The 129,141-nt window shown below is 43.7% G+C and overlaps 2 protein-coding genes and 2 long non-coding RNA genes across 8 annotated transcripts; 1 reads left to right on the top strand and 3 right to left on the bottom strand.

Moving 5' to 3' along the window:
- Positions 1–31,508: 31,508 nt before the first annotated feature.
- LOC131923211 (uncharacterized) lies at positions 31,509–44,756 on the bottom strand. 2 transcript variants are annotated; one of them, XR_009382543.1, is made up of 3 exons: positions 44,612–44,756; positions 35,422–35,524; positions 31,509–31,698 (listed from the first exon to the last, which is right to left on the bottom strand). It is a non-coding gene; the product is annotated as an uncharacterized LOC131923211 (long non-coding RNA). The 2 variants fall into 2 exon arrangements; XR_009382544.1 differs by lacking the exons at positions 31,509–31,698; positions 35,422–35,524 and adding an exon at positions 43,584–44,019.
- Positions 44,757–57,796: 13,040 nt separating this feature from the next.
- LOC131923210 (uncharacterized) lies at positions 57,797–67,255 on the bottom strand. The gene is made up of 4 exons (XR_009382542.1): positions 66,784–67,255; positions 62,843–62,966; positions 58,441–58,524; positions 57,797–58,045 (listed from the first exon to the last, which is right to left on the bottom strand). It is a non-coding gene; the product is annotated as an uncharacterized LOC131923210 (long non-coding RNA).
- Positions 66,666–103,797, top strand: Ccnyl1 (cyclin Y like 1). 4 transcript variants are annotated; one of them, XM_059278145.1, is made up of 11 exons: positions 66,957–67,071; positions 67,545–67,732; positions 78,291–78,365; positions 79,993–80,027; positions 86,344–86,444; positions 89,042–89,077; positions 91,041–91,092; positions 92,822–92,941; positions 96,468–96,634; positions 99,758–99,920; positions 101,631–103,797. In XM_059278145.1, exons 2-11 carry the CDS (start codon positions 67,723–67,725, stop codon positions 101,745–101,747), a joined length of 876 nt encoding a protein of 291 aa, XP_059134128.1. In that variant the 5' UTR covers positions 66,957–67,071; positions 67,545–67,722; the 3' UTR covers positions 101,748–103,797. The 4 variants fall into 4 exon arrangements, 3 of the variants coding, with proteins under 3 accessions (XP_059134127.1, XP_059134128.1, XP_059134126.1); XR_009382541.1 differs by lacking the exon at positions 66,957–67,071 and having other exon boundaries at positions 67,440–67,732; positions 101,631–103,042; positions 103,514–103,797; XM_059278144.1 differs by lacking the exons at positions 66,957–67,071; positions 67,545–67,732 and adding an exon at positions 66,666–66,788.
- An 8,223-nt stretch (positions 103,798–112,020) lies between these two features.
- On the bottom strand, positions 112,021–114,585 carry Fzd5 (frizzled class receptor 5). Its single transcript, XM_059278341.1, has one exon. The coding sequence runs from the start codon at positions 114,579–114,581 to the stop codon at positions 112,815–112,817; it is 1,767 nt and encodes a 588-aa protein (XP_059134324.1). The 5' UTR covers positions 114,582–114,585; the 3' UTR covers positions 112,021–112,814.
- Between the last annotated feature and the right edge of the window lie 14,556 nt (positions 114,586–129,141).

Here is a 129,141-nt window from a genome sequence, read left to right as displayed (position 1 = left end):
AGAAATAATAACTCAGGGCTGAAATCAATAAAATAGAAACAAACAAAAAGTACCAGCTGGGTGTGGTGGCAAATGCCTTTAGTCCTAACATTCAAGAGACAGAGGCAGATGGATCTCTGAGTTCAAGGCCAGCTTGATCTACAAAGTGACTTCCAAGGACAGCCAGAGGTACATAGAGAAACCCTGTCTTGAAAAAAAAAAACATAACCAATGAAACAAATTTTTGGTTCTTTGAGAAAAATCAATAAGATTGACAAATACTTATCCAAGTTAAAAGGAAAAGAGAATATCTAAATTCACAAAATTAGAAATGAAAAGTGGGGCATAACAACAGACCCTGAGGAAATCTAGAGAATCATAAGGACCTACTTTAAAAACCTGTACTCCATCAAATTGGATAATCTAAAAGAAAGCAGAAAATTTCTCAATACATACAACTTATCAAAGTTAAATCAAGATCAGATAAGCAATTTCAATAGATCTATAACTCCTAGTAAAATAGAAGCAGTCATTTTAAAAAAAAAGTGCTTCAATCAAAAAAAGTCAAGGGGGCTGGAGATGGCTCAGAGGTTAAGAACACTGGCTGTTCTTCCAGAGGTCCTGAGTTTAATTCCCAGCAACTACATGGTGGCCCACAACCATCTATAATGAGATCTGATACCCTCTTCTGGCATGAAGGCGTACATGCAGGCACAACACTGTATACATAATAAATAAATAATTTTTTTTCAAGACAAGGTTTCTCTGTGTAACAATCCTAGCTGTCCTGGAACTCACTTTGTAGACCAGGCTAGCCTCAAATTCACAGAGATCCACCTGCCTCTGACTCCCAAGTGCTGGGATTAAAGGCATGTGCCACCACCGCCCATCATAAATAAATCTTTTTTTTAAAAAAGTCAAGGGTCAGCTGGTTTTAGCACAGAATTTTAGCAGACTTTCAAAGAGTTAATGCCAATACTCCTCAAATTATTCCAAAAAGAGAAACAGAAGGAACATTGCCAAATTTGTTTTACAAGGCCACAATTGCCCTGATACCCAAACAACATAAAGATACAACAAAGAGAATTGCAGACCAATTTCCCATTGTGAACATAGATGCAAAATCTCAATAAAACACTTACAAACTGAATCCAAGAACACATCAGAGATTATCCACAATGATCAAGTAGGCTTCATCCCACTGCTGGAGGGATGGTTCAATACATGTAAATCAATAAATGTAATCCATCATATAAACAAACTGAAAGACAAAAACTACATAGTCATCTCATTAGATGCAGAAAAGACATTTGACAAAATCCAACACCCCTTCATGATAAAAGTCCTGTGGGTATTAGGGATACAAGGGACATACTTCTATATAATAAAGGCAGTTTATAGCAAGCTCATGGCCAAAATCATTTTAAATGGAGAGAAACTCAAAGCAATTCCACTAAAATCAGGAACAAGACAAGATTGTCCACTCTTTCCACATCTATTCAATATAGTACCTGAAGTCTTAACTAGAGCAATAAGACAACTGAAGATCAAGGGCATACAAATAGAAAAGGAAAAAGTCAAAGTATCTTTACTCACAGATGACATGATAGTATACATAAATGACTCAAACAGTTTCACCAGGAAACTCCTACAGCCGAGAAACACTTTCAGCAAAGTTGCTGGATATAAAATTAACTCATAAAATTCAGTAGCCCTCCTATACAAATGACAAATGGACTGAGAAAGAAATCAGGAAAACAACACCTTTCATAACAGCCTCAAATAATATAAACTATCTTGGGGTAACTCTACCCAAGCAAGTGAAAGACTTGAGTGATAAAGATGGGAAGATCTCCCATGCTCATGGGTCGGTAGGATGAACATAGTAAAAATGACCATGCTACCAAAAGCAATCTACAGATTCACTGCAATCTCATCAAAATTCCAACACAATTCTACACAGATCTTGACAGGACAATTCTCAGCTTCATACAGAAACACACACACACACACACACACACACACACACACACACACACACACACCAAACAAAACAGGATAGCTAAAACAATCCTGAATAAAAAAAAAAAAAGAACTGTGGGTGGTATCACTGTCCCTGGCCTCATCTTGTATACAAAGCTATGGTAATAAGAACAGCATGGTAGTGGTACAAGAACAGACACACTGGTCAATGAAATTTAATTAAAAACCCAGACATAAATCCACACATCTATGGACACCTGATTTTTTATAAGGAAGCCAGAAATACACACTGGAATAATGATAACATCTTCAACAAATGGTGCTGGTCAAACTGGGTGGCTGCATGCAAAACAACCAAATAGATCCATACTCATACTGCACAAAACTCAACTTCAAATGGATCAAAGACCTCAACCTAAAGCCAGGTACACCAAACCTGATAGAAGAGAAAGTGGGGAAGAGCCTTGAAACCATTGGCTTAGGAAAAGATTTTTCTGAACAAAATACCATTAGCACAGGCACTAAGAGCAACAATTAATAAATGAGACCTCATGAAACAGAATAGTTTGTGCATGGCAGAGGACACCATCATTCGGACGAAGTGGCAGCCTATGGAATGGGAAAAGATTTTTACCAACTACACACCAAAAGAGGACTAATATCCAAAATATGTAAGAGAACTAAAAAACCAGATATCAAGAAAACCAGTAACCCAATTAAAAAATGAGGTATAGACTTAAACAGAGAATTCTCAAAAGAGGAAACTCAAATGGCTGAGAAAGACTTATAGAGACATTCAGCATCCTTAGTCATCAGAGAAATACATATCAAAACTACTTTGAGATTTCATCTTACCCCTGTCAGTATGGCTAAAATCAACAAAACAAATGACAGCTCATGCTGGTGAGGATGTGGAGTAAGGGGAGTACTCAACCATTGCTGGCGGGAGTGCAAACTTGTACAGTCACTTGGAACTCTGTGTGGTGGTTCCTCAGGAGGATGGGAATAGATCTACCACAAGATCCAGCTCTATCATTCCTAGGCATATACCCAAAGGACACTTCATCCTACCACAGAGAACCTTGCTCAACCATGTTCATTGCAGCTCTATTCAGAATAGCCAGACATTAAAAACAACCTAGATGTCCCCAGCAGAGTAGATAAAGAAAATGTGGTACAATTACACAATGGAGTGTTACTCAGTTGTTTAAAAAAATGACACATGAAATTTATGGTTAAATAAATGGAACTAGAAAAAAGTCATCCTGAGTGAGGTAACCTTTAACCCAAAAAGACAAATATGGTATATATTTGGTATAAGCCAATGATAACCAAGCTATAGTCTGTAGAACCAGAGGTTAGGAATAGAGTAAAGGACTGGGGTGGGGGAAAATAGATCTCTCTAGGAAAGGAAAATAGAATAGTTATGGGTGGATGGGGGGGACTGGAACAGGAGAATCAAATGGGGAGGGGGATGAGAGGGGATAGGATGATGAGTAAGGGAATACAGGAAAAGATAGCCAAAATTAAGGGCCATTTGAGGTGTAGTATGGAAACCTAATACAGTAGAAGCTTCCTAAAATACATAGATGAAGGTGATCTAAATGAAAATTGCGAATAATGGGGAAGACAGAGCCCCAAGTGGATATCTTGTTAGCAAATGAAGCTTCTGGTACCAGGAATTGGTTTCATCTAATTGAGCTGTTGGCCAAAGTGGTCCCATAGGAACCTCCAAACAGTCCAAGCTGCTCCCAAAACTGTAGGTTGCTCCACAAACTGGCAGTAAGGACCCATTGCTGAAACCAACATCTATACCAATGGCTAACCATATGGAAGTTGAGCTAGTGCCTACATGCAGCCTTTGTACCTATATTCTAGAATCTTTGGTACAGAAAGGTACTCTGCATGCTACCAAAAGAGAAAAGTAAACACCAACCTAGCCACAAACCCTTTGAACTACAATGATGTCCTGCCTGCAAGATATGCTAGGGCAATGGTGGCACAAAGCTTGTGGGAGTAACCAAACTATATCTGGTTTGTGTTGTGGGATGTCTTTCTGTATGCTATAAATATGTTTGGCTTCCATTGGATAATAAATAAAGCTGTTTTGGCCTATGGCGAGAAAGCTTACAACCACGCAGGAAATCCAAGCAGAGATACAGAGAAAAGGGCAGAGTCAAGAGAGAGATGCCAGCCCACCACCAAAGGAACAACTAGATGCCAGCAGACCGGTAATGCCATGGCCATGTGGCAACATATAGATTAATAGGTATGGGTTAATTTAAGATGAAAGAGCTAGCTAGCAAGAAACTGAATCCATAGGCCATACAGTTTGTAATTAATATAAGCCTCTGAGTAATTATTTTATAGGCATCTGTGGGACCATGGGTGGAAGAGATTTGTCCTGACTGCTGAACAAGGCAGGACTGGAGAAATTTCCATCTACAATTTGGCACCCAATGTGGGGCACGAACCCACGACCCTGGAATTAAGAGTCCCGTGCTCTACCAGCTGAGCTAGCCATAAAGCAATAAATCTACAGGAGTCTGTTTAAGAAGTATTAGGGAAATTTATTAAAGTAAATTGAGGAAATACACTTATGAATACAGAATGGAGTAGACAACTGAAGTCATCCTCTGATCTGACTGGGAGCAAATCCACCTCACAGGCAAGAGCAGGGAGAAGGGATATGTGACTCTTCTCCAACTCCTTTTAAGAGGCCACTTATAACAGCAGGAAGCACTGCCTCCTTTGGGCCCTATAGCCCAAGGTCATGGGCAGAGCAAATACCACTATAGATTTTTACTTAAAGTCTCCTCCACAAGGCAGAACCATACCCAACACTACTTGGGTGACCAAGAATCTGAGACTAGATAGCCCAGGGACCTAGGATAAAACCAAATACTACACTCACAGAGACTGAAGCAGTATGCACAGGGACTACATAGGTCTGCACTAAACAGGGCCCTAGAGCTGAAAGGAAAAGTGGACACATGCCCTATCCCTAATCCAGAAGCTATGTCCTGTTGATAACCACCTGCAAACAGAAATTTATTTTTCTCCAAGGGAGTCTCACTGGGGGAGAAAAACCTACTCTAAAGGGTAGGTTGCATGCCCAGCAACATATATATATATTCTGTCTTTTTACCCTGCAGGTCCTTTGTGTATATAGCTTTCAGTTTAATGTTTTTACAGGATTCCTGAATGTGCAAAGGATTGGGTCTTTGCATATATATTTGTTTCTTGTGCCTTTTCTTGGGTTCTTTTCCTTTTGTTTGTTTTGTCCTATTCCAATGTGTTAGTTTTTGCTTTGTTTTATTTTATTATCCCTAGAAGGCTGTTTATTTTCTAGTAAGAGACAGAAAGGGGGTGGATCCAGATGGGAGAGGAGGTGTGAGGGGTAGAGGGAAGGAAAACAGTAATCAGGAGATATTACGTGACCAAAAAAATCTATTTTCAAGCCGGAACTAATCCAGTTCAAGTTGATGTCATGCAAGAATCCCATGGGGCCCGTCTTTAACAGCAGAGTCACTGCTTTTCCTAAGTTCTTCACTGACTTCTCAGTGCCTCACCACAGAGAAGACAAGTGTCAGTTTCAGCACAGAAGGAATACGTGTCATAAGCAGTGTAGCTGGAGAGTTTTCTCTCCGGGTCCCACCAAGCCCCGACAGTCTGACAGCCTACTTATAAAATAAACACACAGATGCTTATATTATTTAAATTGTTTGGCCTAATGGCTCAGGCTTCTGGCTATCTGGTTCTTACATCTTAAATTAATCCATTTCTATAGATCTATACCTTGCCACGTAGCTCATGGCTTACCAGCATCTTCACATGCTGCTTGTCATGGCGGTGGCTGGCAGTCCCCACCCCCACCCCCCACCCCGCCTTCCTGTTCTCTCAGTTCTTCTGTTAGTCTTCCTGCCTGGCTACTAGCCAATCAATGTTTTATTTATTGACCAATCAGAGCAACACATTTGACATACAGACCATCCCACAGCAAAGCAGTGCCATGAGGGCTCTCTATTTTGTTGATGAATTCAAATCTGTTCCCAGCTGCTTGATGACTGCCACCATGCCCCATGCTCCTCTTCAGCAACACAGTGAAGCAGCCACTCATGGGACTTCCTTGTGCTGGTGCTGGTGTGGTTTACACACACATCTGTGGCTTTTAGATGATCCGTACTAAATAAACATTTAAGCAAATGAATGAACGCTCTAATATGTAACCATCATACCAAGTTATTACTTTCCTCACTGCAGGATTTTTGAAATTCAAACTGTCTCCAAGAAAGCAAAACTGTGAATAAGGATCCAGCATCAGCCTGGTGGCCGAGCAGAGATTGGGCCAAGGTGAATTCTTGTCTCAGTCCTTTCCATCCCTAACCTTGCAGAATAACATTAGTGCATCAGTATACATGACAGAGCCAAAGCTTACCATGATTCTCAAAGGCCACGGGAAGGATCCCAGGGCAGTAACCCTGGCTCTCAAGTCTTTTCCTGTCTTCTAGCTTGCTGTTCCAGCCAAAAGTAAGTGGCTTCCCTGAGATCAGGTACAGCCTGAGGCTGGCCAAGATCCACTCATTAAAAATGCAGTGTGTGCTCTTCCCTGGAGAAGACGATTTCTCCTGCTCTCAGCATTCCTTAGTTGCCTGTTGTTCTTTGTGCAGGGCTAAGGCCTCCTGGGCTTTCTCTTATCCGCATTAGCCTGTCTATTGTTGTCTTCCATATTCAGCTCATGTTTAAGCAGTCGTGTTGGTGAGAATTTATGAGTGTAACTTCTGACATTCCTAAGAGTCACAATCTCACAGCAAACTCCTTCATCCTCTGGGTCTTACAGCCTAGGCCTAAAACATGCACACAAGTGACTTTAGACTGAATAAGTTTTATTAATGTATTTAGGAATGTTTACATATATACATATATATGCATATAGCAAAAATTAATGAAAAAATAAGCCATGGATTTGAAAGAGAGCAAAGAGAGGTATATGAGAGGGTTTAGAGAGAGAAAGAGAAAGGGGAAATGATGTAATTATATCAATCTCAAAAAATAAAAGAAATAATTAAAAATAATAAAAAGAGGAAAGGATTAAGAAACAAAAGAAAACACCCAGTGCTTGGCCAATAGACCCTTGGCTTTGTCTGGCTTTGCCCTCTTGAGACCAAACATCATGGCTTCCTCTCTACCAACAAGAGCTCATTTGTCTCTTCCTGCTTCCTCTCATGCTGTGGAACCTTCAGTGTCTGGCCACTCCACCCCCTCACAGCAGAGTAGTGCCCAGCCAGTAGGTAAAGGTAAGAAATAGCTGGGCACCCAGGAAGATGAACTCAGAGTGTGCTTGACTTTCTGCAGTCATCAGAAGCAAGGGTTCCAGAAAGAAGAAACTATGTGGCAGGAGAACTTCCTATGAGGTATTCCTTGATGTCTGCTTCAGTCATGATGCCCTGGTAACAAGCCTAATACATGGCCCACCTAGGTCATGTTCACTCAGCATTTCTCTAAGAGAGCAAAACTGGAAGTTCCTTAATAGGAAATGTTTTTAGAAGGAACATATGGAGACTCCAAGTAGAGCTAAATATAAACCTGTTTTCACAGGACTGAATCAGGAGCAAAGAAATTTTGAACAGAAAGAGCTGGATACAGAAGCTTTCTCTCAAAACAAGGCTGTTTCATGGAGTGCACGTGTTTTGCTGCACATGTGGATTTATAGAACAGGAGAGACACCTATAACTAAAAATGGAAACTAAGTAAGGCATCTCTGAAGCCAAAAACAGATGTCCTGCCAATCACACTACAGAGGCATTGAGGCTCTGTCCACCTTTAATTCCTGTCACACTACAGAAGTGCTGAGGCTCTGTCCACTCACTCCTTCAGAAGAGGCCCCCTTGCTTGCATTATGGGCTTGAGATGATCCAAGAACTTAGGCTGTTCTGATACATCTCTGTTGTGGAATAATTCTTTTGTTCATTGTAAAGATTTGTCACTTGGATTGGCTTAATAAAAAGCTGATTGGCCAGTAGTCAGGCAGGAATTATAGGTGGGACAACCAAACTAGGAGGATGATGGGAGAAGAAGGGTGGAGTCAGAGGAGATGCCAGCCATCCACCAAGGAAGCAGGACATGTAGAAAATGAGGTAACAAGCCATGAGTCACATGGCAAGGCATAAGTAAGAAATATGGGTTAATTTAAATGTAAGAGTTAGGTAGTAATAAGCCTGAGCTATTGGCCAAGCATTTATAATTTATATGAAGTCTCCAAGTCAGTTATTTTGGAAGTGGCTGCTGGTTATTTGGGAGCAGGCAGTCGGGACAGGAAAACTCTGCCTACACATCTCGACATTAAGACTGCCTTTGGTGGTAGGCAAAGTGGTGTACGCCTGTGAAGGCAGCACCCAGGAGGCAGAGAAAAAAGCAGACTGCAGGTTTGAGGCCACCCTGGACCACCACAAAGTAAGTCTCACACCAGCATGAGTTACAGAAAGGCCCTTTCTCAGAGTGAGAGCAAGAGCTCAATCTTTGTCCAGCTAAAGATGCTAGGAGAAATCTCTACATTGTTAATGATGAAAGAACAGCAATAACAAGAAGAAAGCAGTCTAGGAATGTAGCAGGTGCTACATCTTTACAGCACTTGCCTACTATGTGCAAGGCCCTGGGTTTGATCCCTGGAAGTACACACACACACACACACACACACACACACACACACACACACACACGAAAGAAGGATGGGAAAGCAGGAAGGATGGAAGGAGCAAGGAAGGAAAGGGAGAGAGTAAGATTTACTAAGCAACTACCATTACCATGTGTAAGACGGCTGGTAAGCATCTTTGATTACTACTAGAAATATTCACAATGCAATAGTCTCCACTAGTCAACAGGGAACATGCTTCAGTATGATCAGCAGATGCCTGAAACTATGGAAAGTGTTAAATCTTTTTTTTTTTTTTTTTTTTGGTTTTTCGAGACAGGGTTTCTCTGTGTAGCTTTGTGCCTTTTCCTGGAACTCACTTGGTAGCCCAGGCTGGCCTCGAACTCACAGAGATCCGCCTGGCTCTGCCTCCCGAGTGCTGGGATTAAAGGCGTGCGCCACCACTGCCTGGCGGAAAGTGTTAAATCTTACACCACTGTTTTTCCGTGTGTGTATATGTGTGTGTGTGTGATAAAGTCGAACTTATGAATTAGACACAGAACAATTATAACAATACGCTGTAATAAAATTTACACGAATATGATCTCTTTCAGTATCTTGTAGTATTCTTGCCTTCTTCCTCAAAGGAAACACTTCATGTCTTCTCTGTCATGTCCAAATTGCTACCTCCACTACTCTAACAATCGGAGGCAATTATTCCATAAAGATGGATGACTTGAACACCTGCATTACAAAACTACCACACTGAACCTGATAACTGATAATTCAGGGCTTTTGAGAGTGACAGGGCCTTCCGTGGTCCAGTTGTACATCCCACAAGAACCTAAGAAGTGGGATACTGCTCACAGTCATCAAAGACTGACCTGGACAGTGGCTCCTACATTCCCTGCCATACCATTGAAAATTAAAGGTGTGGACTCTGGAAGCAGGTAAAGTAGAAAAGGGGTTTTTATTAAGAACTGTCATAGGAAAGTGAGAAATTCATGAAAAGAAACTCCTGAGAGGTGGGAGGGGATTCCAAGAGAAGAAAAAGCCATTGAATCTCCACGATCCAGGAGTCTTAGAGAACAAGGACAGAAATTGGACAAAGGCAGAAGTAATCTCTTCTGAGACTGGGTATTCCTCTGGACTTTCAGGAGCCAAACCAATGGAGGGCCCACACACTGTCAACTAAGAAGATGATCATCTACTGCTCGTGCCCTGCCCATCCAGTCAGGGGTAGTTGGAACCCCCTTCTATACATCCTGACTCCAGCTTTGACCTTTGACCTTTGACCTGTTGGGCACTTAGCCAGCATCACCCTGTGGTGGTGCAGGTGCCCCAAGTGCTGTTCTTATCCTCATCTTTCTGTGTTCTCACCTTCAGTGATCAGCCTGTAGCTTTACTGTGGCAAAGAGTTAACTCTATCTCAGCCACTAAGATGTAGTTTCAGTCTTTCTTAATTGCATCTCGTATTTAGTTCCTTATCTATATGGTAGTCTGGGTCATTTCCTGCCTGGAGGCCTTTTCTTAAGATCCATCCCTACTTAAATCTATTATAACTAACTGCACTAGATTCAATGATGTACAAAGAATAGTGCCTTACACGTATCCTCAAGGTCTGGAGTGGGGAGACTGGTAACCTGCATCACTGATTGAGAGTCCTGCCCTCCATTCATCTGGCTAGCTTAGTTGTCAAACATCCAGTCCTAGACTCTTTTATTTAACCTTCCTCGGTGTCTCAGCTTTGCCATGTTAACCCTTTATCTTCCTTTCGACTCTGGCCTCTGTTCTCAATGCAATGTGTGCGAGCAGCTTTTCCCCTCTCCACCTACAGAGGGCCAGCTCCTGCCTCACCCAGATGACTTCCAAGTGACTTGTGGGTGGGTTGTGTACAGTGTGGAGACACTGGACAAAGGAACAATTCATGTCCTGAGTGTGATTTTGCTTACTGCTATAAATCACATATAATTTAAAGCATATATACACATATATGTTGTATATGCATGTATAGCATGCACATATATGCATGTGTTATGTATACATGTATAATATATACACATATGTGTTATATATATATAACATTTACATACACACATATAGATATAGATATTTCTAGAACTTTCCATATCTAAAATTGTAGAAAGCAAAGCTGTGGGTATGGAGGACTATTGTATTGCTGTATGGAGATGCTTTATCCCCTCTTTAGAGATAAAAAAAATCCCAAGGAAAAAAATCATGTTAGTGCGAGGAGGTGTATTTAATAGAGCTGTCTATAAAGATATAATTGTGCTAACAGTCTTGAGTAATCAGGGAAGAGTCGCAGCTCAGTCCAGCATGTGAGACAGAGGGAACAGAATGGACATATTTCTCTCAGGGAGAAACAACAGACAAAAGGCACCGGAAAGGATGCTACCATTTCTTACTACTACAAGAACATTTTCCAAAGATGACTGTAGGAGGAACTAGCAGAGGAGGCGCTGTCTTCAAAAGCTGACTAGATGAACACAATGTGGTGATTCCATATGATGGGATATTACTTGCCCACAGAAGGGAAAGAAGTCCCGACAGATGTTACACTGTGGGTTAACCTTGAAAAAGCATACTAAGTGAAATCACAAAATGCTGCAGGTGTGCCTGTGCAGCTGTAGGCATCAGCTAGTGCTGTGTTTGTGGAAGTGTGCAGATTCCATAAACCTCTAGAGACAGAAAAAAGAAGAGTGGTTGAGTAGGCGTGGGGATGGCAGAGCGTGAGGAGCTCATGCTCACCAGCATGAGCTTTCTTTTTCAGAGGATGCTGTGCACTTCTGTGAACACACTAAGAACCACTGTCTACTTCCTCTGGGTGACTTTAATAGTATGCTCGGTATATCTCGAGACAGCTGTTTTTCAAGGGTGAGTCTTGGACTTAGATGTAGCTCAATGGAAAGGTGCTTGCCTAGCATGCATGAGGCCCTGGGTTCAATCCTCAGCACTGAGAAAAGGAGATGTAAGGAAGAGAGGGAGGGAGAGAGGGAGAAAAAGAAGGAAGAAAGCAAAGGATTATGTCTTTAAAGCTAACAATCAGGCAAATATATGATAAACGCATTAGTAAGCTTGTGTTCTAAAGTCTCCATTGTAAAAGAATTTTACAATCAAGTTTTGCTCTATGCTTTCAAAGAGAAATTATTTCTATGTCTTCATTTTACCTTAAGGAGCAATACTAATTACTAAAAACTTGATCTTTTTCTTTACTTTCTAAGAAATACTAACAATATGGTTAAATTATAAATTCAGTAATAACCAGAAAAAATATTTTCAAATTAATGAGTTTCAAATTTTTTTTACCCACACTAAGAACTATTTTATTTTGCCTTGTATATAGTAACTTATATTAGTATAATAGCAACTTAAATATTAGTGGGAGACTTATGAATTGATATTTACCAAATTCTGTACTGCTCTGATATCTGAAAGTGTGGTGTGACTCAATACATTAATTCATTTAATATTCATTAATAAGTCTCTCAAAATGGTGCAAGTCATCCTTGATCTATGTGATTGTTAATATTGTTATCTTAGCAGAATCTAGAGTTATCTGGGAGACAAGGTTCTGAGCATTCATGTGATGTATAATTGTGGTAATATTTTATTTGTGCTAAAATATGGTGATATTTTATTTGTATGTTAATAAATAAAGTTTGCCTGGAGATCAGAGGAAATAGCAAGCCTTTAACACAAAAGTCAGGCACCGGTAGCACACGCCCTAAATTTGATCACTTGGCAGACAGGGTCTCTGTGTGTTCAAGGACACACTAGGGAACAGCCAAGCATGGTAACACACCTTTAATCCCAGTACCAACCATAGAGACCTGGAGGTCTGTACAGATAGGCAGTGACAAGGAAGTGAGGTAGCTGGGCAGAACAGCAAGGCAATAGAGGTGTGGGTAGACAGGAAGTAACTCACTTTTGGTAGCTGCAGAGCTGGAGAGGTAAGGTTGGTGGCTCTCACTATTTCCCTGATCTCTAAGGCTTTCACCCCTGTATTTGGCTCTATGTTTTTTATTTAATAAGACCACTTAGAAATTCGTCTACATATAATGCTGATTACCTTAATTGATGTGGGAAGAGCCACCTTAACTGTGGTCAGGACCATTCCTTAGATAAGAGATCCTAGACTATGTAAGCAGAGAGGAGGGGCTGAGTAGCAGCAGCACACATGCATTGCTCTCCTGACTGAGCAGCAGCAGCACACATGCATTGCTCTCCTGACTGAGCAGCAGCAGCATGCATGCATTGATCTCCTGACTGAGCAGCAGCAGCATGCATGCATTGATCTCCTGACTGAGCAGCAACAGTATGCATGCATTGATCTCCTGACTGAGCAGCAACAGCATGCATGCATTGATCTCCTGACTGAGCAGCAGCAGCATGCATGCATTGCTGTCTCCTGACTGAGCAGCAACAGCATGCATGCATTGATCTCCTGAGCAGCAGCAGCATGCATGCATTGCTGTCTCCTGACTGAGCAACAGCAGCATGCATGCATTGATCTCTCCTGACTGAGCAGCAGCAGCAGCAGCAGCATGCATGCATGGATCTCTCCTGACTGAGCAGCAGCAGCATGCATGCATGGATCTCTCCTGACTGAGCAGCAGCAGCATGCATGCATGGATCTCTCCTGACTGAGCAGCAGCAGCATGCATGCATGGATCTCTCCTGACTGAGCAGCAGCAGCATGCATGCATTGCTCTCTCCTGACTGAGCAGCAGCAGCATGCATGCATTGCTCTCTCCTGACTGAACACTTCAGCCTCCTGCTGCCCCGACTCTCCTCCATGATAGACTCTACTTGAAAATGTGACCTAAAGTAAACCTCTTCTCCCTTAAGTCGTTTTTGTCAGAGTATTTTAACACAGCAAAAGAAAAAGACACAAAGGCAGTCTATCAAAATGTCTGGGCTCTGGGACTGAGGAGAAGATGGCTGGTTGGTTGAGTGCTTTTGTTGTAAGCATAAAGTCTTTCCTGGATTCCATTCCCAAACCAGACATTTTTTAAAAAAAAAGAGCCAGGTGTGATGGCTCACACTTGTAACCCCAGTGCTGGGGAGGCAGAGACAGGCCAACTCTGTCCGCTTGATCCCCAGCTGTGGGAGGGCAGGCCTTGAGTTAGGAGGAAATGGGCTGTCTGGAGAAAATGGGCCACTGGGAGTGGTCCTTGAGAGTCCTGGGTTGGCCTCACTTCCTGTCTGCGCTCTGCGTCCTGATTGTGGACCGTGTGTGATCCGAGGCCTCTTGCTCCTGCTGCCAAGCCTTTCCAATCATGACGGAAAAGACCTTCAAACTATGAGGCCAAACAAGCTTCCCTGCTTGCTTCTTGTTGGGTATTTGATTCCAGCAACAAGAAAAGTCACCAACCTGGCATGTTCAGGGAAAACAACCTGAAGCTATAGTAGGCCTGTTAGGTAATTCAGGTGACCTAGGAATAAAAACAAGTCAAAAGAAGATGTCTCTGAACTCTACAACAATGGAAGCTACCTTACTGAGCCAGAAAAGAAAGAAACTGAGTCAGTAAGGCTAAAAATATAAGAGCTCCTGTAAGAAGATTAAAAAGTACCTCCAACCAAAGTTACGGAGAAAAGTAAAGGGATGAAGGGAGACACAAAGGAGGGATGGAGAAAAGGAGGACAAGAAGGAGAGCTGTATGCCAAAATTCTGCTGTTATCTTTTCTTCATTGCTTTTGATGTTTTCAATTTATTTTCAAAGAGTTTTAAATTTTTATTTTTAAATTATGTGTATATGTATGGGTGTGGATCTGTGAATGAGAGTACGAGGCCTGTGGAGGCCAGAAGATGATACCAGATCCCCTGGAGCAGTGGGAGCCGGGGACTGAACTCGGATCTTTTGCAATATCTGCAAGCACTCCTAACCCGTGAGCCATCTCTGCAGCCCCAGATCCTGGTATTCTAGGATAATATTCAATCATACTGAATTATCCTAACGCTGGAATTGAAGGACTAAAGACCCAACCTTGTTTGGACTGAGGATACTTTGGGGCTAAGGAGTAGCTCTCCTTTTTCGGCCCTAGTTCAACCTCAAGTAATACCAGCAGTAAGAACACTATCGGTTTACAGTGAACCGCTAATTGGGGTATGTGTGGAAGTGTGGCTTGGCCAACGGCCCCTGTTCACTAATCATGCCTCGTCTGGAAGTCGGACTCAGGAATCTGACAGTCAGAAAGGACCACGCTTCATCCTGCCACCATTGTTCACAGCTCCACCATCTGGCTTATGTAGCCACAGGAAAATTTGGCATCTACATTTGCCAGAATGACCGCCAGTTTGCAAAATGTCTTATTTTTTCTTTGCCAAGAACCAAGTGACAACTGATTTCAAAGTGTAAGTGGGTAAGTACTTACAAAGTGAATGACTTTGTACTTCATAAAGCAAAGTACTGGGAGGAGGGGGTTTTTCCTTCAGAAATACTCTCCAAAAATTAGATGGAAAGAGTATTTTGATGTTTTTGGGTATCTCAGACTATGTTCCACCAGTAAAAGTACTTGTGTTTATCACCAGCTGAATTTACTACAGGCCTCTTGATCCGTGTTATATGAAATGACCTGAGCACTAACAGAACACCATGTATCAGTCAGGGAAAGGGCGTAGTGCAGTAAGAAAAAGAACATTAGGTTGCAGAGGTTTAACCCAGCAGGCATTTATTTTACTCAATTCAATGGAGCGACTATGGCACTCTCCGGCATTCTTAGTAGGAGAGCAAATTTCTCCTGCATGGTACTTCAGGAGCCCAGACTCCTGTCTTGAGCTCCCGTCCTGTAGGGCATGAGAACACAGGGCCCACCACGAATACCTAGCCCCAAAGTGATACTTGTTACTTCCAGTTACGTTCTACTGGGAACAGCCACAAGCATAGCCACGACTAGATGAGCACTATCAGCCAACATGGTCCCTGCTGAGACAGTCATTTCTCTACAACGAATACCCAGTGGAGAAGTGCAGAAACAAGCTGGGAGACTCTGACAACCTTGTTGTCTAAAGCGGAGCTTCCACTGCCAGGGAACTTTTATCAAAAGAATGCAACGTCATGTGCTACCTTTATAAAATGAATTTTAAAAAGGAATCAGTTATAAATGGAGAGGTATTCCATGTTCATGGATAGGTAGACACAAATTGGTCAGTGTGTTATTTCTTCACAACTTGATTTCTGGATTCAATGCGACTCCAATCAAAATCTAGAAGGTTATTTGTGGAATAACAAACCCATCCTCGACTAATGCATAGAAGCAGATGAACTTGAAATGACAACACAGCATTGAGGGATAAATGCTAGAAGGCAGACTTTACCTGACTTCCTGACTTACTGTAACACTGCTGTAATCCAGACAGCGTGTACAAGTGCCAGAATAGGAAACTCGGTCAATGGATCAGAGAGACTAGAGATTAAAAATAAACAGTCAACTGATTGTGAGTCTGCGTGTATGCGTATGTGCATGCGTGAGTGGGTGAGTGTGTGTGTGCATATGGAAGCTGAGGACGTGTGTGTGTGTGTGTGTGTGTGTGTGTGTGTGTGTGTGTGTACATATGTGTAGGGCCCTGGTCTCCTCCCATATTGAGTAAAGCCGTTGCCTGCTTGCTGACCTTGACCAGATGTCCTCCCTATTCTAATTCCCTGCCGGTATCCACCCTCCTGAATGCTTTAGGGAAGTTCCTTGTTTGTGTATCCTGCATATTGGGCGTTAACAGCTTAGATGCAAGAATGTAGAACATTCAGTAGCAAACTTCTGCCCTCCGGGGATCCGCCATTGTGCTGTAAGCCTGTATTTAAGGTTTCCTCCCTCTTTCAATAAACGGCATTTGGCATTCGGCATTCAGCTGAGGCAAATGACCCGCTGTCTCTTGTCCCTTATTTTTTAATCCACAGCCCCTCGCTCGGACATGGTGAATGGGTGACAGTAACGCGGGCGTTACCGTTACAAATGGAGGTCCCTACCGAGATTCTACCAAGACGTTACCGAGATCCGAGAAAGAAGGGACGAGCTGATGGACACCCGAAAGGTAAGGCTGGCCAGCAATTTAAAGAAAAAAGAAAAGATGAGGGTGAATTGAAATGGGTGCAGCTAGCTCACAGTCAGTTAATTGGACTGCTGAGGCAGGAAGGCACCGAAGTTCAGAAAGGGCAAGACAGCTAAAGATTTTAAATAAAAAAGGAAATCTTCCCAATAGAGAAGAGGGAAGGAAAGGAAATTTCCCGTTAGAAAAGGGAGAAAAAAAAAATCTTAATCAAGAAAAAAGGATTTTCCTGGTAAAAAAGGGGAAAAATTTTTTGAAACTAGTCCTAAAGATTAGGGCCCTGTAGAGGAAGGATGAAGGAAAGAGAGAAGCCTCTTCCCAGTGGTAATGGAGGAAGAAAAGACTTTTTCCAATTATAGAATTTTCAGGATAGCTAAAACTCTGAGCTCTTTCTGCCTGCCAGCACAGAGCGGCAGCATCTGAATTACAAAGAATCAACAGGTGGGCCTCATTGCTGCTGGCTGAACTAGCAAACAAGCCCTGAGCTTAAAGTTCTGCTGTCTGTTTGCTTAATTTTGGTTCAAATGTTTTTTATTTCTTTCCCTCAGAATGGGAATAATTCAATATTTAGGATCCCTTCATGGGAAATGTTTTTCTGTTTTTCCCTTATGGTGGGAATAACTCATTAGGTAGTCCCTTCATGGAAGTAAGAGAAAGTCTAAACGTGAGTGCGCTTGTGCGGGGCACGCAACCAGCATGGCAGTAAAGATGTGTGTGAGATAGCCCGGAGCAGCAGGCGGGAGGCTTAGCCACAAGGCCAATGAGGGGAACAGACTCGCGGGCAGGCAAACAAGCAAAGGCCAGGAGAGGGACTAGCACCTAAAAGTTTAAACGGGCCTAACTTCTGGTGAAAAATGGTTTCGGTCAGACATGGAATGCTAAGTCAATGCTGTTGAATTTCCAGGGATATTAATTATTCATTGTATAAAGGATGTTCTGTCCTTTTGATTGTCTTAATAAATGTTTGGATTCTCATGGTAGATAAACTAAGGAACAGAATTCATAATTGTGAACTATGTATTAGGTGTGCTCTTGTCTGTTGATCATTACTAAAAATTTGGCCCTGCAATTTAAGTTGCTTTGTAGAAATTCTTGGTTTAATTCTATAGAAATATAACACCTGATATGGATTGGGTTGTCAGCTTATTAAATAATGTTGCTAAGATAAACCCATAAATAATAATCTCTTACTGATAAAGAGGTTACAAAATTATTTTTCCAGTAAATAAAATACAAGTAAATTGTTTGGTCCACATTGTTAATATTTGGCAATTTATATTAATGTTACTTGGAATCTATAAAAAAGGATCCTCTTTTTAAGATTTTATAAAAATACTCAGAAGTATTACCTAAAGTTACCTCTTAATCCTGTAGAGACTGTATTTAATGCTTTTATAATTGGTATATGTAAAAAGGACCATGAAAATAGAAGCTGGTGATAAAATTGCTCGATTAATATTGCTTTCCTATTTTAATTGCAAAATGGCACCTATATGTAGAACTGGAGGCTTTGAAAGTATAGGAAAAAGGTGTTTTGACAAACAGTTATCAATGATAAACAGCCTAAATTAAAAATAAAATTATATGGGATTGAGATTAAAAGATTACTGGATTCTGGTGCTGGACATATCTATAACTTCACAAGAATCCTGAGATCCCAACTGGCCTCTACAAGAAGTCAGGAAAATGGCGGCTATTACAAGATCTTAGAGCTGTAAATAATACCATGCTTCTCATGGGAGCAACACAGCCTGGTTTGCCTGCCCCATGGCAATTCCTAAACATTGGCATTTAATTGTGATTGACTCATATGGATGATATTTTATTGGCTGCTAAAGATAAAAAACTTGTTTTTGATGCCTTTTCTAAATTACAAGAGGTTCTTAGCCTGGCTAATTTACAGATTGCCCCAGAAAAGGTACAGGTATCTTTTCCCTATCATTATTTAGGTCATGAATATTTTGTTTTACTCATTCACCTACTGGAGTGTTTTGGCAAACAGGTCCTATTCTATGGGTACATTCCCCAGCTTCTCCAGCAAAAAACATCACTCCTTATCCACAGGCTATTGCTCAGATTATATTTAAGGGAATCAAGATCAGTGTTCAAACTTTTGGTAAGGAGCCAAGTATTGTGGTGACCCCATACACCCAGTCTCAAATAGCATGGTTGCAAGCTAATGATAATGATTGGGCCATATTAACATGCTCCATGCAGAGTCGGTTTGATACTCACTACCCCTCCAATGATGTGTGTAAATTTTTTTAAATTGCATCCTGTTATATTTCCCAAGATAGTACAGATGACTCCTATTCCTCAGGCCCGTGTGGTATTTACTGATGGCACTTCACATGGTTTTGCTGTGGTAATTTCTGGTAACATAGTGAAGAGAATGAAAGTTCAGGGCACTTCTGCCCCGATGGTGGAGGTACAGGGACTGTTGCTTGCTTTACAGATGTTTTCTGATGAGAGTGTAAATATTTATACTGATAGTCAATATGTGGCACATGCCATTATGCCTTTGGAGACAGCAGCCTACATACCATCCATTTCTCCCATTCATGAATATTTATTGGAAGTGCAAGGACTTATATGGTCCCGCTCACATAACCTTTATGTGGGCCATATTAGAGCTCACACTCAATTGCCTGGACCTCTAAGTGAAGGTAATCAGAGGGCTGACGCCATTACTCGTATGGCTGTCACATTAGTTTGTTCTGCCTTTGATAAGGCTACTCAGTTGCATCAACGTTATCATCTTAATGCTGGATCTCTTCGTCATCATACAGGCATAACCCGGGAACAAGCCATCCAGATAGTTAAATCATGTCCTATTTGTGTTGAATTTTTACCTGTTCCTCATTTGGGAGTTAATCCCCAAGGACTTTTACCTAATCATGTGTGGCAGATGGACGTCACACATGTACCTTCCTTTGGAAAATTACAATATGTCCATGTGTCTATTGATACATATTCTCTAATTTTTGCTTCTGCTCATTCAGGGGAAAAGATTAAGGATGTAAAGAATCATTGCCTTAATGCTTTTGCTTACATGGGAGTGCCAAAATGCATAAAGACTGATAATGGTCCCGCCTACAGCAGTACGGGATTTTCAAAATTCTGCCAAGACTTTTCTATTGTTAATAAGACTGGTATTCCTTATAATCCTCAAGGACAGGCTATAGTAGAACGCTGCCATCGTACCTTAAAAACATATATTTCTAAAGTAAAAAGGGGGGAGCTAGGGGCTCATCTCTCCTCTCCACATTCTATTCTTTCCCTTGTTTTATATATTTTAAATTTTTTATCGGTGGATTCTGCTGGAGTATCCGCTGCAGATAAGCACTGGAGGGCTCCTGTTGCAAATCATCCTCTGGTGCGATGGAAAGATCTTTCTACTGGCACTTGGAGGGGACCCGATCCGGTGTTGGTGTGGGCCCGGGGATCTGTTTGTGTCTTTCCGCAGGACAATGAAGTTCCTCTTTGGGTTCCTGAGCGCTGTGTGCGCCCTGTGGCTGCTGCTGAATCCTGACATGGCAGAGACCTATTGGGCCTTCGTAAAAAACTCTCCCCTTCTGATGCCAATGGGGATTGAGAGCCCAATACGGCCAGCCTTGGCAAACATTATTGTAAGCCTAGGAACTGTAGCCATGTGGTTGGATTCTTCATAAGGTAATGTATGGTAACCTTTTTTCAAAAATGTTGAGAATGTGTCACACCTTGGAGATTAAGGATAACCATGAAGGTCACTGACCTCTATTTGTTAACAGTAGCATGCCAGCTAAGCCTTTTCACATTTTGCAACCCTCTTCAAGCTGGTGTAGTACCTACTTTTCAGGAATGGTTCTGTGCAACATTTATTGGCCTCCTGAAATTCATCTAGCCTCTTTTGTAGACACCTTAAAATTTGTGAGCCTGAATGTAGCCATTTATGAGACCATTAGTTCTGCTCCTTGTTTGCTGTTTTTGTTTTTGTTTTCTTTATGGTTCTTAGTTGTTCTTTTGCAGACCTGCCAGCCTAAGTAGTGCTGGGATCAAGAAAAATGGGCCTTGGTGGTTCATGTTCCTGGAGCTGCGTCCATGCCAGTGGACCATGGCAGTTAGACACAGATGATGCTCACACGCTCCAGAAGAGACTCGGACATCGATGTTGCCATTGTTGCTGTTACAGCAGTGGTGGCCACTGCTGCTACTATTTCTGGGATGGCTATTTCATAATTGGGTTCTACAGCTAGCACAATGGAGACCCTGGCAGCAAAAGTAGCTACCACAGTTAGTTAATCTTTTATTCTATTGGGCATGATAAATTTAATTCAACAGTTATATACATTTAAATTGGCTTTGAAAGCTGCAAAAATTATTTAAACTCAAGTTCCATTTGTTTATGGGATACCACTTTACAAGGACTCCTATTTGCAGTAAGGCTCGTTTAAGAAGGGAATGGCTCAATCGCCTTTAGCCTCCTGGCTATGGGTGGGTTAGGACTACTGTTGGTCTTTTCTGGGTCGCACAGATTGCAAGCCCAGCGCCACTTTGAGATCTTTGGCAACAGTTTACTCTACAGCTCACGTGGTTGAGCCTGTATGATAATGAGTATTCAGAGACGGGTAATGCTTGGGGGGCGCTCACCAACCTAAGACAGAGCACTTGCGGGGCCTGGGCAGGTGTCTCCATGACGGGTAAGGTGACCTGCTGACGTCCCACGCAACCTAAGTCAGAAGCTCATTTTTTAGTAAAAAGGGGGGACCTGTAGGGCCCTGGTCTCCTCCCATATTGAGTAAAGCCGTTGCCTGCTTGCTGACCTTGACCAGATGTCCTCCCTATTCTAATTCCCTGCCGGTATCCACCCTCCTGAATGCTTTAGGGAAGTTCCTTGTTTGTGTATCCTGCATATTGGGCGTTAACAGCTTAGATGCAAGAATGTAGAACATTCAGTAGCAAACTTCTGCCCTCCGGGGATCCGCCATTGTGCTGTAAGCCTGTATTTAAGGTTTCCTCCCTCTTTCAATAAACGGCATTTGGCATTCGGCATTCAGCTGAGGCAAATGACCCGCTGTCTCTTGTCCCTTATTTTTTAATCCACAGCCCCTCGCTCGGACATGGTGAATGGGTGACAGTAACGCGGGCGTTACCGTTACACATATGGAAGCTGAGGACGTGTGTGTGTGTGTGTGTGTGTGTGTGTGTATGTGTGTGTGCATGTGTGTGTGTACATATGGAAGTTGAGGACAATATCCGGTGTTATCCCAGGAACACTGCCCACTTCCTTTGAGGCAGGATCCTCACTGACCTGAAGCTTATCAATTAGACTACACTGTCTGGGCAGCAAGCCCCAGGGACCCTCCTGTCCTCACCGCCTCTCAAGCATGACACCAGGCTTGGGTTGGTGTTATGTGGGTTCTGGGGATCAAAAGTAGGTCCTCATGCCCACAAGGCAAGCACTTCACTGGCTGCTCCATTTCCCCAGACTTTGACAAAGGAATAAAGACTAGGATTTTTTTAAAAGGTCCTTTTCCACAAGTCGTGCTAGAACTAGATACATTCATACCCACCCAAAGGAAAATAAACCTAGACACAGGTCTTACACCTTTCACAAAAATCCACTCCAAATGGTTCATATATCAAGATTTAAAGCACAACACTGTAAGTCTCCTGGGAGATAAGAAGACCTTGACCATAGGCTAACTGTTTATAGAAACAGCAAAAGCACAATCTACAAAATGTAATGGACATGTTAGACGTCATCAAAATGCCCAATATTTAAATGAGGACAATGAGAGGAGTGACTGACAGAAAGTACTCTCCTTTTCTGCAGTGCTGGGGATTGAACCGCGGGGCTCTGAAACGCTCTACCGCTGAGCTGGAGCTGCATGTAAGCTCCATCAAAACCCACACATGATCAGTGATCATTATGGAGAATATACAAACAACTCTTTAATTTTGCTGAGTGGCGGGGTGTGTGTGTGTGTGCTGGAGATTACAAAGGAACTCAGAAACTCAATAATAAGAGAACAAACAAGCCAACAGAAACACAGGCCAAAGACTTTAACAGATGCCTCATCAAAGAGAATGTGCTCCTGTATAAAGTTTCTTCCACCCTGTAAGACAGGAATAAATGAAAGTTCAAACAGCAGTGAGATGCCATTGCTGATGCATCTGAGACTCTAAACAATGACAACAACACAAGCTAACAGAGGAGCAGGGTAACACTTCGGGTGAGGATGTAAAAATGACACAACAGTCATTTGGGGAGACAATTGATGACATGTCACAATCCGTATATACTCGTCACATGACCCCATGATTGTGAGCCCTGGAGTTTTTCCATAAGTTCTAAAAACTTATGTTTACACAAAACTCCACAGCTTTGCTCATAATCGCCAAAACTTGGAAGCATTATAAGCAGACAGTGGAATATTATTCAGCACTAAAACAAAAAGGCCTGAAAATATATGAAGGAACACTAACCACATTATTACTGGAAACGAGAAGCCAATCTGATGGAGCTGGGGAGACACTTCAGTTGGTAAAGTGTTTGGTACCCGAGCATGAGAATCTGAGTTCAGATCCCAACATCAATGTAAAAAGCTCTTTGGGCATGGTAGTGTGAGCCTGTAGTCCCAGTGCTGAGGAAGTAGAGACATCCCTGGAGCTCTCTAGGTGAGCCTTGGTGAGTTCCAAACAGTGAGAAGCCCTGCCTCAAACTAAGGTGGACCATGATAAAGGACAACACTTAACTTCAACCTCCACATGCACCCATGCTCACACTCACACATGTACATACATGAGTAACACACACACACACACACACACACACACCTACACACAGGTTGGGGGAGAAAGCCAATCTGAAAGGGAAATGTGCTGTATAATTGTCAACTACTTGGCATCCAGAGAAGGGAAATCTACGAATACAGCAGAAAGATCTATGGCTGCCCAGGGTAGGTAGGTGGGATAGACTGACGAGGGAATGCAGGAGATTTTCAACACAGTGAAAATACTTTCAAAGGAGCTGGAATGGTGGCTACAAGTCATCACACGCTTGTCGTAATCCACAGACTGTTCAGCACTAACAGTAAACTCTAACACAAACTGTGGCTTCTGGATGCTCCTGATGTGTTGATGTGAGTTCACTGACTGAACCTCTGTCTAAGCCTGGCAGGGGTGTAAATGGAGAGGACCATGCACACATCCAAGAAGGGATCATGGGAGGGAGATGTCAGGGGGGAAGTAACACGTGAGATGACCCGTGACTGACAGAACTTCCAGACAGTGTAGTAGGAGGAGCATTCCGAATGGCCCTCACTGAGGACGCACATGGTCTCAGAAAGGAATGCTGTACACCTAGTTTCCCAGGAGCGAAGCTCGGTGTAGGGAGAGATCAGGCTTCAGAGGCTGCTGAGTGACCCGCTATCTAAGGCCTTGAATGTCAGGAGAGAGTCTGATTTCCACTCTTCCATTATCATGGTTTTTATGCATATTTTAACACAAAGGCTTCAGAACAATGGTGGCATTGATTGCTGACAAGTAACAGTCACAGGCAGGCAAATACATTCCATATGAAGGAATTTTATTTTTCCAATGACGACACCAATGGCAGCATTATATTTAACAGATTCCAAAATTTTATACTTGTTCCCATGCGTCTTGATGTTTAGGAAATACAATCCAGAGATTTCCACTCTGCTCCCGCTCTACTTCTCCCATGGCTATCTCTCAGTTATCTGCAGATAACAGAGGTAGCCTTTCATGCTGACATCATGTGCTAGCCATGCCACCCTCTAACCAGGGAAAAGAAACCTACTGCAGGCTACAAACTCTGAGTACTGCCTCCACTGACATTCCCTTAATGTGATTTCCCTTCCCCCGTCAACAGTGCAGTCACAATATTAGTGTGGATAATTCACCCCAGATAGTTAATCCACACTGATACTTTTTAGACACAATGTAACAAGAGCAACACAAACAGCAGCTCTGGGGAGCTGTTGTGGTCTGAGTCAGCATGGTCCTCATAGGCTCTGATGTTTGTTCCGTCACCAGGGAATAGAACTATTCGTCTTGCTTGGGGTGTCTATTGCTGTGAAGAGATACCATGACTATGGCAACTCTTATAAAGGAAAACATTTAGTTGGGGTGGCTTGCAGTTTCGGAGGTTCAGTCCATGATCATCATGGTGGGACTTGGCGTGCAGGCAGATATGGTGCTGAAGAAGGAGCTGAGATTTCTACATCTTGATCCACAGGCAACAGGAAATGAACTGTGTTACTGGGTGGAGCTTGAGCATAGGAGACCCCAAAGCCCACCCCCACAGTGACACATATCCTCCAACAAGGCCATCTTTGCTCCAACAAAGCTACACCTCCTAATAGTAACACTCCCTATGGGGACCATTTTCTTTCAAACCACCACACTGTTTGAGAAGGATTAGAAGGATTGGAGGTGTGGCTTTCTTGGAAGAGCTATGTCATTGAGGGGTAGACTTTGAGGTTTCAAAAGCCCATTCAGGCCCAGTGTCTTTCTCTGCCTGCTACCTGTGGATCAGGATGTAAAACTCTCAGCTACTACTCCAGTGCCTGTCTGCCCACTTCCTACCGTAATGATCATGGACTAACCCTCTCAAAGTGTAAGCAACTCCCCATTTAAATGCTTTCTCTCATAAGAGTTGCCTTGGCCATGGTGTCTCTTCACAGCCATAGAACAGTGACTAAGATAGGCAAGCCTTAGGAAGGCAGTCAGTGAACTAAAAATGAACTGTTTCAGAAGATTAGTTTCAAAATTCTGGTGTTCTGTGGATTCTGTCTATGGTGTGTGCCCTCCTGAATGAGTTGTGGTTTCGAAGAACACCTACTTGAGCCCTTAGGAAACCTCTGGGATCTGAGAGCTTTGTTCGCTACTGTGTGCTCTGTGCATTTTGCTGTGGTTTTCCCCTTTGAGAGCATAGGAAATAAACAACAACAACAAAATAGATTACAAGAGATGTTTTCTCCATCTCTGCTATAGTTTTTACTTGAGGCTATACGGTATGTGGCGCTTCCTCATTCATTTAATTCCATTTAATATAATCCAGTTTACAAAAAATGTGAGATATTATGATAATCATTCACACTCAGCGATGCTAAAGAGTTTAAATTAGAATAAACCACAAAATAATTTGGCAGCATCTATTAAGAACTTAGAATATCAATTCCAATGGTTTCAGTCATATGCATTTGTACTTAAGCAAAAAGCAACCACTAAAACCAGTATGTTAGCAGTGATTGGAGAATACACAGTCTTACTTTAGAATGGAATTCTTTCATTTTTTTAAATTAAAAATTGTGTATATGCCAGGTGTGGTGGCACATGCTTTTAATCCCAGCACTTGGGAGACAGAGGTAGGGGGATCTCTGTGAGTTCAAGGCCAGCCTGGTCTACAAAGAGAGTTCCAGGACAGCCAGGGCTATGTAGAGAAACTCTGTCTCAAAACAACAAAAACAAACATTGTGTGTGTGCACACACTCAAACACAGTGCATGAGGGAACTGATGCACATTTATATGTGTGGAGACCAGGGTAACAGGAGGTGTCTTCTCCACTCACTCTCTACCTTATTTTTTGAGACAGTGTCCCTCACTGATTGGCCAGACTGGCTGGCTAGTAAGCTCCCTGAATCTGCTGTGCCCATCTTCCAGCGCTGGGGTTACAGACACGTGCCACATGCCCAGTGCTAGGGATCCAAGTTCTCACGCTTGTGCAACAGGAATTTTACTGATGGAGCCAACTCTCTAGTCCCTGGAATTGTATTTTTTTAATGCTTCTTTTCCCAGTGAGAAAGTAAAGCTCACTGGTTATGGTAAAACCATCTCCATCATGAGAGAAAATATATAGAGTTTTAATAAAGTAAAATACATTTTCTAAAGGCATAATGCCATTTATTTATGTGTGTGAACATAGAGTATACAAACATTCACCAAGCAAATAATCTGTTTGCTAGAGCCTAAATTAAAGCACAAGTAAACTGTCTCAAACCATGGGTCGATGTGACAGCATTAATGAATTACAAAATATGGATTAAGTTTGTATGTATGTTGTGTTGTGTATGCTTGTGTAGTTTACGTGCATGCGTGTGTGTTTAGGTGTTGGGGGGATATTCGATCATACTGTGAACCCCGAGTTTGCCTTTGCATTAATTAAATAAAACTAACCTTTTGTCAGGAGGTGGCGTTAGCAACTACTTGACAGAAAGTACCCACAGAGCATCAGAGGGCATCTGGAAGAGATCAAGAGATGCACCGGAAGTTGTAGGGAGGGGTTTTGAGTGGCGAGGCTTTTTCTGTTTTGGAGGAGTGGACAGGCTTTTCAGGAGACGCCAGCAGAGAGAGGTTAAGTAGGTGCTACTCAACCTCTCTGAGCTAGCAGGTTTTCACCCCAGCCTTTGACTCTTGAGTCTTATTTATAATAGAACAACAGAGATTTATTTAGTTAAAGCTACCTTTAGTGGCAGTGGCAGAGCCAGTGCCTGTGAGAACAGAATTCCCCCCAGACTGTGGCCGCTGTCAGAGAAGCAGGTGGGTAACTGCTGAGTCACAATTGCTGGCTGAAATAGCAGTAGATTAAGGCACAGCCACTGTGGCTAAGATAAAACAACATTTGGGTGTGTACACCTGTGTACAGACATTCAGAGGTCAGAGAAGGACATCAGATGCCCTGCTCTAACACACTCTACCCTCTTCCTATGAGACAGGGTCTCTCGCTGAACCTGGAGCTGGGCTGGCTAACGTCAAGCCCCAGAAATTCTCCTGTCTTCACTCACAATAGCACCGGGTTACATGTGTGTGTCCAGGTGTGAGTGTGTGGCTGGCCCTAGCCGTTCTATGTGAGTGCTGGAGATTTGAGCTCAGGTCCTCGTGTCTGCACATGCTCTTATCCACAGAGCCGTCTTCCTCAGCCATGGGTATTGTTTTTTTTTTAATTGTTGTTGTTTTTAATTTTATTTTATTTATATACATTGGTGTTTCACCTGCATGTATGTCTGTGTAAGGGTGTTGGATCCCCTGGAACTGGACTTACAGACAGTTGTGAGCTGCCATGTGGGTGCTGGGAATTGAACCCTGGTCCTCTGGAAAAACAGGCAATGCTCTTAACTGCCAAGCCATCTCTCTCCAGCCCCAGTATTGTTTTTTGTTTGTTTGTTTGTTTTTTGGTTTTTTGGTTTTTGGTTTTTCGAGACAGGGTTTCTCTGTGTAGCTTTGCGCTTTTCCTGGAACTCACTTGGTAGCCCAGGCTGGCCTTGAACTCACAGGCTCTGCCTCCCGAGTGCTGGGATTAAAGGCATGCGCCACCACCGCCTGGCTCCCAGTATTGTTTTAATATCTAATTTTATTTAGTTTTTAGTTTTGTCAGTACTGGGCTTGTTATTGTTATATTCAGAAGGGGAAAAAAACAGTTATAAGTCAGAGAAAAAACATTTTCTCTACCAGGCATTGTATTCTATTCCACTCATTGTTCCACTTACAGTACCTGGCAAGCGTCAGCTTCCTGATCTATAAAATGAGGGGATTTCTTGTAGAATATTATTTTAAGGTGTGTTACATTTGTTTATGCTGTGGAACATTTGCTTAATGATGAAAGATGTGTTGCATTCCTTTATGTTGCATTTGTTTAACTCTGTGAAGCTGTGCTACTTTGCCTGTCTAAAACATCCGATTGGCCTAATAAAGAGCTAAACAGCCAATACTTAGGCAGGAGAAAGAAATAGGTGGGGCTGGCAGACAGAGGGGATAAATAGAAGGAGAAATCTGGGGTGGGGAAGTAGAAGGAACAAGAGAACAAGGAGAGGAGGACTTCAGGGGCCAGCCACACAGACACCCAGCCACCCAACCACACAGCCACACAGCCAGACATGGAGTAAGAGTGAAAGTAAGGTATACAGAAATAGAGAAAGGCAAAAGCCCAGAGGCAACAGGTAGATGAGATAATTTAAGTTAAGGAAAGCTGGCCAGAAATAAGCCAAGCTAAGGCCGGGCATTTACAATTAAGAATAAGCCTTTGTGTGTGATTTATTTGGGAGCTGGTTGGCAGGCCCCCAGAAGAGCAAAGAATAAGGACTAAAAAACAACCAACAACAGGGATTAGACCACATGGATGCTAAGACATCTTCTAGCTCCAAAAGCCTCAAGATCAATGGACTGCCCAGCCAAGGGCTGACAAATATGACCATGTGTGGTATAATAATGTTTCAGTGACAGATGGTATAAATGAGGGTGGCCTCGTAAGATTATAATGGAACTGAAAAATTCCTATCACCACCTGACATTTAAGGCATAACAAGTTTTCACAAGTCTATGATGCCATTCTCAACAACATCCCATTAGTTATAGTACAACATGCTTGATAATGGATGACTACATTCCTGACTTGTTTACTAGATTCTTTACTGTTCCTAAGGTATACTGCTTCTAGACTAAAACAAGAGTTTAGCAGCTTAACAGGCAGGTAGTCACGCGTTCACCAACAGCAGCGTCATACACCCAGGGTGTGCTGCCCGTCTGGGTGACTGAACCTTCCCATCCAGGCCTGAAGGAATACTCTGTGATGGTCCTCCACAAAACTGCCTGAAGATGCATTTCTTAGAGCAGTCCCCATCATTTGGAGCCACATGACTGTAATTATTCTAATAGTAGACCACATCTGTTGGAAATCCGCAAAGGCTCCGACCTCGAGGTGTCATGATGTAATCGTCAGAGCACCTTGGCTGTGAAGACACTGCCAGGAACGCTGAGTGCGGAGGCTGGCCTGCCGGCACATCTGGCTTTTGTGTGCCTGTCAATGGTGGCTTTCTCCTCGATAACCCAAGGCTTGAGTCACAGTTGCCAGACTGCGTTGGAGCATCAGTGTACCGTCCTTGAGTTCCAGGTCCCCTGTGGGCCCTCGGTGGAAGGAGAGGAGGAAGGATATTGAATTTTGGAGGGAAAGACAGAGCTTTCGATGAGGCTCCAATACAGCTGGCTGGGGCCCAAAGAGAACAGGATCCTAGTCCTGTTTCCCACGGTTCCTATTGGACCTCCACCCCTCAAACTTTCTTACTTCCTTCAGAATTTCTGATGCCTTTGTTGCTTCTAGGTTTTGTTGTTGTTGTTGTTTGTTTGTTTTTGTTTTTTGATACAAGGCCCCACCCTATAGCACAGACTGGTCTAGAACTCATTCTATAGCCTAATCTGGCCTCCAACTCATGGATAATCCTCCTGCCTCAGCCTCTCTAGTGCTTGGAATTACAGGAGTGAGTCACCACACACTGCTCCCTTCAAAAAAATATTTAACCCTGGCAATCCCCACACTAAACTATTGGGTTTGAAAATTAATTATATTGGGTCTGACTTCAGGGAATTTATAGACTAGCGAGGGGTGGGGTGCAGAGGAGGGAGAACCCAAATATGTCTGGAATAAGGGTTATAGAATGTGGCGAGAGATGGCTTTCTAAAGGCAAATCCCTTCAGGCGGTCTGTCTTTCTGACTGAAACAGGTTTTGCCCTGAGCCCACACATGGGGCAGGGAGAACAGCCCCCTTGGCTCTACCCGTGGAGATGTGAGTGGCATGACCTTGTTAGGGAACCTCTGTCCTCACTGCTCCAGAGAAGCATGAGACAGAAGAGGAGAATGAGGCTCACAACCAGAGCGTGAGAGGTGCAGAAACGCGCTGGTGAGTGGGTATTTCATGGAGGCTAGGGGCTGTTCCTCTGCAGGGTTTCAGAGCTTCCAGGGGCATGCGTAGACTGGCATGTTAAACAGCACCTCTGCAGGCAGTCTTTGACAGGGCGGTAGAAGAGCTGGAGACTAGCTAGAGGGCCTGGGACAGTCCAGAAGGGCTGGGGAGGGTAGGACAGGCTCAGAGGAAAACAGGAAGGAGGTGTGACAGCATTGGGGAATGCAGGAGTGGCTGGGAACCACTGTCATTACCTCTGAGGTGTATAATCATGGACACTGCCTGGCCGGGGGAGGGGAGTCTGAGCCTTGTCCAGCTTGACTGTAACTGGCTTGCACTAGGAACGGTTAGAGAGAAAGGACTCACTGTCAGAATTCATATTAACTGGCTTCTAGCTGTTGCTCTGCATGACTCTGGGAAGGGTCCTCTGCCTCTCCTTGTCTCTCTATTTTCTTTCTTCCTTTATTTCCTTTTCTTTTCTTAACAATAGCATTGCTTTCCTTGAATGCCAGCATCTGGATTCAAGATTGCATTTCCCTTAAACCAATAGACCAATGGTGGTTCTCAACCTTCCTAATCTGTGACCCTTCAATACAATTCCTCATGTTGTGGTGACCCCCAACCATAAAATTATTTTCGTTATGACTTTATAACTGTAATTTTGCTAGTTATGAATCATAATGTAAATCTCTACTATGCAGGATATCTGACATATGACCCCTGCAAAAGGGTCATTCAAACCCCCCAAGGGGCCACACCCCACATGTTGAGAACCACTGAGGGGTCCTGGTTTTGATACTCTCCAGGGACTCACGAACTTTGTGTTTATCTTTATCCTCCTTCTATAGTAGTTGCCAGGGACATTATTGTTCTCCAGAAGTGCATTGTGGGCGAGATCCTTCTCAGTCTCCATGCTTGAGAACCCTTGCTGCCCAATGGCAGCAGCCAATGCTTTCCTTCACACAATTGCAGTACCATTTATCTTCTGGAGGTGAAGTACAGGAGGCGGGACAAAAGAACTAGACGTCCAGGTGCTGGGGGACGGGGGCCGCTGTAGTTTGCCTGTTTGTGCCTCCTCCCAAATTCATGACTTGAAACACAGCTGCCAAAGTAATAGCACTCAGAGGTGGGCTCCTGCGGCAATAAAATCATGAGGATGGAGCCATGGTGAAGAGTCACATCCCTTTAATAAGATGTGACCGGGTTCTTCCTTCCACACTTCCACTCTCTGTCAGGTATGGACACAGTGTTCATCTTCTTCAGAGGAGGGGTCATTCATGACTCCATCCTGGAAACACACTGGGCCCTCACCAGCCATCCAAAGCCTGTGCTCTGATCTTAGACTTGACAGCTTCCAGAGCTGTGAGAAATAAACATTTTTTAAATTATCATATTATTGTATGTGTATAGGTCTTTTCCCTGCATGTATGTATGTGTATCACATGAGTGCAGTGCCTACATCAGCCAGAAGAGGGTGTGGGATCCCCTGGAACTAGAGTTGTCCCGTGGATGCTGGGACTCAAACCCTGGTCCTTCAGAAGAACAGCCACTGCTCTTAACTGCTGAGCCAATTCTCCAGCCCAGAGAAATAGGCTAATATATATATATAACTTAGTGTGAAACATTTTGTTATAACAGCACAAGCAGCTTAGAGTCAGCCAGGAAAGTTTCTAATGGCAGACTCTGTCAGGCACACCCCCTCTCACCATACCTCAAATCTTTGACTCAACAAACTTCCATCCTTGTATGGGCTTTAAGGGTTATCTGTGAAATGTGGTCATCATTGAACAGCAAAAGCCAAGGGTTTTTTTCTAAATTAATAATGGATGATCTCTGGTAAAATAAGGTTGCTGAACATTTACTATTACAATTTACAAATGCCCTAATCTCTGGATTTTGACCTTTGACATTCGTTTACTACGTCCAAGTTTAAACAAGTGATAATGCCTCTGTGGACTTGGTAATTGCTTCTTTCTGAAACTTTGCCAGGAGTTAATTTACATACTTAATTATTAAATCTATTTTAAGGGGTTTTTGGTGTAATGTAAATTAACTTGTTTTCAATATTGCTAGCATTCAGAAGTAAATTCAGAAGGGATTTTCCTTTTCTACAAGGTGGATAATTTGCATGTTTTGTAAATTGCTTAGCGTGGCTTAAATGTTCAGCAATCCAAACCTAAAATAAAGAGCCTCCCCCCCCCACACACACTCTACTTCTCCCTTGGAAAATGTCTGCAGTATGGTAGTGACATTTTTAACTTCTTATTGAAGGTATACTTTGGGGGAGAGTTTTCGAAAACTGTCCTTCATGAAACAGATGAATATTTCATCAGAAAATGTGGTCTACTTTAAAAAAAAAATAACTATGGAGCATGCTTAAAGTGTCGATGTTAGTTACTAGGGGACAAATTATATTCAGTGGAAGTTTGAGAAAAGCCACGAAGTGCATAAGATGAACACATTCACTGTGATTATTCTCCTGAGGAGCTAGAAAATAACTACTTAGGAAGACGATGCCTGAGCGTAATTGCTGTTTGATGGAGAAAACCGGGGGAAATAATTATAAGAGCGAAGAAGATATTTCCTAACCATCTGTCATTTAAAAATAAGAAACAAAAAAGGGAAACATAGTATTTTTTTTTCCAGAAAGGCATGGAAGCCGATACAAAAGGCAACATTCTGATGGTGTAGGAGACTAATGTAGTGATGGCCCAGGCCTGCCAGATGTGATGGTGTTCCCAGGACATCTGAGGCTGTGATGTAATGATGCCCACACTCGAGGTGTGCTTTGCTGTTTCTCAATTGCCTTTATCTGACATTTCTACACAGCCAAAGGGAGAGAACACATCCAAGTGAAATGTCAGGAGTTGGAAGCAGGAGACACCAACAGAAAGATTTCCTCCTACTAGGGTACAAAGGTAAATAAAAGACAGCACTAGGAAAAATCATCTTTATCATCTTTAACTTCCTACTTTGTTTAATGGACGTAATCTTGGTGAGACAGTGAAGGACAGGTAACATTTGATTCTCTGGGGGCAGGCATGTGGAAGTCCATGGGTAATGGCTTCTGTCCTTCGCCTTCTGAGTTATCCAGGTCTGCCTTACAGACAACCGCATATGGAGGGAGGAACAGGAGAACTGTCTGGACAGCTGTGATGTCCTTCAACCACAGAGTCACTACCAGACGAGATCATGAAAGAGGTGAGAGGAGCTGGAAGCAATCCCCGTCTCTGGGTTTCCAGAGCACTTCATTTGTGCCCCTGATGGCTCTTTCCCTTTCCTCTCTGACATGACTGCTGTTTCCTCTCTCCTGAGCACTGGGGAGGGGCAGCTCTGTGTGAGACTCTTCTCTGATCAGCACGGATCCTAGCCAAGGCCTGCCAAGCAACTGCCACAGGACATACTTCTTATTGCAATCTAAAGAGAGGCCTGGAGAATAGGTGTTCTGTGGGAAGAGTGGACACGGACTTTCTGAGGTAGGCGTATTGTTTTTGCTTGTATGTACGGTTGCTTTGACTTTTTTGAATTTGTATTCTCTTTGTGTTTTTGTTTTCGTATGTTTAACCTCCCTGACATCCATCCACTCTTCGATGGGAATGCCTTGATGTCCCAAGTGGGATGTCATCAACATGTCTTCCTTCTCTGACCTAAACAATCATCCTGCCATGGAGACGGAACTGGAACACAATCACACGAAGTGTGGAAAGCTGCTGGTAGCAGCCTGTCCACTGGGGTCATGTAGATTCTCCATGTGCTCTTCTGTCCTGCGGCAGATGACACTGACTTACTGTTCGACATCACTCTACCCAGTGAGAGGCAGAGCCTGCATGTGTCCCTTCAGTCTGGGCAGGCTGCTCAACAATACGTAAGAAGTGACAGCGGCTGTGCCCGAGTCTAAGAGTTTCCTTCCTGTCTCTCCGTGAAGCCCTGAGTTACAATTTAAGTCTAGGCTCCCAGAAGCCACCATGGTATGAAGGTGCTCAAGCCGCTCAAGAGAGGTGTCTAGAGAAACAACTGCCCACCCGGCACTCTCTTCTAGATACCTGAGTGCCTAGAATATTTACTCATGAAACCAGCTATTCTAGACACCTTGAGTGAAAGAGCCTTCATGTGACGCTAGCCTCAGCAGTCATTGGGCTCAACCTTGTGAGTGACCTCAGTAAGGATCAACTAGATGATTCTAAACCTTGAGGGAGATGGCACAATTGTCAGAATCCACTGTGGTGTAGTGATATGGCTTTATTAAATAATGTGCTGCCACGTGTGCTGGATAGTTTTTTGTCAACTTGACACAAGCTAGAGTTAGCTGAAAAGAGGGAAAAATGATGTGGGAGTGTAAGCCAAATAAACCCTTTCCTCTGCAACATGCATTTTTGTCATGGTGTTTCATCACAGCAATAGAAATCTTATATATTTTCAAACACCGTTGTTAATAACATACAAATTTATAAGTAAGTATGGTTTCCCTCTTGATTATCATGTACCATCCTTGTTAACTAAGCTCTGTGGTTCACATTCTAGTTTGTCTAGTATCAGTAACTGCTAAGCTGGCATTTCTTCTATTTCTGGGCTTGCTGTCTATCTCATACATCTCTAGACACACTTTCTCCAAGGCTTTCCCCCCTAAATTCACGTGGTTTCCTTCCCATTGAGTCCCTCAAGGCAGTGCACCACTCAGTGTCTAAGTCCTGAGCCATACATTTAAAAAAATCACCTCAAAAGCTTTAGGAAATGCACACCGCCTTCCTTCTGCTCTGCCTGCTCCCACAGAGAAATGAACTCACAATCTCCCAGGGAGAAGTACCTTTGTTGTTGTAGGAGAAAAAAAAATAAGAAATAAGATAAGACTTACTATCTTAACCATTCTTAAGAGTACAGGTCAGTGGTGTAAAGTGTGTTCAAACCACATGCAACTGATCTACAGAACTTTATCATCTTCAAAAGCTAAGACTCCTTGGTTTCATGATTACATTTTTTTGCATATTTTCATGTCAATTAATGGAAGAAGTATTATTGTTTATCTCTTTTAGCAATTTAAGCCTACTTGTTTTTAATTCTTTTTTAAGGTATGTCTGTGTACCACCTGATGCCCTCAGAGGGCAGAAGAGGGCATTGGATCCCCTGGAACTGGAGTTGCAGATGGTTGTTGGCCACCATTCAAGTTCTGGGAATTCAACGCTGGAGCCCTGGAAGAGCAACAAGTGTTTTGTTGAGCCATCTTTCCAGTTCCTATTTTCAATTATTTACAAAACTAATTTTATGTACAGTGAAATCATGTTCCAAATGAGGAAGTAGGGTTCATACTTCTTACGTTAGATATCTTAACACAGTTTGGGGATATGACTTGCGCAGAAGGCTGATGTGGAGAGGAAAATGTTTGGGTCTTTTTCTCGTTTCCCATCTTTCTCATTCCTTACGTCCTCACTGCCTCAGACCTCCTTACTGGTCAGAAACCCCTACCTGAGGAGGGACACAATAGTATTTTGATATTCTACCTTACCCTGATATTATAGGTGTCACAGAGCCTTCCCCTAATCAGGATGTTCCTCTGACTCTACTTCCCACTCTGCATAACTCCTAATGAATCCATGGCTTAAGTAACGGGTTAGTCAGCTCTTTCAGTCTCCCATCACCAGGAGCCCCAGTTCTCACCCTGACCCTCGAGGCTCTCCATAGAATGGAAAACAGTGTTAGTGTTTGATAACCTGAGGGAGCTGGAGTCGTGGACTCAGCAGTGAGAGGCCAGCATGTACACGGATGCAACCCTGGGCCAATTCGTTTCTTTCCATGATGCTGGAGTATTTACATTTATTCCTTTGAACTCAATCATATCACTCTGATTTCTCCCCCTTTTCTTCAAATTTATTTATTTTTATTTCTGTGCGTTGGTGTTTTGCCTACATGTGTGTTTATATGAGTGTGTCATATCTCTTGGAATTGGAGTTACAGACAGTTGTGAGCTGCCATGTGGGTGCTGGGAATTGAACCTGGGTCCTTTGGAAGAACAGTCAGTGCTCTTAACCATAAAGTCATCTCTCCATTCCTGATTTCTCCTTTTTTATATGATACTTAGTATACTTTTGTATCTGGAATGAACGTGGGGCCTGAGGATGAGGAGTGTGCTGGCTGGCTTATGTCAACTTCACTCACAAACTGGAGTTAACTGAAAGGAAGGAATCTTAACTGAAAAAGGCATTTTCTTAATTAGTGATTGATGGGGGAGAGCCCAGCCCATTGTGGGTGGGGTCCATCCCTGGGCTGGTGGTCCTTGTTTCCATAAGAAAGCAGACTGAGCAAGCCAAGTGGGAGTAATCAGCATCCCTCCATGGCCTCTGCATCAGCTCCTGCCTCCAGGCTCCTGCCCTGTTTGAGTTCCTGTCCTCACTTCCTTTGATGATGAACACTGATGGAGACGTGTAAGACAAATACTCCATTCCTCCCCAACTTGCTTTTGGTCATGGTGTTTCACCACAACAGAAACCCTAAGACAAGGAGGGAAGAGTCGTGTCCGTGTCCCCCCCCCCCCAGAAAGAAGCTACAATATAACGGGTTGGGGCTTGGGCTGGAGGTGTGGCTCAGTGATAGAGCTCTGGTCTAGCATGGGCAAAGCCCTGGGTTCAGTCCCCACTATCACAGATATACATACATATGCGTGTGTGTGTATGTGTGTGTGTGTGTGTGTGTGTGTGTGTGTGTGTGTGTGGTACAAATATATGTATATAGAGAGAGTTTGGGGCTCCTTTGGCCAAATGTTACATTACTTTTGGTTCGGCACACTTGTAACTTTAAAGAACGCTCTAATGTTTGATAGTCATTTTTTTCTGCTTTGAAAATTTCATTATTTTACTGTTTAACTTTCTACTTAAAATGTATTTTATTATTAAGTGAAGTATTTCTTTCTAAACAGTTAAAAATTCTCAGTGCCATTTGTTGAATGTGTTTTCATATCTCATTATCATTTACTAGAGGTTTGTGTGTAGTAAGATTCACTTATGAGCCATGTCCTCTGTTCTATAACTTCCCTCCAATCATCATATGACAACACAGTGCTTTATGCTGGAGCTCTTATAGTTCTTAATACTAGGGAGAGCTTATCCTGATGCATTTTTTTTCTCAGAATGTATTTTAAATCTTGTCTAGTTTTCCTAAATAAACCACTTTTTAAATTTAAAAGTCATACTGGAATGGCTTAGTTTTTGTATTAAACTCATGTATTGGTTTGAGGAAACCTGGTAGGAATACGGGCATATGTTAATCTGAAATTTAAAAATCTCTCATTAAGCATGTTCCCCTTTTTTAGGTCACGCTTTTCATTAAGGTAATTTAAAGTTTTTGTACTTTTGTCTCATTTCCATCGTTAAAAAATTATTCATAGTCAATAGGACAACTTCATCTGTCCTGTTAATAATTTTTGCATTAGTTGGAATTTTCATGTACTGTCTTTGTGTCTGTCTCTCTGTCTCTCTGTCTCTCTGTCTGTTTGTCTGTCTGTCTGTCTCTCTCTCTTCTGTGTGTGTGTGTGTGTGTGTGTGTGTGTGTGTGTCTAGAAGTACAAATCCATCTTTTTGGTTCTGAAGAAATTTGTTTCCCTTTTCAAAAAAATAGGTTCATATTTTATCTAGTGAACTACTGAATAATTTTTAGTTTCATTTCTGGTTATAGTGGCCATTGCTGGCATTACACGTATGTATCACCAAATCTTTTATGCTTTTCAATTATAGAAAATTATGGAAACTTGAGAAATGGAAATCCTAATTTGGATTAGGGAGTTGAAGCTTTATGTATGGCCTTTCTTGAAGATGTCCATGAGAATTTTAACAATAGGGCAAAGGTCCTCTCCAACAAAGTATGGAAATAAAAATAGTTTACAAGGTTCACAGAGCATAGCTGGGGCCATGGAGGAAGAGTGGATGTGAGCAAAGCTGGGAACAAGCTGCTTTGCTGTTTATTCTGCAGAGAATGAAAATATGAGTTTCATATTTGTCCTTAAAATCTCAGCTCCTGAAATACACGGAATTCCTGCAAGGTTTGGTGGCATTTCAGCACAGAGAAGGACAATGTTGTGTTTGAGAACCACTATTGGTTCGTTTCCTGTGCGAGCCTGAATGGAAAATGGGAGGAAAGGCCTTGTGTTTCAGTTCCTTCCTGATTTTCCCCCACAGGGACAGGGATAGTTAGGTATTTATCCTCCACAAGTCGATACAAGCAAAAGTCCATATCCACACTGACACACAGGACCCACTCACAACACAAGCACTTTAACTACAAGCACACATGTGTTTTCTAGTGTGGTAGAAAAAAAGTTGTCATCTACAAAAGCTCTGTTAGAAGTTATCTAAAACCTGAGAAGGCTGGTTTGGGATCTTTGCCCAGTAATGTGAAAGGACTATTTTCTTTTTAATTTTTTAATCTTAGGCTTAATTTTTCTTGGTGTAAGGCCCAATCTCTCATCAACAGTGAGTCAGAAAGAATGCTTGAAATAGTTCTTGTGACAAGGATGGTCAAGTCTATTTCTTATGCATCTAATTATTTCACCAAAACTGGAAAAATATTCCTATGTTAAAACAGTTCATCAGATTACATAAAGATGCTTAAATTCATCTGTTAAAAATGCGAGACAACAGACAGCATTTTGTAATGTCTATTGATGTAAACTTCAGGTCTGTGATAAAAATTGTAAGGCCTAATGTGACCCAGCAGTTTCCCAATCCCTTTTCCCTAACCAGGAATATCTACTCAATGAATGCTAATCACTAATAACAGAAATGATGTAGTAATGACACCTTTCAAAACAGTAATATAAAAGTAAAACCATTCACAGAATGTGGCTGGGGACAGGCATGCGCTGTGTTCCTCAAATGGAGATCAGAGGACAACTTCTATATGTGAGTCAAAAGCCATCTGTTTGAGGGGACATGTTTATCATTAACTAGACTGAATGTTACATTACATGGCAGTGTCCAGCTTATGGTGTAGGACATAGTAACAGAAGCTATATGCCTGATCCCCCTTCCTAAAACCCTAAAGAGTAATTAAAAACAGACTGTTTAGTAAACAGTATGCTTACCCTAAAGAAGGCCACAGCTTTTAAGAAATGTCACAATGAGGTCCCGTGAGAAGGTTTGACATTTCTTCCCCAGTCTGTCCCACCTTTTTCAGGCCTTGGTGGCTAGAAGGCTATGGTGACTGGTGATGTTGTACTACCAGAGCACTTTGCAGTGTTGCTGGTGTCCCTGAAGAGCCTTTGTTGACCATACCCATGGGTGTCATCAAAAAGAGCATGAGCAGTTGGACAGGAAGGGCCCAAGGCAAAAATGTCACTCTAAATCATCACCAACTCTGGCTTGAATGGAAGAAAGGTCCCTTGCTGTTGGCATATAGGAGTGTCTTAATATGTTTGGGCTGCTGCAGCAAAATACTATTGGCTGAGTGGTTTATGGGCAACAGAAGCTTGTTTCACACAATTCTGAAGGTAGGGAGTTGAACATCAGGTTGCCAGCAGACTTGGTGTCTGATGAGGGCTCACTTCCTGCTTCATAAGCAGTGCCTTCTCTCTGCATGGGCAGATGAGGTGAAATCTCATTCAGGAGGATTCCCCCCTGGTAACTTTATCATCACTCCAAAGCCCCATGTTCTAAACCTACCACACCAGGGAGCAGTAATAGTTGTGAGAAAATGGATACGGCTAAGTCAAGAGGGATATTCCTCCTGAGGCTCTTGACTTTTTCATCTTTCCATTCTTGCTATATTATTTTCCTTCTATGCTACAGCCCTGAATTATAAGTAACGTAAGTCAGGGGTTAAGATGTAGCTTGGAAGGGAGACAAGGTTGGGGGAGGGAATGCCGGGAGAGACAGCAAGAATTGAAGGGCAATTTAGTGCAGTGGAAATTTCCTAAAATATATGAAGGCAATACTAATGAAGTCTCCAAACAATGAGGAAGACAAAGTCGCTGTTGGTCAAAGGGGTCCCATGAGAATCTCCAAACAACCCAGGCTGTAGCCAAGATAGTAGGCTGCTCTCTGCAAATGGACAGCAAGGCCCCATTGCTGAAGACAACATCTACACAACTCACTGACCATGGAGAGGGTGAGCTGGTGCCTACATAGGACCTTCGCCCCTACATTCTAGTGGTTTTGGTACAGGAAGGTACTCTGTAGGCTACCAACAACCCGGCCACAAACCCTTTGATCTACCATCTGTCCTGCTGGCAAAATAGTGGCATAAAGCTTGTGTGAGTGACCAACTAATATCTGATTTGACTCCGTGAGACAGAACCTGTACCCAACACTGTTTGGGCAGCCAAGATCCAGAGACTAGATAGCCTAGAGACCTAGGGTAAAACCAAATACTACTGGTCTAAAACAAAAGCAACAATAAAATGACTCTGAATGATATTCTGCTATATTCATAGATCTGTGCCTTATTCATCCATTGTCAGAGAAGCTTCTTCCTGTAGCAAATTCAAATACAGAGACCCACAGCCACAAATCCCTCCCCTCAGAGCCCAAGGAATCCCACAGAAGAGGAAGCAAAAAGAATGTAAGAGCCGGAGGGGATGGAGGGCGCCATGAGAACAAGGCCCTCTACATCAACTGAGCAAAGCTCATATGAGCTCACAGAGACTGGAGCAGAGAGCACAGGGCCTGCACGGGTCTGCACCAGGTCCTCTGTGTATATGTTATAGCTTCAGTTCTGTATGTTTATAGGATTCCTGAATGTGTGAACAAGTGGGCATCTGATTCTTGTGCCTTCTCTTGGGGCTCTTTTCCTTCTGTTGATTTGCCTTGTACAACTACAACTTCAATGTGATGGTTTGTAAATGGAGGCTTTTCTGTCCCACCCAGTCCCACAGCCACTTTTAAAATAATCACTCAGAGGCTTAATATGAATTACAAACCATTTGGCCTATTGCTCAGGCTTATTACTAACTAGCTCTTACAATTTAAATTAACCCATTTCTACTAATCTATATTTTGCCACGTGACTTCATGGTGTTACCTGTTCTCTAGCACATCTTGCTGCTCTGGCGGCTTGCTGGCATCGCCTCCCAACTCTGCCCTTCTTCTCCCTGTATCTCTGCTTGGATTTCCTGCCTGGCTCTATCCTGCCTTGCTATAACCAATGGTATAAAACATATTCACAGCATACAGAGGGCTTGTCCCACAGCTTTTTGTTTTATCTCATTTTATTTTGTTATGTTTGGTTGTTATCACTTAGAAACCTGTTCTTTTCTAATGAGAGACAGAAAGGGAGTGGATCAGATAGAAGGGGAAGTGGGGAGGAACTGGGAGGAGCAGAGGGAGTGGAAACTGTAATCAGGATGTATTGTATGAGAAAAGAATCTATTTTTAATAAAAGGGGAAAGAGCCTACAAAAGAAAAAAGAAAAGAAAAGAAAGGAAGGAAGGAAGGAAGGAAGGAAGAAAGGGAGGGATGGAGGAAAGAAGGAAGGAAGGAAGGAAGGAAGGAAGGAAGGAAGGAAGGAAGGAAGGAAGACAGGTAGCACAAGTTATGTCTCTCCATTTGCTTATGAGCCGACAACGCATTCACTTAACACAGACGAAGCACCTACAACACAAATGGTGTAGCCACTATACGTGATAGGATTTCGGAGGCTATCTCCAGATCAATGCCTGGGAAGACATTACCAAAGAATCTAGACTTACAAAAGGAGGGAATTTGGACTAAAATAAGGGGTGATGGTACTAGAAGGATAAAGGGGCTCAGAGAACTCAAGCTGGAAAGGGACCAACCACCTAGGTTGGGGACTCCCTAGTGGGTAAGAAATTCATGGGGGGAAAGGAAGGCTGAGTGATGCTGGCCCTTTGCCCTGTGTTCCAACCCTCGGAACTATGTCATATTACTCTACACAGCAAAGGGACTGGTGTGGTTATGGATCTTGAGATGGAGGAGATGGTCCTGTATTATCTGGTCCTCAATCTAAGTTCCTTGTAAGAGATGAGCATGGAAAAAGGGGTCGTGTAGAAGTGGAGTTCTGTAGCCACAAGCCAAGGAACATCTGAAGTGATCAGAGGCTGAGAGAAATGAGACAGGATTCCCCCTACAGCCTAAAATGGTAGCTCAGACTACACACATCTGATTCAGTCTTCTGCCCTCAGAGATGTAAGGGAATAGATTACTGTTCTTGTCAGCTACTGAGTTTGTGGAAATCTGTGACAGCATCCCTAAGACGCTCACCCATCTGCTACCCATCTCCTGTGTCCCTGCTTTCCTGCTCTACCTCCTTTTCATAGGTAATGCTCTCCCGTCTCCCAGCTTCCCTCATTAGACCACCTGCACTCAGCATCCAACACTAGCACATCCTATGTGTGTGTGACCTTCTCATAGGGCTGTCATGGGATGCCCAACTAAACTGGAAGTTCAGATAAACTACAAGGAATGCATGCATGATCTGGCATGTATTTATACTAAAAAGTAGCATGAAATTTGGATTTGATGAGAATCATGTTTTATTGGTTTTTACCTCCCCAAATCTAGTGATAATCATCAGTTGTGATGACAGAGCCTCAAAGTCATAACTTATAAAGAAAAGAAATCTATCTTCACGGTTCTGAAGGCTGGGAGGGTCAACATTAAGGTGCTACTATCTGGATATCTGGTTGGGGGCTTTGTGCTATGTTATGTTACAGCATGGCAGAGGGCACCCGATGGCATGAGTGAGGGAGTGTACGTGCTCAAGTCTCTTCTTCGTCTTGTAACGATACTCATGTCATCCTAGGGGTCCCAGCCTCATGATCCCATCTAACGAACTGCTTCCCAAAAGCCCAACCTCCAAATGCCACTGATGTATGAGTCTATGGCCCACACTCCCCACACACCACACCATAGTTTCTGATCATTTTCTTCCTGGCCTTCCAAAGTCTGGGAGCCCTGCCTGACTATTTTCCATGAAGATGACTTCATCTCTGCCCCCTACTTCCTAGTTCTCATCCTCCACAGCAATCCTCTTCAGACCCTTCTTATCAGCACTGGGACATTGTCTGCCATGATGGCCTTTAACGACTTAATCTGTATAACATTTGCAAAGCTGCAGAACAAAAGCATAAGAAACCTTTTATCTTAAAATAAAAAACGGAATTAGAAAGTCTAATTTAGGGAATTAGCTCTCTGCTGAGTACAAATTATGTTTTTAATTTACTGTCTTACCAACTGTGATCATAAACCAGAGGGCCGTGGTTAAAGGGCAAGTTTCCAGTCAAATAAATCACAAATTCAAGTCAGCCAGTGAAAACATAGCATGCTCTTTTCTGTTTTTATAGTCCTAGAAAGCAATACATGCGGGCTAGCATGCAATAAAACTGTTATCGGAGTGTGAGAAAATCCCATCCAGTAGTAGTTACATTATTGCTACATCTGCCTGATAAATTCCGATGCCTTCTGAAAGACTGACCGTTTTCCCATCAGAAGTGAGGTACAAAGTAATGTTTACTTTCCCAAAGAGTTGTCACAGCCATTCTTCCCATTCCTTCTTGAATCATGCTGCTTCATTGTCATAACTCAGAGAATTACAACCTACGGTCAACACACACCACAGTGATAAATGTGCGGTTGGCTCGTGCGAAAGTCCATACAGATTTTCTTCAGGAACAAAAGAGCAAAGAGCCACGGTGGAGAGACAGTGAGATGTGTGAGAACGTCCGCAGAGGGAAAGCTGAGGCCTGGAGGAAAACAACTGGATTAAGATGACGGTTGCAAAAGGGGAAACTGAGTCAGGAAGGTTTCAGTGTTCTATGAGCTACCTGAGATTCACTCAGTGGACGAGCTGTGGGTTCTGGAACAAAGGGATGCCTGAAGCACCGTCAGTAAAATGGCAGGTGAACACAACTTACCAAAATCTTGGTAATGTTCTGTATACAAAATGTAACACACTGGGGCTAAAGAGATGGCCTAACAGTTAAGACTGTGTACTGCTCTCGCAGAGGACCTCAGTTCATTTCCCGGCATCCACATCAGCTGGCTCTCGCAACTGCTACAACTCCAGATGCGGAGAGCAGACACCACTGGCTTTCTCAGAACCTTGAATTCATGTGCACATGCTACCTACCCCACATACATATAAACACTAAAATTATATTTATATAATATATTAAAGGTCATTTTTATCTCGAGTCTTTTCAAGATGTTGTGTAATTGAAGAAAATCCATTAAGTGATAGAGATAAAAATCAGAACCTACCAATCAGTGGCCCTGCACTGTATCTATCTACCCATATAAAATTTTTGTCCCCAATAAGGCAAGGTGGGCACAAACCAAGAGAATTCAGGAGCGAGAATGGCTGCTGACATGGAGGAAAGGCACGAGGTTTTGGACGCCCCCATTAAGGGTCTTTCTCCCCTTGTTTTGGTTTCACAGTCTCAAGACTAGACCTGTGAAAATTCAGGAAACCCAATCACTTTATTGCTCTGGTGACCAGGCAGTTAAGCTCATACTTTATAAATGAGGTTTCGCTTGAGTAAAATTGCACTTGAGAATTAATCAGGAGGAGGCTCTTGGGAAAGATGCAGAAAGCAAACCTAGCATTCTGGTTGTCATCCTCAGCGGAGTTTCCTTTCTAGAGAATTCTCCAGCAGTGGTCTGGGGTCAGAATATTTCCGGAGGCTGTCTGAGAGGACCTTGAGGGTGGTCCTGAAGATCCTCTCAGTATTGTTTGCCAACATCTACAAACATGAAAGATGGCATTCTCAGATAATTCCTAGCCAGTGAAGAATTTGAAGAAGTGAGAATCACGGCATCATACAGGAAGAGCCTTGAATTTATTTCAAAAGGTGGAAAAAACATTGTAATCACGGACGACTGTGCTTAGTGACCGGTCTCTTGTGGCAGTCCTCAAAATGAACAGAATCACACGAGAATCTGTACCACTAGAGTCTATGATGATGTTGTTGAGGAGACATGGAAAGGCCAGCAAGAAAGCTCAGCTGGTAAAAGCATTGCTGTCCAAGACTGGCGACCTGAGTCTGATTGCCAAGACTGGTGATGCAGGAGAGAAGCAACTTCTGGAAGTCATCTCCTGAACTTCGTGTGCACACTGTGCAATGTGTGCCCACATTTAAACAACACACACACACACACACACACACACACACACACACACACAGAGAGAGAGAGAGAGAGAGAGAGAGAGAGAGAGAGAGAGAGAGAGAGAGAGAGAGAGAGAATAAATTAAACTAAATAACTCCTCAAAGACTTGCAATCCAACTAAGGTAACTCTTCCCATTCCAAAATGGGAATTCCAAAATTCCACAGGACCCTTCCCATGGAAGACAATATTTTGAGATAGAATGCATTAACACTTTAAAAACATTAAGCCCTCCAAAGGAAATGCCTAGGGCCAGAAAACAATGTAAAACTTGAAATCATAAACATGCATGTACAAGCTTATGTCAAAGTAGTCCTGGCTATAGGGATTAAAGGCCATCAGCCATGGTTCCTTTGAAAAAGGGCATTAGACACATCAACCAAAACCCAGTGGGAGCTTATGTCCTGGGTGCTTTTAAAGGCATCTCCTCTGAGAAATTAAAACCCAGGTGAAGGTATAAGGTTAGGACTTATGTTCCTCATGTATGCAAAACCCTGAGCCTAGAAATGAGTATGAAAATGGGTCCTGGACATGGAGATGGTTAATTTGATCCATCAACTTGATTTGGGCTGAGAAATGACTAGATTAATAAAGCATTCTGGGTGTGTACGAGAACATCCCACAGAGATCAGCACGTAAGACAGCACTGGAGGAAGAAGACCTGTCCTGAGTGTCAGCAGCAGCATCCAATGGGCTGAGTGCTCAGATGGAATAAAGAAGGAAAAATAACCAACCAACATGGAAAAGCTCAATTCCTCTGCTGCCACTACCAATGTCTACATCAGAAGTCATGCCTTCAGCCTTTCCTCCTGGGCTCACACCCACAACTCTCCAGGGAGCTGCAAAGCTCTCAGCCTCAGCCTGGAGCTTCATCATTGGTCCTTCTTGTTCTGAGGCTTCCAGATTGTTGGAAGGAGCAGCTACTGGTTTTTCTGGCTTTCTAGCCTGCAGACAGCCATTTAGACTTCAATCATGTACTCCAATCCAACAAATCCCCTTTGAAATTACATGTACATTATGCTGTTTATATTCCTCTAGAGAACTCTGACTGATAAAGAGTTGACAGAACCTATGACAACCATGAAAGAAATTAACACAGAATACTTTGGGGGACACCTTTACCACTCAAGGCACACCTAAAATACAATGTACCTGCTAAAGAAATAACAGCAAAAACAAAAACAAAAACAAAATACAGAGAAAATGGTCCACTGAAGGAAAGTAAAGAGGCAGGAGAATTAGCACCCAAAAGTCTTGAGATAATTGAAAATAAGAAACAGTGAAATAAAATGAAAAGACAGCAAAGTAAGTGAGCAGAAGAAGGAATAGCTTATTAGGAGAAGAAAGAAGGTTTGAGTATGCCAGTACTCATGGTACTTACTACAAAGGCTCTGCTTCATAATGGATCCAGACTGAAACTACAGCAGGAAGGTAGGCTTGAGCACTTTTGGATTGGTTATACTCCGGAGTGAATTACTTGCAAGGATTTCAGAAACTCACTTGTGTGAATCCCACTGAATTAGATAGAAAGCCACTTGACTGGAGCTAGAGGGATGGCTCGGTGATTGGGAGCACTTGCTGCTCTTCCAAAGGACCTGGATTTGAGTCCCAGCACCCACGTGGTGACTCACAATCATCTGTAACTCCAGTTCCAAGGGATCCAATGCTCTCTTCTGGCCCCCACAGCCCCCCACACACATGTTACACAAACATACATGCAGGCAAAACACTCATGTACATAAAATAATTAGAAAGCTACTTGGTAGATGTCATTAGATTGCAATGCATAAACTTTTTGCTGTGACTTGAACGAGATGCTCCACCTTAGGTCTCAGGCATTTGAAGAGCTGGTCCCCAGTCAGTGGCTGTTTGGGAGAGGTTAGGAGGTGTGGCCTTGTTGGAGGATGGGCTTGAGGGTTGCCATCCCTAGTGCATTCTGCTCCCTGTGTGTGGATCAGAGTGTGAGCTCTTAGCTGCAGCTTCAGGGCCATGCCTGTCTGTGCCTCACCCTGATGGTGATAGACTCTAACCCTCTCTAACTCTAAGTCTTAAACAAACCCTTCTTAAACAGTTTCCTTGGTCATGATCTTTTATCATAGCAACAGAAAAGCAAAATTCCAGGCTAAGGACAGACTCCGTCTCAGGTGAAAGTCACTTAAAGGGCCAACCCCAGAGGTTGTCCGCCAGCTTCCACAAGCGTGTTATACACATGCACACACACATGAGCATGTACATTACTTACATGAATGCACATACGTAAGAGCAAGCTAAAAAAAAACTAAACATGGCTCAATGGTTGCACAGTATTTCTTCATGGATATAATACTCATTTAATGATTCTCAGTACTGTGTATTGGCTTGCTCCTACATTGTTCACTGCTAACAGCCCTGCAACAAATAATTGTGCCCCTCCTCTATGTCCTTAGGCTATGTTTATGACATTTTAAAGTCAAGAGACAAGGCATTGTATTTCTAGTATTCAACTGTATTTCATTTACATTCAGTTAAATTTACGGAACATGCACTGTCTGTGAGGTTACTTTCCTCTAGATGCTTGTAGTTTTGCTTTTTTTCTCTAATTATCAAAGTCATCACATGAACTATAGAAAATCTGGTGTGTGTGTCTCTGTGTGTGTGTCTGTGTGTGTACACATACATGCGCACATGTGTCGTGAGTGTTTGTGTAAAGAAAAAATGAAAAAAAAAAACAAGCATCAGAGAATTCCACTATTATTTACAATGTCCTTAACGAGCCATGACACCAAAAACAACAATCTGAAGGTTTTCTGGGTACTTAAAATTGTCATGAAGCACGTTTACTAGTCGGGTGCACAGGTGACAGAATGTCGGTTTAGTCCATTTGATGGACAGAATGTATCTGTGCTAAACCAGTAAGGAGAATCAAATGACCACCTTCCTAGACTTGCTTCCAATTCTAATTCTGGATTTGAGGAGACTTTGTGTCTACATTTGAAAGATGTACTAAATTACCAAGATGCTCAACAAACCAGTGAACACACATCTAAGACAGCATCTTTATCTAACACCAGCTCTTTATTCCATTTTTAACTAAGAAAACAGCTGTCCTGTGATCCAATAAACCAAATGCACACTTGAGCAAAAATTTCCTCTGAGAAAGTGAACTTTTTGCCTCTGAAGAAGCTAAGTTATGTTGTGCCTGTGTCCGGGTTAACACTGGCTTCACATCTGTCTTGTGCACATAGAGAAAGTACATTGCCTGTCTGTTCGGGTTCTGCAAAATCGGGTAAGATAATGTAATGTACTAAAATTTAGAAACAAAGAAAGGGATATAACTAAAACGGGAGAGAGGGAAATCAAAAGCAGTAGGCCCTCCTGTTAACTCTTGGTTTAGCTCTCACTCTGGTGCAGAACTCCACCTACAGGGCCGCTGTTCTAATTTGAACTTTGTAGCTTTGACAGACACCATGACCAAAAGCAATGTGGGGAGGAAAGGGTTTATTTGGATTATACTTCCTGGTTTTGACCCATCACTGAGAGACATAAAGGCAGAAACTCAAGCAGGTAGAAATGCTGCTTCATAGCTGGCTCACTCAGGCTCATTCTCAGCCAGCTTTCTTATATAACCCAGGACCACATGCCCAGGGGTCACACCACCCGCAGCAGGCTGGGCCCTCTCACATCAACCCACAGACAAAGCCACAAGCCAATCTGATGGAGGCGATAGCTGCCCTCAGCTGAGACTCCCTTGGCTAGCTCTGAGCTGTGTCAAGTTCAGGCACTGTCTGTCGTGTATGTTTGTCCCCCGAATGATCTATCCTGGGGGGTGCCATTCACAGAGTCCTGATTGTGAACTGAGCATTTCAATTCAACAACGCGAAAGACAGCAGTGACTTCAGAAAGCACAAATGACAATGGCTCATTGTCTGAAGGAAGTCCTTTCTAAAGAAACAAAAGTGGTAGTAGTGTGGACAGTTCGGGGGGGAAAATGAAACACGGCTTTGGAGGAGAAACAGCCACATACAGCGCCAGGCCAGGCTGGTGCCATCTCCGAAGTGGAGAAAGTTTATTGTCAAAAGGAAAGCGATGAACGGGGGTCAACAAAGTAATCTGAGAAAACCAGAAATCGCTCCAGCTCAAAACCTAAGTAATTACTAAACAATGGTGAGGAAGAGGAAACTCAGAGGAAAACAGGAAAATCCACAAGCTGGTCTTCACTTTGCACCGAGTTTTTCTTCAGCTTTCACTTTGCCTGTCACTTGAGCTTCCAAACTATTGACCTAAACAATTCAGTAGAGAATACAAGAATCCACAAGGACAGGTCCTGACCTCTTGTCTTCCAGCCTGGGCAAGCCTGTGGAAAGTCAGATTTGCTACACCCAACAATGATGCCTGCCGTCCAGGACTGGTTTCTTTCTTTTTTTCTTTTATTTATTTATTTGTTTGTTTGTTTGTTTGTTTTTTGAGACAGGGTTTCTCTGGGTAGCTTTGCGCCTTTCCTGGAACTCACTCTGTAGCCCAGGCTGGCCTCAAACTCACAGAGATCCACCTGCCTCTGCCTCCTGAGTGCTGGGATTAAAGGCGCGTGCCACAGCCGCCCGGCTCAGGACTGGTTTCTTAATGATAGCAACTTCCCCATCTCTCTTAGCTTTCTTTCTGAAGCCAGTACCATGGATGTTGTCAGAGAGCATGCCCAATTCTCGATCTAATGCATGGCACATGGTAGGTATCTGCGGGTGCTTCGTAGTCACTGGATTTTTCCAATGTTTGTTCTGGTCCCAGGGAGTCTTTCTGCACCTTTAGATGCCACAGAAACTTCCTGAACAGTAACTCAGATGGGATGAATATGGGTTTGGGAATTTATGCAAATCCAGGTGTTGGGTCCCAGCTCTAGGGTCTGAGCAAATGTCACTTCACAAAAATTGCAAAGCAAGTTTACTGGTTAGGCACCAAAGGGCGACAGGTTGGTTCTGTTTGCTCTGTAGGGCACTTCTATATTAAACCAGGAAGTTTCTCCCTCTTCTAAAAAATGACATGAACAGTGAATGAAGATGGTCCGAGTGCCTGGAGCACAACAAGATCTCAAAGTGTAGGAAGTGTAGAGCAACTACTTACCAACACCGAGCTGGGAGCCAACGTGCCCAAGTTTCCACATACTGACTCTACAGCTGTGTGACCTTGTGCAGACCATTTCAACCCTGGCTCTTGGTTTCTTTATCCCTCACATGAGAGTAATGAGAGCCTTGTTTTGTGGAGGAATTATGAGAAGTGGGGGAATTCATAGACAGGCAAAGAACTTGAAACACACAGTTCTCCGCAAAAATCTTAGCATCATGATGACTAGTTGTGAATTAGTTATTTTACCTCTCATAAATCTGTTGGGAGGCTTACACAAGACAGTCCCAAAGTACTCAAAAGTCATTGCTATTGCTATTGGGCTAGCTTTCACAGTCCTGGAAGATGTTATGTAAGCTCCTGGGGGTGGGGGTGGTAATCAATAGCCTTACCCAACTCTGAAGCCTGTGAGCTATAATAAAGATCACCATGGCAAGATATGCCCATGTGTGCCATAGTGGCATGAATGTTATGGTTTGTGGTGCTTTGAAAGAAAATGTCCCCCAAAGGGAGTGACACTGTTAGGAGGTGTGGCCTTGTTGGAGGAAGTGTGTCACTGTGGAGAATGGGCTTTGAGGTCTCTTGCTCAGGCTTCCCTGAGTGTGACTGTCAGACTCTCAGCTCCAGCACCACATCTGCCTGCACGCCACCATGCTCCCCATCATGATGATAATGGTCTGCATCTCTGAAACTGTAAGCGCCACCCCAATTAAATGTTTTCCTTCTAAGGGTTCTCTTGGTCATGGTGTCTCTTCACAGCCATGAAACCCCTAAGACATGGTGGTAGCCAACAACTTTCTGATTGTACTTCAGGCCCACTCCACAGGAGGAAACACAAGCCTGATCCTGTAAATCTTGCCAAGAATCCCTGGTTGGGGAGCTCACAGGCCCCAAAGGTGGACTTACTACTATTATTTTAAATAGGCAGAGTATCGAACTGGTCTCTAAATTCTTATTTCTCTTCCCATAGATTGGTGCTGCTGTCAGATTTCATCAGCCGAATTTTCTTTGTACACTGGAGATTAATGCAGAAACTCACAGCTGGTCAGAGCACAGATAAGGGTCAGTAGAAAGCTCAGCCATAAGTGGGACATCTCTATCACCATCACCCACCAAGGCTCGGGCACCGTGGTAGAGGAGAGGACAGAAGGATTATAGGAACCAGAGGTTTGAAAGGATCAGCGTGAAACAGCATCTTCTGGACACAACAGGACCACTGAACTCACAAGAACAGTGTTTGCCTGCACAAGACCCGTATCAACATCCTAACACACAGCAGGGAGGGCCACATGAGCCCCCACCCCTAAACGAGGAGCTACTGACAGCTTATGGGGAAGGGAGAGAGAGTTTGCTTTAAGGGTGTGGCCCCCGATAGGCGAGTCACACTCCAGTGGGAGGCCCCGCACCCATGAATATATGGGCAGCAGGAACGGGCTTGAAGGTTTTTTAAAAAGAGAAAGAGAGAGGGGACACAAAGTTGGAGGGGTAGGGAGGGAAGAGATGGATGTTTGAGGAGCTGGGAGTGGATCTTGGAGCTGTTAGGGAGAGGAGTTGTTGATGAATATGATGAAAATACATTATATGCCTGTATGAAATTCTCAAATAATAAAAATATATTTTAAAAAATACTTAGGCACTCAAAGTTAATACTTTAGTAACTATTCTTACTATGATTATCAGTGTTTACTATGCTGGGTGGGGGTTGGGCATATAGCACCGGCAGAGCACGTACTTTGCGTGCAAGAAGCCCTGGGTTTGATCCACAGCACCACCCCAAAAAGGAAAAAGAAAAAGTGAACCCAACTGTACCAGATTGTTTTACAGGATATGACAGAGTTCTACATTTTTCATAACAATGATTTAGTTGTCATAACTAGATGATGGTAGCAAGAGTTGGCTACAACAGGGATTTTCACATCTGGCTGACAAAAACCTGAACTGAGAAGGGTTACAATAGCACATTTTAAAAAAAAAAAGTACAAAATTGATTGGCCTTTTAAGAAATGTCTTAGTTTACAACTCCCAATCTCTGTGAAATACAAAGTATCTGAGTTTTCACTATGTGTCATGTGAGACAGTTAAAGACAACGACACATTTATTTCCTTCACAGTGGGTTGAATCAGTTGCCTGGTATACAGCTAAGTTGAATGCTGGTATTTTGGAACAGTATCTGTTGACATGAGTATATTTGGCATCACTGGGAATTTAAAACGACAGAGGAGAGAGTGTCACGATCCTCCAGGCTCTGGATGACACTGTTACTACAGACAAGTGTTGCTAAGACATTACATAAACGTTTTCATTTCCATGCTGACTATGTGGGCAAGTCAGTGCTTGGTTAGTAACGCAGAGGTTAAACTACAGCCCTACAGCCATCCGTGATAAGGTGCACAGGGATGGCTGAAGACATGAAGCCTGAGAATCTGGTAAGATATTCAGCAAGCTGTAACTTTTATGTACCTTCTAACAGTCTGATTTTGAGAGTAGCTCTGTGGGGTTAAAAAAAAAAATCCCTCACTTTATTTACTTCATCCCCCGGGATGTATTTGAATATTATGCCCAAACTAGAAGATGGTGGTTTACATTTTCAAGCTCGTTTTTGCTTTTGCTCAAATTTTCAAGTCTAGAAAATTCCCTGCTGGCTCATTTAAACTAAAAACGTAAAATTTTGGAAACTGCTTGATCTGGGAAAAACATCCATCCCTGGCTCTGGGTCCTTTGGTACAGCATTTTCTTTTTCTAAGAAGTAATACGATGAGGCCCTCAGTGCTGAATGACCAGACTTTGTCACCTTGCCTCCGTTTCATGTTTTCATTGGGCCTTCAGAGGTCAGGAGAGGCATCAGCCATTTCCATACCAATAAAAGCCCAGGGCAGGAGAAGAGGAAGCCAAAGCAGAGCTATAAAATCTGTGGTCTATTTAAAATGTATTTAACAACAATCCCAATACACATTCAGCCCAATGTAAGCATTTCCCGGGTGATTAGGGGGATTTATTAGAGTGTATAGTTCAAGAACAAAACAAAACTGACTTGTAGGTCACAGCCGACGAAGCCTAATAACGATGCACAGAGCCGAAGCTGACAGCTGCTATCTTCTTTATAAGAACCTGCCCTCTTCTTTAAGGATGCCCCGAGTGTACTGAGCCCTTTGTGACAGTGAAGCCCAGGCCTGTGATCCTGGTTGGTTTTATTCACTTGTCCCACTGCTGTGACATACGGGGGCCAAAGCAGCTGTAGGAAGGTTTTATTGTGATTTACAGCTCCAGGGTATATAATTCATCATGCTGGGAAAGTATGACCGCTGGTCACATGTCTAAAGTCAGGAAGCAGAGGGTGATTAATGCTGTACTCAGCTTGGTTTTTTTTTTTTTTTTTTTTTTTTTTTTTTTTTTTTTTTTTTTTTACTTTTTTATGCAGTCTTGGGCCCCAGCCCATGGAATAGGACCACCCACATTCAAGATGAGTCTTCCACCTCGACTAACTCAATCTAAGCAGTTCCGCAGGACTCCCTTAGAGGTTTGTCTCTTCAGTGACTCTAGATCCTGTTGATAATATTAGCCATCACAGTGCTTTTATCTTAGGGCATTTGCTCGAAGGGATGTCCAGTTTATATACAAAGGTATCGGGGGCCATGGCCGGGAACAGCCCAAGAGCCTGGGCTGAACTAGCACTGTTTTTATTTTTCCACGCCACACACCTTTGTTTTCACCAAAAAAGCCAAAATCGGGGTAGAGTTGACAGGCCTTCTTGAGGGGTTTGGGGAAGAAGACAAAGGATTTAGCAGAAGGGAAAAGAAAATAGTTAACTCTGCAGCTAAAGGAAGTCACTGGTGAGGGACTGTTCCTTAAGCAACTGCTCCTCATATATTGGAGAGATGGCTCCGTGGGTTAAAGGAGTTGACTGAGCCCAATAACTTGAGTTATTGGATCCCCTTAAACCACATGCTAGGAGAGAACCAACTCCCACTGGGTGCCTTCTGGTCTCCACAGCTGTACTTCAGCACACATGCCTGCCCACTCCCAATAACCCAACATGAAGAATAATAGAAAAGAAAAAGAGCCCTTAGTAGCTTAAGAGACCAACAAAGAGAGGAAGTTGGTCAAAGCTGGGTCCAGAGCCACACCTCCTCATGAACAGCAGTTTCCAAGCCAGGCAGAGCTCTTGTGATTTTGTTCTCCATTGACTGATGAGAGACTGTCCACTTTCCTGCTTGGGTATGCTAAGGCTAAGGCAGGAGGTGGGTGTGGAGAGGAGCAAGCTGCAATGAGCAATGGAAACTCAGCTCTTGGCGGTTGGGGCCAGCAAGCTAGGAAAGGCCTGAGGACTGGGAGCCTGGGGCAAGCCTGGCCCAGGAGAAGGACATAAGGAAAAGGGGGGTCCATCCAGTTGACCTTCAAATGAAGGAAAGCAAAGCTCCATGAGGGATCTCTGTAGAGAACTCACAGAAGGGCCCGAGGCTGGCTTAAAATGATGGCTTGTTGGTTCCTTTGACTGGGGAAAAGATGGCCAAGAGGGAGGATGGTGGCAGAGAAAATTTAGAACTAGGGTTCTGAATTCCAGAAGCCCTTCCTCCCTGACTCTCATTAGCACTGGTAGATAGTTTAATTGACTAACAAGGTTACAAATGTCTGATACATTAGTCTGTGCTTCACCAGGGCCGTGCCATTGGCTAGCAACTTCTCCCTTTTCCCAAAAATACATTCTGAAGTCCTTCTTGAAGTGGGATGCTGAGGCTCCTACCAGAACCTGCTGCCTCTTCCGATCCCACCTCTTTCCATCCTCCCAGGCATCGGGGTCCCTGCCCTGCCCTCAGGCGAAGTCCCAGGCTCTGCTATCCTTCCAGTGTCTTCTTCACACATGAGGACGGCAGCCTCTCACTTTACTCCTGCCTTGGCATTCTGTGTGTGTGCTGCCATAACAAAGGACAGCAAACTCGAGGCTTGACCAGCTCTGGAGGCTGCAGGCCCAGGATCAGGGTGTGGCTAGGACTCGTTTCTGTGGAGGGCTGTGGAGGAAAGGTCAGTGCCAGGTCCCTGCCCTTGGCTTCTAGATGGCATCTTTTTGGTGTCTTTAAATGGCAAACTTGCTCTTCTCACAGGGACAACACTCCTTTACTGGATCAGGGCTTGGCTCGCTGATCTTATTTCAACCATTATATTCATAAAGATCTTATTTCCAAGCTGGGCAGACTTCCTTATGCCAGTAATGCCAGTACTGAGGCAGGAGGATGGCAAGTTCCACGCCAACCAGGATGACACAGAGGAATCCTGTCTCGAAACAAAAAAACACCACCCCCCATAAACTCCATAAAAATCAGAAAACAAAACAAACAAAATATTTTTATCCCCAAATATTCTGAAATACCAGGGCTCAGGACTTCAACATATATATTTTGAAGGCACGGGATACAATGTAGTCGCGTAGCTTAAAAGAGAAGACTCCCTGGCATTCCTTATGAAACACTGCTCTATTAACTGTCATGCATTTGGTCATTTATTTATTACTTTTTAAGGTTTCTCTCTACTTAAATATCAACCCCAGAAGGCCAAATTCTCTGTTTTGCTACCTGAAGTATCTCACAGTTCTGAGCTTATTGCCTGGAGACTAGCTGGCCCTTGATGAATATTCATGGATGGATGAAGGCATATTGTGAGATCATTACAAATTACACACACATACACGTGACAGAGGAAAAATGTTTATATTGTTAAGAAAGCAAGAAAGAGAAACTATATAGGTAGCACAGTTTCACTTTTAAGTCATTGAAACATTTTATTAAAGTTTAGAGAAGTATGCCATAAAATGCTAATAGCAGGGATCTCTTGGGATGGGGTTTTATTTTTATCTTTAGGTGATTTTTAATTTCTTTACAGATGATAGATATTTTTACTTCTGTAAGAAGCTAAATATAGTAAGTATTATTAATCTTTAATAGACGATATCTTGTCATCACTTTTAATTGGCTATCATCCATTTTCCTTTTTTCAGTGGAGAATGGTGGGGGACAACACGTGAGTGATTTCTTGAAGCCCAGTGGCACAGTCAAGATTTGTAGTTTCAGATGTGTTTGTCATACTTGTCCTGATTCTTCTTCAGCAATGGGTGATGCTGGGATCCTCAGGACAGGACAAAGGGCACTGATGTTCTCTGGCCTAGACTGGAATTTGGGTCTTTGGATCAATGGTTTGGAAATATCAGAACAACAGTCAGAAACACATCCAAGGGTGTGCTTATCCCTTTATTTTCTTTCATGAGTAGGCCAGGCAATGTCCAGAATCTCTCACATAGTTCTGGTAGAAGCCTGGCAGGTGCCTGGGAGGGTAGAAGGAAATGAATGGGAAGCACTTGCCAGAGCATCCAAACTTAAGCAGTACCTTCAAAACTTAATAACCTGGGTACCAGTTTGAGTCAACTTCATTTTTTTTTTTACAGTGCCACATATATACACACTTGGTACCTGTGTACCACTCCCATTGACCCCTCTCCTTTCCCCACAATCTTTCTCTCAGTTGTGTCTATTCATTTTGTGTAAATCATTATCTTTTAAAAAACGCAAGAAACTATCATGAGCAAGATAACAAAACCTGCCGGGTGGTGGTGGCACATGCCTTTAATCCCAGGACTCAGGAGGCAGAGCCAGGCAGATCTCTGTGAGTTCGAGGCCAGCCTGGGCTACAGAGTGAGTTCCAGGAAAGGCGCAAAGCTACACAGAGAAACCCTGTCTCAAAAAATAAAAAAAAAGTAAAAATGAAAAAGATAACAAAAACTTTAATAAAGGTGAGTATTCCTGACATAGCCTTTGTTTCAGGTTGCATTAATGGTTCCAAAAAGCATTATTCCAGCCCACAGCATGAAGGTAAGGGCCCATAATTCATCCGAATCATTACAAATTACTTCTTAATTACCATTAGTTGATGGTGAGCCTCAGAACTAGCACTGCTCACTTTCTGTTTAGCTTTGGTCAAGTACCTGTTATGAAACCAGTTAGACTGTGTATTTTTCTAACCATGTTTATTCCTTTTCTCCATTTAAGACACCCAGCACCAATGCTGACTGACTCCTTATGGCTCTCACCTCACTGAGGACTCTGAGGGTCAGATTTTTCCATTTCTTTTATAGAAACAAAATGCCAGCAAAGCATGATTTCTGACTCAAAGGAACACTAAGCAGGGTTGACAGACGTTGCAGGTTTTTCCTGACACTTCTGGAGAAGGGCACAGAGACCTTGCATACCTCACTGCAAAAACAGACAATAGTGAATGACACCATCATTCTACTACCTTTATATAATGCGTTTAGCATGTTGCTGGCCCAGGGGAGGTTTGCCTGAGACTCTGACCTATCACCATTACAGGTGACTGTCATGGATATTAGTTTGCACTCAGTGTGTGCCCACATAGCAGTTGCTAGTTAGAAGCCGCAATGATAATCTCATTTAGGACACTCTTCTACAATGGCTTCTTTCTCTGTAGGAGTCCTCATTTGCTCAAACACAGATCCTAGGTTGCTCTATGGAAAGAATTATCAGAAAAATGTAAGGTTGTTAGTGTGTAAGTCTGAATGTTTTTTCCTATTACTGTTTTCAGTTTGATTCAATGTGTAAGGAGACATTATAAAATGGAAATAACTGATCATATCCGTGAACCCATGTTCTTTCTATCTACTAAAAACCCAAAGGCTGCTGGCTTGGTGGCACATACATGTAATCCCAGCACTAGGAAGGCTAAGCAGTGAGGATCACAAATTTGGCTACACCCTAAGACCCTCTCTCAAAACAAACAAACAAACAGACTCCTAAAGTCCACAGGGTCAATGTTTCTCTGGATACTGTACTAAGATTGGTTCTAATAACTTTAGCTTATCCATTGTCAAGTAGTGAATAAATAAGATCAACAGTACAAGACCTGGCTTTGAAGGGTTTTTCCAATAAGGAATGAAGCTGACCATAGCTCCTCTTCTTCCTCTGTAATTTTAGACTGGTGTCTTTGCTGGAAACATGAAACATATTGGCATTACACATCTGTGTCGTAGGAAATCTGGTTGCTCTTGAGAGAACCATGATGTGTATAGTAGCCCTAGATGTCCCAAACTTTGTAAACCTGGTACCTGACGTGCAATGAAGAAGCCATCACGGGCATTCCAGCCTCAGAGTCGAGGCATGGAGAGGAACGGAGGATCTAAGCTCTAGTCCGAATGGATACTGCTGGTAAGCCAACTTGGTCATTTCCGTTGCTAAATTGGTCTACTCCAGCTGTATCCTCTGTTTCCTAAGCAGTGATGTGTGACTTGATTCATTTCCTGACCCCAAGTTATGAACTTATCATAAAATGACAGTTGTTTTAAAGAGATGCTACAGAAAACTAGAAGCTAGAAACAGAGGCATGAAAGAGGATACTGGAAAAAAATGGCTTTAAATAGTTCTCAACTTCTGATGTTGGTACACGCTATTCAGCTTTTTTATTCATTTATGCACTCACTCAAAAAATGTATTAAGTTAGGTATAGATTTAGCTAAGGATATGTAAAATGAACAGAAGACTTGTGTTCTCAGAATTTGGTTGTCACAGGGCTGCTAGACATGAAAGCAATTACCATACAATGTGAGAGCATATTGCTCTACAGTTTGACTTTGCAGAATAACTCCTTACAAGCAAGAGACAGAACCTGTCTTGAGGGAATGAGAGAAGCACTGTAGAACAAACTGCTCCAGAAAAAAACCCAGAGAACAAGTATAGGTTGACCAGATGGCCAAGCTGAGCCGCTATCCTGGATTCCTGATTTTGGCTGCAAAGAACAGGACAGCACTGGATTGGATAATTGAGTTTTTAATCACTCCTATAGCTTCAGTCTTCCTCTATTCCCCCCCCCCCAGTTATTTATCGAATAACCAGGATATTTTTTCATGGGAGTAACCTATTCCATCTGTGGGAAAGACATTGAAAGACACAGGTCAGAGGAGAATATTGTCCTTTTATACCTAAGCACCCAGCAGATGTCCTGTTACTAAATTTGGGGTCACAGTCTACACCTCAAGAAGTCAAGCTTGACCACTCATCCTTGGAAAGCCAATTCAAACAGGCAGGCTCACCCCACAGAGGAGTCTAAGACAACCTAGGTTGTTGGTGTTTGGGGGTTTCTTTTCTTTAAAAAAAAAAATGCTTTCTACAGCAAGCATCTGCCAAGATAAGATCCCCGGCCCCTGCATCCACCCAGATTGCTGTGCAAATGTCTTCTGATAGCATGATTCTAGAGGTGCTTCAGGGAAGGCTTAGTGCTGGGATGATAAAGATTATTTTGACATCAGGGCAATAGAGCCATTATAAGAAAAAGCTCCTGCCCTAAGTCTTGGCTGGGTTTCTGAGAAGACAAACCTGGCTACAAAGTAGTCAGACTGTTCAGGGCTGTCAAGTTTAATGAAACTCCTCTTCCCCCTCCAGCATTGTCTTTCTAATGTCAGCTTATTTGAAGAGGCTGCTGTCAAAAGGCTTCTGGAAGAACCAGGAGGGAACATGTCAAATCATTGCTAGAAAATGTTTCTAATGTAAGAGAAACTTGTTTCACTTGGGCAAAGATTCCCTTTAATAAATAAGTTCAGAGGCTGTAGAGATGGCTCAGTAGTTAAGAACACATACTGTTCTAGTAGGGGACCCAAGTTTGGTTCCTAGCACCTGTATTGTAGCAACTCACAATCACCTGTAATTCCAGTTCCAGGGAGCTGACGCCTTCTTCTAGCCTTCATAACACCTGCACTTGCACTTGTGTGTACATACACCACACACACACACAAAAAAAAAAAAATTAAAAAAATAAGTAGGGACAGAGAGATGGTTCAGCAGTTAAGAGTACTGGCTGCTCTTCCAGAGGACCCATGTTGGATTCCCAACATTTACGAGGCAGCTCACAACTGTCTGTAACTCCAGTCCCAGGGGGTCCAGTGCCTTCCTATGGCCCTCAAGAGCACGGCACTATACAGGCACAATGCCCATGCACATAAATAAAGTTGAAAATATAAATATAAAGAGGGGTTGACATAGCTTAAAGTCCTAAGATAGCACACAAGAGAAATAAACAGTGAAGCAGATAAATGGAGGGAGGAGATATTGACAGGAACTGTGCCAACAACAACTGGAACAGTTGTAGCTGCCTTGTTCCAAAATAGATTCCAAGTGAGTTTATTTCCTGGTCAAGTGTAGAGGGTGCCCATCAAACACGTGGGCACAGATCACATATTATGACAGTCCTTGGAGCAAGGAAGAGAGCTGATATTTGACTTAGGAAACCCTAAGCACTATTCTGTCCCTATACATCTAAGAAGAGCCACCAATAGGCTGAGAAGGATTTTAGCACCTAGGAAAGTGAAACCATGTTGTGGGATATTTGATCACACTGTGAAACCCCGAGAGTGTGCTAATAGAATGAACCTTGGATCAGGGAGCAGAGCCAGTGACTAGTTGACAGGAATTCATCATAGAGTATGGAGGAGCCAGGAATATGGATAAAGAGACATACAGGAAGGAGGAAGGAGGAACTTGGAGATTTGAGGTATTTTTTGGTTTGGGAAGAGTGGAGAGATGCTCTCTTGCTGGGTCTCTGGCCAATAAGGAAGGTCCGCTGGTTGCTTCTTGGCCCCTGAGAGCTAGCAGGTTTTCACCCCAACATCTGACCCCTGAGTCTTTAGAGGTAAACAGAATGATAGACACTTAATTAAAAAATACATTTGGCAGCAGTGGCAAGGCCAGTGCCAGTGGGACCAGAAGTCCTGCCAGGCCATGGCCTGAGTATCGTGGCACCGACTGAGGGGCAGGGGGGGTCTCAGACAGTAGTTAAAATATCAGCAGGTTCAGGTGCAGCCTCTGTGCCGGAGATAAAATACCAGAAGCACACAGAACCTATGAGATGGAGGAAAGTAGAGACCTAGGAAAGCAAAAGAAAACACTCAGTCTCTCTTTAAATGCAAGCTTTTCCTAGAGCGTCCACATAAAATGCCCCAATATTAGGAACTCTATCACAGATGACATTGGGGCCAGAAGTCACCTGTCTAAAGGGCATCTGTCCTGATGGGATGAACTGACACTCTTTTTCAGAGCACTATTTCAAATAAATTAGCATTCTCATCTCTACTACAAAAGGAAGGAAGATGGGAGAACGGTTGAGGAACGCTCAGACAGTTTATTAAGATGGGCCTACCAGTACCATCAAATGACTAAATAAGCAGGTTATGATTATTTGAATTTAAGAACAAGAGAACAAGAACAAGTTGTTCTACATCATGCCGAGTGTGATAATTCTTTAACATTTTTGTTTAGACTTTGAGAATATGATGGTAACCATAGATTCTCTACTTAAGAAAAAATATATACACATATCACTTATCCACAAAATCCTACTCTGAGTAATACGTCACACTTTTCACTGCTGAGACCAAACACTGGAGATGAGAACTTAAAAGGAGGTAAGAGTAAACCGATGACATGTAAAACTATGCTATCTGGATGTCCCTCTTCCTTTCTCTATGCTGTGTAGAATAAAGATACAACAGCTAGAGGCTGTCTCCTCAACTGAACAGGTAATCAGCGAAGATGAACCATGAATTTACTGCAGGCTCATATAAACAAAACCTCAGTTTCTCTTGTAGACTTCAACTTTCACCTAATAATTACCACAGGATTACTATTTTGTTCAGTTATATATCACTCTCCCAGAAAGACAGGGAAATTTTAAAACTTATTGTCTTCTACTATTCCTTGAAAGTTAAATATTTTCAAAGAAATGGTTCACAGGTTTTTTGCTTGTGCTTTTAATTATTTAATTTCTAGGGCCCTGCATATCTGTTTATGTTATGTGCAGGCAGTGTCTTGGAACTCAAGATATCAGAAGACATCTAAAAGAGTACGCAGTGATATTTCTAGCAGTTCAGACAATATTTTCACAACAGAACACAGTCACTAGGTCTTATGGAAAGGAGGCTTCATTGAACACTCCCATTCCACTGTGGTTTCCCGTGTTTTAATGTATTGTTCAGTTTTTTTTTTTGTCATCAATACTTAACTAAATGCTTTAAACAGAATTAAATTAAAAATTAATTCCCTTGCCTTTTGAAGTAACCTCTTCTTCCTGTTTAAAGGCTAACACTCCCTTGGGTCCTTTTTGTGGTCTTCTATGTGGTAGAGGGTTTGCAAATGCCCATACTTTTTACAAATACTTTGTATCTCTTTAATTTCTGTTTACTCTTCCTCAAAAGTTGTTGCTATTTCTTTTAACTGCCTGGACAGAATAACTAATGCCACCTTCCCCTTTTGTGATATACCTGTTTAGAGTTGAGCTCCACGGATTTTGCTCAAATATCTCTTCAATTTATCCACATCTGAGGGAAGTGACATTAGTCCTCTGTATCTGTGGCGTCTGCCTCCATGGGTTCAGTGAGCAGTGACCTGAAAATATTTTAAATAACTTGCATCTCTACCAGGCACATACATTGTTTCTTGTCATTACTCTACAAATATTACCATATTGCACTTATCTATATGGCCCTGACATTAGGTGTTATAGATAACTCGGGTGACTTGAAATACATGGGAGAATGCACACGGGCAGGTTCTATGCAAATATCGTGTATTTCATACCAGGACTTCAGCTTCCTCTAACTGTGGCATCTGCAGGATCCTGAAGCCAATTCTTTACCAATATTGAGGGGCAAGGGTGTCTTAGTTAGGGCCACTATTGCTGTGCTAAACACCAAGACTAAAAACAATGTGGGGAGGAAAGGGTTTAATTGGCATACACTTCCACATCACTAGTCATCACTGAAGGAAGTCAGGACAGGAGCTCAAACAGGGAAGGAACCTGGAGGCAGGAGCTGATGCAGAGGCCATGGAGGAGAGCTGTGTTCTGGCTAGTTCAGCCTGCTTTTTTTTTTTTTTTTAAATTAGTTGTGTCTTTTTTTTTTGTATTTTATAATTTAATTTTACATATCAGCCACGGATTCCCTGTTCTTCCCCCCCCCCCCCAGCCTTCCCCCCAGTCCACTTCCCATCTCCTCCAGGGCGAAAACTCCCGAGGATTGAGTTCAACCTGATAGATTCAGTCCAGGCAGGTCCAGTCCCCTCCTCCCAGGCCGAGCCAAGTGTCCCTGTATAAGTCCCAGGTTTCAAACAGCCAACTCATGCACTGAGTACAGGACCCGGTCCCACTGCCTGGATGCCTCCCAAACAGATCAAGCTAATCAACTGTCTCACTTATTCAGAGAGCCTGATCCAGTTGGGGGCTCCTCAGCTATTGGTTCATAGTTCATGTGTTTCCATTCGTTTGTCAGCCTGCTTTCTTATTAAACCCAGGACCACCAGCCCAGGGATGGTCCCACCCACAGTGGGCTAGGCCCTCCCCTATCAATCACTAATTTTAAAAAAATGCCTTGCAGGCTTGCCTATAGCCTGATTTTATGGGGGCATTTTCTTAATTGAGGTCCCCTCCTCTCAGATGACTTTAGCTTGTGTCAAGTTGACATAAAACTAGCCCACACAAATAATATTTTGGTTTTTTGGTTTTTTTTGTTTTTGGTTTTTCGAGACAGGGTTTCTCTGTGTAGCTTTGCGCCTGTCCTGGAACTCACTTGGTAGCCCAGGCTGGCCTCAAACTCACAGAGATCCGCCTGGCTCTGCCTCCCGAGTGCTGGGATTAAAGGCGTGCGCCACCACCGTCCGGCTCTTTTCTTCCATCTTAAAAGGAGAATTTTTTTTGTTGTTGTTTTTGTTTTTTGTTGTTGTTGTTGTTTGAGACAGGTTTTCTTTCTGTAACCTTGCTGTCTTGGAACTAGCTATGTAGACTAGGCTAGCCTCGAACTCATAGTGCTGGGATTAAAGGGGTGCACCACCACTGACCAGGGAGAAAATGTCTTTAGTCATACACCCTCTGCCTTCTTCTCCCCTCTTATCCCTCCCTCATCTTTTTTCAAATAAGGTCTCACTATATACCCAGGCTAGCCTTGAGCTCATGGTCCTCTCCCAGCCTCGCCTCATTCTCTGTTGTGGTTTCAATGGGAGATGTTCTGTGTTTGAATCCTTGGTCCCTAGCTGGTGGTGCTGTGTGGGGAAAGAGGTGGAACCTTTGGTGTATGTCTAGCTAGCAGAGTGGATTGTTGGGGGGAGGGCCTTGGAAGTGACATCCCTCTTCTGGCTTCCAGAAACGCTCTGCCTCCTGATGCCTCACTAGAATGTGAGAAGTGGCAGGCTGAGAGCTCCCGCCATCACGCCTTTCCCACCATGACAGACTCTACTCTCTAAAGTGTGAGCCAAAATAAATCCTCCTTTGCTTCTGTCAGGTATTTTGTGACAGTGACAAGAAAAGCCACCGATACACTTTCTCAACTCCTATGTCTTTCCCTACTCCTCACCATCTAACTTGCACACACACACACACACACACACACACACACACACACACACACACCAGCCCAGCTGCCATAGCCAATGGCAGCATCCCACTCTGTCCATTAAGATATCAGAGGATGAGTGCCTGTTCACCGAGAGCTACACAATCAGCTACAGCTCATCTTTGCAGCCTTCCCTTAATACCACCTAAATCCCCTCATTCTCCAAGTTTCCTTCCTTCCCTCCCACGAGACCTCCTTTTAATATACATCTTAAGGTAGCCACTCCGGCACCCATGGCTTCAATTACTTCCTGTGTTCTCTGATTTTAATACGACTTCTACCGTTGTTTCATTGAACGGCTTTATCTTCCTCATTTACTAAAACCATAGATCCCAAGTTGCTCCACAGAAGTAACCAGGAACCCAAAGCAGCATTCTTAGAAGGTAAACTGTAGAAAAACGTTCCCCCAATTACTCTTTTGTTTTAGTGTAAGTGCTATTTTTGAAAGAGTTTAAGTTGGGGTATCACAAGATGGAGTTAGCTTACAGAGGTTCACATCCAACTTTCGGAGAGATTCATTGCCATACGTCAATGAATGTAGAAAACTATTTTCCTCTCCAGTCTTATGCTTCCTCCTTTAACTGGCTAGGAGAGAGGCGTCAAAATCTACCTAGTCCCCTAAATCAGAACCTTAGCCTCTTTTTTTTTTTTTTGCATTCTACTTTTGTGCCCCCCCATATCCAGCTGCTAAGCACTTCCTATTTCACCTCACACACGTGTAGAAGTCCATCCCCCCTCAGCCACCACCGCACTTTGCCGGGCCTACCTATCTTTCCCTCCTGTGAGAATGAATATGCTCCCTTCACTGGTTGGTCCTTCATTCTCTTCCTTCTTATTGTCCAGGGTGACCTAGTCACAAATGTATCTGATAGTGACTTTCCAATCTCACGTGAGACTTCAACAACTATTTCCAGTATACCATTCAAACTCTTCACCTCACTGGCTTTCGGGTCAGATAGGTGTGCTTGTATCCCAAGTTCAGCAGTGTGAACTAAGACAGCTAGACGCTACAAATTTTTGCTTCTTATTTGCCTGCATGCACTGGGAGCCTGGACTTCTGGAACAGAGGTTCAGTTGAAGGTTCAGTTAGAGAAGGTATTTTTTTAAAAAACCCACGTGAAAAGATTACTCTTAAACTAAACACCACCAAATACTAAGTCTCTGTCACCTTCCCCAAGTGTGACTTCCTTCCACTGGTACTTTGGGATAATCACATTAAGGTGTGGGTAGTGATCTAGATCACCCGGCACCCGGACTATTCTGGCTCATGCCTGAGCAGTTATGTAACCTTAGGGAAGTTACTTAATTTCTGCATCTCGCACTCCCCCCCCCCCCAGTAAAATCTGGGAGACGTAACAACATTGCTTTAAACTTAGAGTTAGGGAACTCCGTTGGCATGGTGACCAGTACATGGCGCTTGCTAAATGTTAATTGTCCTCTACCATCTCCATCAATTAGAACTGTAGGTACCCCACCGTGTGGTTCTCAATGTTGTAGGAGAAAACTGCTCTCTGTATTGCTAGTTAAAGAAAGGAAATCTGGGAATGCCTGTCGCGGGATGGGAGAAAACGGGCGAAATGGGAGCTGCTGGCTCCCGGTTGTTCTGAGCTGGGAGGGACGAGTTTGGTCCTTATTTTACGTACGAGGAAGTTGAAGGGTGACGTGTCCTCGGGCCTCATGCAAGGCACAGTCACAACTCTTTATTGAGAGTGAGACCAGAGCCCCGGGGTTGCTATGGTTAAGTTGCAAGCGAAAAACGTAACACTGGAAAGACGGGAGCATCTAGCTGTATACAACCGGCCAAGTCCGGTGCAACTTACTTTGGGTGAGCAAAGGGAAGCTGTCAGACATGGAGAAGCCCGGCTGCTGACAGAACCAGCTCTCCACCAAACCTGGCCCTCGGAGCCCGCCTCGAAGCGCAGCCTCGAGCAGCGAACTGTCGCAGCTCACCCCCGGGACCCCCGGCTCCCCGGCTGCCCAAGATGAATGGAAACCCGAGTCCGCGCCGCGCGGCTTGAGGGATGGGGCGGGGCTTTGTGAGTCACGTGCCTGGGCCGTAGGCGGGCGCGTGGAGGGAAGTCCGAGTCTGATTGGCTGCCCGTCACCAGGTGACCTCGGGACGCGTTCCGGTTGGCAGGAGCCGGCTAGCGGCCTTCAGTCTGGAGGCGGCGACGGAAGGAGGAGGAGCTCCGGCCGCGCTCTCGGCCCGCAGTGGCTGCGTCTCCCAGCGCTTGTCGGGTCCCCACCCCTTTTAAATAAGCCGGGCTGGTCGCCGCCCTCGCAGACTAGTCCGCTGTGGGGAGGCGGCGGCGGCGAGCCGGCGGGGGTGCGGCCGAGGCCGGAGCCCTGCCCCGGGCCGGGCGGCGGCGGCGGCGGGGCGGGCGGGCGCGCGGCGGGCGCGGCGGCGAGTGCGGGCGGGCGCAGCCCCGCTCAGCCCGGGGCTGCCGGCGCCGACCGCGCCATTGTTGGGGGAGGGGGCGGGAGCGGAGTCCCGGGCGAGCGGAGGCGCAGGCGGCGGCCGAGCGGAGCGGACGCGCCCCATGGGGAACACGCTGACCTGTTGCGTGTCCCCCAATGCCAGCCCCAAGCTGGGCCGGCGCGCGGGGCCGGCGGAGCCCGACTACGAGTCCGAGGTCTACGAGGCGGCGGCCGGGGACGCGGTGGCGGTAGCGCCGGCGCCCGCTGCGGCCGTGGAGCCCGCCGAGTTGGATTTCGGAGCCGGCGAGGGCCACCACCTGCAGCACATCAGCGACCGAGAGATGCCCGAAGGTGAGGAGGCGGCGTGCGCGTCCGGGCCGCGGCGCACCTCTGGCCTCCACCGTCTCCCAGGGTCCGGTTGGGAGGCGGCCGCTGCCTCGGGGTTCCTTCCTGCCCGCAGGAGGCTGGCGCGGGCCTGGGCACCGGGGATGAAGGCTGTGACTCGCGTCTCCCCCCCTTATTCTTTCTCGGCCGCCTCTGGCCAGTTTCTCTCCCACCCCCTACGCCCGGTTTCTTGTTCCCTCTTCCCATTCTCTCATCCCGACCTGGGACCCTGCAGCCCGCACCCCTTCCTCTTTGTAATGCTGGGTACCGTCCAGTTGGGGCTTTATCAAGACTTCATGTGTCTGTATATAAAGTGCCCCTTTTTCTTAATAAAACTCCCAGGACCCTAACCTTGGAATAGCCATCCCATCTCCCTGTCCTTACTTAGCCAGATGGTACCTAAGGTAAGAACTTAATGGTTCCACTTTCCTGGAACCAGTTAGGTAACTGATATTAGAGCAATCCAGACCCAGCCTATTTGAGGATCTCTTATTTACGTTCAAGTAGAGGTTGCTACAGAAATATGTATGGTATTAAATAGGATTTTAAAAGTATCTTCAATATAAGCGCTTTATTTTTTCCAATTATAATTGGAGCACAGAAAGAAAGGAAATTGGGCAAGGGGGCTTCTGTGAAAGACGTCAGTATTTTCTTCCAGGGCTACGTTAAAGTCCCGTTTTCCTTCCCCCACAGGTTTACCCTGGGTCTTCTGCTCACTTTAAAGTTCTCATTTTGATAAATACATCGCCACTTTAAAAACTTCATTTACTTTACCTCTTCCGAAGGAAGAGGGATGGGAGAGATTGTTGGCCGGACGTTTCAAGGGAGTCAAAGGCTAAAATTTAGCCTTAAATTAGTAATGTGAAGGTTTGGGAGTTAGGATGAAGCCCCTACAGGTGCCTGTAGTGTTTATTTCCATGCCTCTTTTTCCCTCCCCACCTCCGCCTGGAGAATTTTATTCAGTGCTGAGCATGTTGAAGGAAAAGCCAAGTTCGGCGCACTGAACCACTGGAGGGTGGGCTGGGTGGGTGGGTAGGAGGGAGAAGAGAAGTGCTTGATGCTTTATAATTAGAATTTTGAAAACCTGTGAGTCTAGGGAGAAGTAATACCGGATAACAGGATGGTTCTTGAAGGCTACGAACTTGTAAGACAAAGCATCATCAGTAGTTTAAGCCAGATTGGCCTGTTTGTTTCACTTAAATGCTACAAATGATTTCCTTTCTTTAGAGGAATGTCTTATAACCTTTTAACTTTAGCTGGACCGTTGGTGTCTTCATGTTACAATAATTTAAGGCCCATGATCGATACACTTTTGTAACTTTTTGTAATATTTAAATATTATAAAAACACAAAAGTAATTGTATCTTTAAACAGTGGGTTGCTTGCACGCCTATGTGTATGTGTGTTTTATGAAAACTTCTGTTTTAAAGTAAGCCTCTGGGTTTACAAACCAGTTAGTATGTGGGTAGTATTGAGTGAGAGTCCAAATAAGACCTTTTTATAATTCTTGAGGGATTACAACACAATTTCATGTTTGCTCATTTGTCCCTTCCAAATACAAAGGAAGCCTGTATGCATTCTCACTATTGCTGATGAGGATGCAAAGTTAAGCTATCACTGAAGCTGCTTCTGCGTGAACTGTTCTAAAGGACTAATGTTGGAGGGGGTGGATGTGCTGGGTTGGACTCTTGAGAATGTATACTCTATTTTAATCTGTCCAGTAGAGCTCTTGGTTCTTAGTCCTCCCCTGTTTTAGTGACATTGCAGGTAACTGATGCAAAGGCAGCATTTGCTTTAGATCTCATATCTGTCTCATGTGTTCTTCTCAGTGAAAATGAGAAAAGGGAGAGGAAAGAATGTGACCTAAATTTACTGATCATGTAAATGGGTCTATTCTGGTAACCATGAGTTGAAGTTGAGAATTGCTGAGAGGACATTAAGAAAGGCTGGTGAGAGGTATGTAAGCACAGAACTATGTGATAGGGAATGCTAAGTCAGAAATTTTGAAAAGAAAAAATGAGTTTGTAAGCATAGAATTTGAGCTTCTTAATATTCCCATTAAAATGTCAGTGTTTCCTCTAAGTTTCATTTTTAGGTCTGCAGGACTAGTTTAAGGGTATAATATCTACTTACCCAGAAAGTACAGGCTCCTACGCTTGATCCTTAGTGCTGCCAAAACTTTGTAAAATTAAATTCTTTGGCACTCAGTAAAGTGATAAGAAATTTCAGCATTTGACTAAACACACCAAATATATACAAACTATATACAAACACATTGAAAGTTTGCTTTTAATATCTTTATTTCAGAAAATTTTACATCAGTTTCCTTGGAAACTGAGAAATAGCTTGAAAGTAGTCTATTTTATAGAGAAGAATTGAATTGTTCTGATTTCTTAGATAAAATCTTGAATAAATGATGCTGTGCTTCATTCTCTTTTGAAACATTTTAGAGCATTCAAAGTCACTTCTAGGAATTCCACAGTACATAGATCAGTGTTCCCTAATCCATTGGCTCTAACACCATGTCTGATAAAACGGATAATGACATCAGTAACACAAAACAGGGTACTGGGGCTTCTTAAATCTCAGCCTCTATGCAGTTTTCATGTTCTGACTTTAGGAGCTGTGCTTATTGGCTGGGAAAAAGTGTTCTCTCAAGTGACCTTGCCCCTTGGAAGGGGATAGTAGGGAAGGAACTGGCAATATGATGTGGGAGAACCTCTGAATCTTTCCCTTTCTAGTAACTATTAACCATTTTTTAATGTGTTAGTGAGAAAGAAAGAAAACACAGATAAGCCATTTTTATTAATATTTTGGTATCGTGTCTTCTTGAACGCGATATTCTTCTTTCATATTCCTGTAAACATTTCATTTTATAAAAATGAGATTGTCTGTGTATGCTGCTTCCTGTTCCTGGAACAATGCTTCATGTCCAGAGCCTGCTCCAGGATGTCTTCCTGTGCCAGTGCTCACTGCTCTATGGCGTGCTTTTTCTTAACCACTTAGTGTACCATAGCTGTAGTATCTGATACACCTGTCTCTTATGGCTAGACGTCTTTCATAGTAAAATTATGCATACTCTCCTAAGAGAAAAACAGATTTTGATGATTGGTGCCGTCTACCTCTGGATAGAATTCAGATGGTATGTTTAGTCTTACAATTTAGTGCCTTAAGAGATGTCACTGGTGTTAAGGGCATTTAGTTCTTATGCCAGTTTGATGGTAACACTGGCTTTTTACTAGTCATTTAAATTCCTAGTGGAGATTTTGTGATTTTAGTAAACTGTCTCATGTCTTTAATTCTGAAAAGCCACTGCTCTAGGAGGCCTGTCAGTAGTGTCATTTGCCGATGACAAATCAAGAAACAGCATAGAAGTAAGAGAAGACTGAAAGATGCCCGACTGGTTTGAGTAACCTAAACGTGCTTGTTGGCTATCTTTGAATGGCTAGACAGTATTCCAGATATAGTCAGTGATAGAAGAGGTAGTCCCCCCCCCCTAATCCTGATCCTTCTGTTCCAGAGACAGGTGGGACTAGACAGTATGTGAGTCATCAAGAATGTAATGAGCTGGTAGGAAGAAAGTCATAGAGGGTAATGATTGGGAAAGGGACAGTTTCATACTGGGGTAATGAAAGCTAACTATTGTCTTTAAGTAATAGGTGAACTTTCCTAAAAGAGAGAGGAGCAGTAGGGGGTAAGGAAAGGCGTCCCTGTAGACAGCTCCCTTGAGAGCTTTTCATATGGGACCAAACTTGGTGATGACAGAAAGGATGAGACACAGTATGCTACAGTAGAGAGGAAGGATGTCTAGAGAAGGATGATGGACTAGGTAGGCCTTTCTATGCTGAGTTGGCCTTGACAACAATGGGAACTTTGGTTGTAATGGGAAGCCGCTGGAGGATTATAGACAGGGGAGCAAGTTCTTTGTGAAAAAGACCATATTAGTGGCTTTGGGAGACTGCACTAGGATATATGCAAGAGACTAGCTGGGAGACTGGGCAGAAATGAGGGAATGCCAGTGGTGACCTGAACGAAAGGCAGTGTTGCCTAGGGACTAACATAGGCTGACTTAAGGAAACGGAGTCAATAAAATAACAAAGATGAATGGACAAGTGACAGACAAGTGGTTCTTAAACTTCACACGTGAGAGAAATGTGAATGAAAAGTGCAGCTCCTTCTTTGGGGGATGGGGAACCCAAAAACTTGACAGTATGTTGGTGAGGTTATAAGGGAGGTTATATTGCTGATGGAAATGCAAAATGATTTGACTCCATGGAGGGGAATTTGGCAAAATCTAACGACATTGCTAGTTTATTTAATCTAGAAACCCCACTTTAAGGTGTTTATGCCGAAGATGTGCAGACCATAATGTGAGACAGCATATTTTCAAAGTTCTTACTGTATTGTTTTCATTACTGAGATACTGACAGCAGCTCATACGCAGTAAGGGACAGGAAAGATACACTGGCATGTCCACTGGCTGTACAGTTGTGGTTGTCTATAAAAGTATGAACCTATGGAACCATAAAGTAAACCAGGTCTCTGGCTAGAGCTATCTGCAGGGTATATTTCACGTTTGGGGCTGTGGGGTGAGGTGGAGAGGACAGCAAGGAAAACATGTATCTGCTTAGTGGCAACATGTGCTTGCTTGCTTTTGCGGGTGTGAAAACTCTGTAATGTGTTGTGTATGTCTTGTATATTTCATTTTCCTCTCCGTGTTTTGAGCTAGTATAGGGATTGTAGCTGATTGCATATGAGAAGACAGCTACCAGGAAATATAAATTGCGTTTTCTAAGGTTTTAACAATGAAGACATGGTTGAGCAGGAATGTAAATTCCAGTTGTAGAACATATCAGCCTAGAACTTCCAGAATATGACTCAAAATGGGCTTCTTTGGATGCTGCTGTCTTCTCTTTTCTTCAGAGCTATTCAGCTTTGATGTTCCAGCAGTAACATTGGGGGGTATACAATGAAGTGGAGATAGTAAATGTGTAACCTAGAAATGGTTTTTAACTTTAATTGAATAAAGTGCTCTCAAGAAGTAGACTTAAGGAAGAAAGTTTCAATATATGAATGATCGCAGCCATTAAAGTCTAGATTGAGAATTAAGACAGAGCAAGACTGAGAACTGGTGCAGAGGCAGGTGCTGAAGTGGATGGGGTCATTGGAGGCTGGAGAAAGAAGCTGGGCAGCAATGAGCTCTAGATTGAGGGCCCTCAACTGAGGTAAGCTTGCTTGAGACTGTCAAGTAATAATTACTTAATGATGCAAAATGTGGGCTCAGAGATAGATTCATCTGACAGTGCAGTTGTGAATCTTGGAGTGTTTGTATTCAGAGCCATAAAACTAGTGCAGTCTATGTTAAGGGGTGATGGAACATGTCAGTAAGTAGACTGAGTCTTTAGACAAGTACCCAGAAACTGCTGACACACTCTATTTAATTGTGCTGTGTGGAGATTGCTATGTTGGAATCAAATCCCCGCCCCCATGTGCTATTTCTATCTGCCAATTTCTTGGTCATTGCCTTCTTTAATATTTTGATAAGGAAAATTTTGTAATGGGTTATGATTGTGTAATGTTAACATTTTAGCCTTCAGCAATGCATTTAGTTATTCTAGGTTGAGTGTTTTTTAATATTTTTGATGTGTAATTAAGGTGGCTCATACAACTTATAGAATCTTGGTCTGGAGGAAAAACAGTTTATTTGTCTACCATTGCTTTCAAATTAAATTGCAACTTTAATTGATAATTAAAAAATGGTGGATCTTACAATTTCAATTAATAATCCTTGTCTTGAGATATTTGTCCTAGTTGAAAAAAATATGTAAAATTAAATTAAATTATAAAATTAAATTAAAAAATGAAGCAAACAAACAAAAAAAAGAAAGAAAAGAAAACATTCCTAGAAGTTTCTTTGTGAAGCATGTGTTTTTGTATATGTGTGTGTACATGTTTATAAGGGTATGTGACAGCTGGGGAAAGGGTGCTCTTCCTCAGTCCTGCTCCTCCTATTAAGACAGTCTAGACCGATTCTCTGCTGAGTTTCAGGGATCTGTCTGTCTCCACCTCTCTATCCCTAGGATCACAGATGCAGTGTTCCATGCCGGCTGTTTACCTAGGTGCTGGGGATCTGATCTCAGGCCCTCCTCCCTGAGCTGTCTCACCAGCTCCTCTTACAGGTTTCTAAAGAAACTCACATCGAAGATGCGTGGTAACTGGTGTGTTCTCATTTTCCTAAATCCATAGGTGTGTGCAGAATGTGTGTGTGGATCCTAATGTTTTGGTTCATAGTTAGTTGTATTGCCTCTCGCTGTAAGAGTGAATAGAGTAATATGACTTATCAGCATCTCCATAGGCTCTAGGAAAACAGTTAATAGGGAATACAGAAATAATATAGTTTGTCCAGAGGGTCACTGTCGGCTGGCTGAAGTTTCCATTCTATGAAAAATAGCAACATGTGGTATTTATAAGAAGTGGAAAGTGCCCACTACATGGCAAACTTTGGTAGCTGTATAACATTTATATTTTCTCAAAACAACGTTTTATGTTTTCACACGCACACACGAACACACAGACAGGATCTCCCACACGCATACATGCCCTCAGGGCACACATACACAGACTCTCACCTATGCAGCATCACCACCAAATCTCACACCACCCTTACCAACCAAGACTTGCACCACCACCGCCTCTGTTTCAGGTCCCTTTCTGCTGTTTCAGTGGTCTCTCCCTACCTAAGCTTAGTGCTTATGCAAGTTGACATTGAAGCCCTGTCGTGTATCATTCCTATAGGCTTTATATAAGTGATTAAAAAAAATTATCAGAGTGGAAATATTATAATGCTATGGGAGAGTGGCCAACCTGTAGTCAAATATATGTAAATTAGAGCCATAATGTTCCTCATTCACAAACATCAGAAATCTTTTTAAGAATCTAAAGCTAAGGTGGAAATGAAAGCTGACATAATTGGTAGTGTTATACCAGTGTGCCTTTACTTCTTTAGAAAGCTGTGTAGTGTTGTATATTGAGCCATGAAATTACCCAACTGTCAGATAAAAGGCATTATTTAACAATACAGTGTACTAAAAAAAAGTACTGTGTACTTATGAAGGCAGAGTGTTGTGTCTAAAGCCCCAGTACTGGATTGGCTAAGCTAGAATGGGAATAACACTTGCCGTATCATTATACATTATTCAACAATAAATATGTTGAGGGTGGTGATGTTTTCCTTTAATACAGCACAAGTTGTGAGCTGAAAAGAGGTTTTGTTGTTGTTTGTTTTCTTGTGGTTCAGTGCCCAGGGCCTTGGTGGCAGGTATTTAACCACTGAGCTACACTGTTTTTAACTAACTTTTTAAAGAAATCCATAAGAAATATAACTGAAAGATTATTATTGTTAGTATATCTATTGGTTTTTTTTAATGAAGCATTACTTAAGCTTTTGCTAATTTCTGTTGTTGAGGAAGACTTTTGTCCATCTCATTTTTAGTGTGATCCATCCTACTGATGAACTTCGTTGTTTACAATTATCCATCAGTGGAAATCTATCTCAAAATCAGTGTGTGTATGCGAGGAGTCCAGAGGGAGGTAAACGAGGTTTAGCTTGACCTGTGAATTGTATCATCTCAGAATACATTTTGATTCTGAGATCCTCTGTTCGTCTCTGCTGGAAGGCTTTCCTCCAGTGAACCACTGCATCTCTTAACTAGCTAATGCTCCTACAGCCTTTCTCCTCGGGCTTTTGAGAAGTCTTGAGAGTTGTGATTGATTGGCCATCCCTGGGACATATACCCACTTCAAAACTTTTTCTCCAAGACATGTTGTCATTGATCTTCTCACAACCTTGGATTTTGCCTTTAGGTCCCTAATAATACATCTTGACTTGGCTTTTTTTTTTTTAATTTATTTTATGTGGGTGTATGTGTACCTGAGTGTATGTGCACATATGTGTATCTCAGGAGGCCAGAAAAGGATGTTAAATCTCCCAAAGTTGTTGTTACAGGCCATTGTGAGCCACCCACCATGAGTGCTGAGAACCAAACCTAGGTCTTTTCAAGAACAGATGCTCTGAACTGCTGAGCCATCTCTCCAGCCCCTCAGTTGTACATGTATGTTTTAACTTAGTCCTCTTGAATTTTAATACTTCATTTTCTTGTACTTGTGGAATTCCTTGGATTTTTTTTTCCAGGTCTGAAGATGGAGTGCAGGGACTCTGCTGACTGAGCTATATATACCTTCAGCCCCATCCACTGAACTTTTGTAATTAAACTTTATCATGGCACAGGGACTGCCACATAATGTGACTATTTCTGTAAACTTTGTAATAGTCTCATCTGCAGATTACATTCGAATCCAAATGGCGATCTGTTTTCTTTTCAGAAGGAAGTAGTCTCTTCAGAAATGAGCTTTAGGTTAGAAACACAAGCTCTCTGCCTGTCCCTCCATGCACACATGGCTTTGTTTTCCACATAGCTAACTTTATGTCACACTTAAAGATGTCAGAAAATCTTAAAGATAATTTTGTGTGGGGGTATCTTTCAGAATAGTTTTTTTCAGCTGGTGCACACCTGTAATCTTAGCCCTCTTAAGGCTGAGGCAGAAAGATCCAAGAGTACAAGGCCAGCCTAAACTATACATAGTGAGGTACTATCTCTCAATAAATAATGTAAAAATAAAATAAAGTAGATGATTGAAATTCCTGTTACACTGCGAGTCCTGAATTGTGTTCATGTAAGACTCCGTGCTTGGAGGAAGGAGGAGGAGTTCTATGCATAGACGTTCGTGAATGCTGAGGTAGACGGCAGTGCTGCTGGGGTGGGGGCTTGTAGGGTTCTATTTTGTTACTGGTGTGTACGCACAAGTGCAGGTACCGGAGGGGGCCAGGAGAGAGCATCAGGTGCCCTGGAACTGGAGTGACAGGCAGCTGTGAGCCTCCTCAGGTGGGTGCTAGGAGCCGAACTAGGATCCTCCAAAGAACAGTATGCTAACTGCTGGACCAACTCTCCAGCCCAGTAGAATATGTCAAGTGTGTATTCTGTAAAAACCAAGGGGGTAGTGGGTGCACTGTGATTCACCACTAAACTCCCTTTTCAAAGAGGAGAGTACTGGCTGGCAAGGTTTGGGAAGTGTTGCCATACCATTTCTCTGGATCTTGTTCCAGTTCTGACAAGAATGATTAAGTGGCTTTGAGATGAGCATTGCTTAGGAATGTCATAGTTTTTGTTTTTCCCTTTCTCATTATAACTTCCTTATCCCATGTGATGGCAAAGTGTTCATTGTGGTTAGTTGAGAGTCTGTCTTGTGCTGGACAATGTAGCACATGCCTTTAATACCAGCACTCGGGAGGCAGAGGCAGAAGCAGAGGCAGGCACATGTCTGTGAAATCAAGGATAGCCTGGTCTACAGAGTGAGTTCCAGGATATCGAGAGCTACACAGAGAAACCCTGTCTCAGAAAAACAAAAACAAAATAAATAAAAGAAAAAGCCTGTCTTGTGTCCTTGGTTAAATAGAAAATTATCTCATCTTGCTCTCAAAGTAGACTTCAGCAAGAAATGAGTGATTGCAGTCTTGGAAATTGAAGCTAAAAGTAAAAAATCAGTTTGTATTCATGGAGGTTATGTGGATTAGGCCTTTGAATTTTTGTGTAGCCCTAAATCTGCATGATGGATTGCTCCCACATAAACAGTGAACTAAACAAGCTATCTTGTCTAATGAAGTTAGAACTAGCTAAGTGGTTGAGACCAAGGTCGGATAAAGCACAGAGACAAATAGCCAAACAAATGGAAACACATGAAATATGAACCAATGGCTGAGGGGTCACCAACTGGATCAGGCCCTCTGAGTGGGTGAGACAGTTGATTGGCCTGATCTGTTTGGGAGGCATCCAGGCAGTGGGACCGGGTCCTGTGCTCATTGCATGAGTTGGCTGTTTGAAACCTGGGGCCTATGCAGGGTCCCTTGGCTCGGCATGGGAGGAGGGGATTGGACCTACCTGGACTGAGTCTACCAGGTTGATCTCAGTCTGTGGGGAAGGCTTTGCCCTGGAGGAGATTGGAATGGGGGGCGGGCTGGGGGGAAGGTGAGGGGGGCGGGAGGGGGGAGAACAAGGGAATCTGTGGCTGATATGTAGAACTGAATTGTATTGCAAAATAAAAATTAAAACAAAAAAACAAAAAAACAAAAAAAAAAGAAAAAAAAAAGAATGTTTATTAAAACCAATTGTCTTTGCAGTAGCATATTTGATACATTGAGCACATATGTTAGATAAGTAGGGGTGAAGGGCATGTATATGATTCTATTAAAGTTTCATGAGATTACTTAGGTATACATTTAAAGAGTTGAAGCCATAGCTGTTAAATTCCACCTGAATGGAGAGATGCTGCAGTTTTCAAGTAGAATTTTTGTTGTTGCCTTTATTTTCCTCATGTTCATGTCTAAAAACCCTTCTCTAAAAGTTAGAAGTGTTAATCACGCCTATGTTCCTTCTGAAACAATCATATATCTTTCTCTTTTCTTCTGTAGATTTAGCTTTGGAATCAAACCCTTCTGACCACCCCAGGGCAAGCACAATTTTCCTCAGCAAATCTCAGACGGATGGTAAGAAACTTTTTTTCCCACTGAGGAAAGCCTGAAAACCACTTATATTCAGTATGATACATTACTGAAAATATTTCATGGAATTTGTATATTGACCTAAACTTCTCATCTACTTATCTTTGATATGTGATGATGTTTGCTTTAGTATCACTCTTAGGGAAGCATGTGGATTTTGTAGACACATTCCCACCTTGTTGCCTGCAGATATGTGATTTAGAAGTGACGTGGATTTACAGCTGTCTGCCTCTTTCCTTTTCCTTAATCCAGTAGTGTGTTTTAAAGACAAATGATAGAATTTAGGGTTCTGTTAGATTTTTAGGTGAATCACCAAAACAAGTGTGTTATGTATGGTCATTTTGACCTTATTTCATATAGTACTGCCCACCCAGTAAGCCTGTGTCACACCCAGATTTATGTGACTCAAAATTTTCAGGCTTAAAAAAAAAAAAAATTTCATGTTTTTTAAAACCTCTTCATCTTGTTGCAACAAAACTCAGAGCAAACATATCCTAATATTTTCTAGGTTTGCTAGTATGTGAATTTTCGGTTGAGAGTCTGAACGATGGAATTTTTCTGTACTGTTTTCTGTATTGTTTGGTTAACGTCTTTCCCATTTTTTTCTAAAAAAGTTAACTTTCTGTTGATTATAACTGTGAATATAAGAAGTGAGGATTCTACAATACTGGGAATAATACAATAATGAAGCCCAGTTTTAAAAAGGGGAGTGGTGGTATTTCCAGCCTGCATTTTCATAGTTTGTGTCTATTTTGCCCATCTTGAGCTATCCCTGCCCCCCAGCTGAGGACCTAACCCCCAGGGCCTTGCGCTTGCTCGGCAAGCGCTCTACCACTGAGCTAAATCCCCAACCCCTTGTTTTGAGCTATTGATTCTGGTTAGTACTGCTGTATCTCTTTATGCACTGTGGGCTTTTCTTATATAAAGGATGAGGAAGCAATAAGAAAAGTTATCTTAGCTGAGAGGTGGCGGCGCATACCTTTAGTCCCAGCACTCGTAAGGCGGAGACAGGTGGATCTCTGTGAGTTCGAGGCCAGCCTGGTCTACAGAGCCAGTTCCAGGACAGCCAAAGCAACACAGAGAAAGAATAAAAAACCAAAAGGAAAAGAAAAGCTATCTGTGCCCCTCTCTTATTAGTGGGAAGGAATATGTGTCTAGAGTGCAGTCTAGTGCTCACAGAGGAGACAGTGTGGGGAAATAGTGTGGCCAAGTCTCTTTCTGGAATTTATGTGCTGTAGAGGTCGTGTTCAGTTAGGTTAGCACACGCATTGAAATGCTCATTAAGCTAGGCTTAGTGTGTAAATGTGTGACATAATTTTTATTAGCTGAATCTCTCACCTGCCCTCATTTATTTTGTCATTTCTTTTGTATATGAAAGTTCTCATTTGTGCCTACTACATTATATGATAGGTAAAAAAGTAAAATTTAGGTTTTAGATTTACTTCATGGAGTTTATTTTGACAAATTTTGTTTCGTTAGAAACTATTTTTTAAAGTAGAACTGAACTTTATCTTACTTTGCATGTTGGTAACCCATCAGAGAAGTAGCAACTACTTTTATTTTTCCGTGGCATTTGTATCAGAATTGATCAGTTAATTTTTTTTATTCTTAGTGCGTGAAAAGAGGAAGAGCAACCATTTAAACCATGTAAGTAAATAGTTGGAAACTTAAGAAATTCGTAGTTTGACTTAAAAGTATGTTTACAGTAACGTCTAGAAAATATAGTGGGAATGCAGTGCTGTTAGTGTAGACTGTTTCTGCACATTTTCTAAAATTCTTTTCTCAAATAATAAATTTACTTATGGAAGTCTGACATAATAGTATTTTTTAAAACAGAATTCTGACATTTTTATTTACTTACAGTTATATAACATGGTTATAATATAGAGACATGCTTGGATTTTTTTCCTTTTTTATTCTGATTTCTTTTAAGATTTGCTTATTACTTATGTGTATGTGCCTGCAAGAGTTTATGTGTATTTATGGGTCCAGGTGCCTTCAGAGGCTGGAAGAGGGAATCAGATCCTGGAACTGGAGTTAAAGGGAGTTGTGAGCCGCCTGAGGTGAGTGCTGGGAACTGAACCTGAGTTCTCTACAAGAGCAGTTAAGAGCTCACTGAACCATCTCTCCAGTCCCTTAGTCTAATTTGTAATTGAAGTAACAAACCATTAATTTTGGTACTGTCTGCTGATTTCCCATCATAATAGGTGAAAGTTGTTTTCCGTTGTGACCATTATTTCTCTCTTGAATTTCCTTAACACACATATTATTTTTGTGAAATCGTAAGTCAGTATTTTTGTTATGACTGTGCACATTGTTAATTGCTGGGCCTTATTACTCCTCTTTCCACACCTTAATTTTTTTCTTTCCATAGTTTTGAATCTGGATTCTCTAGGCCCTCTAGGTGAATCCCTTTTCCTAGCTCACATTAGCTTACACAGCCAAATACAGTGTGCAGCCTTGGCTGGTCTCTTAGCTTCCCGTTCTTGCTTTTGGTGTAGAATTCATTTCCAGACCATTTTCACTTGCCTGTTTCTTAGCAGACATCCTTTTTACCCCAAATATTGTCACATTTGTCACATGCCTGTCAAAACTATTCCCATCTACTAAAGTACATGCGTTCTGGTTTTCTCCAGTAGGCCCTGCATAGCCTTTGCCGTCCTAGTGCAGTGAGGCTGGGTTTTGCTTCGGCCTGTTGCCTATTTTTCCTGGGATATGGCTTTGAAGTTACAGGGGTCTCACATGACTGCTCTCTTGTGTTGGTTCCTCCATGGCCTAGATTCTCTGTTTCTCTTTGTCTTCTTACACTGTACTGGAACACCTTTTCTTGGGAAGGGACACATAGTATTTGTAGTGATCTGGCCTGGAAAATTCTTCCTATATATGGAGTTCTAGGTTGAAACTAATTTCCATAGTCCTTAGGATACTTTTCTGTTACAATCTCAAGTACATAGTGTTTTTGTTTTTTATTTTATGGTCCTGGGGATTGAACTCAGCTTTTCACACATGCTAGGCAGGTGTCCCTGGGCTGTATCCCCAAGGTATAGTGCTGCCATTAAAAATTTGTTGCCTTGGAAACTTGCAGTGTGTAACACATTTCACACAGTATACCCCTTTGCAAAATGTCTTTATTTGCAAATGTTCATTGCAATGAGTCTTTGGTATGGTTCGAGACCTCTGGTTTCTGCTACACTATCAATGCTGGGCCCTCACTGGGACTCCTCTTGGATATCCTGTTGTCCTGTGTAATGGAGATCCTGCAGCTTTGGGTCTGCAGGACTAGCCCTTCATGCACTCCAGCAGATCCAAGGCAAGATTTTTTTTTCTTTTGTTTTGAGAGTGAAGTTTCCAGGGCGGAGGGCAGATGCGGAGGGACAGTGAAATGAATGGATTTGGGGTACATGATGTGAAATTCACAAAGAATCCATAAAAAAAGTTTTTAAAAATCTATTGCTGTTGTATGATATAGAGACATTCCCCTTTCTGGAGGCTTTAAGTACTTAATCTCCAGGATTCTGAAATGTTACGATCTGATTTGTTATGGACCTTTTAATTTTATTCAGAGCAGTAGGTCTGCAAACAGTTTCTTCTAAGTTGTTTTTGTTTTTCCTTGTGTTTCTTTGATATTTTCGCTACCTTTTTTTTTTTTAATTTTTGTTACTCAGATGTTGGGCCTCTAGACCAGGGTTTCAGTACACCTGTCTACTTTCTCTCCCCTTCACTTTCTAGTTTGTCCTTTTGTTCTTGGTGAGTCCTTTGCTTTGTGTTTCAACCCTTCCCAAGTTTTCCCTGAGTCCTCATTTGCTTCTGAAGTTTTAGCATTCCTATTAATTCCCATTTCCTGTTGTCTTCACCTGCCTTGCTGGAGGCCTCCCTCCACTGTGTGGCTCTTGGCTTTCTGTGACTGAAGGGTCGTATTGCAAGGATTTGGAGGCCAAGCTAACCTGGGGGGCCCCAGTATCTCTTTCTGGGGTCCCAATCTACAGGGCAGTTGAGTTTCTTCAGAGAAGGCTATCTCTAATTTCTTCCTGGGCATTACAAGTTTGCTTGCTTTCTGAAAACTGGCAACATGAGGCAGTTCTGCTCCTCAGTGCACTCTTCTGCCCTTGCATCTCCCAGACTGGTCTCTCTAAACTGCCGGCGTCAGCCGCTCTACAGAGAAGTCTATGTAAGAAGGGGCCAGGTGGACCCCGCTGACTTTGGCTTCTGGTTCATGTTTTAGCTCACCTCCTGACGTGCTGTGACTCTGGGTTCTGAGTCTGCTCATACTCCTGTACCATTAGGTCTCCATAGGCACCAGTGTTGTGCTGCCATGCCATCTCTTTTTGGTGTTTGAGACCAAACTTGGAAATCAGATGTAGGTTCACTGGTCCAGTGGGCTATCCTGATCCTCCTGTCTCTGTCTCTGGAGTGCTGGGATTGTAGGCATATACTACCATACCCAGTTTAATTTTTATCTTCTAAAGTATTAAAAATCCTCTGTCAGTCTTGTTTCCTGCATCTTGATAGAAACTTTTATTCCTTTAATTCAAATGAAATGTCAAAGAAGTAAGTTTGTGGTCATTCCATGGTGTTTAAATGAATTTAGAATCCATATTTGGAGGCTGGAAAGACAGCTCAATGGTTAAGAGGGCTTCCTGCTCTTCCAGAGGACCCGAGTTTGGTTTCCTGCACTAACATGGTGGCTCACAACAACCCACAGCTTCAGTTCTGGAGGCTCTAAGGGTCTCTTCTGACCTCTACAGGCACGAAGCATGCACATGGTAAACATGCATGCATGTGCTGACCGAAAAACAAACATGGTATTCTTTGTCTCTATTTTAGGAACCACCTGTTAGTAGTGGGCTTTGCTGCCTTTTTTAGGCTTAGGTTTATTAGTGTAGTTTATGGAGGTTACAAGCCAGCAAAGGTAAGGGTAACCACAACTGGAAGTTACTGAGTTTTTAAACACCAGGAGAAAGTTCCCTTTAGCAGTTATGTTGGAGGCATTGCTCAGAGATTCACTTCTGCCCTTGTCCAGTTTCCAGACAGACAAATTGGAGTAGCTGGACACGAGTGCTGTGTATTGGTTAGTGGCGAGATTTTGTGTTAAGGTTTTCTCGCTGGACACTGGGAGTGTGGCCTGAAGAGGGCAGCAGTGGTGAGTAGATGTGGCTGCTGTTGTGAGCTGAATAGATGAATAGACTCTGAACTGATGAGAGCAGTGTTTGGTGTTTCTAGCCAGTAAGTCACTGATTGGCTAAATGAGCACTTAGGGGCTAGAAGACTGTATCTAATTACATCTTTTACTATTTCCAAAGACAAGCCAGTATACATGCATAATTAGAAACCATGTATATGGAGGAAAATGGGAGGAAGTGTCACCAGAAGGTTTATATTTTATTCCTACTTTATTTTAATTCCCATCTAAGTTTCTTTGTTAAAATTGATTTTGTTACCGTGTATAAGCTCTATTATTTCTTAATACAAGTTGCACTTTCTTAATTTGAAATCCATGATGTTCCAGAATCTGAAATCTGAAACGTTTTGAGTGCCAACCTAACACCTTAAGTGGAAAATTCCAGAGCTGACCCCATGTGATGAAGTAGCAGGTGAAAACTGACAAAATTACCTTTAGACTGTTTGTGTGAGGAACACAGACAAAAGTGTCTGTGCTGACACTTGGGTCCTATCCCCAGGAGATAAATATATGTATGTGTGTATGTGAATATTCTAAAACCCACTGTCTTAGTTAGGGTTTCTATTGCTGTGATGAAATACCAGGAGTAAAAGCAGCTTGGGTAGGAAAGGGTTTATTTTGCTTATTCTTTCCCATCATAGTCCATCATCATGGAGGGAAGTCAGAGCAGGAATTGGGGGGAGGGAGAGGGCAGGAACTATTGCAGGAGACCATGAAGAAGTGCTGCTTACTGCCTAGCTCTCCATGGCTTGCTTAGCCTGCTTTCTTACAGCACCCAGAGGTGGCACCACCCACGGTGAGCCAGACCCGCCTCATCAATCATCAGTCAAGAAAATGACTGCAGGTTTGCCCATAGGCCAGTCTAAAGGGAGCGTTTTCCCAGTTGAGGTTTCCTCTTCCAAAACGACTCTAGCTTGTGTCAAGTTCACAAAACACTAGCCAACACACCTACAGTATTTTCTATCCCAAGATATTTTGATTTGAGATCCTCAGCCTATAATAGTGACCCTAAAAGTTATCTTCTACCGGAATAAAAGCATTTCAATGAAACTCAGTTTCATTTTTCATGTTGTATTTGTCTTTTGGGCATATAAAAGTATATAGTTTAACATATAGATAATGAAAAGTACTCATGTTAACTGAGTAGCTTAAGAAACATCACAGCTTTAGATATAATTAGAACACTTATAGTTTGAAAAAATTAATCTTTCAAATAGTACTTTTGAAAAAACATAACATCTGGGGCATTTTGATAGGGAGCAAGTGACTTCAGAGTGAAACAGATAGAACCTGTTTTATCTACCACGTAGGTATTTCTGATTGTGAGCATCTAGCAGTTTTTACATGCTCTGCCCTTTCAACTTGTCTTGCCTACCCCATTTTTCATGTGTTTATGAGAAAGTACTGATGGGCAAAGTGATAGTATGATAGAAATCATTAATGATAGGAGGAAAGGAAGGCTCATCTGAATTAGTGGTTTTTTTGTTTCTTAAGAATGCTGTTATTGGTATTTTGTTTTAAAGAATGTTGCTGTTGATCTTTATTCAGTGACGCTATTTGACCATGGACCGTATGGGTCTTAACACACTTTAGGCTGTTTCATTGTCTGATATTGCTGTATTCTTGCAGTCTTTGCAAGTGAATGGATACTTCTAAAGTGTTTTAAAGATAGTTGAGAGGGCTCAAAAAGTTACTTGTCTTCTTTCCAGTGACACTGTAGAAAGTTCTTTACTAGTTTATATCTGTAGTAAGATTCATCTCCCAATTTATAGTTAATTTTTCAGTTCTAGAGTTGAACCCAGGGCCAGCATACTAGTCAAGTGCTCTACCAATGAGCTACATCTCTAGCCTTAAAATTCTTAACTAATAATTCTTCAAATATTTGAACTCCATAAGCTGTTAAGATTGTGTTGCTCAGCATTTGGTGGTAGGGGTGTTTCGAGTCCTTTTCTGGAGAAGCTTTGATTTGTCTGAGGGGGATGTCCTGCAGGGCAGTTTAGGAGTACCCAAAGAGAAACCTTCTGTGGTGTGATTGTTGGCAGAGATGTGCTGGAAAGTAGATGGGGTTCGAGGACAAGGAGGGAGGAAAAGGTATCCACTGCAGAGAGCAGCATGAAGGTGTTGCCATGTGTGCTAAATAACTAGGGGAACAACACTTGAGGTTTTCATTTCAGGAACATAATGGCACTGCACTTACACATGAAATGAAAGTTAATGTCCCAGAGCTGCCTGTGCCTTCTGTTTTCACATGAGAGGAAATGTTAGCGCTTAAGAGAATGGGCCCAGAGAAACTGGCCTGTGGCAGGTCAGCAGCCAGCCATACCAAGTCTGACTTGAGAACACTTTGAGCCACTAAGACACTTGGTATGCGCCTTGTGTTTACTATACGAAGATGCTCTTGTGCCAGTATTCAAGGCATTGTATTTTATTAAAGTACTGTGTAGAAGTAGAAAGCTGCTTTTGTTTAAAGAGAAAATACTGAAACCTTACTTAAAATTTTTATAACGTTTATAAAGGAAATTGATAATAGACACTTGCCAGGTTTGATGTATAGGTACCATACCAAGAGCTGCATTTTATAGCCCATTCCTCAAACATGATCTGTGGACATTAAAAGCCTCCAGTGGGTTCCCTGCAGAGCCACACATGCTGTTACACTCAGGCAGTTCATAGACTGTAAAATACCTTAATGCTTTATCATTTGACATTTTAACCAAGGAAAAAGAACACATTTTATAGGTTTAACTTACTGTGACATTCTCTTCTATTTCCCTTCCCCTTCAGGTATCTCCAGGGCAGCTTACTAAAAAGTATAGCTCATGCTCAACAATATTTCTAGATGACAGCACAGTCAGCCAGCCTAACCTTAGAACCACAATAAAATGGTGAGTACACTAGGCTGCCGAGCGCTGAGCCACAGAGCCTCTGCTAAAAGCATCCCAGCCAGTTTGGTAATCTCAGTCATTTGAGTATCCTGTTAAGCACCCACTTCAAGACATTGGGGTCAATTAGATACTGAGTTTTAAGGGACTAAATGTAAATTTTCAATTTCCATTTTATCTTAAACTACATGGTGGAAAGGAGAGCCAGTTAGCAAATAAGAAATCCCAGGAAAAGTATGCCTCTATTGGGTGCATTTATACTGTGAAAGTACTGTTGAACATAATAGATGTTTCTAGATTAATTAGTTTTCCACCAGTTACAGGCCTAAGACAATGCTTACTGCTTTGTAAACTACTCTTTGAATGAACAGTTTGTCCTCTACTGGCACCATAGTACACGAGCAGTTATACATACATAAATTATAGTTGAAAATAACGTTTGAAATACCCTAAGATGAGGTCAGGTCTATAACAGTGACGACAAAAAAAAAAAAAACAAACCTCCCCACTACATTGGCGTTGTCCAATAAGTGTTCCTTGGGTTTGTTAAGTTTTGAATTTTTTTTAACGTAGTTTGGGAAGTGCTTGTTTGGAGTGTTAATACCTTTATCCCTAATTTTACTTCTTAGTCTAAATAGTAATCAGCTTATTAATTAATTTTGTTTCTAATAGCTTTTTAAATTTTTTTGGCCAAGTGTCAGTAATTTCTTCATTTAAAAACTAAGTTCGCATTCATCATAATATATCTTTCTTCTCATACTTACAACAGCAGTTGAGATTAAATTGTGTTTTAGTAAAAACTTAACCCCAATAATTCTCACAGTCCTGAGTCTGTCATCTGTTAGGTAATCACTGAGTGTTGGTATTTAGAAAGGCCTCAGTCTACCAGGAATAAGATCGTTGAAGCTTCATTAGAGCCTTCAGATCATTTTGAGTTCAAATGATTCTGATTTTGCTGTATATAACTCACTACATCTTTTCCAAGAGTAACCTTGGTCAAACAAATAGGTTTCATGCCCCTCTCCCAACCAGTGTAACCTAATTTTTAGGAATCCACTTTTGAAAGGATAGTTTGAATTTGCCTTCTTTAATTAAATTTTAAAAATAAATACATCTACTTGGTAAAATAAACCTTTACCAAGAAAATTAAGCAAATTGACTTTTAGGAAAGGTTTTGAAGCATGACTTTGAAGGAGATTAAAAAGCCATTCTGACTCACACCACTTTTTCCGTATACATGCCTACAAGTGAACATGGCAGCCCATGTCTGTAATCCAGCGGTTGGGAGGCTGAGGTGGTAGGATCCAGGAGTTCCAGATCATCCTCAGCTACATAGCAAGTTAAGGGCCAACCTCGGCTACGTGAGACCTTGTCTCTAAGAAAAGAAAAATACATGTCTGTGAGCACATGCATTTTTCTCATTTTTGCCTTTTTCCTCAATTCATTGACGCTGTCGGGCGTCTTTAGGAAAGGAGATGCATGTGAGGCATTGATTACGTTGTCAAAAAGCGTCCAGGCAAGTCCTTTGATCTTAGCCATAGCCCCTTGCCAAACTTTGTGGCACACTGGACTCACCCTGGAACTTCAAAAGTAACCTTGAGACCCAAGTCTTGCCCAGTGCCAATTGCTCAGACTGGTATAGGTAGTGTGGGAGCCACTGCTTAATGAGAAGACAGAACTGCGCCTGCCTACATGGTGGGACCTTAGCTGCATCAGTTCTAAACGTGGGTTCCCTCCCTTTTCCGTAAATGTGGTTGTTGAATGAACTGTCACGTAAATCTTAGTGGTCCTTTTCAGAACCAGTTTTTTTGTGTGTGATTTTAAAATCAGTCTGAGGGTAAAACTGAAGCACTGTAGAAGTATCCATCTTTGATGCCAGTAATGTTACAAAATCCAAATTTTCAAATTTAAAATATGTACAACTACTTCTAAATTCAGATTTGCCTTCCCTCAAATATTTGAGTTTCATTTTAGCTGTCAGGGCAGATGGCAGAAAGAGCAGTTTGTTCCCTAGTCACGTCACTGGTGGTAAACTTAGGAGTAATGTAGTGTCTAAAGGTGTGTCTGCTCCGACTGTTTCACTTGAACTGATTTGGAAATCCTGCCATTGACACCACAGTGCTGTGCTGTCAGCACTGCTCGCTTCAGGAGAGCAGAACTGTCAGCAGAACTAAGTTTTCTGTAGTAATCCCACCCAAGTGATTTTAAATGCTTTTATTCAGTATGCAGAACTTCTCATTGCTTGCAGGGAGCTAATGACCATGGTGACTAAATGGATAGTGAAGTATACATCATTTTCAGTCTGCGGCCTAAGCAGAAATCCCTACTGTTTCCAATGTAAACATATGTACAATACTACCACCTGCGCAGGACAGAAGGTTCTGTAGGGAGAAGGGCAAATGACAGGAGTGGTGTGTAAGCATTTGCACATATCAGAGTCAACAGAAGCATGCCTGTTGTCCTGGTGTGGAAGGATTCAGAGTGCTACAAGTGTCCTTTATGGTACTGGTCTAACTGAGGTCTCAGGGCTTCTGGGAAGGTCAACCCTGCTTAAAAGTGATAAAATGAATTGCTTCAAATAATTTTTTTTCCTTCCACAGTGTGACCTTAGCAATATATTACCACATAAAGAACAGGTGAGCTTCTTAAAAATCTGCCTTACTATTCTAGCTAACTACCTCGCATAATAACAAATATAGTATTAAGATGTAACCGTAGACATCGGACGTTGTAGAGTGTTTTTATTACAATATTGAAATGAATCTTTTATTAGAGTTTCTTGTTCTTAAGACCCTTTAAAGGCTCTCAAGTTATTGAAGGTTCTAAAAAATATGGCCTTATTAAATTGATACTTGCTGGTTTATATATATTAAAATTAAAAATATACATTGTAACCAGCACAGGATTATTCAAGCTTGATTCTACTGATTTTTTAATTTCTTGTTGTGGTATCTGCATGCATTGTAGGATGTTTAACAATGTTACAATTATCCACTCTCATTGTGACAATCAAAAATCACACCATCTTGTTAACATATTTTTGAAAAATGACTTTTTCTGCATCAAAAAATCGAGAAAACATCTCATTTGCATTTTTACAAATCTCTTTAATGTATAACTTTGTAGAAAGACAAGTAGATTTTCATGTTTCTCTGTCTTCACTTTGAATTTGTTTTAAAGAAGCTAGAAGGGGATTGGAGAGATGGCTCAGAGGTTAAGAGCACTGGCTGCTTTTCCAGAGGACCTGAGTTCAATTCTCAGCACCCACATGGCAGCTCAAAACTGTAACTCCAGTTCCAGGGAATCTGACATCTTCACACTAGTGCACATAAAATAAAGTTAAATAAATTATTATTTTAAAAAAGAACCTAGAAGTCCTCACTCATAAACACTTGAGGGGAAGTTATTTTTAAAGCTTTCAGACTTTTTGATACTCTGTAGTATTACACTAAAGCTCCATAAGGATGTTTTATTGTAATAAAATTTTATATTTCTCAGTGAACTTTTACATTATACTCATTGAGCTACATCTTGTATAGTAAATGAATCTTTAACTAGTACATAGTTCTATGATATATCCTGTCATCTGGAAAATAATGATTCCCCTTTCTTTATAATGTTAAAAACTCATTTTTGTTTTCAGTGCTTAGCAAAAAATGTGAGCACTGGAAAGCTGTGTCAGGCTTACATCAGAAGGCATAACTTCCCAGTCTTGGCTTTTAAAAAGCTTGACAGCTTGAATTTATCATGACAGATTATATTTTCCCCAAAGTGACAGGCCCACTACATTAAATTTTGAGAGTATTTGTAGTTACACATGAAAATGATATTCTGTAATAAGGAGCTGTTTGAGTTCACAGGTAAATCACAAGTGCTACATGTGATCTTTCCACGTCCTCGTTCAGAACATTAAAAAGAAGGGTCAGGACTAGTGATTAGTTGTCCTGTGTCATCAGAGGCCCGAAAGCTCAGCAGCAGGTTTGAGAAACAGAATGGCACAGGACAGTGCTGCAGAGAGAGCCGTGGGTCGCTCTGGGAACTGAGTGTGCGCACATGCGCTTTACAGTCGCAGTGTACAGCAGGGCGAAGCGGGCAGTGCTTTAATATGACGGACAGTTTGGGGCGCGGGCCTCTGCTAGGCGTGGGACTCTCCCTCTGGTCCACAACCGCGGAGAAGTGGTGCTTAAGTAAGGGGTTCATTTGTTTGATGAGCCTTTCAGTAAAAAACTGATGTTTTAAAAGAAAAGGCCGTATGAATTTGAATCCATACTGTTTATAAGAAGCAAGTGCATGATTTAAAAAACATAGTGCAAAGAACTAAAGAGAGGCAGAAACGTGTGACATTTCAGTTTGGTTCATCTTCATCCAAGTTCTCAGCTGACTGCTGATGTGGTCACTGCCTGTGGAGGGTGTCCAGCTTTCCTGGCCCGACTCACGGGTGGAGATGCTGCGGTACTGAATAGAAAGAGGTTTGGGGACAAATCCGGGGAATCGTAAACTGTTTGCATTGGTAAAGGCTGGGCTTCCCTTTCAGTCTCCCCTACATCACAGTTGTTAACTTAGATACTAACAGCCTGTATTACCTGTTAAACTTTGTAGAGATGCAAATAGATCCCTGGACATTTTTGATGAGCGATCACATCCACTCACAGTAAGTGCCTGTTTGCTTTGTTTTTAAGTTGTATTTTCCTTTCCCAGAGCTGTGTTTATTCCATGCTTGCTTGTTTTGCAACTGATTACGAGGAGAAAGTTGCTCCTAGCTTGAGTAAGGAGCATTGATTCACGGCTGTGATCGAGTAACAACAGCTTTGCTGCTGTGTCAAGTAGTACTGAGCTAAGGGAAGTAAATGGATTGTCTAAATATTAGAAAATGCAGCTTTTCAACAGATCATCTTCAGTAACATCAAACAGCATAAATAGTTGAAGGAAATCCAACAAATATGTGAAGTCTCTCAAAAAAATTAGGAAACTTTAAATCAGTTAAAATGGCATAAGCCAGGTGTGGTTTGGGTATACCTGTGATCTCCATACCTTGAAGGCTGAAGCAGGATAGTGATTTGGAGAATAGCCTGTGTAACACCAATAAGACCCTGACTTGAAAAACAACCAAAACAATCAAACAATCAAAAAAAGAACCTATAAAAACTTAAGAAGCCACTTCCTCAAGCATATGTTGACCACTCTTGATACTTAAGAGTCATACATGGCTGGTGACTGTTGTATGGACAGTTTAGTGTTAAGAGCCTATGGTTATAGGAAACTTAAACTTTAAAAGAAAAAAAAAAAAAAACAAAAAAAGAAACACTTTTTTTTTTATTGTGGCAAGTATGACTGACCCCTGTGACACTTTAGGATTAGTAAGGTTTCAGCATAAAAAGAATTGGGAGTCTGTGGAAGAAAATGGAAGAGTATAAAATTCCTGAGCTTGTGTGTCTCTTTAATAAGTGATGGGTGGGTGTGGATAATTATGGTACAGCCATTTATTGCTTAACAGTGGGTACATCTTCAATATGTGTTAGGTGATTTCATTATTCTGCCAGCATCATAGAGTACTTAATCTAAGATGGCTACAGTATTATTTGTTGATATTTATGCAACTGATACGTATATTTGGTCCATCATTGCCTAAAATGTCATTCATGCCAATTGACTATAAGATCCCACACTTTATATTGAAAAAGCTGAAAGTCACTGGGCACGATGACACACACTTGGAATCCCAGAACTCAGGAAGAAGAGGCAGGTGGATCTATATAAATTCGAGGCCTGCCTGATTTACATAGTGTCTTCCAAGACAGCCAGGGCTGCAAAGTGAACCCTGCCTCAAAACAAGCGTACACAAAAAATGAAATAGAGCCGGGCTGTGGGGCACACGCCTTTAATCCCAGCACTCGGGAGGCAGAGGCAGGCGGATCTCTGTGAGTTCAAGACCAGCCTGGTCTACAGAGCAAGTTCCAGGAAAGGCACAAAACTACACAGAGAAACCCTGTCTCAAAAAACCAAACCAAACCAAAAACAAAAACAAAAAACAAAAAATGAAATAATAAACTAAGTCATACCACCCAGGCCAAAAAGATAGCTCAGCAGGTAAAAGCACTTGCTGCTAAGCCTGAGAGCCTGTGTCTGACCCCCAGTGTGGTGGAAGGAAAGGACCAACTCCTAAAGTTGTCCTCTGACCTCATGTGTGCACCACGGCTGTGCATGCCCACACATATATATACAAATGTACACAATAAATGCTCAAAAGGCAGCCATGGTACCCAGTGGAAATTATCTCAAGGAACATGTAGCACAATGTGGAGACTGCTGTCTTAAGAATACTTTAAAATTTCCTTCAGTCAATATTTACATTGTTTTTGTGGCTTTTTTTTCTCTTTCAGAGAGAGAAAGTTCCAGAGGAATACTTTAGGCATGACCCTGAACACAAATTTATTTACAGATTTGTTCGAACACTGTTTAGTGCTGCACAGCTGACAGCGGAATGTGCAATAGTGACGTTGGTAAGCTAGTCCTTTCTTAGCAAGCTTTCTTAGGAAGTTTGTACCCAGATAGGTTTAACCCTGAAAGTATCCTAGGAACTTTAGTAAGAGGAACCTTCTCAAGGAGTGCAAAGACACATATTTGAATTTAACAGTCATTATGGTTTAAAATGTTGCCGTTGCTTTTATTATCACAAAACAATTGCCATTAAAGGCAGTTAGAGAGAGTTCCCCTTCATAGCTCATTGCACACACACAGGGCGTGTTAATGGGGCTGGAATGGGAAGCAGTAACAGACCCAAGTGGTTCATGGAAACCAGTTCAGTGCAGTTTAAGGTACATGCCAGGCTGTGTCTCCGGATGCTTCTGGTGTGTGTTGTGATTGATCACTGCCCAGTTCTCTGTTCTTGGATGATGGCTGCCAGTCCACCTCTGCTGATTACTTGTGTCTTCCTGTGAAGTTGCCTGGGATTGTAGGTCCAGTAGTTCTTAGAAGGCTTTGTGAATTTGCTGAGCTGCAGGTGTGTCCTTACCTTTATATCATCCATTCAGAAGGCCTGTAGATGAGACCATCATTTTGAGTAATGGATGCTGTTCAAGTGGTTGGGATTTTACTGCCCCAGTAGCAAATGCATAGTGAAAAGTCAAGTAAGTATATGGCCTTGAGGAAAGAGTCCCTAGATTAGTACCTACTCCTTCAGCATCCACTTAGACTCTGAAGAGGAGATATGTGCTGTATGCATGGGTAGAGTCCCCAGTGGGCACTTCTGCTGTGGAGGTAGGTAATGCAGGATGGAGACTGGGGTGTAAACAAGGGAACTACCATTCCTGGAAGAACAAAGTGGCTTTGCCTGCTCCTTTGAATATACAGGACTGCAGACTGGATTTGGGTCAGGGGTAAGGAATTAAAAGTGTTTGTTGAAATGCAGTCAAAGAGGGCAGCCCTCACAGCTCTACCAGCGGTGTTTGGGAGATTACTGTAGAGGAGGAGGCCGAGCACACAAGGAGGAAATCCAGGAATGAGCAATAGAAGTTGAGAGAAGAACGTTCCCACAACGGCAAACGCTGTAAGAGGCCACAAGCATGCACTCTGGACAGCTGCGCTACGCCATGGTTGTAGCACCAGGGCAGAGAAGAGAGCAGATGGGACAAAAGTCTTGGCTTAAGCATGTATATTCTAGTGAAGAAGATCACAGGTATTTTCGCAGGTGTTTCAGATAGTTGTTACATGCCATGGAAACTGAGCATGGTAAAGGGCTCCTAAGTGACCGGAGAGCTTTCTGTTTTAGATTAGAGGAGCAGAAGACCTCCTTAGAGACAGATGTGGCATCGGAACAATGGTCTAACTGCAAAGAGGAAGCCAAGGAGCATAGGTATTTCAGGCAGTGGGAGCAATGCCGAGACTGTGATGCAGGGACATTCCATGTGCTCGAGGAAAGCAGGGTGGCCATGTGGTAGGAGTTGAGGACTAAGGGAGTTAAGGGAGAGGAGATGCCAGGGACAGTCCCACAAGGAAATGGGTTCCACATTGACTAGTTTCTTTTGGTAAGTCTTGAGCAAGGGGGAAATGATCTTAATTTAGGAGGCTTTCCTGACTGGAGAAGTAGACTGTAATTGGAGGTCAGAATAGAGGCCAGCAGAGTGTTAGGCTACCATACAGGCAAGCAGTGAAAAGTGGCCCAGGATAGAAAGTTGTCAGATTACCGTTGAAGACAGCAAGAACAGGTATTGCTTGCAGATTAGAATAGGATAACATGGAGTTTGGGCTTCTGTGACTAGGCATTGGAGAGTTGGAGTGAAAACATACTTGGTTGTGAGGGAAGGATTGATGAGCCTGGCAAGAGCTGTTTGGGAATAGTGATAGCAGCCAGAGGTACACCACACGTGTGCACTAAGAAGTGGGCTGGAGGTGAGCTGGCATGTGCATGATCTGGTGAGCTTGAGAAGCAGCACTTGGGGTTGTGAGAAGTGACGTCAGAGCAGTCTAAACATTCATATTGAACTAAATCTCTGGCAGAGGGAAAGAGTCTTAAAAAAAAAAAAAGCCATTTTGGGAAGAGTGCTGTGCATGGTGGTGTGGGGTTAGCCATCCAATAGAACGTCTTGTCTCCCACTGACACAGGAGGACAAGTGGTACCTGAGTGACAGCACCTAACATACTGTCAGGAAAGGACAGCCAAGGTGTGCAGTGCTCCGTTGCTCCCTGACTGTCTCTGAAGAACGGGGGAGCTCTGAGAGAGACTCGCTCCTCGGATACTTGGCAGTGCCGAGTATGAGGGTGGGAGTGGAGTCTCACTGAGAATGAATGTGTGATATTTGGTGGACAGCATTAGTCTAAGGGCCTTAAAACAGTGACTGACTGTTACAGTTGTTTCCCTTTTCATCTTGATATAAAGCACTTACATACCATTTGAGAGGTACCTTCCACGTCAGAGCTCAGCACCTAGTCTCTATCAACTTTAGATCACAGAGACTTGGTGGGAGCTTTTCTTGTCATTCTCCAAACAGTACTGTTGGCATTAGCATTTCCACTGTTTGTACTGTTGTCACTAATCTAGAGGTGACTTAAAGCACATGCGGCTGAGCATGGTGGCCCATCCATGTAATCGTAGCACTTGGGAGACTGAAGCAGGAGGGTCACAAGTTCAGGGCCCGTCTGAGCTACATAGTGATACCTGTCTCACAAAGCAAGGAAGGAGGTGTTATATGCAAATACTGCCAGATATCTACGTGTGTGTGTGTGTGTGTGTGTGTGTGTGTGTGTGTGTGTGTGTGTGTCTTAACCATCCTTGATCCTAAAACCAGTCTCTCTTGGATACCAAGGAACAACCGATCTCTCTCTGAAGAGAGACTTTTGAAGTAACAACTCCCAGCTTCCTCCACAATCTTCACTCAGCTAACCTCGCCCAGTTGCTTATAGCAAAGGCATTTGATTTGTCTAAGATCATCCGTGAGAGTGTCTCACAAACATCCTGCCCGGTTTGAGAGTCCAGGGATAGACTGGCAGCTCTGCTTCCACCTTGAAGCCAAGCGAACTACAGATTATATAAGAGAAAATGGCTTCTTGGAAGTGACCGTGGAGAGGGGAAGATGAGGTGTGAGGGACCACCCTTGGGTGCAGGTGCTTCCTTAGAAAGGCACTGTGCTTGTGGTGCTGTCTGCCCAGTAGCCACTGGGAGGCGCTCTTGTCCTCGTTACTGTGAACTGGAAGATGTAAATGTGCTCAGGGTGACTTGGTTTTAGACCTTTGCTCCTGGCATGCCTGTAAAATCATGTAAAGTTAACACGGGAGAGACTTGGTGTTTCCTGAACAGCCTGAGTCTACGCTGGGCCTGTCTGCTGCTCTGCAAGCATGAAGATTGTGCCATTCCTCAGGACGCCCGTCACTAAGGGACAGGCCTTGCTCTGATGCATGAGCAGGGCAGGCAACAGAGAAGCCTGACCTCTTGCTGAGGTCTTGGTAGCACTCCCCTGTCGAACACAGAGGAGTCACTCATTCTCAGCCCTTACACCGAACCAAGTCAAAGACCGCGCTCTCCTTTTCCAGGTTTACTTGGAGAGACTTCTAACTTACGCTGAGATTGACATTTGTCCCACCAACTGGAAAAGGATTGTTTTGGGAGCCATTCTTCTTGCCTCCAAGGTTTGGGATGATCAGGCTGTGTGGAATGTGGACTACTGCCAGATTCTCAAGGACATTACAGTTGAGGACATGTGAGTTTCCGAGGGTTTGGTGAACTTCCTAACCATTTGTCTCGTACTCCAATTTGCTCCCATAAGTTTTACATAAAATTTAAAGAGTGTTTTTGAAGACTGCTTTGAACAGCCAATGGAAATAGACATAAACCTACATTCTTTCTGTCCAGCTGTATAACTGTTCGTATCTTCTGTCATTAATTGGTAGGTATTGATGTAGTATTTATAACAATGTGTTGGATAAATTTTTCTTGTGGTTTTGGCGTCCTTTGCAAGGACAGCATAGCACAGTATATATTTTGCTGCTTTTTAAAATCCACTAGTTCTGCTCCCCTTTTAACGGGTACATGCCTGGCTTTTGAAATGTGTCTGTCTGCCAGTGTTCATGTCTTAGAGCCTCTGGACTTCTGCGAGGTTCTAGCTTTAGCCCGAGTCTCTGTGTATTTACTTCTGTTGGTCCTACACCTTTTTTTTTTTTCTTTTTAAATCTGAGCATCTAGAACAGAAACTATGAGGTACAAAAGTAAAAAAGAGGATGCTTCTGCCTCCTCTCCATGTGGAGTGTGTGTTTTTAGAAATTGGTCTGATGGGCTAGAAATCTCAGGATTCTGCTCAGGCAGGCAGTCCCAGAAGCAGCTGAGGGGCTTCACCAGGTAAAGGGCACACTCTGCACTGCCCTGTCCTACTCTGCCAGCCCCAAACTGCCGAGAACACAGCCTCAGTGATGGCCACCAACATGGTGCTGGGACACACCCAAGGCTTCCAGTCCAGTACTCAGGCTGGGAAGAGCAGGGCTGTGACGTCTGCAAGAGCACCAGGGGTTTCCTGCAGCCTTGACAGCATCCACTTGACAGTGGAGATGTCTGTGGGTAGCACGTAAGATAGCGTAGTGACGAAGAAACCCTTGGTTATGTAGATTATCATAGGAAGATCAAGACATAATGAGGGTAATAGAAGTTACCCATTCCTATAGTTAGGATTGTCCCTCAGAACCACCACACTGTTTGTAACTGAAGTGACTAAGGGACCACTGTTGGCAGCAACTGGAGTGTCTGGTGGAAGTGACCACTTTGATTGTGGCACTGGTAGCCACCTGACCAAAGGATATGACAACAAAATTTGAAACAGATGGACGTAACGTACTTTTGGAAGTTACCAAGGCCAGAGTGACTTTGATTACTGTGTCAATCGTAAGAACTGGCCCCTGGAACAAACAAAATGTGTAATCATATATACTGTAAATAGCAGCTGAAAATATTTAAAACTTAAATTCAGCTGCCAGGGGCTCTAGTTTAATTGTAAGATCAGAAAAGGTACAGAAAAGTATTTGAGTTTCCCGGACACGAACCCACTGCAGGGGCAGTGGTGGCAGTCTGAGCAGAGGAACACCAGGAGCCGTGTTCCCAACAGTGGCCTTGTGTTTATGGTCTTGGAGAATTGAAGAGCATGACGGGTTAAGATGCATTTGTCTCCATCCCCTGCTGTGGGCGGTTTGGAGAGCCCTTATTATTTTCCATCTAAATTAAAAGTTAAAAATATCTATCAGATTTCCCTTAAAACTTCCTACTATGTATGTGTCTTGTTAGGATATATTTCTGTTCAAAAGAATAAGTTAACTAGGCAGCTGCTGCTCAGAAAATGTACTGTGCCGATAAATAGTGTGCATTCAGCCATGTGAAAAAACAACAACAAAACCCCAGAAGGTGCATATTCTGTTGGCATAATGCTTTTCTTCAGTGATTAAACCTCTATTAATAGACGTGTTAATCCCGTGAAGGACTGTGTTTCAACACAGTTAAAATGTATTAGTGGAGAAAATATAAAAGGGACAGAGAAGTACATTTGTTCTGTAGCAAATTAAGTCTTGATTACCTGATTATTAAAACATTATCTGATTTACATTTCTATAGGCTTATTGCCATATGAACAGGAAATTAATTTTGGAAGTAGACTGTTTAGCTTTAATTTTAGCAAATGAGAAAACCATATTTTACCTACTTTCCATATAGAATGTCAAACACTTTTTGAGGCAGTGAAGAAAATATTAAAAATTTAAAACTAAGAAACCAAGTAAGTATGTTCTAAGACAAGCCTCTGTCGTGTTTGCTTAAGTATTTATTATTTTTCTGTAATTTCTGCAGGGATTATGACTGGTCAGGTTTACTCTAATTTTGTGGGGTTTTTTTTTTTAAACCTTCAGCAAGGTCAGTATGGTCACATAGCACAGAGGGGCTCCTTGTTCACATTTCCCACCGTATTGAGCTCACCCCTGTGTGCACATTCTGTCCTGGCTGGGGCAGCAAATGCTGGGTGTCCTGGGGGCTTTATTCCCAGCACAAGAACTGATTGGTTGGTACAGTGCTCCACCAGGTGTAGTGGACTCAAGTGGGTTTGGGGTAGCCAAGACATCTATCTTTGATCTCTGCTTTCCAGAGTTCCAGATGAGTACCTGACTGTCACAGTGACAGTTTGTCACCTTCGTGTAATATTAAGGAGAGCAGAAACTTGTGTTGTGCCCTTTGACATAGCCTCGTGCTGGGGCAGGGGGAAGGGATTTCCTTTCTCATCCAGTGTGGCTTATTTATTTTTTTATTTATTTATTTGAGATGAATCCTTGTTGCCTCAAGAGTTTTCCCCCTCAGAGATAATAGCGTAGCTCTCGATGGATCCATTTGTTGCCGTGGTGATATGCCCACTCCTTTTGTTGGCGCGTCTCTACTTCAATAAGCCCCTTCCTGTTATCAGCCTGGGGAAAATGTCTGCAAGTTCTTCAGAGCTAATAAACAGCATACATCATTCCTTTCATCTGCTCACTATAGCGGGCCTTGTGAGTGAGCGTGGAGGACGACCGCACAGCTGCACTAATGGAACTCTGAAGGATGAGCCTGCAAGTCAGCAGCACAAGTGCATGAGAGGGCTGTAACCTTTTCCCTCTGCCCAGACTCAGTGCTGGGATGCAGAGAGGACCACGGATGCCGGCCCTTGTTTGATTGAGCATTAGGATATTAGTCCAGCTGGTAGCCTTCATGTGTTCCACAACAGAATTTAGAGCTATTCTAGAAACTCTGAATGGTAGTTGTGAAGATAGCCCAGTTGACTAAAATTGTCCTGTGTGGGTTTTGCTATGTTCCTCCTCCCCAGGAATGAGATGGAAAGGCATTTCTTGGAGCTACTCCAGTTTAATATTAACGTTCCTGCCAGTGTTTATGCCAAATACTACTTTGACCTTCGCTCCTTAGCAGATGACAACAACCTGAATTTTCTGTTTGCTCCTCTCAGCAAAGAAAGAGCGCAGAACCTAGAGGTAAGGCTGCATTCACTAAGTGGGGTTTGCTGCAAGCCCGGCCAACATCTGTGAAGACAATGGAAAGCTTTTAAATTAACACAGTGGAGAGGTTATTATCTCTTTGGCATCATATCTCCTGGTCCTTTTGTGTTTCTATAAGTATCTACATTATATAGAGAGGTAGATACTGCCTCCTGTGATCACAACTCAGTCTTTTTAATCAAATGAAATGTAGTTATAATAGTTTCCCTATTGAAGCTCTGCATTCCCACATAATCATATATAGATAAGTTCTTGAAATTATATTCTTAATTATTCCTACCTATATATCACAACTCTGCTGCATTTCATTCAGTTGACAAATTGTCAGTCCATGAGTTTATTAGCATTAGTGGCTAAACTGAGAGACCTATGTTTAGGATGCAAAATGCAAGTGTATTTCTCATACTGGACACAGGAACTACATAGTGTTTTCATAAAAGTGGTAACAGGCACCAGGGAGATGGCTCAGAGGCTTGAGAGTAGATCCGAGTTCAAATACCAGTGGTCACATCTGGTGTCTCTCAACTGTCTATAACTCCAGATCTAGGGGATCAAGCACCTTCAGACATCCATGGGTAGCCCTCCCCTATACACATACATAAATAAATGTTTTTTAAAACTGAAAGTGGTAACTTAAATAAGGCAAAGTAATACTTAGGGGGGCTGGAGAGATGGCTCAGAGGTTAAGAGCACCGGCTGCTCTTCCAGAGGTCCTGAGTTCAATTCCCAGCAACCACATGGTGGCTCATAACCATCTACAATGAGATCTGGTGCCCTCTTTTGGCCTGCAGGCTTACACGCAGGCACAACATGTATATAATAAATAAATAAATAAGTCTTTAAAAAGAAAGTAATATTTATGGCTTAAAATTTTTAGTAACTGTGTCACAGTGATTCACATACTTTAGGATGGAACTTCCTTAAGTACCTTCTAAAACATTTAGAATGTTTTTCTACTGTTAGACTCCTGCCATCAAATATAACACTGGCCAACTTTTGTTAGACCATTGGAACTGAGTAAACACTAATTGTTTTGGCACGGGTGTGTGCTCATGTTTAGGAAACAGTTATACAAGTAACATGATACTGATGTAAAAAAGCCTGTCACAACATCTCCATCTTTGAGAACTCAGTTTGTATGTGTGTGGTATGTGCATGTGTGTGGTGGCCAGAGGCTGACAGAGGTGTCTTCCTCAGTCACTCTCCACTTACATTTTACAATAGGGTGTCTCATTGAACCTGGAGCTCACCAGGTTGTTAGATGGTTCACTGAGACCCCTTTTACCATTTAGTAGCACTGGGATTACAGGCCTGTGCCACCACACCTGGCACATGCCAAGGAATCCAATCTCCAGTTCTTATGCATGCACAGCCAGCATTTTACCTGCAGAACCATCTCTCCAGCCCGGGGAACCAGGTTTTTAAGTAACTTAAGTTGCCAGTTTCCAGGCATTGAGTCCTGACCCTGAAAAGATTAGGAAACTAGCAGGAAGCAGCATCCCCAAGGCGTAGCACTGTAGACCTTCGTCCTCAGATAGCCCAAGTGGCTGCATTTGTTTAGAATCTAAGGGATGGCTCAGTATACCAGTAAGTCTCCATGGAGGTAGTTTGTGTTGCTTTTTTGTTTTGTTTTCCTTTAGGTTGCATTCTTTTTAAACCTCTGTGTTGTTTGATTGCTTCTCCTAGGCCATTTCAAGGTTGTGTGAAGACAAATATAAAGACTTGTGTAGAGCTGCTATGAGAAGATCTTTAAGCGCTGATAATTTCATTGGTATTCAGCGCTCTAATGCCATCCTTTCTTAAGAGAGAGACATGAGGAGTGAGAACACCAAGGACTCCTCATTGACAAAGACTGGAGAAATAGCACCTCTCCTGGTCAGAGACCAGCAGAGGTGGGACTCCACCGAATGGAAAGACCTCAAATTCAAGAGACTCTGGACAGTGACTGCTGACTCCATAGGAAAGAATGGGACCTTGTCAAAACAACCCCTCTCTGTCCTTTGTAATGTAAACAGTTACAAAAACCACTCAAAGCAGAAGCTCTGACCACACACAGATACTGCTTACCATGTAGGCCGATGGCTGTGAAATATGTGAGGTTTAAATTCTTTCAATGTTTAGACTTTCGTTTGAGACAGGGTCTTATGTAGCCTGGGCTGGCCTCAAACTCAGTATATGACTGAGGCTGGCCTTGAACTCCAGAATCTTCCTGCCTCTACCTCCCAAGTGCTGGGATTACCATGCCTGGCTCAGAGTTTTAGACTTCAAAGACACTAACCATATAACTTTTGTTTTTCTCCCCCCCCCCACCTTCAACTGCTGCATATGCTTTTAGAATTGATTCAGTATTACATTAAAACATGAGACTCCTTCCCATTTTTGTGGTGCTGGGAATCAAACTGAGGACTTAGCATGTGCTCGGTGAGCACTTGACCACTGAGCTACACTCCTCAGCCCCAAGCATGGGATACTTAACACTCATGAAACCACCTAGGAGCACGTTGTAGCATCATTAGGTATTAAAAGCTCTCCTACCGTGTCATCAAGCTGCTAGTCATTATTGGCAATCAGTTTAAATTACCAAAAAGCTGCTGGCTAACACTCGCCATCCGTATCCTCTGCGAGCACTGCTTGCTGGCATTTTGGTATGTTTGGAGCCATAAAGAGAAAGTATCAGTTGTTGACGACTTCTGTTGGGTCCACGCTGCATTTCCTGTGAACTATTAATGGTGCTTCTCATTTTCTGATGGTTTTTCTCATTGTTAAACAAGTGTATTAAAAGATATTTTCATAATGCCAAACAACATAGTGGTCTAGTGATCATGAGCAAATAGCAAAAACACAAGGTGTCCCCCAAATTAGTGATGCTTCTTTACACTTAGTGGTCCGTGTCTGGGCTCTCTGGGGACACTGCAGCAGAAGTAGAAAAGCCACAGACCTTCACAAAAACATCATTTGAAAGTTTTAATTTTACCAGTGTGAAATAATTACGCTTCTAATTATTTTTTTGTTTCTCTTGAAGATTGCAAACAGTGAACCAAAAAATTAAAACTAAAGGCTTGATATTCGAAATTTGGGGGATTAAGTTGAAAAGAAAGGTAAAGTAAAACTTTTAAATAATGTCTCATTAGTTTGTAGCATTTATGACTCTCCAGATATCAGAGTATAAACCTGCCCTGAGATTTGGGGGCTGCCGTGTATCTCCATGGGAGCTCTCCTTCTCTCTAGTAGTTCTTTGCCAGGCTGGGCTCCACCCGCTTTGATCACCTAAGTGTCTTTACATTCAGTTAAGGGAGGTTAGGAAGAACACTGTTAACTCACATATAACACATGAAAAGGAGTCCGATCCGCAAACAGCAGGTGAAATGAGCAATTAAAAACAATATGCTGCATGTCTGCCTGGGTGCAGGTATCTTCTGAACTGCACCCAGGAGCCCTAAGCACAGGCTTTAAAAGGCGGGGAGGAGATGATTAGGAAAATGATGACAGCAGCACCTAAATTGGAAATAATAAAAGATTGTGTTTTCAACTACGTGCATTCTATTTCTTCTCACTCTTATGTAAACAAGACCTTTGTGGGCCAAGCATACTTTCTCTTGCGGCTGCAATGCTTCACATGCTCTCAAGTGCTGCCGGGTTCATCATTTTCGAAGGACAGACGTAAATGTTAAGGAAGGATGTATGAAATACTACAATCTACCACCTCAAAAAAACATTGTTTATGGAGTTCAGAGCTTAGAGATTCAAGTATTGATTGCAGTTTTATTTTGAAAAGAATGCTACAACTTAACGTGGTTTTTCTTTCTCATGTTTATATTAAAAGAAAGGCTAATAAATTCTATTTTAATTAAAATATGGCTAGTGTGTTTGTACCGCTTCTCTGTCCACAGGGCATTGTATCTCTCTGGAACTTGTGTTTACCTTGGTCCTGAAAACTTTTGCATAGTTTCCAACTGACCAAGCTGCTTTGATTCATGGTCTAGTTCAGTAGTGATTGTCTTTGCTTAGACTGTGTTCTGTCTGAAGATAATGTATTACAGCAGGAGTCTGTCTAGCCACTTAGTGCTTAGTGCAGTAGATGGCACACTTGAATAGTCATCAGGGTGAATCAGGAAGGGTCACAGTAGATGAGATTGTAGGTACACACCAAAGAGAAAGCAGTCGCCCGAATAGTACCAGATTAGAACGCGTTCCTCAGGTAATAAAACAGAAAGATGGGAATTTGAACTGGGGTTGCTTCAAACACGCTGCGTGATGTTTCAAGTTCGCACTTCATGTGTAAAGCCAGTCAGCCTAAGGGCTTTGTTTTTGTTTTGAGCCAGGGACTCTTAACCTTGGCAGATCTGGAAACAGTGAACAGCCCCTTCCCTCCTCTGCTCCTTAGTGCGTTCCCTGATGTAAACAATGGTTATTAAATCCTGCTCATGCTGCACATTTATTTACTTTTACTTTTTCAGGTTTTGAAGTCAGATCATTCAACGATGAATCCCTTTGTTCTTGACATAGGATAACTGACACTTTAGGAAGGGGAAACCTATCATAAATCACATGAGCCAGTCAGTGGTGGTGCAGGCCTTTAATCCCAGCACTGAGGAGGCAGAGGCAGGCAGTGGATCTCTTGAGTTCGAGGTCAGTCTGGTCTACAGAGCTAGTTCCAGGACAGCCAGCATGGTTACAGAGAGAAACCCTGTCTTGAAAAAAAACAAACACATCAGAATTTGTATCTTGCAGCTAGAGAGATGGCTCAGTGGTTAAGAGCCTGTATTGCTCTCGTAGAGGACCGGAGTTCGATTCCCAACACCTATATCAAGCACCTAATGGCTCTCTGTAACTCCAGGAGATCTGACATGCTCCTGACCTCAGGCACAAGCACATGTTCACAAGTTAATATTTTTTTAAAGGATTTGCATCTTCTATGTAGAAATGCTCACTGCATGAATGCACAGATGTTAAGACGTCTGGGGAAGGAACTGTTGACATGAATCTGATGCTTTTAATAAGTTGACACTATGAGTACACTGAGAATTGGCTTTTCCCTCTTTGACCTTGACACTAGAATATGAGAGTCATTTTGATAGTGGGAAATTGGATCAACTGAGAATATAAATGTCACTGAAGGTGGGTAGGGTCTCTTGACAAATGAGGCATGAAAACCAAATCACCAGAAGGGTGCTAACTAGCATCTTCTCAGGGTTCTGTACTCTGAAAAGATAATAAAAAGGAACATCTACCCGGACTCATGCATTCTGCTTTTGTGTTTTAAAAGATGGGGGTGATAGTGGTCTGTTTGGTTTTTTAGTTTTAACCTCTAATAATAAGACTTCAACTATTTAAAATTTGTATTTATTTTTTGAGACAGGGTCTCACTGTGCAGGAGGCCTCACTGGCCTGGCCCTTGCTCTATAGACCAGGCTGGCCTTGAACTTGAGATCCTCCTGCCTCTGCCATCAGAGGGCTAAGATTAAAGGTCTGTGCCACAATGACTTCAGAGTTTTAACTGGTGTATGATAATTGCATTATACAAAAAAGATAGGTCTGAATGAAGGTTTGATCCCAGTAAACTACCATTCTTGCAGGCTGAAAAGTGGCTGCTGCTTAGTAATTCCCTGTGTTTATCGTTAGATTTCTTTGTATCAGATTCCAACCCAGCCCACCCTTTCACATTTCCTGGGGTTTTTTTGTTTTGTTTTGTTTTTTGTTTTTTCATTCAACAATACAGAACTTTGGTTTTATGACAGCTCAGCTTAGTTTAGTTTCTTATATCCCTAAACACAGTATCCCCTGGTTCAAAGACGCCAGTATTACAACACAGGTATCAGATTAGACTTTTCAGAAGCTATGCTATGCAGGCTAGCTAAAACCTTTCATAACCCAGTCTATCCTCCAGCCATGTTTAAAACAACTGGTTTGCCTGCCTGGTCCTTCACCCAGAAGCTGCATTCTTAAGATAGCACTATTTGGAAAGAAAGCACTCAGCAGAGAACTATCCCAAGGTAAAGTGCTAGTTTCTATGTAAACTGTGTACCTAGTGTGGGTCAACAAGTCCAGCATAAGATCACCTCCAGTCTAACTGCCAGCCACTTTAACCTAGCTGGAGGCCCAGCACCATGCCCACAAATGCCAGGAAGGATAGAACAGGGCTGTTTCCCCTGGTACCTTAGAGTAGCCTTGGTTTCTTGGGCTCTTCACCCCACCATTTTAGGTGGGTGTGCCAGAAAGGGGACGTGTACTTACTGTGAAATAAACTTCAGCAATCTCACCTTGTGGTTGGCGATCTTCAGGGTGCAGGAAGGGATGTGAGGCTGTATCGAAGAGGAACCCTGACTCCAGTGGAAAGTTAACATTCTTTTAAAAGGGAGACGTTCAGACAGTCCTTAAAGGTTTTAAAACACCTAACCGTATAACTGCAGTAAAAATTGGGCAGTTGCGGTGTGACTAAGGAAATTCATTGGTAATCCCAGAACCTACGAGCCACGTGAGTAAGACGGCTTAAACACCCTGCTGCTCCATTTCCTTAACCTTCAAGTCTGCAAACCACCTGAAGTGCCCATGGTTATTCTCCAGTACAACTAACTCCCCCAAAGGCTGAGATTCTTTGTGCTCCGCCCCCTCCCCCAGCCCACCCCGCACACTCCCTACCCGGCTCAAGCCCCTGAGGGCCTGTTGCAGTAGGACCATCCCAACTTTTTCACCTGTAATCTTTCTGGCTAATGTCCAACTTGGCACGCTTCATGCTGGTTACCATAAAAGCCCTCCACTGGCGCCAGGTCCAAGGAAATGCAGGCTTTCAATGGCTCAGAGGCGAACTGGCTCCTTAGCTCGCCTGTGCCAGCCCACCCACCTTCCCCAGAGCAGCTGCTTCCAACCCTGCAGTGCTTAGCAATTCCGGGACTAACAGTGCAGTTTCTCGATAGGGTCACCAAACCAGCTACCTCTCATCAGCTGAAAGTCCGCGAACCATGAGCCTTCTCTAAAAGCAATATGGTTATCATGAACTCTGGATCCCAGAGCACTAGTGTGAAGTCTGATGATGTCTAGAGCTCATAGTAAAGGGCCAGCATTGACTGTGTAGTTGTAACATGTACCATGGTTAAGACATTAACACACATTTGATCCCAGCAATTGAAGCACAGGCAGGTGGATCCCTGTGAGTTTGAGGCCAGTCTGTGGACTACCATAGTTCCAGGACAGCTATCTCTACATAGAGAGACCTTGTCTCAAAACAAAAACAAAAGATTATTAGCATTAGGGGAAATGGGTAAGGAGCAAACAAGGACTCAATTATTCATGCAATTTTTTTAAATGAGTAATTTTAGATTTACATAAAATTACTCCCAAGTTTAAATATAAAACAAAACCCACTGAAGGTCCTAGGGCTAACTTAATCTCCAGTCCCAGGGCTGAGACTGGAATGCATTTCCCGGGAAGAGCCCAGTTGATTCTTACGCAAAGACCCAGTGGGAGCTGGCCTCTCCATTCCTCTCCATTCTGGACCAGGAACAGTGGAAGACTCCTAGCTTTACTTACCTTTACCTGATTCCACCTTTGAAATCTTCTGAACCCCTAAACCTAAGTACTATCTTCTCTCTTCACAAATGAGAAATCTGAAATACAGGTTAAGTGTCCTGGATCTGGGCCTATAAGTAGTAGTGGGGCTGGGATTTGAACCAACAATCAACCTGTATCCTCAATCCACACACACACACAATCACTCTCCCTCTAAGCATGGCCTCCATCTTGACAAACTAAAGAACTCTGTAAATTGAGTCATTAAAAAAAAGAAATGGTGTTATTGCCAGTGATTTTGGGGGGCCCACCTTTCCTCCAATCTTTTAAGGACCTTCTGCTCCAGCTTCTGATTACTCTTTCTCCCTTTCTCCACTGGGCGAAAGTGAGCCAGGAGAAAACAAGGTGGAGACATAGTAGAGTCTTGTACATGCATGTGAACTGTAGGCTGTATGTTTCTCAGACTGCCTCTCCCTCCCCGACATATACTGAAGTCCATGGTAATCATACTGACACTGGATTAATAAATAGCCATTATTATATTTCTGTCCTATACATTTAAAGCCTTAAGTACCTATCTTTCCCTCACATTTTACCACAATGCCTGAGAGTATCGCTGGAGAACACCATAATATGAGATGTTACCTTAGAGACTTGCTTGAATTTTGCCAAGGCAGGAACCCGGCAATAAGCGATCTGACACCCAGTCAAATTATCTGGGGATGGGGAAGGGAACTGGGTGTCATTCTCAAAAATTTTGGTCCTCTCTTGGCTCCTGACTCGAAGAAATTTGAGCTCAACACCTGCCCCTCAACCAGACACACAGAGCACGCAGCTTATCCAATAGGCACAATGCACCCATGCGAACAACAGAACACAGTCAGACCATGTCTCTGTTCTTCACGGAGCGCCCTTCGTTTCTTCAAGTGAATAGTGAAGCAAACAGCAGCGTAGGCGAGAAACCCAGGAAGCACGGGTGAGGAAAACATGTTCCTCTTGTGGTTGCAATTTGGTCGATTATACTGATGAAAATTCAGTTGCTTATACTCTAAGGATATCTGAGACGTCTGTCGATCAAGTTAGGATCTGCATCTCAGATACTCTTAGAAACCAGTGCATTTCTCCATAAAGAGGAGAAAAAGACTCTACAGCGTTGTTATATTTTCTTCACCATTGCTTTAATGCATTTTAAAAAGTTATCTACATGAACTGGCAACAAAGAAACAAAAATAGACATTTCTTTGTTTTTCATAAATAACTAATCTCCATATTTGATAAAAATCTTAAACCATTATTTTACTTTCCCACAAATATAATACAAAAAAATTCCAAAATAATAAGGTCAACAAGTTAAGGATCTTGAGACTAACATAACCACATACAATTGCTGTTGTACTGACTTCCAGGGACAAAACAAAACAAAACCTCTCTCCAGAATACTCTGGGTTTCCTTTTGCTAGTGTTATGGATTCAGAATTTTAATCATTGCCAGTCAAGCTGATTGTCTACAAATAAAATATTGCTGGCTCTGACGTGTGAGTGCTGGATTTGGCATGACAGTGACAATTCTTACTGCATGGGATGGATAGGCACTATACACGTATGCAAATCATACACAGCACTGAATGCCCTGGACCCCAGCTACTGCCTCGGTATGTGCCTCATCTGGCTCAGTAATAAATTCACCTGCACCAACCCGTATCAAAAGTCACTAAATCTCTCTCTCATATACATATACATATATATATAATATATATTACGTATATACATACCCACAAAACATACATACTGTACATAGTTTGTAACAACATGGATTAATATTGGCTTCAAATGATGTACCACAGACAGACATTATTATCCTGGATTAAAAAAACAAAAAACAAAAAAACACCCTGCAACTGTCATTGAGGCTACCAGAAGCTTCTGAGAGTCGGAACAGGGTTGGTTACATCCTGCCTCCCCTTCACCCTTCTTTGATGTCTTGATAATTTTTCTTTCTGAGCTGTCTCCCCAAGCCAGGCCGTTTCTTTCCCAGGAGCACTTGATTGGACTTCGGAGACAAGAAAGGACAGAGGGAGGCAGCGGGCGATCCTGAGCCACGGCACCTCACACCTGCTTAGACTGGTGATGTGCTCAGTCCTGTGTGCCACATTCGGGTGTTCGAAAGCACTTATTCAAAGCTTTGTCCCTCCCACCCCCCTTTCTGTGGATCACAAAAGTGAAAGGAGCTTCCTTAGCAGGCCTAGCAGTTCATTAAAATACACAACTGTGCTCCCTAGCTCTGGGGTTCCCATTCTACGCTCGCCGGTGCAGGTCACAGATGCTGTTATTAAGGTTGGGTGTATGATCCATGACGTTTTCTCTTGGCAGCCGGTGTCAAGATTAGTGCTGCCCTGGCCCACGAGGGAACAGCCTAATGAATACCAACTTAGAACAAGTGCCATCGGCGGCACGCTATTTAAGCTTGGACATGCGCACAATTACACACAAGGCATTACACCCAGGCCCTGGTCACTGGCAATGGTCACATGAAAATATGACAAAAGGATTGCAAGAATAAACCAATAAGGCACCAAGAAAAATGATTCTCATCCAATTTAGACAACTTCAAAGTGTGAGGGCAATAATATTTTTAAATAATAATAAAATTTAAAAAACAATCAAACAAACCATCCTAACATTTGGCCATTGGAGTCACCGAGGTCCCATGTCTTTCTTTAGACAACCTAAATCCTCACCCTCTGACCTGGGAAGCATCATGAGGCTCCAAGAGGTGAGAGAGGTGGCCAGAACATGCACACTGGCGCTGCCACCGGGCCAAGTCCTCCCTCCCCAGCGACACAAAGCTGGTGCGGCACAAGTTGCTGATCTGCCCCACAGCTTTTCATGTCATTTCATTGATTGTTATCACAACAGAAATGCAAAGTAGAGGAAAATGTGTGGTGGGAAGAGGGGGTGACCATCGGTACAGGGAGCTTCCCGCTCCCCGCCCCGAGGGCTGGCCAGAGACAGATGTGAGTAAGGCTTCAGGGAGGCAGGTGGGCTCTCTCTTTGTCTCCTTAGGGAAGGAGAGAAGAGAGGAGGAGGGCAAGGATGAGAACAGAAACAAAGAGACTTCTGAGGCTTCTTCCAAACCGACGTAGTCCACCGCCTTGGCATCCATCTGTTTCAACTTTCCTATTTTTCAAAGGGAATTAATTGCTCTTTTTCCACCTTGGCATGTTGCTAAGACGGGGAAAAAAATCATTTTTTTGAATGAATTAAATCACGTTCCTCCACTTCATCCCACAACGTTTAGATACACTGTACATCTTTTCTAGATTCCTCCACAGTTTTCTTTGTGAAGAAGGAACAACACTGGCCACAGATTCCGGGAAGATGTGCTCAACAAGCCAGGAGGTCAAGGGGATAAGAAAAGGGCCTCATTTGAAAAAACAGGAAAAGTGGTGCTGAGCCGGGGAGTCTATTGAGCTTCCCGGAAGAGGTTTCTGAATAGAGACTAAGACACTGACAGAGTTCTACAGCTAGGTGTGCGTGCGGGGAGTTTTGTGGAAGCCACTCGTTTCCATTTTGATTCAAGCATCAGTGAGTAAAGGCAGCGCATTTTACACATGTGAACAGCTTCTGAGCAACCCGAAGACTCGAGTCTTAAGCATTTATCTCTCTGTCTCTGTCTGTCTCTCTCCTCCCTGCCAAGACTCCAGCTGTTTTTCTAGGGAAGCTTTGTGAAGTTTTCATGGCTTGGCCACTTGAGCTCCCTAAGTTTCGTCCCCACTCAGCCTTGGTCACTCACGGGCACTTGCTGGCTGATGCACATTTCCCAGTAATGGCCCTCACACTTAGTGAATGAATACAGATTAGGAAAGCAAACAGACTTTTCTAATAGCAGAGAAACTGTGTGTGTGTGTGGGGGGGGGGGGTGTCGGTCACGGTACAGGCTTTCTCAGAAGAGCAGGAAAAGAGAGCAGGCAGGGGGGGTCTCTCCCCCACAGTAGCATTACACTGCCCCATAGTACAAAGCTTACCGTATGGGTCTTTTTTTTTTTTTTTTTTTTTTTTTTTTTTTTCAGCGACTACCAGAGCACAGTGTGACTGCTTTGGGACTAGCTGGCTTTAACCTAGCCCCGAGTTCAGGGACGCTTGTTTTCCTTCCTTGGAGCCAATGTTTGTTCTCAGGTAACTAGCCTCCCTCCCCAGCTGCAGCGCTCCATTGGAGGGTGGGTGTGGCTTCTAATCACCGCTCCCCAGGAGGACTCAGAAAAGCAAGAAAGACTGTTTAACATGATAAAGGAGGTGGGGTGGGAGGAGCAGATAAGAAGCAATGGGAATTTACTTTAATTACTGGAAGCATATCCGTTTTTTGTCCTTTAAAAGAGAGCCCCCTTCAGCAAGGATTCCTAAGTACTTCCAGAAGACAGGAGTGGGTTTACTTTTACTGAAATTTGTAGCACAAGTTGCTTGTCTTTAAAAATAGTAATAAGGGATCCCTGGGGCTTATGAAGAACCACCCATCCCTCCCTCTCTGGCTCACCGGTTCAGAACTCACATTCAATCCATCGCTAGCCCTCAGGCTCTCACTCACTATGGCAAACGTGTGTGTCTAGCTCTATGATGCCACCTCTACCATTCAAGGCGTGACGCAGGCTCTATTAGGAATGAATGAAAATGACCCAACGCTTGCTGAGCAAGGTTAAGGAGGCTCACAAAATCTTTAGCTTCTCCAACCTTGTCACTTGGGGATGGTCCTAACCATCATGCTCCATTCCCGGGGAGGACTTGAGGGGGCTATACACAGAACTAGCAGATGGCCTCTGGCCTCTCAGTGTCCTGGACATTTTAAGCAGTGGAAGGAAAAACTAAGTGGAGAAAAAAAAAAAGGACAGTCCACACCTTCCCAGTCACAGCAGCCCGTCACTGTTCACATTTAAAAAAAAAGAAAGAAAAAGACACACATACAGGAAATATATTTTCCTAATTTAGACCACACAGTCCAAAGAAACCTGAACCAAGGGTAACCTCATTACAATGCCCGCTTGAGGATTGTGAAGTCCCCAAAGCAAAGGTAAATTTTGTTGCCAAAATGCAACAAAGTTAAAAAATTAAAATACATATAAATTAAAAACAGGGTTCTGAAGGCAGTAAGAAATGCAAACTAGAATACACTGCACGTGAGCCGAGCCCCCTGGTAGAAGACTGCGGGACAGGTACTCTCTTGAAACCGACCCCTTTCCCTCTCCAAGCCGCTCAGGGAGGGGGCATCAGCACCAAGAAGGTAAACGGAAGTGACCTTCACAAAGCTACCCAGCAAAACAACGCCCTCCTTCAACTCCAGCACTGTCCCTGGGGCCTCGGCCTCCAGGCCTCCTAGACATGCGACAGGGACACTTGCTTGTGGTATGCGGCGGCGGCGGCGGCGGGGCCCGGCGGCCCGGTCCTGCCGGTGAGCGCGGCGCTGGCCTCCGCATAGTCCCCTGCGGCCATAGCGCCACCGCTCTTGTGGCCCCGCCCTGAGCTGCAGCAGCAGCGGCTGGTGAAGCGCCGCCAAGACTCCAGGGTCTTGCCGGACCAGATCCAGACTCCCGACGTGATGCCCACCACCAGGCACATGAAGTACTTGAGCATGAGCACCCAGTACTCGGGTTTGGCGCGGGGCTGGCCAGCGTCGGGTCCTGGACACGAGCAGGTGAGGGCCGCCTCCCAGCTTTCCCGGTAGTGCTGCTCATACAGGTAGCAGGCCACCACAATGCTGGCTGGCACCGTGTAGAGCAGAGTGAAGATGCCAATGCGGATCATGAGCTTCTCCAGCTTGTCTGTCTTGGTGCCACCCTGCTTGATGACGCTCCGTATGCGGAAGAGCGACACGAAGCCCGCCAGGAGGAAGAGCGTGCCCACCAGCAGGTACAGCACCAGTGGGCCCAAGACGAAGCCACGCAGTGAGTTCAGGTTTTGGTTGCCCACATAGCAGATGCCGGCCACCGGGTCACCGTCCACGGAGCTTAGTGCCAACGCTGTAATGGACTTGACGCTGGGGATGAGCCAGGCAGCAAGATGGAAGTACTGGGCATAGCCCGCAATGGCTTCGTTGCCCCACTTCATGCCAGCCGCCAAGAACCAGGTGAGCGACAGGATGACCCACCAGATGGAGCTGGCCATGCCAAAGAAGTAGACCAGGAGGAAGACAACCGTGCAGAGCGCAGGGCCGGTAGTCTCGTAGTGGATGTGGCTGTGCTCGCGGCTGCAGGCGACGCTGGCATGGCCCACGACCAGGCGCACCAGGAATCCCAGAGACACACACAGGTAGCACGCAGACAAGAAGATGATGGGGCGCTCAGGGTAGCGGAATCGTTCCATGTCGATGAGGAAGGTGGCCACAGTGGTGGATGTGGAGATAAAGCACAGCACAGACCACAGGCCAATCCAGAAGGTGGCGAACGTGCGCTCATCGGGGCTGAAGGACGGCTGGTAGCAGGGCACTGCACAGTTGGGCACCTGGCCGGTGCGCACCTTGTTGTAGAGAGGGTGTGACTCCTTCAGGATGGGCACGAAGGGGTCACGGCAAGTGCATACAGATGGACCTCCCGAGGGACACTCACGCCCGGAAGATGGCGCCCCTGGTGGGCCTGGGAGGGTGGGCTTTGCCGGGAAGGACTTGGGGGACAAGGTGGTGGCTTCGCTTCGGTTATAATCCATGCACAGAACCTCGGCGTCGCCACCCAGCACAGGGAGACGGTCGCAGCTCATGCGCTCCGGCCAGGCGAAGCCGTACTGGCGCATGAGAGGCGAGCAGCCGGCCTTGGCGCGCTCGCACACGGAGCGGCACGGTGGCAGCGGCTTGTGGTAGTCGGGCAAGCAGATGGGTGTGTACATGGAGCACAGGAAGAAGCGCAGGTCCGGTGAGCAGTGGATCTCCACCAGCGGCCAGAATTGGTGCACCTCCAGGCCTGCCTCGTCCTGCGTGTCGTGGTTGAACTGGTTGGGCATGTGCGTCAGGTTGTAGCCTATGCCTCGGCACATGGGCACCGTGATTTCCTGGCACACCGGAGCCTTGGAGGCGGCCGCTGCCCGGCCCACCAGCTGCGCCAGCAGCAGCAGCAGCAGCGAGGGCGGCGCGGACGGGTCGGGCCGAGCCATCGCCCCCTTCTCCCCCTTGCCTCTTGCTGCCCGCGAGGGTCAGCGCTGACCGACGAATCCGCAGCCGGGGCTCCCCTCTCCGGAATCTTGTGTGTGTGACGCCCGGGCTGGCAACCTGTTGGTTTCTTTTTCTCTTAAAGAAATCCGTCCAAAGATAAAACTGCTTCGGGAAGGCGCTGCCTCCGCCGGCAGCGCTCCACGCCAGATAGGGCTGGAGAGACGATTAGGGCTCAGATCCCAAGGACAGAACTCTTAAAAGAGAAGGTAGGGGGAGAAGAAAAATCGCAACCGCTCCTCTCAGAGGAGCGCCAACCACCCGGTCTCCGTACGCGGTCACCAGTCTCTAGATTAACTCCTTTCCTCGCCCCCCACCTCCTGGAACCAAACTTCAGACTCTCCCCCATCCCACTCCCCGCGCCCGCCTCCCTTTCCTGGCCCGGCCCTGCAGGCTGTGCCTGGGGCCAGAGAGCTCAGTCGCCGAGAAAGGGGCAGAGGAACCGGGAGAACTGGGATGAGGGGAATACGCGGGCTCTCACCTCCGAGGATCCTGCTGGGCGGCAGATGTCTGCAGCCAGCCGGGCTCCTCCGTCCCGCGACTCCGAATCCGGCCAGAGCTGGAAAAGTTTTAAGGACAAGCTAGGTACCTGTGGCGGCGGCGACACATGGCAGCAGGTGGGGGGGCGTTTCAGAGCGCAGGGTGCCCCTCGAGCACGGTCGGCGCGGGCCGGTCAGTAGCCTTCTCTTCCTTCGGGAGCCCCTGCATGATTCGGGCGGAGCAGGGCAGGGACAGGCCGTGCCTTCCACCGGTGTCCCGGGGTCCGGACGAAGGACAAGGGCGCCGGGCAGCCCTTGGGCTGGAAGGCGGAGGGGTGCGGCGGCCGGAGGTGGACCCCGCCACCTCACAGCACAGCGAGAAGCCGGCACTGGCCGGGCCGGGACTGCATGGTCCGCGCCCGCCGCCGCCGCGTCCCGCCAGCCGCTCGCCGCCTCCCCTGCAGGGGGCTCCGCGCTCCAGCCGACTCCGGGGGGCGGTGGCGGCGGCGGCGCTCTCGGGACGCGCCCCGCTCGGCTCCTCCCCCGAGCTCTCGCACTCTTTTTCGCCCACCTCCAGGGAGCTCCGAGCGGTGCGCGACGGCAGTGGCGGAGTCACGGCCGCAGGCTGAACTGGCCCTCTCCCGCCCCGCCCGGGTCACCTGCCTCTAATGCCCGCCGGGAGGCCCCGCCCCGGGCCCCGCCCCCGCCCGCCCAGCCCGGAGCTGGGCCGTCCCAACGCGCGCCCCGTGCGGCCCCGCCCACCGCCCATCCGCCGGGGCCTCTCCCCGGAGCGCCCCGCGGCCCCGCCCGGAGCGAGCGGCGGAAGAGCGTCGACCAATCGTGAGCCGGGAAGCGACGAGGGAGGGCGTGGTCAATGCTAATGAGGCCGCCTGGAGAAGCCGGGCGGGAAACGTGGTCCTAAGTCCTTCTGGAGTTCTGCTCTGCGGCTGCCCGCCGGGATCGGACTCACTTTCCTGAAAGGTTCTGGTTTCCGAACGCCTGCTTCCCGGGCCTCCACCGGGCCACCTCCTTCTCCAGCTAAGCGCCCTTATCGAGGTTCGGCGCTTTTAAACAAGCGGAACTGAGAGGTCACTTTCAGCCGTGCCACCTGTCTCCCTTCTGATCCGACAGACGCGCCAGTACTTCACGAGCAGCCGCGTGTTTGCTCATCGTTTACACCTTGCTACGCGATCTGGATTCCCGTAAGGGTTCTAAGGCCAGGGCGCCTCGGAACTTGACCTGCACAGCCGAGCTAGCAAGACAGCAGAGACTTTGATAAAGCTTGTGCTCCTCCCTGTGCGAGCTCCTGGTACACAGTAGGCGTTCCGATGGCAAACCTGGACTCTGAAACCAGAAGTTGGACGTTCACAGTCTTAACCACTCCCCCCCCCCTCCTCCCCTGGAAATACCGATATCGCCCAGGCTTTGCGCTTTCGTAAATGCAACAAAAATCTTACTGTTGTGACGAGAGAGTGAATTTCTCTCCGTTTTGGAAGGCACTAGAAATATTAGTCCTCAGCAATCTAAGGTACTAAGTCGCCCGCTGGGACAGGGGATGGCTCAGGGTGCTGGGTCACCCGGGGCTGGCGGCCACGCACTCTGGCGAGGTTGGGACCCCCCCCCCCCCGGGGAGTGGGGACAGCCGGGACTGCGGGAGAACCTGCTGCGTGCCGTCAACGCAGGGACACACAGTGGCGCTCTCCTGATGAGCTAGTATGCTGCAAGTTTTAAGTGTCCCACAAATGCCGCTTTTCTACGTGCTCTAATTAGGTTGGGAGACTGAGGTGTTCAGCATACTTGGAATTCACTCGCACTCTTATGAAGAGGCTTTAAATTGTATACGGCTCCTTCCCCGCCCCCTTCCCTCTTTCTTCCGTTGGGAAAAAATTCGAAATAGGGAGAGGGCCTAAGGATACTTAAAAGATTTGGGACTGGCCTCAGAGGTTGAGGACTGTTGGGTCTTCCTGTCATTTTCTGTGCCATTTGTACTCGGAAAAGCCATCTTCTGTATATCAACAGGCTTTGTGGACGCTAATGAAACTGTGTGTTTTAATCTCAGTCACAAAGTTTAAAAAGGAATAAACCATCTCTTGGTGTCCACGAAGTATTAATAAATGTTTAAAATGTGAGTTGCTCTGCTCCCCCAGAATTCTATAGGTGTTCATATTTAATCTCTTTTGTTCTTAGTAACTGCTTGACACTCAAGATCTACAAACATCCTAGGCTTGGAACTAGTGGAGGGTGAAAAACTATGCCACAGCCGTCAGAAAAGGGAAGGAATCCTGAGTGGAAAATATGTACAGCCTGCCAACATGCCAAGGGAGGCCTCTACACTTTATGTGTTGTGTATGTTGCTGGGATGGACAAGTGTTGGCTAATAATAAAAATTATTTTGAAGTTGGAGAATGCGAACCACTCACGCTGGAATGGAGCCAGAATACTCGTGATGTTACACTTGGTTCTGACTAGAATTTTACCATCCATTGCTCTGTCGACCTCGCTTCTTCATCAATATTAAAAACCTGACTTTTGCTTGAAGATCCCAAGTAACAACTGTAGCAATGGAAGGAAACATTGGCTGGGTGTGGTTCGGACCTTTAAATCCAACACTCTAGAGGTACAGCAGGAGGACTTTGAGTTCGAGGACGACCTGGGCTACACCGGCAGTCTGTGTCCAAAAACAAAGCAAAACAAAAAAGTGACAAAATAAGCGTGTATACCTTTTTGTGTTATTTTAAATGTGCCTTTCCTCGTATAGTTCTTTAAAGATTATTTAAAAAATATGCTGACTGGGGCTGGAGCAATGGCTCAACAGTTAAGAACATTGTCCGCCCCCCTCTCCCACCCCCATCAACACCTGAGGCAGATAGGAGAGTTGTCCCCATTACTCATAGGTTATTTGGTGGCATGGGCGGGGGCGGAGTGGGGGAGATATCATCCACCCTCAGGTGGGAGACCTGGCTCTGAGGTCATAAGAGTAGGAGAGCTGTTCCTGCTCCTGTCAGCTTGCAGCACTCGGGTCGTGGGGGATGGCCCCTACACTAGCCTGGGCAACACAGTAGAGCTGGCCCCTGAAGGTGTAGGTATGGCAGAACAGACCCTGAGGGCTTGAAAGCCTGAGAGCTGAGAACTGGCCCCGCCCCTTGCTTATCGCTGCAAGGGGTGAACTAGTCAGGGCAGTGCCGGAAAACTCACCCTGGTGATGGAGACAGAGGAGAGCTGGAGGACTGACCAGCCCTACAACTCCCCAGGCCCAGAACCAGGATTAAGTGTTGGCCCACCCCACATCCACCTCATCTGTGATCTGCTGGAGTGGGGTCCTGCAGACCCAGGGCTACAGGAGCTCCACCCAGGGAGAGCCGCAGTGAGGACCCAGTATCGATAGTGCAGCAGAGATCAGGCGCCTAGAACCGAACCAATAACTCTTTGCGATGAAGGCCTGAATGTAAAGATGTATGGATAAAGGGGTTTACTGCGTGACTCACTGTGTCACACTGCAGCTTCCATGACGAGATTTTTCTCTTTTTTTCCCCCTTTTTTATCTTAAATTTTATTGGGGGGGGGGGTCGCAGAAGCAGAGAGCAGATGGGTAGGATGTGAAAGACACAAAGAATAAATAAAACATAAAGTTTTTTTTAAAAAAGAGCATTGTCGCCGGACGGTGGTGGCGCACGCCTTTAATCCCAGCACTCGGGAGGCAGAGGCAGGTGGATCTCTGTGAGTTCGAGGCCAGCCTGGGCTACAGAGTGAATTCCAGGACAGGCTCCAAAGCTACACAGAGAAACCCTGTCTCGGAAAAAAAAAAAAAAAAAAAAAAAAAAAAAAAAAAAAAAAAACCATTGTCTGCTGGATTCAGTCCAGTACCCAAGTAGTGGCTCACAACCGTCTGTAACTCCAGTTACAGGAGATCTGATGTCCTCTTCTGACCTCCATGGGTACCAAGCACACACGTGGTGCACATGCATACATGCAGGCAAAACACACATACACAGAAAAATAAATCTAAAAACAGAATAGTTTTTTAAATTATGCTGAATATTTAACATATCTTAGGTTGCTAAATAATTCATATACTTTACATCATTTAATACTTGGAATAATCAGATAAAGAAACTGGTAACAAAACAACTCACTGGATGTATTAGTCAGTCCACAAAGAGGGTATAGAAATCAATACTTTTTTTTTTTGAGCTGAGAATCGAACCCAGGGCCTTGTGCTTGCTAGGCAAGTGCTCGACCACTGAGCTAAATCTCCAACCCGAAATCAATACTTTTATACTTCATGATTATTACAGTTAATAACAATATATACAATTATATATTGCTGAGAATAGATTTTAAGTGTTCTTACCACACACATACACACACAGGATAAGCATGTGGGCTGGAAATGTAGCTCAATTGGTTGCCTAGCAAACAAAAAGACATAGGTTCAGTCCTTAATACCACCTAAAACTAGGCATGGTGCTCATGCCTATAATCCCAGCACTCAGAGGAGGAGCCAGGAAGATCCAAAGCTAAAGGTCGTCTATCTTTTCCTGCTATCAAGTTAGAGGCCAGCCTGGGATATATGAAACCTTGTCTTAAAAAAAAAAAAAAAAGATAAGCTTGTGTTACATATGCTAAAATTGCTTGATTTTACCATCCTAGAAGCTATAGATATATCCAAAGAACACATTTTAGTCATAAATCTATACGATTTTTATTTCCCAGTTTCCAGATTACTTTAGGGGCTAGAGAGATTACTCAGTCAGTCATAAAGTACCTGCCCTGCAAACAAAGGACTTCAATTCAGCTCTCGGACACCCACTAAAAGCTGGGTGTGGAGAATACCTATAACCCCAGTGCTGGGGATTCCCTTGACTTGTGGACTGGCCAGTCTAGTCACATTGGTGAGCTCCAGTTTCAGTGAGAGACCCTGTCTCAAAATCAAGATGGAGAACAGTAGAGGAAGACACTCAGCTCTGGCCTCTTGGCCTCTGAACGTGCAGACATACGTGAGTCTGTATAAGCCCCCACATGTGAATGTGTACACACAATAAACACATAATCTAATTAAAACTTAATTTTTAAAATTGATTTTCCTCTGGGTTTCCGTGTATTATACAGAGAACTAGAGCACATATTTTCAAAAGATCCAGTGTGTGTATGTTGGCACTGGGGTTTGAACCCAAGGCTTGAACATCCAAGGAAAGTGATCTATCACTGATAAATACTCTGCCAGCCCATACAAATATTTTAAACGTAATCATATTTGTTATTAGAGCTGTAGGTATGTGTCCTGGTGCAATTATACCAGGGTGCGCCGGGCGCCTTTAATCCCAGCACTCGGGAGGCAGAACTAGGCGGATCTCTGTGAGTTCGAGGCCAGCCTGGGCTACCAAGTGAGTTCCAGGAAAGGCGCAAAGCTACACAAAGAAACCCTGTCTCGAAAAAAAAAAAAAATTATACCAGGGTGCTTACGTGGCAGTCAGAGCTCTCCTTCTACCCAGGGTTCCTGGGATCCTACTCAGTTAGCAGGTCTGCATGGGCTCTTTGCCTGCTGAACCATCCTACCTGTCCAAAGATACAATGTTGTTGTTGTTTTCATTGTTTTGTTTTTTGAAACAGTGTCCCGTTATGTGTCCCTGGCTGACCTGGAACTTGATTTGTAGACCAGGCTGGCCTCAAAATCACAGAGATGCACCTGCCTCTGCCTTTGGAGTGCTTGAATTAAAGGTATGTGCCACCATGCCCACCTCCAAAGATAAAAGCCACTTAAACAAACATCACACTTCTGATAACGTCTACATTAGACATATTTCTACAGAGTCAACTTCATGAAATTCAACTTAAATTATTGTTCAAGTTATGGTTATTGATTGTTGAAAATTTGGAGGATGAGGCTACTTATCTCATTTAAAAATATATGGCATTCCATAAATTTAAAAAGTATTAGTTTGCCAAATGTGGTGGTGCACACCACACTTTTCATCCTATCACTCTGGAGGCAGAGGCAGGCAGATCTCTGTGAGTTCCAAACCAACCCGGTCTACAGAGTGAGTTCCAGGCCAGCCAGGGCTGTTACACAGAGAAACTCTGTCTCAAACCCTGCCCCCCCAAAAAAACGTTAGTTTTATATCTTATCATGGGGAATAGTTATGCATTTTGAATCACAGTCTCTTTATGCTTTTCACAAATGCATTATTCTCAATGCTATAGGACTGGGTGAGCAGGTAGCCTTTGAGTACTATTTATTTACTTCTTGGCTATTTGTTTGCTCGTTTGCTTTTGAGACAGTCTAACCTTGAAGTCTAGAGGATCCTCCTGCCTCCATCTCTTGAGTGCTGAGGTTACAGACCCATGCCACCATGCCAGGTTCTCTGTATACTACTGAATATATAGATAACTGAGACGGGAATGGTGCGCTAACTACACACACTTTCAACAGTCTATTCCACAGCTTCGCAGACTGAACGAATGAGTAGCAGTTTCAGTGAACTTACTTTATGAGCTCAACCCCACTTTGTCAAATACAGCGTGAGCCCAAATTTTTGGCTCTGCCCTTACTCACCTTGCACTATTGGGCAACTCACTGGCCGACTCCCAGTCCTCCTTCATGTCTGTAAGAAAGAGTTCGAAATACTTAACTATCTAATAGAGTTGGCATTAGAAGTTAATCAAATTTGTAGGGTGAAGGGATGGGAACCATGCTGAGTACCAAAAAAGTCTACACACTTTCATGACTGTCGCTAGCTTTTTCTAAGGTTCGTTCCACATTCCTGTTTCCCCAGTTTTCTGGGGGTGTTTGCACTTTTACTCCTGAGCACACACCAGCTGTCACCAGTTATCTTTGGCACTTAGTACTAAATCGAATGCCAAAGCAGGGCTTGTCACTTGCCCGGACCAAAGGGCATACAGCTGGCATCCTCAGTCACCTGTGTGGCATGGGTGCTGGCACAAGCCAGCCAGCCACAGCCAACCTGGCACTCCCGGGGATCTCCAGCCAAGCTCCTCACATGTCCGCAGCATCTTCGTTCAATCCTCTTCCCAGCCGCTTTCCGATGAGAAACCCCGAGACGAGGCAGAGGAGACACGTGAGCCACGTTCCGGGGTTGGTAATGAAAATGTCTTCTGCACATGCAAGCCCAGTAATCCTTCTCTAATCTTCCGTCCTCTCCCCTCCCACACCACAGGGAAGATTATAAAAGGGTGAAAAGCAGCTTTCCTTTTCTCCCCAAGGTTGTGGAGTATTAATCTTTCCCACATTGATCAACAGCTCTCAGCTGTAAGGTACGATCACCCAGGGACCTTTAAGAAGCCCCTCAACCTTGGGCCCTATGGAACCGGGATTTCTGGTTGAGGGCCGTAGATACTGTTTTCAGGGTTCTTTTGTTGCTGGTTGATTTTTGATTCTCTGGGTAATTCTCATTTTCATCTAGGGCTAAGAACCACTGGGGGGGAAAAACAGTTTTTTGTTTTTTTGTTTTTTGTTTTTTTCAGTACAGCTACAAACTTGAGCCCCATGGGCCTTCTGCAAAAAGGTATTCACATCAGTGTGTAAAATGAAACTGTCAGAACAAGAAATAAACGCATTTAGGCTACTTGAAGGTGAGTCTGCATGGACTACCGGGAACACCTAACTCAATAGAACAGTGGTAAAATGCAGGACCTGTAACTCCAATTAACCAGCTCTAATAACAGCAATGGGTGAGAATCAAGTGCTTCCCATATATGTATCATGCTAACATTTTTACATACGGAATTTCTTTTCCCCAAGAATTCTGGAAGATTAGATATTATTATCCCCATTTTGAAGATGAGGAAGCCGTGGTTCAGATGAGCTACGGAACTCACAGAGGGGCTGTCTATCTTCCTATTTGGATTTCCCTGACCTCAAGGCTTACGTGCCCATCAATTGCAAGCCTGGCAGTGAGCTGTGAGCCTGGCCACGACGGGTCATGAACAGGGGCCGCAGAACCAGGAGAGGGTAAATCTCACAATTATTGATTCCCTTGGTTCAGGGGAGCCCCTTCAGTTCTGCTGTGGTTTCTTCTTATGGAGGTGAAAAGAGGGGAGAGCCGAGAACGCTGGATTCATCTAGAACCCAGGTGAAGTCTGGATGCAATTTAGTGCTTGGGTTTAGCGGACTAGGCGTGAGGGAGAGTGTTCCTTATACTAGATTTCAGAACTTGATTGTTAAAATTTTCTTGAATTGACCAATTCATACATTTATAAACTATAGATGTTTCACACCCCATTGTCCTCTCTAATACCCTCCTCCCCTCCATGATGAAACGTGGTGGGCCTAATCTTGGATAGGCCATGTGTAGATAACCACAGGTGCCCTGAGTTCATGTATGCAGTTCATGACCCCAGAAGACATCTTTCTGCTACACCTTTCCCCATCCTCTGGCTCTTACATTCTCTCTGCCCACTTACCAGTGACCAGAGCCTAAGTCTTGGCACTAAACTGGGTTCTGATTCAAGGCCGTGGATTCCCAAACTAGCACCCCAAAACAAAACAAAACAAAAAAAACCCAAGAGCAATGATGTGAACCCAGTGCTTGTCAAGAACTTAGAAAGACATGGTCTGACAAAGCAGGGCATTGTGGGAGTTTAAAGGGGGCACTTAGCCAAGCTGATCATGGCTCAGGGATAGGACCCAGACTTGTTTGAAAGGCTGAATATGAGTTGGATAACTCATGGGGTTTAGTACAGGGAACAGAAACCATGTTGAGTATTTTGAGCAGAGAAAGATTTAGTTCTAAGACTCAAGCAAGGGCTTATGCAACTGTGGGAAGGACTGGAGAGATGGAAATCGGACGGCTGCCCAGGGTGTATTGAGTTCAGGGGCTGACCACAGTAATCACAATCCAGAAATCACGCTGTTGCCTCTGCGGCTGCCTCCCACCCCCTCAGAACTGATGGTTTGCCATTGGGAAGAGATACCAAGTCCAGCACCAGGAGCTGCTTTTTATTGTTGACTCCCCTGACCTCATTTGCCTGCAATGACAGTAGAAAGCTTCTGCTTTGCCTCTGCCTGTCAAATCTCATTGAAGACATTTGGATGACTTCAATGTGTATTTCAGATCCACACCCTAGCTGCAAGTGAGTCTAGGAAGTATCTTTTTTGTTTGTTTCCAGTCTCTTCAACTAGATTACTAGAAGGATAGGAGAGAGGTCAGAGGAGTCATTCTTTGATGTCTGCCAAAGAGTAAGAATGTCCTAGAAAGAAGAACCAGGCCAGACGAATGACACAGAACCAGAAGGAACCTGTCTCAAGTGGTGAGCAGCTACAAATGACCAGGACATCATGGAGTAGCTGTTTACCTGAGGTACCCTCAGGTCTAATGAGAAGGTTTTTTCTTTTTTTATATATACTATATCCATATGTACACCCTGTACATGACACTTCTTTACTGATACTGTGTTTGTTTTGTTAACTGACTAGTGATGTAGAAGAAGAAGGGAGAGAAACAGAACGTAAAGGCATTAGGCAATATTTTATCCACGAGACAACTTGGGCCTATCTTCAATTTATATTGCCTTGAAAGTGTATCTGGGAACTGGGTAGCCTTTTTTCCCTCCTCCTGGGGGTGAAATCCAAGGCCTTCATGCATATTAGGCAAATGTTCATCACCAGGGAGGTTCTATGGTCTTATTACCTCTTAAACGTCCTACTTATTGATAGTATATATAGCATTTCCACATGAACTTGGGAGAAGAAAACCACCAAACAGAACCAGAATCTTACCTTTCTCCAGGCTTATTGTCGAATACACTATTGCAGCTCAGCCTTCTTTTCTTCTTCCTTATAGAACCCTGGTTGGTTTCTAATATTTTTTATACCCTCCTTGACTCTTCATACCATGTGCTTGAGAGAAGGTAGGAAATCTAATCCAAGCCATGGATTATAACACATGACCACATAGCTTTCCTTCTTCCGAGGATTAGAACTACGCATGCACAAGAGCTGCAATATTGGCCGAGAAAGGAGAGGATGAGTGGGCAGTCAGTCAAGAAGTCAGAAGAAGAAACAGTTGTCCCTCTTGTGGACAGTGATTGTCTACATGAGATACATGCGGTGCGGATGTTTGCATCCTGTGGGTGTGTCCCGTAGCCACATAAGAACTAAGCTGATAGGGAGGTGGCTCAGTGAGAACATGACTTGGTACACAAGCATGAGGCCTGAGTTCAGATCCCCAGACCCACACAGAAAGCTGTGTGTGGCATGGTATGCCTGTAATTCAAGACTGGCAGCTGGAGACAGGCTGATCCAGCAGCTTGTAGTCAGCCAGTCTAACTAAACGATGAGTTCCCAGTTCAAAGAGAGAGCCTGTCTTAGTAAATAAGTTAGAGAACAGAAGAGGAAGTTGGCAGTGGAGAACGCCCCATGTTGACCTCTGGCCTCCACACACACCTGCACACACACACAAAGCTAAGCTGACACACTGAGGAAGGTGTTGCACAAATCCTAACTGCTCTTATAATAAAAACCCAGAGCCAGATATTGGGGTAAATACTGAAAGATCAGAGGAAACGAGCCACAGCCACTTCTCACCTTGCCAACTCTTCAGCTGAGAGTTGTGAACCCAGATCCTGTCTCCATGAATCTTCAGACTGAACGCCCCTAAGTCCTCAGCTGAAAGGGTGCCAAACTCCTGTCTCCTCCTGCCTTATATTCCTTTCTCTGCCCAGCCATATCACTTCCTGTCTCAACCTTCCTAGTGCTTGGATTAAAGGCGTGTGACTCCCAAGTGCTGGGATTAAAGGTGTGTGCCACCACTGCCTGGCTCTGTTTCTCTTTTAGACTGGATTAATCTCATGTAGTCCAGGGTGGCCTTGAACTCACAGAGATCCAGACTGGATCTCTGCCTCCTGAATGCTAGGATTAAAGATGTGTGCCACCACTGCCTGGCCTCTATGTTTAACCTAGTGGCTGGCTCTGTCCTCTGATCTTCAGGCAAATTTTGTTTGTTAGAGTACAAACAAAATATCACCAAAGGAAGAATGACTTGAGGCTGCCTGACTCAGGACTTCTGGTCCAAATCTATGATCCATCACTTCATATTCAACCCTGTAGAGCTGTATTTCAGCCACTTGCAACCAAGAGCATCCTAGCTGCCCCACACAGCCTGCATACTTGAGATGAGACTGTGCCTACTTACCCTTGCTGATTGGAAGCCTTTGGAGGAGACTTAGCAACAGGAATTTATTCTCATTCTCTTTTCAATCAGCAAAACTGTTATCCACCCTTTCAAAGCCTTCACCACCCACTTAAACATCTCTCTGTCAGGCTGAGTTCTCGCTGCCTGTGGGGAGACTGTCCTCCCACTGCTACTCCATGAAGAGCATTTTACTCCGTGGATCTGCCAACTAATATTTGCTGAGCACCTGTTATATCCTTGGTACTTGTCAGGCACTGGACCTGGGCAGGTGAATCCAGATTCCAGACCAGTTGGAAAACGAAACAGATGAATGGATAGATTGACTCCTTTAAAAAGAGTGGGGAAGGAGAACGGTCCTGTGTATGGTGTTACTCTGGATTGGATTGAGACACACCCAGGAGATAAGTCAGCATAGTTCTTGCTTTCCTGTGAGAACATCTCCAGAAAGGGTTAGCTAAAGGAGAAGACGTATACTGAAGGAATCAGGGCATAGGCTGGGAGTTCAGGAGGAACCCTGCTGGCAGGAGCATCCTCTCTCATCCCCTCTTGCTCTTCCCTCCCTCCCATCATCTCTTTGCCTTGCCCTCTGCTCTCTAGCTCCCTGAGCTGAGCGGCCCTGCTTGGTCACACCCTTGCACAGTGATGTTCTGCCTCCCACACCCCAGAAACAGCACAGTCAACTGGCCATGGACGGCAATCTCTGATACCGTATGGCAAATAAATCTTTCTTCTTTAAACTCTTTCTCCCAGATATTTGTCTCAGCAGAATAAAAAATTTAAAAAAAAAAAAAAACTGACTCCTGAGTTCTGGTAGTATGCAGAGGGGATGGGTCACATGACCACCCTGTGATTTGTTTCACGGTAAAGTGATCCTTTGTTTATCTTTCGGTTTTATCTACTGGATTGTGTGTTCTTAGGGGTCTCACATTCCCAGCTCCTTCCCTAGCAGATTATATCTTCTATATTTTCCAAAGATAGTGTAAAAAACACTATCCGCTTCCTTTGCTCTTCTGCAATGTAATATTGCCATCCCACAGGAGAGAAGGGGGAAGGGAGGGAGGCCTTGGGACATAATTCTGGGGGGGGGGTGCATGTGTGCGTGCGTGCGTGTGCGTGTGTGTGTGTGTGTGTGTGTGTGTGTGTGTGTGTGTGTGTGTGCGCGCGCGCGCGCTGCTTTCTGCTGTTAAAATGTGGAGGAATTGGTATCACAGGATTTCTATAGACGGTTCATAAATGACTACGTGGCTTCTACCTGGTTCTCGGAGAACCAATTTTCTTGAAATGATGAAGGGAGAGAAGGAATGAGGGAGAATGTTCCTGCTAGCAGCTTTCTTCCTTCTGTTCCCTCAATGAAGCCGATGTAGGTGGTGCCGTTGATGGTACCAGATGAGTGAGAAACTTCTTATCATCACAGGTCAGGTGTCTGGGAACATGGGTAAAGGAGCTCCAGGAAGATTCCAGTGCCCGTTTCAAGTCACCTCAGCCAGTTAAACCTTCCCAGTAGAGGCTTCAGATATTGTTGAGTGGAGATGAGAGTCATGTCTACCCTCTCTTCAAATCCCTGAGCTGCTGTGTCTGGAGCGTAATTAAATGCATGTTGTTTTACGAGACTGGCCTGGCGTGCTTTGTCACACCGTGGTGGTAATTGGAATACCCCAAATCTGCCTTCCTATGAAGTCTTAGATGCTCCAGAGACTTTTATTTTTTCCTTTTTACCTGGCCCAGTTGGCGATCAACTGTGGCACTGAAGCTCCAGAACTTTCATCCCTGGCACTTTCATCCTGTTGAATATCGCCGTTGATGATATGCATGGGAAATGTCTAATCTTTTAAAACACAAATCTTCGCCATTGATCTTAATATCCCGCTGCAGTGGGTTCCCCGGGTCAATTGTGTGCAGTGGGGGGAGAAAGGATTTCCTTTTATCCATTTTAAACGTGTCTCCTTTTCATCTCATCTTGTCCTCTTGTTCTTCCCCAAGTAAAGCCATTTCCATTTGGTGGGGACCTAGACACAGAGGACTGAGTTGAGACAATAATTTTCCTTTGAGCTTGTCACCCAGAAGGCCTCAGGCGCGCTGGGACATGGAGCGGTGGATTTTAGCTGGTGACTTCAAGGTGAGGGAACACTTGCTTCTAATTAGTCACAGTTTTAGTTCTAAGCTTTACAACAATAAAAAAAATGGGTGCTGAATTCTGCAAGAGGTGATGGGGGTCTTGTTGTAGGGCTGGTGTTGGAGCATCTCACTGTGGGAAGACCCTTGGGGTAAGCCAGGGGCAACCTGGATTCTTGTCTCAGCCAGTGAGCAGGCTGTGTGCCCTTGGAACAGAGCGAGCGGTCAACCTCTCGGGGGCTCATTTTTGTCAGTTAGGCAAGGGAGAGATTATAGCAGAGTATCCAATAGGCCCTTCAGCCTCTACCATCCTGTGGCTTCTGGTTGCCAGTCATTTAGAAATACCCTCCATAGGAATTCCTGGAAAGAAGCAGGAGGTGGCTGAAGCGGGTGGCCGAGAAGAACACCCATTTTCTGTTTCCCAGACAGAATCCCAACTAGGCTTCCTGTTACCAAACAATGGATTCTGCCGGGACTAGTAAGGGACAGTCTGGCAGTTAGAGTACTCTGCTTCCCGAGGCTGGCCTCCACGTTCCTTCTGCTCCTGCCTCAGTAGGCCGGTCAATTCCAATGGTCAGTCTTACCGCTTCATGGTTGGAAGTCTGGCTGGGTACAACTTGACACCAAGTGACAAGTATAAGCAGAGGAGGTGAGAACCTGTGAGACACAGTCACCTCATAGAGGAAAAAGGGATATCATCCCTGAGAGCAACGCCCCAGCACTCAGCACATGAGTCTCCAGTAATCTAAACTCAGCCCCATCCT

This window comes from Peromyscus eremicus, chromosome 13 (assembly GCF_949786415.1).
Source record: "Peromyscus eremicus chromosome 13, PerEre_H2_v1, whole genome shotgun sequence".
Taxonomy (NCBI): Eukaryota; Metazoa; Chordata; class Mammalia; order Rodentia; family Cricetidae; genus Peromyscus; species Peromyscus eremicus.
The sequence above is the reverse complement of the archived record's forward strand: the minus strand, read 5'-3'. Positions and strand labels throughout refer to the sequence as shown.

Excerpts from the sequence above, each read along its gene's own strand:
- Ccnyl1 (XM_059278143.1), top strand. The coding sequence starts at position 67,504 with ATGGGGAACACGCTGACCTGTTGCGTGTCCCCCAATGCCAGCCCCAAG. Across the intron at positions 80,028-86,343 it reads AGAGCAACCATTTAAACCAT|GTATCTCCAGGGCAGCTTAC; the intron begins GTAAGTAAATAG and ends CTTCCCCTTCAG. Across the intron at positions 92,942-96,467 it reads AATGTGCAATAGTGACGTTG|GTTTACTTGGAGAGACTTCT; the intron begins GTAAGCTAGTCC and ends CTCCTTTTCCAG.
- Fzd5 (XM_059278341.1), bottom strand. The coding sequence starts at position 114,581 with ATGGCTCGGCCCGACCCGTCCGCGCCGCCCTCGCTGCTGCTGCTGCTG.